The following is a 143,864-nucleotide window of genomic DNA, read 5'->3' on the forward strand; positions in this document are numbered from 1 at the left end:
AAGAGATAGCTGATGCTGCCGCCAGTTTCAGACAAGCCTGCAGACCAAAGATACGCTGGCAGCTGCCAGCACCTTCTACGTTAGTAGTATCCAGTGATAGACGAGCTTCGTGCGCCATGGACCGGCTTCCACATCGCTCCTTTGTAGGATGTTGTAAGTGAACGGGCGATGCTCATAACTCTAATTATATCATCCGTGACGACCAATCCGAGAGGACAGCACCGCAGGCAGGCAGGCGCTGCCCTGCCCCGTGCTGGCGGTGTGACCGTCGCTCAGAGCTGGTCAAGTAGCACCAAGTGCTGCTGCTGGATGCTCGTGCCTAAATGCTGAGCGGGCATACAAATGACTATGTCAGAAAACACAAGAGGCTTAGCAGAAAGGTAAGTAGCAGTGCGCAGCATTTTCCCTTTGGCTTGGAGGCAGTTCTGATCTTGCTGTTGAAAGCAGGAGAGAATCTGTAGCCCACCGAAGCATGACTAATCAGTTTGCTAAAATGCTTAGCACTCTCTAGTTTAAAGTATTTCTTCTCTGTTGTTAACAGCAACGGATGACGATTTGTAACATTTTTGTAAGGTGTGTATTGTGTTCAGGTCTTAAGCCCTTTACTTGGGAGCTACATCAAATGTCAGGTTTCCTTGGAGCATGAGGGAAGTGTGCAACTTGTATTTTTGCTGCTGCTGGGGGTGGCACTGTGTTAATAATTCTTATTCCAGAAAAGATGCCAAGTAATTAATACATCTTAATTGTGCTTTGAGCTTCAGTGGTGTTTTTTTTCTTTGTCATCTTTCTGTTTCAAAGGAATATTTTGAAAAGGTTTATTTATATTGAGTGGGGTAATTCTCCTGCATGACAAGAAACAAACAACCCAGGTAAAATGTTACTTGTCTAAATATCTCAAAACGGATGAGAATATGTTTTATATAGTGTTAAATATGCTGTTTGGTTCAGGGACACAGATTAAAAAAGGCAGATAAGAATTGTGATAAACATAAACAATAATTGCCAAAGTTTTAATTATTACAGTAAGTCAGTCAGTCTCAGAATAGTCAGGCAGCTATGATACTGCATATTGTATGAGATGGATGCCAAGACTTGGTTAATCAATGTTTGCAAAGCACTTCGAGACTCTCTTGGGTGCAGAAGGATTTGCAGCGTATCTGAAGTGTGATGACAACAGCCACTATGAACAGTGTCATGTAATCTTTCTCTCAAATTTATAATCCTGTTTTTCATATATATAAAGCATGCTCTTTTTTTCGTTGTAGTCATTATTCTTATAACAAAAACAAACCACTGCTGCAGCCAGTGGTTATTACTAATGCTATCTGTTTGTTCTGTACTCCCCTGTCTTTTCCTTAAGATGATACCAGGACTTTGCTTTCTGTGTTTCCTTTCAGCAGGCTATGTGTTGTGCTGTTTTTTAAGGGAGTAACATAGTTTCTAAGTCACAAGACAGATCCTATCAGTTAGAGCTGTTCAGAGTCAGGAACATGATGAGGATTTATTTGTGTTTTGTTGGGGGAGCTTTTTTGTACAGACTTGCATATAACATATTGGTGCAGTATAGCTCTTAGATCATTAGATGCAGATGTTTCAACCGTCCTAACATTGGCCAGGTGACCTTAACTTTGTTAGTGCAAGGCCTTATTGTTTCTTCTGTGGATTTTTTTGTCCAGCAGTTCTGGTGGTGATGAAGTTGGGCCAAACTTTTTCAGCTGGTCTGTATTATCCCATTGCCAGTAACCCAAAGACCAGCTGAGAAGCCTTGTGACAGGTCAAGCTGACATCTGAATGTTGTAGAGGAGACAAGTACAGCTGGAGTAAGCCAGTGAGAATCTTCTGACTTTGAGATGCAGCAGCAGTTTTTTTGTTTGAGTGCAGTAGCACTTTTTAGGGACAGTGGTGTTCCCAGGAGCATGCACAATGTGAAATTTTAACCCACCTGCAAGTCTGTAGTGGTCTACTGTTAGGAACCATACTGAACATGAGCTGAACTAAAGCAGGTGTTCCAGCAGTTGATATAATAATCTGATGCAGTTTGGCAATGTCTCATCCTTAAAGTGACAACATGATCATAATGTCACTGGCCTGTAGTCTCTGTCAGCCTTACACATAGATGTGTGCTGTCACCCAGTGCTTCTGTGTTCCTGATAGCTGAGCTCATCAAACTGCCACGTTCCCACATGGTAACTTCTGCATGTCCAGGTTCTTATTTACAGTACGTGCAGTTTATCTTATTTTCACAAAGTACAAAACTTAAATTGCTTTCCACATGTCACAGGGTAAGAGCATAGTTAAAAAAAACCAACAAACAAATCACATAGTGGAAGTCACTTTCATTTTTTGCAGTTACTAGAAATGGAATAGCAGATTATACAGGGAATAAGGCTAGATCTGAAGGGGGTTTCAAATGTATGTACTGGTAGAAGGAGAACAGATGTGCTGAGTTTATTATCCCTTCTTCTGGCAGGTCACCTACATCAGACCTCAACGTGGCATTGCATGAGTGTATGGCAGCTCTGGATTTATTTCTTAACAACAAATTCTCAGATGCTTTGGCTTCTTTACAAGCAAAGTAAGTTGATTAGTTTTCCTCTGTTTATTTTTCTTTGCTTCACCATCTCTTAGGAGAATTGACTAGACAGCTAATTCTCTGTTGTTGGTTGATAAAACTCTGCATGGTTTTTGTTCAAAAGGGGTTAGTAAGTTAATGTGGTAAGTTTGGGGGAAGACAGAATAAGTGCTTTACAGTGGGGTGAGTACATAACAAGACTGATCAAAGGTAGCTACAAAAACTACAGAATTGTTGTCCGAAGAAGTAACACCCCGAGCTGTAGTACAGTATAGGAGATTCTTGCTCCTGGAAGAATAAAAACCATCTTCTGACACTTTTTTTCCTCCTTTCCCGTATTTTTCTGCATACTGTGAGATTTTGAGAATTTATGGTTTTGTGTCTAAATGAGCAACTGACCATGAATTGCCAGGTTTGAGACACATTAAGTATCAATTCTTTTTTGTTGTTGTTTTTTAATAACAACTTGTAGAAACTTTCTCACAGCTTATTTTGCAATTTGGTGTTGTGGTCATGCACTCTGTTTCCTAATTACATTGCAGCCCAGCATGTAATGAGTGGCCCAGCTGCAAGCAGTGAGGTCATAAAATAGCTTCTAATAATTGTTGTGTCTTTACAGTGTCTGTGATTTTTTCATACCCTGTTCTGAAGTTACCTGTGCTCTTGCCTTGTTGAAATTTATGGTTATTTCACTTCCAGGCCATCCCCCACCCCCAATTTGCTCTGTTTATTTTTGAGCCATCAGCAATTACATCATGCCTTCTTTCAGGCCACTGGAATATGAAACAAATAAAATTCATAGGTAATGCAGTAGTGTGAGTTTGATATACATCGGGGTAACTATAATGAATACTAGGTATCTGCTCTGCTGAGGTATCAGCTTTGGTCTTTGATGCCAGAATCTGTAGCTTAACCATGTAAGTATACGCTATGAAAGACATTCATGATAAATTGTAGGCTCAGATGTATTAATAATACTGGTTTTATTCGCAGCAGTGTTGTTTTGTGTTTATATATCATCAGAAGATATCATAAAAATGGTAAGAAGAATAACTGTGTTTTCATTAAATTCTGACAGTAAAGCCCCTGTGCCTCTCTGGAAATGCTTACTTAGTGCTTAGCATAAAATAGGGGGATGTTTTATTGAAGGGGGCTCCAAAGCACTGCAAAAGCTAGTGAGGCTGTGGGTTTTTTTTTTTCTTTAAATCCATTTTTCTTCTATTTCATTCAGCTTTTGTTGGGCCCTGCAGAACATATTTAATGAGCTGATGCTCTGGTTTTTTTACCTGACTGTATTCCACACTGCAAAACCATTTTGAAACTGATTTTTCATGTTAGCCTGTTGTTATGAGGAGGCCCTTATTCCTGTTGCCTTTGGCAGTGAGGGAAATACAGACTTACGATCTTTGCAAGTGTAATGCAGAAACAGGATGCTAAATTTCCCCACAGATGATATCCATTATGAACACGCTCCATCTCTTTAGGGAATCGCAAGAGCTGTAGAGTGGGCACATATGGTAATACTGAGTATTTTCTTTAGGAATCATCAGTTCCTCACTGTTGCCTTTTAGCATGCTGAGATTTGAAATTGGTTTTCACAGTCCATAAACATACTATTTTTGTTTTAAGAAATACTTTTTAGTTTTTACATGCTTGTAAAGAATTTCGTATCAGATTTTGCAGCTTTACCACTTATGTTGTAGGACATACTCTGCTCTGTATTACATTACTGCAGATTCACTAAATTACTCACATTTGGCTTCCACAGTAAGTGTATTTTCAACTGATTTGTACCATGTGTAACTGAGAGCAGATTTGGCAATGTATGAGAGTTGAAATCAGAAGATCTTTCCTAGCAACTTAAAAATAAATAGTTGAGGATGGTGTCTAGACTTCTGTTGAGGTAAGCTCTTTTTTCCTGTTAGAAAAGCAAATCCTTCATAAAGAATAGATCTCGTTTCATAAAAAAAATTAATCTCGTGTTTTTGCTTCAAGTTACGTAACTTTTTTTGTTTCCTCAGCTGCCTTATAGGTTTTAAAGTCAGTTTTCTTTATTATCATTAACCATCATTGTACAATAGTGGGCTCCAATTACCTTGTGGTTTCTGCAGTAAATTTAATTAAATTACTCCTTTATATGGATTATTCACACTAAGTCTAAGACCTCTTAAGAAATTCCTTAAATCCAGGTACCAAACACAGCAGTGATTTTCAATATTTAACCTGTTAACTGACAGTGAATAACGCTGAAACTTTCTAGTCACTAGAGTGGGGAAAAAAAATGTCACCTTCCTTCTCAACCCCAAGATACATACGTAAATCGATTAAAAGCTGACTGGATTTTAGTTGTCATGTAATTGCAGACAGATAATCATTAATTAAAGAGTTGATTCTGGTGAGATGTCCCTTTCCCTTCCCCAAGACAAATGTTTAATATTTCAATAATTATCCAGAAGAAAAGCATGACATAATCACCTGATAGTTTGCTGATGTCAAATCACTTGGGAGAATGGTAAATAATACAGAGTAATCTGGATCATTGGATGAGCTGTAACACGTATGTGTTGCTGCCTGCAGTATTATAAGAACAACATGAGAACGATTAATTCTGGGCAGTTGACTTTATTCTGAAAATAGTCTCCAAAAAGCGTTTGGTGTTGTTTGGTGGAATGTTAATTCTAGAATGACTGTGTTTGAAAGGTAAGTTCAATCTTTCGATGTGGGAGTATCTCAGGTAGAGATCATGTTACTGCTCTGCTAGTTACTTGTGAAACTCTTATTGGAATAGTGTAGTTCTGTGGTACTTATTTAGTATCACTGGAATTTTTAATATAAGCCCAATTTACAATAAAAAATGTTATCTTGTATATTTTGATTTTTAAAAAGTTTAAAGATGTTACTAAGGAAAGGAAGACTTTTGTAATGGCTGTCTTCATGGTGTGGTGAAATGTTCTTGCCCTTATAGAACAAAAACAAACATGAGGTTGTTTGGTGGGGTGGAGGAGCTTTCTCTGGGAACTGATCTAACAAATGTAGTGTGTGATTGTCAAACTGAGAGCCATGAAAGAGTAAGGGGAAGCACATGGAGGTAGAGCAAAGCTCTAGACAGCATTTGGATAAAGATGGGGCACAGCTCTGCAGAAAGCTTGAGTTAGCTATTGTAAAGAATGTCAAGAACATGAGGAAGGTCATTATTTCTAGGGTTTTTTTCTCTTTTTATGCCTGGAGTCTGGAAGAACACAACTGTTATAGGCTTTGTAAATAAATACATTGCTGCCGAAACCTGACTTAACTGTTGGTTTCACCTCCTAGCTGGAAGACCTTACTAGGTTCTGAATGTTGGTGAGTGGCTTAGATCAAAAAGGCTCAGGGGTTCTCTTGCTGAACTGCAGCTTTTTGGCTTAGACCAAACTTAGACCATTTTGGTGGCTTGTGGTAACTAGGGAACCAGGCTGGTGGCTGATTAGAATGGTCTTTTCTAGTTGTAAACTTAATGTTAGTGTGGGGAGTTTTCATAGGAAACAGGTTTTTATTGGAAAACGTCAATTCCTAAAACTAGAGAGTTTCTATGGAAGCCCATGCAGTAGGTCTAGCAGGTTGGTTGAACGTTGGGTGGAACTTCTGATTAAAGATGGGGAAAGCCTTCAGGCCCCGTGTGACCACATTCTCCTGGTGCAGTATCAGTTTGGGCCTTGATCTCTCATTCTTGGGTACGACTGGATGAACAGACTGTTGGCTGGTCTGTGGAGGGTCTTTTTCACTCTGTGCTGTTATATTTGGTTTACTTGTTGGAAGCATCTAGATACTAAATCAGGGTATGGACTTGAACCTGGGGTTTCTGTAACCTGGTGGTACATGTCCTGCCTGCTGGATTACTGTAAAAGGATCCACAAAAAGATTTTGGGCACTGTGTTTTTCACAAAAAATACTAGCCTTTGGGTTAATTCAGAGGTCAAACCAAGCCAAGCTTTTTGCTTTACGTACTTCAGCTGGAGGGGAGAGCTGTCACCATCCTCACTTAGGTACTTGTTTTCAAGCAGGAATAAAAGCATTCTCCAATAGCTCTCAAGAAAGAGCAGTGCTACAAGATGATAATGATTGCACCGTAGTTGGAGAACAGGCATGTGGCATAACTCCGTAAGTGCCTAAAGATATTACTTATAATCCTCTTATTCAGCCATGTGATACCAACTACAAGGATAAGTCATTAATCAGAATATTAGTTGTATTTATGTCATAAAGGCTTGTTAACTCCAACAATGTGCTGGGGAAAGTGCTGCTGAGGAATCAAAAGAAGAAAGAAAAAGCTATCAAGTTTCATTCTGTATCCAGCCATATAAAATGCAGGCTTTAAAACTTCTGGCAATATGTCAGGATGTAACTGGCAACTTTAATTGTATGATAGGTATAAATAGCATAGATAACTGTTAAATGTGGTTGCATTTCTACCCGCCTTCCAGCCCCTGAAAAACAAGTAAATTTGAGTGTTGATAAATACCAGTCGACTAATGATAAACATTAATTATTATCTCCTTTAAATATTAGAAGCAAAACAGATTAAACCATTGATTAGGGCAGGGGTGATTTGGTATCAAAAGCAAATTACTGGAGAGGGAAATCCCTCTTCACCATGTATATGTGAAAAGTATAAATTTTACTTTTAGTGCAGTGAATTTAATATTTATCTGCTTTGATTTTGAAAGCAAATTTCTAAAGTCTTGGAAGGGGACTATTTTAGTGCCTTCTCTGTGCTTTGAATTTGAACCTTTGGAAGGGTTTTATTTTAATAAATATGAGATGAAGTGTGTTTCTCTGCGCCTACTGAGGCTGATGAGTAATCAAATGAACAGGAACACTTCATCAGGCTGGCATTTTATGGTATGTCAATTTTTTTTTCTGCTTTACGTTATCAGTCTACTGAAAGAATTGTGATGTAGGAGGCCAAGACAGAGCTGTCCTGACTCCACTGGATTTTAAACTAATTTCTCTATTATCTGTCTGTTCTTCTTACTTACGTTGGAGATAAGATGGATGTTAGCATAGTCTGGGTCTCATAGCACTTACAGCAGTAGGTGATTTCCCAAAATGGCTTCTCTGCTAGATTGGTTTAGATGTTGGTTAGAGCAGCTGGTTAGGTAACCTGTAGACATGGTGAGAACAACTCAGAATGAAGGACAGCCACAAAACACAGACTGCAGTGGAGTTTAAAGAAGTACACTGCAAATTTCTTCAGTATAGCCAGCCCACTCTGTGCCATGTGTATTGGAAGAAGTAGCCCTTCATCGTCACTGTGAAGGTTGGCAAAGGAAGCACCAGATATCTGTGTAACGCTATCTGCGTCAACACTACGTATTATTTTAATCCCTAGATCTCAAAAAATATATATACAAAGAAAGTCAGAATCGTATCATCACTTGGATTTTTCTTTGGTGATTTTATTGCATAATGTAATTGAGAGGGGGTTGCTTTAGATGTAGACAAGATTATTTTTTGGCTCTGGAAAACACTAACCAAACATCAGGGACTCCTGAGGATACTTAAGGGTATTGAGCAAAAGAATTAATGCATAATAATGTATGGATTGTTAGAAAACTTAAAGGTATCCAAGTCACCACGGTGAGTTATAAGATCATTGATTAATGTGGGATTGTCCTAAGTTATCCTTAAAATGATCTTTCAATTCAATCCAGCTGTCAAAACCTGGGGAGGCAAGTGTATTTCCAGGGGAGAAATTAAATGGATTGAGATGCCTTTAAAGTTTGGCTTTTCCCCTTAAAACAAAACCACCGAATCAGAGTGGTTGAGCTTGGAAGGGACCTCCAGAGGTCACCTGCTCAAGCAGGGCCACCTGGACATGGCTGTCCAGAACCATGTCCAGACGGCTGTTGAATATCCCTAAGGATACAGACTCTGCAAGCTCTTTGGACAGCCTGTGCCAGTGCTTGCTCACTCCGATAGTAAAAAAGTGTTTCCTGATGATCAGACAGACTCTCCTGTGTTTCAGTTTGTGCCCATTGCCTCCGATTCTGTCACTGGGCACCAATGAAAAGAGCCTGGCTCTGTCCTCTTTGCATCCTCCTTTCAGGTATTTCTATAAAGTTATAGGAACCCCCTGAGCTTTCTCTTATCCAGGCAGAACAGTCCCAACTCTCAGCCATTCCTAATAGGAGAGATGTTCCAGTCCTTTAATCATCTCACTGCCCTTCGTTAGACTTTCTCGAGTATGTCCGTGTACTGAGGAGCCCAGCACTGGACGCCGTACTCCAGGTGTGGACGCACCAGTGCTGAGCAGAGGGGAAGGATCACCTCCCTCCGCCTGCTGGCAGCAACACTGGCACACCACTTTCTTCTCGAAAGAAAAAGAGAATGAAGTGGCTCGTTTTGAGAAACAAACACCCTAAGTAGACGTATTGAGAATAGGTGTACTGAGGGTGGAGATTTTGTTGCAAGGATATCCTTGTTTGACTTCAAGTATTTTTGAATATTCCCTGCCATATAGAACTATCTGATCCATTCTAAAAGTGCAAACAATAGAAATAGCAATTGTTGCTCTTTAGCAGTATTTGTCTAAGTCATGCTATTTGTCAGGGGTGGATTAGCAAGGTCTACAGAGAGTTTCTGTGGCAAGAATTCATATGAGCTTGCCCTTCAACATATTTCCCAAGTTGTCTTTATTTGACCTCTACACCTGAAGATATTTTGATTAATTTGCAGAGGATTATACCATACATAGATACTGGCTGAATGCTGTAAATGTGTGCAATATATAAACCCTTCTTCTTGACAGAGGAAAGGTGCTGGTAATGGCTGCATGTAGGAGTTAATTGTTTTCTTTGCACTAATGCCAAAGTTTTCTGGCTTTCTGCAAAAGAGTGTCCATCCAAAATCCCACAGAATAATATTTAAGTTGAACAGATTGGGGTGGAAGGCTGGCAGAAGAGGAGAGGAGGAAAAAGCTGTAATGTTTGACATAGACTGAAATGTTTCTGGTGGGAAGATGTGTTTGAAGAAGATTCTGCTTTGGCCATGGTTATAGTATTGTGTTACTTAATCTCCTCGAGTCTGTCCTGAGTAACTGTCACAAATTAGAAGAATATCTGGATTTATGTCATGTGTTGTAGTATTGCTTAGATAACTCCATTAAAAAAAAAACAACAATGATTCTGTCGTCCCTAAATGGTTAGCCATGTGGTTAATTCCTGTGCTTTATATATGTTAAATACCTATCCTCAGCTCAGAATTGGAACATTTTAGCACAGTTATTGAAACTGGAGCTGTAGACATGGTTTCCTGTACAAATCTCAATCTATTAGTGTTTCTTGATTATTTTGCATGTACTTTATGTTTGATTTCTAGTTAATTTAGACCTTGTTCCCATCAGGTTGATGCATTTCCGGAGTTGGATTTGTATTTGGTTTTTTAAAAGTAATAATATAATCAAATCAGCTGTGCTTTGCATCTTGTGTTTTCTTTCAGAACTAAAGATAGTATGTATCATGCACTAACTTATGCCACCATATTGGAAATGCAAGCTATGATGACATTTGATCCTCAGGACATACTGAATGCAGGAAACACAATGAAGGAAGCTCAAGCCACCTGCCAAAAGTAAGTGTGGAGCAATTTAGCCAATAAATAGTCCCTTCATGGGAAAGTTTTGAAAAACATACAGGTTAAAAAAGGACATATAATTCCATAGAAATCACAGGAAAACTGAGGTTGGAAGGGACATCAGGAGGTCATCTAGTCCAGCCTCCTGCTCAAAGGAAGGTCAGTTACGAGGCCACATCACACAACTTAGGGTTTTCAGCAGTCTGGTCTTGAAAAATTCAGTTTACTGCAATATCTGATCTTTTCTTATCAGTGAGATTTTTGTCATACCTGTAGCCCTGGTTCTGCAATGTCTGGAAGTTATTTACCATTTACAGACACTGCAGAATCTTCCCATTTGATGATGGTTGTACTGTGGCTAGCTGTCTTTTTGAGTCAACTGTGCACCCACTTCCATACATACATGCGCACATGCACACATACACACACACAATAAATCAAAAAGCCCCTTTATCCCCTTCCTTCATCAAGACAAATTTCCGCACATGAAGGGTAAAAGACAGATCCCAGGAGGGCCACGTTGACTAAGTTCTGTATGGAATATGCTGAAGTTGCATATGTGGTAAGATGACAGAGGGCTGGTGAACACTAGAGATACCTAGTTAGTGATTGTATGGGTGGCCAGCTGAAAGATACCGTTCTGCGTGGTTGATGCTTCATGTTCAGAATGACCAAACTGACTTTTCTGCAGATTTAGGAAGAAATCTACAGTAGCCGATTCCATCAACAATCTTGTGCATAGACAAAGCCTTGAACATTTTACTGAAGGTAACATTATCTCTAACATGCATAATGGGGTTTTTTTTGCTGCAATTTGAACTGTGTAGAATTGTTCACCCAACACATTTTTGCAGATTGTGAGTTCACTGACAAAATTGCTGATTTGGTATTTGCTGGATCAGTGTTTTGGCAATTGCTGTGTCACCACATCCAAAATCACTGGGTTTTTGATTGCTGACTTAGCATTTCTAAAAACTGCAGGGTAAAGAAACACCTTGAAAGAAGTTTTGAAATGCCTAGAAGGTTCTAGATCCAGGAATTCCTTGAAAGCACCAGAGAAATTCTTAGAAAGTTTCTGTAACTGTGTGTCATTTCTGTTTGGAGTTATTTCAGTAGTGTAGAACTGAAACACTACAGCAAATTTGGAAAAGATTTTTCTCAGTTTGAGCTTTGTGATCTTATTCTTATATTAATGGGTTAAGTGTTTTTTAATTACTTTTTTGTCTGATTGATTTGTTTTCTTCCCCACTCCATGTGACACTAGAGGAAATCCATGCAGAAATTTGCTATGCTGAATGTTTACTTCAGAGAGCAGCACTCACATTCCTCCAGGTATGGATTCCTGTGTGGCTTTTTTTTTTTTTGGGGGGGGGGGGAAGTACACACCATACAGGTTTCTTTTTTTAAAACTAATGAAATGTTAGAAGACCCTAGTTTGACCTAATGGTGTAAGACTCTCTCATCTGGACTAAATCTGTATTTTATCTGGACTATCTGTTGATGAGATAGTAGAATGTTTTGTTATCTCTCTTGATTATCTAAAAATACTTACCTCAATACACACAGCACTGAGTCCCCTGTGACACCCTTCTCCAGTCCCTTTTGGATGTGTGAAATGTAACCGCAGTAAGCACAGATTTTCAAATACTGTGTGTTGAGATACTGGATTTAAAAAAAAAAAAGAAAAAAAGAGATGGTCATTGAAGCTGTGCTGTGCTGGAATGCACACAGGATTTCTGTTTCAGTCAGGCTGGTGTTTGCTTTCCCAAAACTGCTTTCTCACTTGTTTGTTCTTGAACAGCTATTATGGTCTGCATAGCTATTAGGCTCCACACATGCTTCTTGCTAAACAGTGCTGTCTGTCTTTAAAAGAAGGAGAGCTCTCCCTCTTCTTTGAATTTTATCTCTCTGTACTAATGAAGCTTGATTTGTTTGATGGTTCAACATCAGCAATATTTACTTGGGCTCCAGCTTGCAATTTAAATTTGTTAATCATAGTTGAAATAGCTGATTTTTCTTCTTGACTTGGCTGTACTTGCTGTATGACAGTGGGCCTCTTCATCTATGCAGAGGGGATAATAAAAGTCAGATTCACAAAGGGCTTCTGCTTCTTGGCTTAAAGGTGCTGGTAGAGAATGAAATGCAGGTGGGTGATTTTATACTGTTTGGGAGTTGCCAGATGGGCTCTGATTTATGTTGCTTATGAGAGTTTATGAACCATGTAACCTTTTTCAGCGATTTGCCATGCCCCTCTGTTAGAAACTATTGCTTCATAGCAAAACCAGTAGTCAGAATAGCTTCTTCTGAAGGTTTTTAGAGTGCTGATGATGGTGACTTTATGGTAAGATGATGGACTTCGAAATGGCAAGGTGTGGCTACCTATTTCCATATTCCTTTGGGATCCTTTGGGATGACTAGCCTCTAGCACTGGGGACAGGTTGGGCGATATCTGAAGCTGTGGAAGCAAGGCTTTTGAGAACTTCTCCATTGTGCCTGTAAGAAAGGAGTATTTTAAGCACTATTTTCAGAGTTATCTGTTTTTTAAAATGTTTATAGAGAAACGAGAGATTTAAGAGTAAGAAGATAATTTCTTGTCCTCTTCTGCATAAAGAATGTCTGTCTATTTGCTTCCTCTTCTATTCCGTCTTTAATTTTTCATGAACACATGAACTGGTTTTAAGAATTAAGCAAAGACACTTGGTTCCAACAGCTATAGAAGTGGATTAGTTTTGATGCTTAATGTAAATGACCAAATCCAGTTGAAAACACATAAAAATTAGTCTCAGGATTTTCAAGCGTTGGACTATTCTCACATTGGTTATCTCTATTGTTGGTATCATGAGTATTCTGAATTTAAACATTTTAAAACCATCTTCTTTCTTCTTTCCATTTTCCATTCAAAGGGAAATATAACTGAACTTTTACATATGGTTAGGTATGCTGTACCACCCTACCCCACCCCACCCAGTTGCTAATTAAAAACTGACTTTTTTCTACAGGACAAAGAAAAACAGTATCACATTTTTCTGTGGTTATTTTTTTTGCCTGTGATTGCGATTCAAGTCTGTGGGCATATATCATCAGGAATTACACGTTCACTTATGGCGCTTAGTTTCTGTCCTCAATTATTATTCTTGATAATGTGGCTTAAGGATGACTGTAAAGGACACAGGCTAGCAGTGGTGTTGCAGGCTGCAGGAGTAAGCCCCTGCCCTTCAGTTCAGGCCATTAGTCTTCCTGTACTAGTTCACAGAAAGCAAAGTCTGGAAGAAGGTGAACTGTAACTTTGATTGGATTGAGTTATCTTCCTGACTTACAGGAGGATGGAAAACTCTTTGAGGCAGGTTCTTTCTTTTTGTTTACATATTGATGAACACAATTGGGCCCTGTTTCCTTAACAATAACAGTAAAACAACCAAATGTTCATCTAATGTATGCTATTTTCTCCACAATGCTTCATCCAGCCTCTTAAAGTACCATCACAGAAGAATCATCTGCTAAAACACATGTAGTCTTCCTATCCCAGAGTAACAGATATCAAAACAATCCAGAATGACAGATTATATATGATTGAGGCAAGAAACTGCCACCAGAAAGTTATGAGACTGAAGATTTTTGTCTTTGGGTTACAACTGTAAACTAACAGTCCCCCAGATAAACTTTGCTGTATCTTCTCAGTTCATTATAGCTTGTAATGTAACATGGTACCATACTAGTATGGATCTCATAGGTACTTGAATATTCAGGCCAGAAAGAGCATATCCTGCATAACTTTACTTATCCTGCTTCCTTTTTGGGATGTGAAACTGTATTCTGTAGACACCTGAGAACAGGCAGTTATTTGTATCTGGTGCTGAGCCAGTAAATGTTCACATCTTAACTGTGCTGAAGGACAAATGAGAGAAAGCTATTTTTTGAAACAGCCACAAATGCATGTACCTTAGGTGCCATTCACTAGTTTAGTCCCTGTGTTCTTTAATGCAAATTCAGGTGGTCCAACCAATCACAGAAGGCATCAAAATAAAGTGTATACATCTGAACAGAGTTAAAATATTTTAATATAGAAAGGAAATCCTAAATCCATGTATTGTTTCTCAGACACTATATTGTCTGTGTCGTGATGGTTATGTTCAAGGTGTGTGTTCATCTCAAGAAGACAAAAGCTCTTTATAATGCTTGTAAGTTCATATTGCCAATGTGTATCCTTTCTAACAGGATGAGAATATGGTTAGCTTCATAAAAGGAGGCATCAAAGTCCGAAACAGTTACCAAACATACAGGTAAGTCAGAGTAATGATGTGATTAAGCATACTCTTTCAGTAAAAAGTGCTGCTGGTCAAATTGTCCAATTCACAAATTAATTACTGTTTTATTTATTGCAGCCTTTATTATGGGCTTTATGTCTATAGCCTTTCTCAGCCCACACAAATTCCTCCTTTGCATAACAAAGGACATTGATATGGTTGATTTGGATTGTAAAGATAGTGGACCCTAACCCTGTTAACTCCCAAGGCTTGCCTACTTCAAATACTACATCCTTGAAATTATGTCAAAAAATAACTGTTCTAAATGATGTAGTGCTCATTGTGTCTGCATAGCACAATTTGGAGGTCTCGCAGTCGTTAGGCATATGAAATGGCATTTCTTTGTAGTTCTAGCTGCAGCCTTTTGGGACATCAAAAACCAGTAGCTGAAGCATGCGTAATTCCGTAATAAATGTGTGAAACTAAAACAAAATTAAGAGACAATAAACTGAAGAGCTTGCAGTGGAAAGTATAAATGGCTTCAAACAAAGATTAAACAAAATTACAGGAATTAGGTTTATAGAGGCTAGTTATCATAGTAGAACAGATGTAGTCTCTCCACGTCACAAAGTCCCTGAACAGTCAATTCCTAGAGGATGCTTTTCCAAGCATATGCCACTGTCTGAGTGAAATATTTGATTAGCTGGACTCTTAATCTGGTTAAGTATGGCAGTTGTTCTACTCTAAAGGTGCATGCTATTGAAAATGATAAGTAGGGCTGCTTATCTGAACTGACAATAAGCCCATTACTTAGTGTCTATAAGTCAAAAATATCTGCTTAAGCAGATCTCTTTTCATCCAGGAAGTTATGGAGAGCTACTTTCAACATATGCAAAAGGTTTTGAAGTGCAGTAGTAAATTCTAAAAATTACATTAAAATATACACCATGGGAAGCATACTCAGTTATGCTAAATAAATTAAGATCAGCTCTAGTATATGTAAAAACAAAGGTTTTTTTTATGGTAATAACAACTTGAATATTACCAAAACATGTATTTTAACAAAGAGAAGCTTGGATGTAAGATTGGCAGTTATGAATTTTGTTCTGTATCTTTGATGTGGGAGGAAATAATTATTTGCAGTTTTGGTGAGAGCATTGTGCAACAGGTTATAGAGAAAAAAATGAAATATGGAAAACAGACTTTATTTGCTTTGGTTGATCAATATTTTTTACAACGTAGTTTCTGATATAAAAAGCTATCTTTCCTTTCCCTGCTGTCAGCAGTACTGCTTGATAATCTGCAACAACAGCAACCCTGAAAAGACAGGAGGAGTAAATGTTGCAAAGATACAATTTTTAAAACTCTCTTTCAGGGAGGAAAGGCTACCATATACTGTAAAAAAAGATGGAATGAATAAAACAATAGTTCAGAATTAAACATTTGCTTATTGTCGGTGAATAAAAAGTATCAGAAAACTTTCACGGTAGTACAGACTTATATGAATATTCTTAAAAAGTGAAAGCTAAATATACAAAATATTTTGTTTTATTTTGGGACTTTAAATTTGGACTCAGAACAGCCACAAAAAGTCACGCGTCTAGCAGACACAAAACAGCATCCAGTCCAGGTTCTCCAGAAGTATACTGAAAGGGAAGGAGATGACAGTGTCCGTTATTTGTGTGGGTTGAAGGCGACTCTAAATGCAGGTCCATTGTAAAGGCTGCAATTACAGTGAACAGTCCTGTATCTGTTGGCAACAACCAGCAGATAAAAACATGACAGCCTGAATACAAGTATGTCGCTATCATAAACCAGTGTTTTTCTTCTCCTAGTAATTAACAAAATAAACTAAAACAATAGTGTGAAAAACACATAACTATAGAAAGCTTGGAGACAAAACAGGTTCAAATCCAGCTGGATTACACAGGGAAATAAAGGGACACTACAAAGTTGAGATCTACGAGAGTTAGAAAAATTAAGTGGAAAGTAATTTCTGGTATACTTGCCCATATCAAAATATTTCTTACAATTGTCTTTTCCTATATATAACAAAGTGTTCTTTTGAATGAACATGCACAAAAAGGGAATAATCCAGGAATTAGTGAAACTCAAATCAAATTTGCTAATTTAAATTTAACTCTCCTGCACTGCCCCATCATCTCTTTTTGCAGTAGTAAAGATTGGTGTTGCCCACAACAGCCATTGTTGAAGCATTTTCAGGCAGAAATGTGGTTGCAAATTGACTGTCTTTGACAGGAATTAATCTCCAGGACTCCATATTTTTTAATTGATAGTAATGTGAGAGAAATGATTTGTTGATAAATCCAACAAAATGTTGTAGGTGGTGTCTGCCTGGGTGAGGTGACAAATTGACCTTTTTTGAACTACTATGTAGTTCAAGGTAATTGGGTTACTTTCTTACGGAATTGTAATTAATCATTTTATTTAATGAAAACGTAACAGAATCTTGTGCATTTTCAGGGAGTTGGACAGTCTCATACAGTCTCCACATTATGTCAAAGGAGAGAACCATCTTCATTTTGAGGGAGGTGTAAAACTTGGAGTTGGAGCATTTAATCTGGTAGGTACCAACAGTTCTTCTCTTGAGCTGAAGTCCTGCAACTTCCTGGAAATGATCTTAACTTAAATACCTGAGAAGTTCCACTGACATCAGTGTTAATAATAATACAGTTAAAATTAGGTATGTGTGCTGACACTTGCAGGATCCCAGTCTCTGGTCTAAGAATGTCAGATAGTAATACATGTTAGAAATAAAGACACTACTACCCACAATGTGGGCAACACTGCTTTGTGTGTGCAGATCCACTTACACATCCTCGTGGGGAGATTATCAGATGAGAAATTATCTCATCTGACATGGGCTAAGGGCATGTTCTTTGAGAATATAGCGGAGTGCCTGTGCCCAGCTTCCAGTAAGGGTGTTCATTAGCCAAGTGACCAATATTTGGGAGGTACTTGGAGGGGAAGGTGTTACAGTCTCATGAGAAGGGACCCATGGGGATGGGGGCCAGGAGAAGCCTTGCACAGAAGCAGCGGTTGCCTGTGCTTGTTGACTTCCATTTACTGTTTAACTGGCACTTGGGAAGCAACTGGGGACTTGGCCATCAGCAGGGCAGTTGGTGGGTCAGGATCCATGAATGGGGCCTGGGATCCTTCTGAGGCCACTGTTGGCTGTTGTTGCTTGTGTTCTGGTCAGAAAGTGGGTGGTCAAATGGTACAGGACAGTTCGTGGTATGTCAGAGAGGCGTTGACCCAGAGATGGCAAGGGTTGACATGGTTGTTCAGACGATGGGCTGCAGAAAGTGTCTGGTGCTTCCCCTTGCTTGCATTACTTTGCGTGAGTCTGGCACATGCCCAGATCTTAGATTTGCAGCACAAAGAACAAATACGTACTGTGTGGTATGCACCCAATATTTCTGAAACATCCAAGAAGTACTAGAGTTACTAAGCATGTGCTGTGTAAACATATTTCTATGCAGGGAATCCTGGAGACACAGGGTCCCTATATTAAACAGATATTTCTGTTTAAATTGTATGTAAAATATAGCAGGTTTATACATTTACCCAGAAAATCGTCAGACATATGAAGATGTTTTTAGTAATTTTAGTGATTATTTCTTGTGTTTGGAAAAATTGTAGGAGGCAGCTGGTAGCTGAGAGGCAGAAAGTCTATTACTGTTGCATTTCTTTCTATAGACATTGTCCATGTTTCCCGCACGGATTCTGAGATTACTGGAGTTTGTTGGATTTTCCGGAAACAAGGTAAATGTGAACTAAATATTATTGGTACATTCCCCTTGCTCTCTTAAAAAGTGAAGACAGCAGTTTCTCCTTCTTCCTCACATTAGTTGTAACCCCTGGAAACACTGACTGGTATCACACATGTGCACTGTTGACACCGATGCTTTCATGCAGCTCAGTTTTCCTTTATATTTTTTGTCTGAACTATTGCACTTCAAAGGTTGTGTTACCATTGTTCAATGATGATACAGTTGTGAAAAATGATAAAGACAATGGCTAATACAATGATGTTGACAGATTTAGTTTTTTAGTTACTGGTCTTTTGATGTATGCTTGTGCTTAGAAATCCGTGGCCAAAAGTGCATTCTTAGCCTTTAATATATTAGCTTACTTGATAGTTACTGTCATTATGGTATCTGAATGTCCCTGACAGGTTCCTGCATTACATCCAGTTGGGAAAAAAAATATTTAATTTCATTTCTGCTTTTTTTTTTTTTTTTTTCCTCCATGTCTTTAACAGCAACTTATAACTTGAGTGTGGCACCTAAATTCTTTTTGCCTAAAGGAGTAAGTGCTTTTTTGCCTAGAGAGTAACCAGTCTGACCACGTTGTTTGTGCACACAGTTTAAGGACAGAAGTTAGTAATGAAGCACCAGTAAACTTGCATGAACCTGAGTAATTCTGCAGGTCAGATGCACAGAAAGTGCTGCGTTAGAATTTTTTTGGATTTGTTGTTTCAAAATAGGATACTAAATTGATGGGAGTGTCTTGGCCTTGATACCTTGTACCTGCCCTTGTCTCTTGTTCTACCAGCAGAACATGAGATTCGCGCAAAGTTGGGTTCCTGGATTAAGAAAACATGGTCCTTTAACCTAAACCATTAGTCACATTTATTTCATAAATGCTGCATAAGGTGAATGTTTGATGTCCTGCAGACATAACAAAAGCTATATGAACAAGTTAAAACTTAACTCTTTCTTAATGCTTACTATTTACAAAACAAGTTTCAAGGAGAAAAGTGATTCCTTAATCAGAGCTGCAGCCTTAGGCGACAGGTGGATGAGTGTCATCACCATTTTATTAGTTTACAGGAAGGATCTTAGATCTGAAAATAAAATGTCTAGTTTAAAAGCAAGGAGCTTTTGGCAGAGCGTGGATTAGAACTTGGAAATTTCCAGGAGCTGACCAGGACCTGTTTCACAAGCAGTAGAGGCAAAAATCAAATAGTTCTACCTGTCAGTTATGAAAACAAAGAGCATCTAAAGCAAAATATTCTCCTAGAAATGTAAGGGCAATTCACATACCAGGAGAATTCTGAGAATACTTTGCTGAACACTCATCTTATTACTGCAGATGAAAGTTGTCCCTCTGATTGAATTTCTGTTGTTTTCTTTTGGCCCTGGGATTTCTTGTATGGCCATCAGTGGGCTGATATTTGTGGTGATGAGTCAGCTCCTGTTCCAGTTTTTTAATAACTCACTGAAGCATGACCTATATTACCATAAACGTAAGCAAAAAAACTGCTGCCTGCACACCATGAAAGAGGAGTATTTTAAACACGTTGATCAAATTTCATTGGTGGTCATTTATTTTAACATCCTAAAAAAGTGTTTCTGCATTTAACATTTGTGAGTCAGATGCCTAAAGCCAGAAGCAAAATTGCAGTTGCATTTGCAATCCCTTCCAGTGGTGGTTTTCCAAAACTTGCAAGAGGAAGCAGTCCCATGCAGTACAGACAAGAGTCTAGAAGGTGAAAGAAAAAGTGACAAGAGGAGGAGAGGGAAAGTTTGTCATGTGCGGCATCCCATCCAGAAGAAAAAATATATCTGTATTTGATCTTGCAGTCTTTTCTATTAAATGCTCATGGCAAGCATCAGATTGTGCAAGACAAAAGAGGCATGGTTAGTGCCTTGAGCTGTTTACAGTTTACCTGAGAGAGCTACAGTGCACTGGAGGACAGCTTGCTTTTGGTGTGGGTCATGTGTTTATTAAAACTGGATATAAAATTGCATTACGTTATCTTCCACAATATTAATCTGCCTTGAAGCCAGCAGATTTGCCCGTAGGGACTCTTCTTGCCTCTCAGACATGTCATCTCTGATGCCTAAATGAGGGCATGCCCAAAGCTCCATTACGTCCTAAGCCATTTGTGGGCACTGTGGACAACTTGATCAACTTAACAGCAGTCTGGAGTCTCAAAATAGTAGGTGGGATAAGATCAAGAAAGTATAAAAGTTGCTTGAGGCCACGTTTGTTCCCTTGCAGTCCAAGATGTGCCTGTTGTGCCCTTCTCACTGTTCAAGCTCCTTCCCCCTCTGTCATTGGTCAAAATAAGGGCTTTTTTGTGTTTAATGGCATAGGCCCTGCATTTGGGCATTGAGGTTCAATTTAGTGAGAATTTTTTTGTGGGCAGAGGTATGTATTACACACTGTCAAGTATGCTGTGCTAGGGAGGCATCCCTTCCTCGCTCACTGGTCAGTCCCTTCTGGACTTTTTGTGTTTAATGATAACTAACTTCTGATGGAGATCAGAAGAGTCCTTGCGCTACCTTCCACATAAGCATTGAACTCTTCTTACTGACTCCTCTTGCCAGGTCTCAGGCTAATATTTACTCATGTTCTTATTTTATAGACAATTACAAATACTGTGCTGCTAAACACTAGAAAAGTTTGTCTTGTGTCTACCTTATGTTAAGTGCAATCTGGCAGGGGGTCAGATGACAGCATGATTTCCAGGGAAGGCAGGAAAACTTTCAGGTAGAACCAATTTCTTTCAAATTATACTTTTTGATGTGGGAGGACATTTTTCCCAAAGCAGCTGAGCTGAAGAATGGTTTTGATGCATCAATTTGTAATAAATTGAATTCCAGTTTCCAACTAAGCATCTTTTTGAATGGTGTTTTGGTGTCTTCTGCAAATTTTAATTGAAGGTTAAATCTAAAATTATTTCATGGGACACATTCAAATGCCCTGTCTACCAGTTTAATTAGTCAGTTCTTTGTAAAAGCTGTTAGTAGTATCCATCCTCCTTGCTAAGGCTGCAGTAATGTGGTCAGGTCATGGGACATGGATGATGACCTTGCTTTGCTTTCATTGTCGAGATCCCGAATTAAAAGAGAGTGATTTAAAAATATCATTCAAGAGCTTTTGCATCAGGAAAGTAGATGGATTTTAGTCAGTGACAGCTGAAATAAATATGAAACAGTCTCAATGTTGTCTGATAATGGTTTTGAGCATTGTCCTTGTTTGTCCTGCATTCACTGTGGGAATCCCCACTGCTCTTGTGGGGAGTCCTGAATGACAGACCATTGGATGTCTTGGGGCAAGGATCAAATCAATGAGGTACTGATGTAATATAATGTAGTGATAGTCTTGGGAATTAAGAAATCGTAGGATGTTATGAGCAACTTGCACAGAAAGGTGGGAGGTACCATATTGGATCAGATTTGTCTCTGAGAAGTGTCATTGCTCTGTGCTCTGCATTATACCTTATGCCCTTCAGAGTAACTTACATTTTGTGTGAAAACAAAACCTAAATGCGTTAATGTCATTTAAGCATTTTGGAGAAATTACAAGCGCTTATTGCCTTGACATCTGTTTTATATTGTAGCAATATGCCCTGTAATAGACTTTGGAAGCTCATTCCTGGTGTTCTGGTATTGCTCATATCACCTGTGGCATAGGTGTGGGAGATATTTGTGGGTTATTTATGGTTAGAAGGTGTGTCCTAACAATTAAATATAATATACTCACTTAGTGACTGGTGCCAGTGAGTGTAGTTTGTTTACAGAGTTTCTCCTTAGGCTCAGGTAGTAGCTGCTTGTGATTTGGTTCCAAGATCCTCAGTTTGATTCCCAGTGAGGATTACGTGGGGGTATTGCCTAACTCATGACACCTCACTTAGCTGATTAGGTGTGGGTGGGGGTTGCGTTCCTTGCCCGTACAGATGATAACTTTGTGTTTGGCTGTATTAAAATACATTTCTGAGGCTAAAATACATAAGTGAGATCAACTTGACAAATGATTAAGTTATTCTATATGACTATTAAAATCTGTTTCTGTATCATTCTTAGTGCTATTCACAAATGTGATCAGCATTCACTTTATATGTATTTTTATATTATATGGAAGATATCAAACACTGTAAGGCCTAGTACTGATGTCAGTAAAGGCTCAGTGAAATACCCAGCCTGAAGATTTTTCACTTCAAAAAAACGTACTTTGGAAATCTACTTTGGAATTTTTTTCTGCCAAAATTCATTCTGCAGAACGTTTTGTCTTACTTCTATTTCCCAGTGCTATAGCGCTAATTTGTTTTTTAAATCCAGATATTTGTGGTTTTCATCTGAGCAGTTTAAAGAAGATGAATATATCATATTTTGTTACTTATCTGTATCAGTCAAACTTTTGCTCTCAGCAGAAAAATGAAGTTGGCTTTATTTTGCTGAGTGCTTGGTTTCCATTAAGTCATTGATTTTCAGTAATGATTTTACTATCTTTTAGTTTCTTCTGAAGTGACATGCAAATCAGTATTTTCATTATTTTGTCCAGGCTAGAAGTTATATTAATGGACCTGTAAATACCTGTGTTAATGGTACCTTTCCCTATAACAGTAATTAATATAATAAATCAAGATTTTTTTGAAAACACAGAATAACTGTATTTATGTGAAAACACTTAACCATACTACTTAACTGAAAAAATACATGTGTGATGAAAATTAGAATATGATTGCAGGCTTCAGGGTTTACACAGCAAGTGGTAAAGGTGAGGTAGCGTAACGCCCCTCTGTCGACAAGGACACACAAAAGATGAAAATCTGTGTTGAGATCATGCTCCAAGTGCTCACTCTGATACCTTCCGCAGTGGCTCAACAGGCGTCCCTCAGGGTCCCTATTTATAGCGTAGCTGGTTTGAAAGGATGTCCTTATAGTCACATACATTGTGTTCCAGTAACTTTCCATTGCAGTCATAGTGTAACTTTTAAATAGAATTTTCCCCAGCACATGGTGGACATCTTACTGTGCATATTTACTAGTAGGCAGATCTCATGTTTAATACATTTGCATATTTATATTCTTGCTGTTGATACCATGGAACCAGTCCTAGAATGGGCTGCTAAATGCTGTTGCCTCAGGAGCTTGAATCCTTAAAGTTGGTTATCCATCATGCTCTCACTGAATATGAATACAGCATTATACTGGATTGCTTTAGTTCTTCCCAAAGGGAACAGAAATATTCTTCTTTTCATCATATTTTTACACTGGTGGTAGTGGGCCAACCTCATTGCAAAGTTCATTTTGTTCTTAGCATACTTAAAAAAGTCATTTTGCCCTGTCATGTTTTGCCCTGCTAGTTGCAGATTTTTTTTTTTTCTTGATACCTTTAGCTTCCTCATGCAGTGAATAACAACAAACACGGATACACTGCACAATGGCGATATGTGTTATTTGCCTTGCATCTCAAAACGCTGTGGTTTTTGTTTCTGGAATGCTGTTTAGCAGCACTTGGATGATGGTGATAAGTTGTCTCACATTCTCTTATGTTAACCATGTAATACATCCCAAGTTGCTGCTCTGTCATCAGATGTTTTCCAGGCTAAGAAGTAACTCCATGAAAAACTGTTAGATAACTTCGTATGTGTATTTTTATCTTTCATTGCTATGTAAGCAGTGTATGTCAGTGCATTTTGGGAATTTGGTGAGCAAACAATCTATAGATGACACTGCAGAAGTTAACAAACTAGCAAAACACAGCTTTGGTTCTTTTCCAATACTTGGTCCTCCTCTCCTCTCTTTGCACAGGAGCATGGTCTGCTGCAGCTGCAAGAAGGAGCATCATCATACAGCTTTAGGTCGGTGCTGTGTACCATGCTGTTGCTTTGCTATCATACTTTCATGACCTTTGTGTTAGGTAAGATTGTTTATAATAACTCTTGGATTTGATTAGTTCTTGTGGGACACAGGGGAAAAAGATGATTCCATCACCTGTTGATGAATTGTTTGTTTGTGACCAGATTAAATATAACTAATTTGTGGGTAATTTTACAATAGTGATCATAACTGAAGAGAGTGTCTTAATCTTCAAGCTGGAGGTTTGTTTAACACACAAGAAGGGAGACGATGGGGATAGCAAAGGAAGTTGTGAGAACTAAATCGGTCTTCGGTAGTCAGGTGCATTATTTGGGAGGTTAAAATAATGGCTGTAAGTGGTGACTCCCTAAATGTTTTGTTAGTGTTTGTATGTCCTCCCTGACTTTTTTGGGAGGTGATAGCTTCCCGCTGAAAGATACTTCCCTGTTATCTCCTGCTAAAGCATTCCACAAAATGTGTTTGTCTACACATAAGTGAGTTTTCAAGTCAGTAAGCACAATGTTGTTCAGGTCTTCCTGCTTGCTGGCTTAGTGCAACACCAACCTGTATTTATGCCTTACTTATCAGAGAGGGGAACTTACATATTGGTCAGATGAGGATTGCTAATGAGTACCTTGCATTCCTGGTTTGGGGGTGGGTTTTTTTTTCTTTTTTCTTTTCTTACTATTTTAATCACTTGCATTTGTATCCATTCTAGGGACAGGAAAAGGGAACATTGAGGAGGCAGAAAGACTACTTAAGCCTTACTTGGCTCGCTATCCAAAGGTAAAATGAATCATAATTTAGTTTGGTATGATAGTTTAATGTTTTCTTGCCCAATAACAAAGATCTAGACTGTATGGTCAGCTTGAAAACTATTATAGAATACTTGTATTTTTATTATTATTTATTACAGGGAGCCATATTCCTGTTTTTTGCAGGCAGGATAGAAACACTAAAGGGTAATATTGATGCGGTAAGTAATCCTTTTGCTCTTGGGAAAGTAAGTTTCAAAAGCTTTAGAAAAACTCCTCCAGGAACAATGTTTCATTTTTGGCTAATGCTTCCTGTGGCTTTAGCCTATGTGTAATTTATAGTTTATGAATTACAAATAGGAATTTTGAAAACTATTTTGACTAGTTTGTTTGACCAGCTCATTTTGCTACTCTTCTCAATTTCTGGTGATAATCTATTCTGCCACTATTAATAACACAGTTTTCTCATTGTCTTTTGCCTTCAGTCTGAGTGAGAGTCATACAAGACTTGAAAGAATAAGGGAGGTGATAATGCGTGTCCAAAATACTCTGAGACAGAGCATCAGCTGGTGTGCAATGCAGTAGCTCCCTTGAAGTCTTTGGAGCTGCAACGTGAAATGTCAGCTGAGCATCTGTCCTCTGACTTTAGTTTCCTAATTTCCCCAGACACAAACATTCATTTTGCCTGTGCTTAGAACTTAATATAGCTTCCAGGAACGGGGAGCTCTGTGGCAGGGGTAAGCTTGCTAACACCAGGATGACTGTGGAGCCAAGAATCTCTTGTGCGAAGCCAGCAGACCTGATTTTGGGTAATACTGGGCTGCTAATAATTTGGAAGTTGCAGGAGCCGTGAGGGCAGATCACGAAGCCTCAGTGTCTATTACAGCACTGGCGTATGTGCATTTCCACATGATTAAAGCAGTGTTTGGAAATCTCTGTGTTCAGGCGGTTGATAGGTATGAAGAATGTTGCGAGGCTCAGCAATATTGGAAGCAGTTTCATCACATGTGTTACTGGGAGCTCATGTGGTGCTTCACCTACAAGCGCCAGTGGAAGATGGCTTTCTTTTATGCAGACCTGCTAAGCAAAGAAAACACTTGGTCAAAGGTAAGTTAAGCCAACAGGAGGGCGGAGGGCCCTGTAGTATCTATTAACTTTCCATCAGATTGAGTTGACTTTTTGTAGCTTTGAAGCTTTTGTAGCTTTGAAGATGAAGATTGTAAAACAAAACCTGGTCTGCCGCGGCTCTTACAGAACAATGTGAATTGCCCAACATTCAAATCTGAACAGATTGTGGGCAAACAGAAATCTTTTGGGCCTGACTTGTAGATGAAGAACAGCTTGTTAAAGATGTTCTGCTGTGTATTGACTGGTTGTGTCATCAAGACATTGCAATTAATGGCGCAGGTTGCCATTTCTCTCATTACCTTATGGCTATAAGCTCTTTTGGTGATGAGTGAGGCTAGCCATGATGGTGCCTCCAGGATAATAAATATAATTAGAAGAGGCACCTTGCCCTGCGCATCTGAAGGGGAGAAGGTCTTCCATACAGAACCCTGGTAGTTTTCTTCCCTTTGTCTTTCCCTGAGCTGCAGGGAAATCTGTCAGAGGAATTAAGTCTGGCTGGGGGCAGGTGGTGTGGTTGATTGGAGGTTTGTTTCTTCTTAATGTGATCAGACTATGTGTTGGGGGAGGGTATCTCTGTCTGTTTTTTTCTGCTACACATTGTATGTATTGGCAAAGTGGAACCCAAATCAACTCGAGGTCCAAGCAGCCAGGTGAGAGCAACTCTCTCAGTGCTCCCACTTGGGTGAAAACTGCAGTATGGACTCCCTGTGCCTCTTGGGATTCCAGCAACGCGTTCAGCCGGGTGGATTAGTCTGAATAGGTCCCACAGAACTCGCCCAGCCAGGGGTGCACCACCTGGCTTAAAAGCTTTAATATCCTGAAATGCTGCAGGATTAGTATTAACGTGTATCCTTTTAAACTATGTGTAGAGTTTTACACTATATTACAGGAGTCAGAGAAGCAGAGAAGATGCTTCCCATTAATATGTAATCTACTGTGCAATGGGATAGTAGCAAACTAGTGACTACATGAGCTAAAAGAAAGATGGTCACGTATATGCACTGTTAGATTTCAGTATAAATAAATAATCATAGCTTAAATTATTCCAGAAAACTCCTGCAACTTATGATTACCGTAGACTCCTTAAAGCAGTAATCAAGCACTCACCAACTGTTATTCTCTACTGTTGCAAGAGTTGTAACGTCATCTGCTGCTTTGCTTTCCTTGGTTGCTGAATGTATGACTGCTCAGGAATCCCTGTGAAATCAGTACTTTCCATAATCTGAAATTGTGAAACCCTTCAAAAACTGTTTTCTAGAACCTAATATTTGAGATATGCTACCAAGTTGTGATTGGACACATAGACCATATAGTATTATTTTTTTCTCTGAGCATGACCTTTTCATAGGTTTTCTAGCATGTATTCCTGAGAGTAATAAAAATTCACTTTACACAAGCATGACATTTATTCTCAGAATTTGGACATAAACTGTAAGCTGATACAAAGTAAACAGACATACATCATTAAAAAAAAAATTCTGTACTCCACTTTTTAAAATACTTATCTCCTGCTTAAAATTTTGTAAGATTACATTTGTTTGTGAGCAAAAGCAGCAACTTCTTCCTCTTTGTTGCTGTTTTGTGCTTGATATCAATAACAGTGATGCTGTACATTCATTTTTCTGCATAGATATTCTTGATTGCATTTGCAGGCTACTTATATTTACATGAAAGCTGCTTATCTCAGTATGTTTGGACCAGATGACTGCAGTCCTTTTGGAGACAGCGAAGTTGAATTATTTAGGTAAAATTTGCTACTCCTGGTTACAACAGTTTCCTGTCTTTTCACATCACAGTGTTGGGGGAAGAGAGGCAAAATTATTCCTTGTGCACTTGGAAGATATGTGCGAATAGCATTGGATTGGTAAGAAATTGCAGAATGAAACATTCACTTAGACTAAAGTGGACCCTGAGTTCAGACAGCAGATTTCTCCTGGCCTGGAAATACTTTAGGGATAGGATATTAGGTCTACCAGCTGTACAGTGGCTGCTGCTGTTGCATGTAATATGCACGTTCTTTTTCAGTTGTTTCCTTAATCAAAATGGCATGTGAGATATGAAAACCTTCAATGGATTATGCTACAAGATGTGTGCCTCCTTAGTGGAGATATCAGTACAACTTGATTCTTGGGTTTTGAGTCTGAGAGAAATATGAAATAGTTAAGTGTGCAAGTGAATATATGCATTATTAACACAGTGACTTAACCTGATTGTAATGCTTAAGCTCAGAAAAACCTAAACCTTGCTGGGGCAAAGAAAATTGATTACTTTGTTTTTTACAATTTTTGTATAAAATCTAAATAGCACTTTTTTTATGTGCTTTTACAATATATTGATACTTTTCAGGTTTTCTATATCTTATATAAACATTACAAGCAGATTCACTGGGTTTGGGATCCATTATGAGGCGAATAGGTTTGGTCTTTGGGAGAACGGGAGGAACACTGACAAAAGCTTGCTTGCCTCTTTCTTAGCCTGTGAAGAAAGATGGGCACTTTATGAGTTAGGTTCATCATTATTATTCTGTGGGTGGGGAAGAGTCCCTCTTCCTCCTGCTTGATTAAAGAGGAAGCCTAGAGATACATGTGCCCTGCATAAAGACAGCTTTTATGAATATGTATTGCTCAGCTTCCCCAGAGGTAGCAATAGCTCAGTGTGTAACAGCTTTTTTAAATTCTCTTTGGTTTGATTTTTTTCTTTTTTAAGTTTGAATGTTTTTTTTCCCCAGAGGTTCACAGAGGAAAAATTCCTTACATTTTCCTTTAAACTTTCAGGATTGTTCCCAGTTTGAAACTGAAAATTGCAGGGAAATCTCTGCCTACAGAAAAGTTTGCAATTCGGAAAGCTCGACGATATCTTTCTTCAAACCCCATTCCTTTGCCTGTTCCACCTTTGGTAAGTTAGAAATATCCCTGCCCCCGCCCCCACCTCCCTTACTAACTTTTTTTTAATTTACGGAAATAAAACCGAGATAATTAGAATAGTATCTTTCCATGTTTCTAAGGTAAAACCTCTGCAGGAGACTGGAATGTTCCCAAAGCAAAGCCAAATGAATGCAAGGAATGCTGTAAAACTGGGGCATGCACCAGCCACAGGGAACTAAGCCAGTTGTTTGTGACACGTAAATGTGTTGCATGTGTAACTCATTATTCCAGCTATAGACTAGCATGCTCCTAACAGCTTTCTTTTGATTCCCTTTTGAGGAACTTTGCCCTAGGTCTCTTCTGTCATGTGTCATTTACTGAGACTACTAAAAGAAGACTTTAAGGTACAAGTTACGAGGGGGGAGGGGGGGGGAATCAAGGAAACAATGCGAGAATTGGGGACTGCATGTAAGCATCTATTTTATGTGCCTCTGAATGTTTGCAATTTGGTGCTCTCCAGGGCAACTCACGGGTGCTGGGTTGAAACAACCAAATCCTTTAGCCCCTCCAGAAAACCATTGCATACTGTTGATTTTTTTTTTTTTTTTTTTTTTTCCTCCCCTCTTTTGGCCTGTAATGCTGGCCACTTCCCTGTGGCCAGATGAGAACAGCTGCATAAGGCACCCATCGCCTCACTCATGGTGCACTTACAAAAATCTGTCTGCAAAGAACACCTAAAAGAACATAAAAGGATTTTGAGTTCACAGGTTTGCCAAGTGCAGTGGTGTTAACATTTGCAGTGCTTTGAGCTGTTGTGTGTGATAAACAGATGGATGATTAGTAAATACTCTTTAAGAAAATGCCTGAACAAGGAGAGGCTCTTGGAGACACCAGTGAGTAGTCATTTCTCAGCCCACCAGCTGGGTATGTGACACAGTGCTTTTTGAAGAAATATAGATGTTACAGCATAGCGTGAGTATTCACTAGAGGCCACTTCCACTAAGCCTTAAGACTGAAATGAGAGAAATAATTAGGTTACTTTGATGTGCCTTTCAGGTTTCAGAGATTGTAGAGAGTAAGAAATGCACGCGCCTGGGGTTTGGCTAGGCTATTCTAATGGGATTTTAGCAGAACAGATAGTAAGAGCTCTCCTTGGAGTCGCCGGGCACTGCGTCCTGTTTCTGCTGCAGTTGCATTTCTGAGGCAGCAGATGCCGTAGCTGAACAGTTAAAACCACTCTGAGGATGTGGAATTGGGTGCAGAATCTTATCTCTAGGATTTTTTTTTTCTTCACTGTGAAAGGACTTGCTGAGAGGAGTGAGTCCTCAAGCAAGTCTTAGCTCAGGGATTTAGCCTAGAATAACTGTAGTTTGAATACTCCTGTTTCAAAACCGTGTTGACAAATCTGCACCACATACAGTAAGCTCAGCGCAGGTTTTCTAATCAATAGAGACCAGATGGTGAAAGCAACAGTGATTGGGGTTAACATGCTGTTTCATCTATTCTAGCCTGACAGCTTTTTGTACTATGGTTCCAGAACTCAGTTATTCCATACAGAAGTTTTATCAAAAAGCTTTAAATTCTCAAATACAGACTCGGTCTTAGACTAAATAACTTGTCATGAGGACCAGTCGTAAGTCTATATAATATTTCCGTCTTGAACTTTGTGATTGCTAGTGGCAATGGGCACATTTGGTCTGGTGATATACTCTTAAGAGAGAACCCCAATAACAAATAGGAATTAAACCAATAGTTCTTAATAAAATTTAAGAACAGTTGAATAAGAAAGAAGTTACTTTCTGTGGGAACATCAAACCAACCTGAGGAATTCAAAGGATTTACAGTTTGGCTTTAGAATTCTGTTGGTTTGTTTGAAGTTTGGCTTAAACCTTAGGGGGTTTTGGTTTGCTTTTTGTTTTATTTTGTTGTCCTGAGACTTCATATTTTTTTCTATGGTAGCAATACATTGTAGTTATTTATAGTTATTACTGCCCCGGCTAGGATAGAACTGAAAAACAAGAGACCTTAATCAAGGGACAGTAAGCCATGTGCCATGAATGTTTTAAGTCTGTTTGTTCTGTTGGTACTTGCCTTCATCTATAAGTGAGATTGTGTTTGCATTCTGTTCAAGCAATCCTCCTTGCATTGTGTGTAGTAAATGGCTCTTTAGTTGTCTTCCAGGGCTAATTTGTTCTGAAACCAATGTAACAGGTTTTCAGTTGCAATGAAAATATGCTTTGACAAAATGACTGTTTATTTAAGGAATCTGTAACTTTTTCATCATACAGGGATAAACTAAAGTATTTGCTAACTCCATTTATCTAGTACTGTAATTAATGATGCTGTCATTTCTCCCTGACCCTAGGAAATGATGTATATCTGGAATGGCTATGCTGTAATTGGAAAATGTCCCAACTTAACAGAAGGCATGTTAGAAACTTTAATTGAAGCAGAAGAAGCATTGGCAAGAAGTTCAGGTAATCAGTGATACAGTTTAAGCAGGTATTTTACAGTGCAATAGCTAAAGATATTATCTGTGAATAAAGAGAGACACTCATTAGTAAAGTTAATCTGATCATAGAAGGAACACAGATAATGAAACATAAACTGTTTATGCAGATAAGAATAATTTTCCTTTTTAATATAGCAACAATAGTAGCAAGTCATTTTCCATCCACAGATGTGTATTAGGAATAGTTTATGACATGTATTAAAAGACTGTTTATTTTGCTAGATCAAAATCAGCATATGCATTGACTTGATTACTTGGATCTTGAAGCTTTGTTATCCTCAGATACTGGATTTCAGTTTTGAAGGATAAATAAATAGAAGGAAACAAGCTGGTCTTCTGTTTTAGAAGTGCTGTCAACTTATGATGTGACCTTGGGCTGAATGGTATTTGTGTGTCAACAGTACGCTGTAGAAAGCTGGTACATCAGGGATGGGCTTCCTTTGCACTATGAATGACCCTAAGGTAGTATTGAACTGGAACAGGTTCTGCTACCACATCTTCTGTCAGTCTCTTAATTAGCCATCCATGAGAAAGTTGAACTGATGTTTATTTCTTGCCAGTCTTTCCCAACTCCTATGGGAGTGCAACCAGTCTGCACAGCTTTTCTCACAGTTTTTCTTACTAAATATTTGGTCTTATTATATACTACCTTCCTGCAAAAGGATCAAGCCCCTGTTGACAAAGGAATATGGGCTAAATCACTGCATTGCAGTCTTTTCTAGGACCTTGGTCTTCCTGTGCACACTGTGTTACACAAGATTTGAAATAGTTGCTTGAAAGACTGGCTAAAGCTTTTTAATTCATTGAAAAAGAGAATAGAAAAATATTTTCAGTGAAGGTGATATCTTAGAAGAAGGCTTTTGACTCTTTCACCTTCTTTGTCACCCATTTTGTTACATTATTTTGAATAAGTGAATTATTTCTCTGTTCTCTTTTTATCTTAGTTGGTAAATTGTGGATAAAGCTGGCTTTTTGCAGGGATTCATAGAAGCTGATTCATGTTTATAAAACACTGTGAGGATATGTAAACGAAAAGTGGGATATATTTTAAACACGCCAACAATTTAAAGTATTACCTTGCTGTTTCCAGGCATCATGCTTTCCTTGAGCTTTCCTTCAGTGTTTGGGGCTAAACTATTGTATTTTCAAGTATTTTCTCTTTATTACTGTTAGATGCAAGAATCTAACACTATAAAATTATGAATTTGAGGATGTGCTCCTAGCAGCATCATACCATGTGAGGTGTAAAAGGAAGTCTGTTAGTAGAGGTAACATCTAGAAATAGAATTATGTATATCAGATTTGCATCTAGGATAGGTCCCTAAATGTTTGCTTATACACTCCAGGGCAGTTTCTAGGATGTGTTATAGGAGGAGGAAATACATGGCATGTGAACATGTTCTTGGGACAGATGTCCAGAAGAGACAACTGATCTGCTTTTTTTTTTTTATTCTTATGAAATAACTCTTCTGTGGCCCTGAGTCATCTCACTGTGCACATATTTAGTGTGTCAACTTCTGTCCTCTTCCCTGTTCCCTCAAGTTAGTTTGCTGCATAGTCTTTCGGCATCTTCCCTGCGATTTGCTTTGGTGACATATGTATGTAGGGGCCTCTGTGAGACTTAGCAATAGAAGTGACTCCAGTTGTAGGATTAAGGCCTCTAACTGCATAGTCCAAAGGGAAGCAGCTGTGTCATGCTGTATGTGTCAGCATTTAATCAGCTGGAGTGACAGAGAAAGAACCAGGTAAGGTTTGGAGTAGTGAAAACAGGGTGACATTCAATAGCATGAGATGCAGTATCAGACATTTTGCAGAAATTCTTTTTAGTTAGTATTTCATGAATTGGAAATGAGCGAGCAAGCTGAAGATTTTGCTTGTAAACTTTAAGCTGCCTATATGGAATGGCTATGAAAAAGCCAGATGTTTTCTTTGAAAAGTATTATGCAAAAAATTTCTGATAGAGGGAGGGTGTTGATAGTAATGACTTTGAACTAGGCACTGGTAGGGCTCTGGGTACTCAGAAGTATAAACTCAGAAGAGGTGAAAAGAAGGTATGGTAAGAAGATGAGGGATATGTGAGGTGTGGGTAGCAAAGTCTGGCATATTTTTGTTTAGCCAAACAAAAGTGCTAAAACACTGGTATGTGAATAGGTTATGTGACTAGAAGTCAAGGAAGGAAAAGAGCTACACATACTAAAGGGCAATAAAGGCATAAGGTTAAGAGATTATAAATTGGACCTTGATATTTCCAAAGTGGACACCTTAAATTAGTTTTTAGTTGTCAGAACAATAAGATTGTGGAATAGCCTTTCAGTGGGAGTAGGGAGGGAAAGAACAGCCGAACAATTTTTAGACAAAGCTTGATCAGTTTATGAAAAGGTTGATGTGTGTTTGTGTCTGCATTAAGTGAACTAAATTGACCAGTTAGTTCCTCCCATTCTGTGTTGCAGTAAATGGATTGTGCTCACACCTACCTGTGTAAAAGCTTCCCTACAGGTAGGAAAGTTTTTGCTGCTCTAGAGTTTTCTAAAATGTGCCATTTACTTCATCTTGCAGCTACAGAATTACTAGCAGATGACCAGTGCGTGATAAAACTGTTAAAGGGCTTATGCCTCAAGCATTTGGGCAAGATCTCAGAAGCAGAAGACCATTTTAATTGCATCTATTTAAAGTAAGTTTTCATACCTGGCATATAGGAGAGATCTTGAATTTCTCAGTAACCATTCATTTCAAGTAAGAGGAGATGCAACCGTGATATGAATAGAAGGGAGAGGACTGCTGTATATTTAGTATTTATTTCAGTTGCTTTGATATCAAGGAATTGTAATTTTAATTGCCAGTGTTGTTAGCCACATATGGAAGAAGAATTGCAAATCTGTGCTTATTGCAGATATAGTCCCCCAAAAAGGAGAAAATAGGCATGTAAAATTTTTGAGATATCACTTCCTTTTTTTTGCTCCCTTCCTCCTACCAGTCATGAACAAGATGTACCCAAAAGGCCAAATGCAGTCTGCAGAGACAGGTGGCAGCATGGTTATACTTGGAACTTCTATACATCATGCAGTGAATGGCATGTCAGTTCACATGGGTAGCGCTTTTTGTCAGTTCACATGGATAGCACTCATAATACTGTCATCGTTTCTAATACTTCCCTCATAATAAAGGCAATATTTTGTAATCCTGAGAAATAATGTACTGTGTAGGATGGTTATGCAAAATATACATTTAATAACCTGGAAGGTAGCTTTGGATAGAGAACATGACAAGTGTTGTAATAGAGATTGATTGCTCCTTCTGATCTTAGCTAATCTCCTGTTTATTTGTGTTTGGAGCTGTTAAATGAGGGAAACAATATATCATTTCAAGATCTTGAGGCTATTTCTTTTCCAATGCAGTGAGAAGAAGATAAAATATGACCATTATCTAATTCCAAATGCCTTGCTGGAGCTGGCGATACTGTATCTAGACCAGGGCAGAAGAGAAGAAGCAATAAAACTACTGGAAAAAGCCAAGTAAGCAAGTGAAAAGTCTGTGCTGATGTCCGATGGGTCAGTATGGTATTTTACTGGTTAGTGGGAAGCAGAAACATTTCATTAATATCATGGAAAGTCATTTCATTTTTTCAATGGAAGCACGCCTGCCTTGGTTTTGGTTTGGAACTTTCTAGTCGTAGACATTATCTGATCGTTCAGTCTGTCACTTACCCATCCATTCTGCTAAGAGCAAAAAAATTTTAAAGATGTTAATAGGAATGTCAGAGGCTTCCATAAGAAATAATCCATGTGTAACAAAATGTAATAATCTTTGTAGTCTATTTACTTATTCATAAAAGATGTATTAATTAAATCAAAGCTCTGTGTTATGGCTAAAATAGCATTACTCAAATTGATAGCTAGCAGTGCTGTTTTCTTTCCTTGATGAAGTATATTTAAGATAAGGCTTCAGGCTGCATTTAGTATTTTTGTATTGTTTCATCTGAAAGGCAACTGAAACACCTGCTTTTACTGTTTTGCGTGATTCATTTTTCTAGCAAAGTAGGTTTATCAGGAATAGTTGGACTTGATCTTGTATGTTCTTTATTATAAAATTAACAAAATACTGGGTTTGCCTCTGTCCGAGCCTTTACTTCTCTGCTGAGCCAAAATTTCTTGGGGTAGGGAGGGGAGGGAATCCAAACCAAACAACCCTCGCCCTCTTCAAGCATCCTGCAGCAGGGTAGTTCACCCCTCTGCCTGGATCCTGAATGAGTCCAGATGTCATCTTCTTTCCAAGTGCAGAGAGTCACACCAGTCACTGCTGCAGGTGTGAGCAGCTACAAAACTGATGTCTGGCCCCAAGTTTCAAAGAGGTCAGAGTTTTTGTTATGAGCTTTTGTCCGAGTCAGTCCACTACGCAAGACAGAGTGGTTAATCAGCTACCGAAGATTATGCCAAAAGCCTGTCAACACAAAAATTAAAATATGCAATTCTTAATCTCCTACGCTTCTGAGCCTGGTTCTCTATAGATTCATGGAAGATATTAAGAGGAGAAAAATTGCATTGGCAAAATGCAATGGAAAGCGTTTCAGCTGGTTTCACATTCCTCAAAGCACGCCTCTCCTCCTGTCCTCATTTCCTTTGTTCAAGTCTCTGAAGAAGAGATCTAGAAATTAATGATTCAGAGGTTCGCATTCCATCTGGTACTTCTATCGCTTGCTGCTCAGCCATTGCACTTTTCCCCTGACAGCTGTGTGTGGCTCATGCCACAGGCCCCCTTGAGGAAAGGTGTTAGGCTTAAAGAAGAGCACCAGCAGGCAGCAGCTCTTAAAAATTTGTTATTACCCAGTGTATGAAAAGGTAATACTCAGACTTGCTATGCTCAAAGAACTCATGGACACTGTAATGATATGCAAAAAAAAACCCCACCACAACCCCCCCGCCTTGTTTCAGTCAGTCATAATAAAAAGTGCAGTCCTTACATTTCCACCTGTAGCTGTTAAGCTGCATTAAAATGCTCAGGGTTTTTAAGTTTTCAGCTAAAAATGCTCAATGTCTCTGCAGCCACTAGAGGGAGAAGGCGTTGTCCGTGGTGGGTTTCAGGACTGCAGAATTATGTTTGCACTTGGCAGGAGCGCAGACGAACGCTTGGCTTGTGCATGACGCTTGATTTGCTTGACCTAAATCCACATACTGCTGCTGGCTTGAATGTTTCAGCTCTGGGAGAAAGAGTGGAATGAGATGATAAACAGCTTTGGCATGGTCATGTATGGAAATATTTCTCTTTCTATTTGTATGACTGTGAACTACAAGCAAGAGTAGCAGCCTACTGATGAGAAATACAGTATCTGCATGACAAAATCTACTTAATATAAAGAAAAAACTCCAGAGAGTTTCAGATCAGCATACAGCAGAACCCAGTCACCTCCTTTTCTCAGTCAGCCTCTTGGGTGTTGCATACATAAAATTATAAGCTGGTGTAGGATGGGTGTGGAATTCCTTGTTTTTATAAAGAGACTGCCATAGTAACAGATACCATGCTTCCATGCTTGATTTGAATTACGAATTTTGAACTGAAATGCTTTTAAGGTACACAGACTGTTTAATACTTAATGTTATGTTTCTGTAAAGATGACAAATACCTTCTAAAAGAAAATTAGCATGGTCTGATCCTCTTTGGTATCTGGATTCTGTATCCATCCTGCAGGAGCTGACATATTAATTCCTATTAAGTAGGATCTGCACTTTCTGTGTGGTCCTAGGGGCAAATTTTCTTTTTTTATATAAGCTTTTCCATGAAAATACAGATTCTTTTAATGTTTCTGTAACTCTTTAGGGCGTGACATAGCTACTGGAGACTATAGGCAGATGACACTGCTGAGTCAGCCATTAGATGTTTGTGGGGGAAGTCCTGCCAGTCTTTCCCTGGGCTGGTGAATTACTCCTTGAAAGCTGATACAGAGTCTCCTGTGTGCCCACTTTCTCTTTGCAAGCTTCTAGGACACCAAATTGTCTGGCCTGATTTCCTACACACAGCACACATCGTTGACAACCATAGGATGAAGATGGGGTGTTTCCTTCTTCTGGTTCAGGATAGCTTCTCTCTCTCCCCCCCCCCCTTCTTGAAATGTGTCTGCTGAATTAAGATGAGTCTATCTTATTATGTAAAAAAATCCTGAAAATGTTTGTATTCAGATTTGTCACTTATACTTTGAGAGAGGAAAAACAATCTCATTTCTGAATGTAAACTAAGTGGATGTTACAGATATTTAATATGGACTCAATATTTTGACTGAGTGGACCAGATTCAATTTCTTATTAAGCTATATTTTTCTGGTAATTGCCAGACAGTGGAACTACAAATAAAGAACAAAGAGCTGCATTGTTTGGCTAGGAACACATGCCTTGTATTTTAGAGTAGGCAACAAAGGAGCTTGTGAAGAAAGGGGTTTTTTGCTGTCTGCAGTTGTTTTGTTTAGAAAAATAATATAAAGATAACTTCAAAATGTTTTAAATATATATATTCATCAGACTGGTTCTGCTTTTGTTTTAGACAAAACTACAAGAATTACTCCATGGAAACAAGAACACATTTCAGAATTCAAGCTGCCCTGCACCAAGCCAAATCCGCCCCAGAAAACGGAATGCACTCTGGAGCCTCGGCGGTGTCGTAACTTTTTCTTCTTTGATGTCCTGTTTGTTGCAAACTTTGGTGCAGAAAATTACTGACACTTAAGAATTGTTTTTCCTTCTCTTTCAAGTCAGTGAGAAACCAAATCATTTGAGATTTTAAAGGTGAGGCATAAAACGCTAATCTAATGTAATAACATGGCAAAAAACCTCTCAAACCAACCATAACCCTGAAAAATATTGTTTTTCCAACAGTGGCTTTTTGAATACTTACATCTGTGTAATTCATTTTTCAATCATGTGTGCCTTTTTCTTGCGTTTGCAACATTTACTAAGCAAGCTACAACATAAAAGGGAACAATTGGAAAAAAACCAAACAACATAACTTTAAAGATTCACGGATTTAATCTCAGTTAGCTTAAATGTTTGTTTGAATTCATACAGCTAGCAGTTCAGAAGGAATCATCACTTTTTCCAAGTACCTACTTAGTTGAAATGATGTGAGAAAATCTCGGTGTGCAAGAAACACTGCAGGGAGGAGCTCTGAATCCTGCGCATTTCTAGTTATGCATGGAAAGCTTCTCTACCAGCTTTCACTAGTCACATTTTTGCTTCAATAAGAAACTTGCTGGTGAAAAAAATGGTCTCCCTTCTGCAAGTATCTTGACTTTTCTTAAATTTTTTTTCTTGATTTGGTCTTCATGTCAATTCTGCTGCTCGTAGCAGCTGAATGATTTATCAAGGATTTGGTGGCGGGGTGAAGATGATGACGGTATAAACCTGCATCCCTTCTTTGACAAGTTTAAAGATGGGAGGTCCTTAGGAAACAGTTTTTTCATCAGAACGAACATGATCTGAAGTTTATATTAAATTTAAAGCACAAGTCCTTGAAGGTCACTTAAGAAACAGCAATATTGCACTGCTACACAGCAATACACGAGTTATTGTGACAGTCGATTCCTTCTTAAAACGATTGTTCTTAGGTTTGCCTAACTTGAGATGTCTATGTTTAAAGAGATTGTATGGCAGTGTTTCCTGTGTTAAGAAGCTGGGGTTGGAAGCAGGCTCCCTTGGCAAAGTGCTCTGCTTTTCACAAAAGAGGGTCATTTATCGTTTTGGTCTTTATTGATCTTTTGGGGGAATTTCTGTGTAATGGGCTGTAAGAATAGAGCAGTGAGCTATGCCTGCTTTCCAGTGCCGTCTGCCATAGAATTGCTGCTTTTCTGCAAAACTTGTGAAGTCAGACATAACACATATTTGACTCGTATTTACTGTTCTCCAGGCTAGCTCCATGTTTGTATGCCTGTGGGTTTTTGGGGCACAATTCTACCTCCCTTTTGAAAGAGCTTCTTCCCCATGACCCATTCTGATATGTGGAGATGGCAGGTCTTCTGACAGCCCTTTTTCTCCAATGGAGATGTTTATCAGGAAGGTTCGTATCTCTGTACCTCACAGTGAATATTCTTTCTAAAGTGATTGTTCCCAGCAGAAGAGAAAATTGACAGTTTATAGCTCTGCTTTTACCTCCTCTAAGGAAACGACATTGTTTTATAATTGCAAATTAATATGCAAAGAGACAGAACCACCTGTTCCTCAACACAGAGAACTTGCATTGTCTTAAAAATAGACGTTCTTTATAAAAGTCTTCCCAAGTTAAAATCATAGATGAAGAATGCATTTTTTTAAAGTGACTTTCTCGGATAAATTCAGTTCAGATAAAATTAAGTCTAAACAGTTATGCTATTTACGTATTGCACATTCAAACTTAAGTGTAAAAATTCAGTCGTTCTTTGTATAGAATAAAAAAGATTCTTGTTCTATTTCATGCATATAACGCCTCTTCTTCCAGTTGTGTCCTTTTCAAATATTTTGGCAGTCTTAGCATCTTTTAAGCAAGCAATGCCATGAAAATTAGCATAAATGGTACTTTGCAGAAAGCGAACAATCCTTCCGACTGTAGATTCATCTCTCAAGGCCACTGAAATGCTCTTTGAAATTTCACCCACAACTGAGTTTCGCCTGATCTTAGATACATTGCACAAAGGACATACTGTGCAATATGCGGTCAACTTCCCTGCTTCTTTGCAGCAATGAAAATCCTAAGATTTTCATTGTCCTCTTTGGTCGAGCACAAACACCAGCCATATCGTGGACCTGATCTCGAGCTTCAGCTGAGGACTTGGTAGTTAGCCATGATCAAGTAGTCTGTGCTTTCACTCTGACTTTTTTAGCTCCCAAAAATAGGAAATACTCACCTTCCTGATGCAACAACAAAGATTTACATTCTGAACTCACTAAAGGAAAATAACACCTTGCTTGCTAAAGGCCGAATGGAAGGTCTGGTACGTTGTCACTGTATACATTTTTCAGTGTGTTACATTTTGAATTGCCCACCGTTAGTCTTTGGTCATCAACGTACTTCATTTTGATGCTCTTCTGTGGCAGGGATCAGCAACTCAGTGGTGTCAGTCTGAGCTGGAAGGTCTATGCTGGGATCGTTTTTCCATTGCTTCTCCTGAAGCTGCTGCATTCTGCCTGAAGCAGCTCTCCAGAATGGTAAATTGCTTCATCAGTCTCGAGTCCCAAGTACAATGAATTAGGGAAAGCACAATTGGTGCAAGTTCTCAAACAGCTTCAGTGTTCAGTACTACTGAAGTTAAGTACCTACCAGAAAATAGCAGATACTCTAATGGAATCACAAATCAAGGATTTTCAGCGTGGCCTAAGATTCAGGGAATGTACGTACTACTTCAGATGGATATAGTCAGCACATCATTTGCAGAAGGAGCACTTTCTCCTGCTTTCAAACATTGAATTGTCTGACTAATGCTAGAGAAAGCCACTCTGTATACTAGGCTTTAGCCAACGATTGCTGGTATCAACTCTTCTCAGTCCTCAGCAAAGCCAGGGAAGTTAACCAAAGGCAAACTAATAACTCATATAGCAGAAAGTAGTTTTCTGCACTTGGTAGGACCGTTATCATAAAACTTACAAACTGTATTTCTTTTTCTGTGTATTTTTTTAGTAGCACTGATAAGTGGTTTCCTGCCAGTAGCCAAGGAGGGGTAGAAATTCATGCTCAGTTTCCTGGATGTCTGCAGCAATTGCCACGGCGCGCCATGTGATACCGCTGTGCCATCTGAAAGTGGTAGTGGCCAGGAGGGGAGAAGCAGTAAAATGAGCATCGTTTTTATCATTAGATCTGATCTGTGGAATCCATGTATGTATGGTCTCATTAAACTGAAGGGAGGATATGGGCTGAAAAGCCAGCAGCTTATAGTGAGGTCTAACGAGGTGTAACTACCTCAACACCTAGCTCCTGTAAATAACACTAGATGAGATAACCTGTTGGATGAAGAGTGGTGGGCTGAAGCTGAACCTGGCCACAGCTTTTCTTGATGATCAGAAGAGATTTTGATGAAGTCACAAACATAATACAACTACTATTATTTGGAAACACCCACTTACGATTGCTCAACTAAACCAGTAGCACAGGAACATGCTTTGATTTATTACCAATATGCAGTTCTATTGTGATCTACTTAACACATTCTGTTACCGATGGTTAGTTTAAAGACTGTCCCATTCTGACAGTGCCTAGCCTCAGGTTGTTTACACTGCAGTGATACAGCATTCAAAACTTTGCTTGGGAAACTTTGCCTTTTATAAAATATAGCCGCATAGAACGGCATCACATCAAACATTTCTTCCCATTTCACACTGGGTTTGGCGTTAAATTCTATATTGTGTTGAGTGCCTTAGTATTTTTAGTTTCTGTGGCCTGGGTCCAAGGCTACTAAGAGATCATGGGATGATAGCTTTGACAGCTTGTATGCCTCTGGCCCAATAGAAGCATCAAGTAATGCTCCTCTGTGTGAAACAGGGCTTTCCTAGAGTACTTCCAGAATGCAAAAGGCACTCCCTAGAGTTTAAATACAACACTCTCAGCCTCGGGTTCCACCTGCGAGATGCATTTCTTTGTCTTCTCAAGCATAAAAAAAACAGCAGCAAAGCAAATGTACATGAAATGACCAAAACAATGCATTCCACGCAGTTCCCCCTCTGGGAGGAAGAGGAGAAGATAAAGAGGTGAGTCATGTTGTTTACTGCTGTACAGGAAAATGGTTAATGGTTGGAAAGGACACTGATGAACGAGATCAGAAAATCCGAACAGACTAGAAATGAACTTGCTTTTTTTCTCATTATGTTCTGCAAATACCTTTTTATGATAGATTATATGCAAAGCCTGTATTGGCAAGTATTATAATTGAATGATTTGTCATCATAGAATATATTTTAAAGATGCTATCTAGGTTTGATTCAGGTGTTTAAAAAAATATATAAATACAAATACTTTCTTTAAAAACATGCCCCGTCAATCCCTGTCTCCAAGATTTATGAACAGCAACAGAGCTAATAAATATCTGCACAGCACTGTGGTAAAATTCTGCATGATGTTTGCTCCAAATTCAACAATATTTTTGTAGGACTGGGCTGTGTTCCATTATTTTCTGGGTTTTTTTTAAAGCTCTGGACCTACTTACTTTTATTGCTGGCTAAACATAGGCAAAATGTTTATTTAGAATTATGCATTGCATTGAATTGTACTTGCTTCCTCTCTCCTCGACTTTTACAGAAAGAATACAAAACAGAGCAGTCACAACTCCCCCCTGCACACTCTCTTTATGGGCTGCCTCAATTCAAAAAAGAAAAAAAAATGTTTATCTCATGTTGGTCAAGTACTGGAACAACAGTTTCAGGTCTGTGGCTGAAAAGCAATGTGGCAGTGTGGTGAGAAAGAGAAGATAAGTAGAAGCTGCAATATTCTGGACAGTTTTCATCTCTCGCTGTTCCTTTTATCCTACAGCAGACAGGGTGTGGGGGTAAGGAATGACTTTCCTTAGCGCTGGAGCTGTGTAGGATGTTTGTCTGCAATGCTGGAGCCACAGGGGCTGTGCTTGGTGTTGATAGCGTCATAGGTGCAGTTCTAGGATGAGCTGGGGTTTTGTTTGAATGTGGTGCTTTTCCTGATGTTTTGGTAGAGGTGGTGGTTTGAGATGCCTGAAGACTGTCTCTGTTCCTACTGTCTGAAGATGCAGAATAATAACTTTATCTCTGACAGTTAGCAGAGTTCAGTAAATTATTCTAGGGAGGTGAAGCAATGTTGTTTAACTCTAGAAGATACAATATATGGATCATGTTCAACATTGCCTTCATTTGGGTACAGTACCCAGTACTGCTGTCATCGCTACCAAGGTTACGTAGCCTCTGTTGGGCAGCTGCAGAGTTTTTTTTAGAAGCAACCAGCAGGGCCAGTTACAGTTTTGGTATTTCAATCATAGAATAATACTAGGTTGGAAGGGACCTCAAGGATCATCTAGTCCAACCTTTCTTGGCAAAAGCACGGTCTAGACAAGATGGCCCTGCACCCTGTCCAGCTGAATCTTAGGAGTGTCCAATGCTGGGGAACCCACCACTTCCCCGGGGAGATTATTCCAGTGGCTGATTGTTCTCATTGGGAAAAATGTCCTTTGGCTTTCATTCTTACGGCTTGTGGATACCTGGGTCCTGGGTCAGGTTTCCGTTCTGTGATGCTGGGCTCATTGCTGATGCAAATAATTCTTGGTATTTCTAAGGAGCAGCAGGAATCTCATGTGTGGTGCCTTTGCTACATGTCTATTGAAAGTGCGCGATCTGTCACACATACACACACATAAATATAAAAAAGTATTTATCAATAATAACACAAGAAGTCTATGTATGTATATTCATGCGCACCAGTAGCAGGCTCTGTAGCCAAAGCTTTTTGAAAAGTTATCAGAACTGTTTGAACTATTCAATCGACACTTAAAAAAAGTGAGATACTTTATTTGAAAAAAGCTTTGATACTTTTTCAGATGACGGCTGAGGAAAATGCAGGCAGGTTAAGGGCTTTTACTAATGGTTTGTTGTGGGATCGTAAAGGAAACAAGAGCATGCAGTACATAGCCTTCTACAGAGAGAAATCCCAAAACAAACAGGCAATCTAGCAAGAGCCCTTCAGTGAGGTAACCTCACCAAAAAGCAGTGTTAGGCTGGAGAGCTCAAGGGCATCAGTTTTTACTCTGGAAGCAGAGCTCTGTCTCAGTGGGACAGCACCTGGGATGGCTCTGTCCTGCTCAGAAACAGAGGTTTAGAGCAATTCATCTTTTTCCCCTTGAATTTCTGCTTGTCTGTCTCCCTCAGTCTGCTTACCCAGTGTGAATTCTTGATTAGACAAGCTACCACTGATGTGGCAGAAGGGTAGGAAAAAGATGCTAAAAAGGTGGACATTTGTCACGTCTGTCTGCAGTGAGAACCCTGGCACAAGTGCTTCTAGTGAGCAAAAGCAGGGCCTGTTGTGTCCAGGAAAAATGTTTGGTGCGGACAGCCCAGGTGCACGTAGTATGTGCAGTGAATTGAACATTTACTGTCGTGGGCGGAGTTGTTGTTGAAATGCCTTATTTAAAATAAAGACAAATATTTTCTAGGGGTTGGTGCTGCAAAGAATAGTTTTATGAAGTTATTGCTACGTGTTTTCCAACTGAGAGGACAGAGAAAGTTTGGTGGCTTTTTGTTTGTTTGTAGTATGGTTGGTCCCCTCTTGCCGAGTAAGTATGTACCTTTGTGCTGCTAGAAACATGTACAGGCATTTTCACAAGTATTTTTTTCATTATAGATTCCTCTCTGCAGCTTTTACTTAGCTAAGTGTCAGTGCAGGGTGGATGTTGTAATAAAGCAGTTGCTAGCATGCAAATACAGTTATTTCTTCTGCTTAAATCAAAAAGATGCTTTTGCAGAGTATGTTTAGACTGTTCTTTTTATCAAAAGGCATTAACTTTGCATTTCATACCAAGAATTCCAAATCCCCTAGCTCTTATCCCAGAACAGGTTTAAATGCAAGATAATTTGCAAAGGGTGGTTAGCATAAATTATATTCTTCAAAGTTAAATGCTGTATAAAAGGAAAAGTTAATCCTTGAAGCTAATTTTTACTCTGGGTATTAAGTCAAGAAGGCCTCTTCTGAACAGATTTTATTCATGGTTTTTTGTAGGTTATCAACTACTATGTATGTTTTTAATAAAAATGTAGTGTCTGTAATAAACTTTTTGTAATCAACTAGCATCCACTTTGTTTCTAAGTCCATTTTAATCCAGGATTTAACTGAGAAGAGGGCTTGTATGTTTGGTTTCAGCCATGTTGTTATTTATTTAACTGACAGTCTGACTCAAGAATTTTCATCTTTACCACGATTGCACAAGGACAGGAAGTGTCGAAGTCTTGAAACTGTGGCAATCTAAGTAAGTTCAGGTATTTCATAATTCCGTAGCCTAGAAATGTGCGCTTCTGCCATTGCAAAGAGAGGACTGTCCGCCTTCCAAACACGTAGTTGTTTTCAGCCTTGGGAAGCTGCAAGACGGTAGGAACTTTTATAAACCTTACGTGGTTAAAGCCCTTCTACAACACTAGCTCCTCACAAAGAAACTCTCTAGGCTTTTTTGTTGTTGTTTACGTACAAGTTCTATGATTCTCTCCCAGATTTAGATAATGAACCAGCAACAGGTAGTAAGGATTATCATCCTCAGATGTAAAATGATTCAAATGGTAATTCCAGTAGCGTGCAAGAGTTTTTAAGCATAAAGGTCTTTATAAAACTAGGTATTCATGACTTGTCATTGCATCTCTCTTGCTTCAGATTTGTGGGAATTTTGGTTTTTTCTGGTGTGAGACAAAATCCTTTTCCTACTATAATCTGCAACCGTAACCTAACAACTTCCCTGCTGTGCAAGCATCTTGGATGTTGGCAATGCCCTTGGTCCCTACCTGCTCCGTTTCTGTGGCACTGCTGGGGCAGCTCTTAGTCTTTAAATGGGATAGCACGTTGCTATGGGAGGCTGTGGTGTCTGTCAATGACTAGGGGCGTGTGGACTTTTAATGTCTCTTGTGTTGTTGCCTGAAATTGCTGCGGATTGAGCCTGATGATCCACTTGGCTATTTCTGGGTCTGTGCCAGGGCTGTTTTGCCAGTTACAGTTCTAAAGTACAAACAGTGTTGTTCTACTGAATGTTTTCATCGTACTGCACAGTCCCAACAAAATGCTTTAAAGCAACACTTTTTGATCACTGTTGATACACCTACAAACTTGGTTACTTACACAAAGTAGCTGTAAGAGTATTTTTTTCCTTCAAATTGCTTTGAGATGTTTTACTATAGGCCTGTCCCCCCCGAAGAACACAGCCCTGGTATAAGAAGGGCTATGGCTGAACAGGTCCAGATGAAGAAGAGCCAGCCCTTTGCACTCACTGAGCTGCAGCAGACTCTGGTTAGGAGACAAACAGCTGTGCTGTAAATGGAATGTCTAATATGTTTGAAGTACAAGTAATTTATTAGACACCTCTGAGACAGGAGGCAAATATTATCTTCATCTTACAGATGGTGGAATTAAAACACAGATCTGGTTTCACAACTGTAGCTAAAATTCAGGTTACACATTATTCTGTGTTAAATTCAGATCAGTTACTTTTTTGAACTAGAAATCATCCATAACAGCATTGAACCTAAAAACTTGAAAAATCATTTGATTTATTTGTTATATTTACACATTTGTCTTTCAGCTAAAATTTGAGCTTTTTGGAATGTTTTTTGTGTATTCAACTCTAGTTTTAGCCCTTCGCACCTTTTTGCTATTTAACAAGTATTTTAATAAAAGTAATTTCTTCCCTTAGCCCAGTAAGTATATCAGTGTTAAAAGTTCAACTATACAAAGTGCCTAGAAAAGCATTCAGCTCAGTAATTGGTCACTTCATCTTTCCTTCTAATCTTTCTTAATCAAGTCTTGTAATAAATAAAGACTAATACCAACATGACAATGCTGTTTTTTCAAATTGTTCATTTGCCAGTTTTAACAAGATAAAGAAAAGGACTGAATACTTAATGTGGACATTGTGTTACCAAAAAAAAAAAAAAGAAACCAACCCCCCAAAACAAACAAACAAGAAGGAGGACACAAAAGAACACACATGGAATGATGAAAAGGAACAATGATATTGCACAACTTCAGGTCTCTCTTCCCAGATTTTGATCCATGTAATTAGGTATGTATGAATTCAGCAAAAAATTGTGTCCAGATAAATGTGTAGCAATCTGAGTGAATCTAGAACTGTAGACTGCTTTCAATTCCTTCTGACTGCTACTTGGAGTTCTTCTCTAAGAGAGCAGGTTGCTGTCAGCTGCAGGAATAATAAATAAATCAACATGTTGATTTTACATTTTGCTGACCAACCCTTCAAGAATTATTCATAACATGCACAATTCTATATTGTAAATACACGAAGTCTTCAAAGTACTTGGGTCTTTAAAACACAACTTGTATCAAGTACTCAAACTATGTATGAAAAACAATCAAGAAAGTTCCCTGATTTGTTGTGGTTAACTTGAGATTGCATCTCATTTTGCAAGACCAGGACTTCTCAATGTATCAGCATTGCGTTGAATGTATAAAAGTCACAGTAGGGTACATTAAGGAAGGAAAGAAAAAAAAAAGATAAAAGAAAAATCATCCTAAGTGGATAAAAGGTCCTTACAGCTAGAATCTTTGCTAGACCATCTCTTAACAAGCACATACTCTTTGCTACAGAAATTAGCTAATTGTGTCATTCTCGCTATAGCAGTACTGTTTTCCCCCTCAACTGCTAGTATGACAGTCGGTGTTTCTATAAACCTTGCATTTACGTGCAGAACAAAATATATTTTTCTTATATCTGATTTCATATCTGTTTGGTGGACTGATGTGTCAGCTAGCAGGGCTTAACAGATACATTTAATACAGGAGACTGAGATACAGTATGTTTATTCTTAACTTCTGATAACCTAAGAACTACAAGAACAAGAGATGCAGTATCCATTTGCTATGATCCAAGACAACCATTTTTAGGGAGAAAAAAAATAGAATAAGTAAGTGATCGACACTACCACTACAGTAGTTCCAAAATTTATTTTTTTTTTCCAGTCAGGGTAGTTTATTGTCCATCTGGCCCACTTTTAACTTGATCAAGTTAAAGGTGACATACTAAAGTTTAAGGACTGTTGTTTCCTTAAAACCAAAGCAAGTTATAAAAACCATGAAACCGTAATTTCACTGTAGGACTGTTTCATATCTTCATATTCTGCATCACTTGTAGAAAAGGGATAATGCATCTCAGTTTGCTTACAAGCTAGGAGATCACTTTGAAGTCTGCATATTCCTAACTGCAAACAAAATATAGCACTTTTAACAGGTTATAAATAAACTGGTTTTCAAGCATAGAGCCAGCCCAACAATAACAATACACTATTAAAAAGACCTAAGGCAATGAATTCCATCTCCAATGGACAAAAAAAAAAAAAAAAGAAAAAAGAACTGTGCAAACAAGCTTAAAACTATTTCTTTGTGCCAGTGTTATAAAATGTAGATTTCAATAAAGCCTTGACCCAAATGCCAGGACTTGTGAAAAGAATCAGAACAAAACTGGTTACTTTATTTAGGAAAAAAATACTCTTATCTTGCTGCTAATAAAATTGGATACACGCAGTTTAAACACTTACAGTTGCTGTAACACTTTACACAATTCCTATATATGGGTGTAAGAACAAACATTAAAAGACAATGGTGGGTCAAGGCTTTACATTAAAAATAACAACCTACTTTTCTATAGTCTCTAAAATACTATGTTTTTTCCAATATTTGCAGCCATTCAGGAATATTTTTTATTTATTTATTAGGAAATGTATACTTTGTGCATGATCTTAATTCCTAATTCCCGGCTCTTTGGGCTGAATGACAAAAGGATCAAACCCATTAAAGTGGATGGTCTCCTTAAAGGTTCAGTGGAGAAACCCTGGCTCAGTTAGTCTCATATGATGAAAGCAGTGCTGCATCCACTGGCTCCATGCAGGATGGACAGGTAAAGGATCTCATCAACCAGTCATCTATACAGTCCAGGTGGTAAATGTGCATGCACGGCAGAAATCGGATAGGGTCCCCATAAACAAAGTCCATCATACAAATGACACATCTAGGGGGAAAAAAAAAAATCATAAAAATATTTAAGCTGCTGTTACCACACTGGAAATGAGAAGTAGTGCAATATATACTCCTGGGTATGTTTGAGTCAGTCAAACTTTCAGTACTTGTTGATACTGTGAGGAGTTCTTAGCGCTGTCAGTGCTGGCTCCACCAAGCACTAGATTTTTTGGCGTTTCCTTTGTAGTGTATGTGTGTACCCGTGGTTACGATGTCAGTGAGGGCTGGAAGCCTTGTGTAGACATGGCTCCACAGAGTGCATAAAACTAGAAATGGTAAAAGGGAGCCATACAGGTGAGGAAGTAACAGGAAATTATTTCCCCATGAAGAGAGGATAAAGAGGAAAAACACACATGTAAGGACATGAATTACATGGGTCAGGAAAGTAAGTTTCACCTGTAACAGGAAAACAAGTGAGGATAAAAGAGCCTTTTGCAGGGTCATTTTTTTTTTCCTGGAAGCTACATTAAATTACAGTCCCTGAAAAGAAGGCAGAAACAGGGGGACAAGATCAGGTTTTCCAAGGCAGAACATTAGTTCACAGTTTGGTTTCTGTAACTTACTCTCTGATCTTCTTCTCGGAGCCATCTCTTCCAGGATCATAGACTCCTTTAGGTAGATGCTGAATAAGGCCTATCCTCTGCGCTATTCTGATTTGTTCCTCTTCTGTCAGCTGTGTTGCTAGCCGAGTCTGGCTAGGAGTCGGGTGATAAACAGGAACAGGGACCTGCTCCTAAAATGAAAATACGACAGTTAAAAAAAACCACAGAGGTTTTCCTTGCGTTTTGTAGCACAGTACAGACAATGTATTTAACTTTTTCTCTGTCAGTCCTACAAATGTTTGTATAATCTCCCACTCCTACTTCGCAATTTTGAGGCTAAGATTATATTGAGAATGGGATAAAGTATTGAGGCCAGTATCCTGAGGAAGGAGCTGCTCGTGGTTGTTCTCTGCAAAAGCTTTCTATCTCCAGGAATCATTCATACATGAAATACATGTACAACAAACTCCACAAGACAGCAGGCAAATAAACCCTACAGCCACCTGGTGAACTGCTAAGGCATTGAATTGAAGAATGTAATGGCTGAGGAAAAGCCCCCAGTAATCTCAACAAAAAGTAGATTTTTTTTTTTTTTTTTTACATTTAGGAAGAATTGTTTGCAAAGATGAGGACAGTGCCTATTCTTAAGAGTTCTAGAGAGGAAGGTTTTATTGGTTCTGTAATAACTAAAGTTTACGTGAACTGTTCTAGGTCACACAAGTTCCAATCCAGAACTGTAGATTTAACTCTTGTGTGTTTAAAAAATGTCACCTGGACGATAAAAAGAATAGCTTAAGTAAGTAATCCAAGTCTTACATTTGTTCTCATACATTAATATGACTTTACAAGTTGTCCCCAAGTTGGACTTAAATTTCTGTATGTTTAAAGTATGTATTTCCCAAACAAAAAATAGGCAACGTGTATGTCTTACACAGTCCTTCCTCTGCCATGTTCTCAGAAGCTTCTTTTGAATTTCAACAAACTTAAGATCAAATATTTTCGCTAACACTTATATTAACATGGTAGTTATTTTACTTGCTTTTAAAGCACTTTTTTGGACATAAATACAAATTTTGAACAGGAAATACTCTTAGGGCAGTATTGGCTAGTAGCCATAATTCTACTGTTAATAGGGAGAGAATTTCTTGCAATAGGTCTATTTTAATGGTGGTACTTAAACAGCAGAAAAAAATTCAACTTATAGATGTGTTCTGCAATTAAACCTGGTGCATCAGAGACACAATAGCATTGATTCATCTGTTTGGAAAAATGCAAAAGTTGATGTTTCAGAGGACGTTGCTGCAAAACAAGCAGACTGCAGGAGGGCATGCAGCGGCACCGCAGGAAGCGCTGATGCAGCACCCATCACCTGACAAAGCTCCCATTGCCAAACTCCCACTCGCCCTTCACTGATACGGGGAAAAAGTGGGCTTTTGCTGCCTGGGACAGAGCAACCACCTTCTGAAACACACACGGACCGCTGTGGGCATCTCCAGGTATTTCCAGCAGCAGGAATGCAGCTGCGTTCCCCTCTCCTGTTCCCTTTTGGCCGGCTCTGGCAATGGTCTAGTGCAGTGTTCAGCTGACACCAACACCTGGCAAAGTCCCGATACGGGGTTTAACACATGTAATGTTGCACTTGTAAAGCCTGATAAAGCGATTCTTCTTTCGCTGCTAGGAAGCACGGCAAGTGGAAAGACAGACCGGACTCCCAGAAGGCCGGGAGAAAGCGGCCAGAGGAGCGCACAGCCTCTCGCCGGCCAGTTCCAGGGATGCCCAGCAGCAGAAGTCCTTGCTCATGTGAAATGCTAATCAAAAATACAAGTCTACAGGGCAATTCTTTTAACACAGTGCCTACCACTCGCAATTCAGCTGTGGGGTAAAATTCACAGTCTTCTCTTAATTTAGATACACTAGGATTTCCCCCTCTGATTTCCCAGCAGAACTCAGAGGAATTATGACAAGGTTCAGAAGACAAAATGCCAGTGGTTCTGTAAGATTGATTAATTTCCTGACTACTCTCAACTGTGTTTCACAGAATCACAGATTTCTTCTACATCAGCTGCCTTTTTTAATGGTTTAAATTATCTGAATTATTTTCTAATCGCTATCTGAATAGGGAAAAGCACCAGTTGAAGCTAGGGATGACCTGTCAGATAGAACAGTATTCATGAAGCGGCTCGGCAACCTTTAGTGCGAGCAAACTAAAGCATTTTCTCCCCTCCCGAATGCTGCAGACCCTCTCTCTGCACTGAACACATCAGCTCGAGGCAGAGCCCAGTCCTGGTTTTTATGTTTCAAGAACTTAACACCACAAACTATCAGTAACTTTTTTTTTTTTCCCCAAGGCTTTGCTATACTTCTTTGGACAGATTATTAAATCAATAGCAGAAGACATTACTGCTAGCTCCCTTATTTGTTACAAAGATGTACAGAACACTTAGCATATGGAGGGAGATGCACCCTCCTTCCCATCTTAGAAAAAAAGAGGAGCACTATCACTAACTACATGCATAGCACGGGTTGGCGCCAATAAGGGCAGGAGGGGAGGCTGCTGTATTTAATACAGCTCCCCTTGGCAAAACCATGACTGCAAGTGATAATGCCAAAATACAAGGAAAGACAAAAACAGGCGGAGGAAAAAAAGATCCAAGAAACTCAAAATATCTGGAAGTAGCAGTGACAACTGATAGTGAATGCCTATAGCAGATGAACAGCAAACCAATCCAAACTGGTATCTCAGCAGAAATTAGACAGCAAAAGAAAACTATAGTTAAGTAACAATATGTTGCGAGTTAAAACTATCACATTTGGACAACTCTGCAATGAGAAATAAGTCACGCTATCCAACTGTTGACTGTTTCGGTTAAGTTTTGGACAGTAACACAACTTTTAAGCTTGTAATAGGCCAAACAAGAACGAAACCTCATTCCCTTGTTCTAGTCTTTTACAGGCGCTTGCTGCGAGCGACCACCGAGGGAGGGCCTGTGTACTTGGGGAACCCACTTCTGCATTATTGCAGTGCCCCCCCTCCCACGGGTGTCATCCTCCCCACAGAGACCTGAAGAAGAGGGGCCTGATGGACGCCCCGGGGCCCCCTTCCCATGCCAAATACACAAATGCTTTCCTGACCGCCAGTGCTTTTTGGAAACACTCCTCCTTTTGGCGTCCTGTCTCAGGTTCCCTCCCCGCAGAGCCACCACCCTGCGCTACATGTCTGACATAACCCATTAAGGCAGGAATTTATAGTTGCCAGCTGTGGGCTTCTACAATTTCACATACTAGACAAGAAACCTCTTGTCAGATGAGTAACTCTGGGTGAAATCGGTGCTGTCTTTCACCATGAAGTCTTCATGCTTGTGAATATAAAAAATTGGGGATTGTGTGGCTGCCAAGCTGTTGTGAAAAATGCATAAATTGTACTACTGTAAATAAAAAAGAGTGACCGCTCAGCACCCATGATCTGGTGCTGGTGTACTTCCTTAACAGCCTGTCTGGTGGCACTTTAATCTCGCCTCCCAATTACTATTAAAAGCCTGCACAAACTGAGCTAGCAGTCCACTGGATACAAACATACCAGTAAAATGGAAGAATACAGCCGCACACATTGCGGAGAGTCAAACTGTAGGGTACACCAACAATGACCTTTTCAAACCTGTCCTCTCCCCTCCGACAGATAAAAAGAAAAGGCGTGTTTATACCTGTATGATTCTAAAAATATTTTAAGCTATTTATTCGTGAGAATACGAGAGCCCAGATTTCTCTGACTCAGTTCGTTGAAGCGACATTCGGTATCCCCAGAGGCGTCAAAGTAAGAGACGGAGTGGACCGCATGAAGTGCTCCCTCACCTAGACCCTGACCACCACCACCAGTCAAGCTGGGCTCCTTCAGCCCCCAGTAGCCCCGCTGGCACGCACCCCGGCCGGCCCCGCACGCAGCCACCGCCGCATCACCACGCTGGCAGCTGCATCCTCTGGCTTCTCCGCTATCAAATCTCTGAAGCATTTTTGGAAGTTAAGCTCACCCGACAATAATTTCAAGACGCCTGTAAGGAGCGAGTGCAGCCCCGCCTGTGCGGGTTTATCACCCCTCTGCAAACCTTTCACAGTTTATAATGGCTACTTTTATCAACCCACATTAAGACAAGGTCCCGCTCACTCCAGCGTGGGTATTCAAGGGTAACGACGTGAGGATTCGAGACTTAGTCAACTTATGTTTGTAGCTAGAGGCTCCTTGACATGTATAAATATAAAGAAGATTGTATTACCCAAGTAATTATTATTTTATTCCAAAGATGAGCATGAATTTATTGCTCTGGTGTCTCACTTTTCCCTTATCTACCACGGAAAATGTTTTTGCAGACAAAATTATGAAATACTGAACTTCTACCCAAAGTCCATGTTATTTATCATTTGATAAAGATGTCGGGTGTTTCAAACGAAGATGAAATTTCACGTTAACTCTATTCCTCCATGTAAAAAAAACTAAAAAAAGGCCAAAACAAATAATCAAATCCACGCATTAGTGTCAGGCAATGTAATTAAAATAATTTTCTGGCACTTAATTTACTTTAATCAATTATTTTTTTCACATATGAATTTAGTAATGATGCAACATCTCAGATGGCCGCAGTCCTGGACATACACAACTTTTTTCTTGGTCACAAAGTAGATGGTGTCAGCACAAGTCTCCCTGGCTTTCTGTGCACAGAAGTCATTAATTCCTTATGTTTATTCAGCCCTTAAATAACAGCATTAATTTAGACTCGAGGACTACAGCAGAGTTTGTGTCTCCATCTCACCCTGGCTCCTCCTCCTTTGGAGGGCAGGAGGGGGGGGGGCAGGAAATCATAGAGGGCATCTGGAGGTCTGCATTTTTCACTTCTAATGAAAATAAACATTTTCACACATGGCTTAAAAGGCCCAGACAGTGTTTCTGCATGCAGATTCCCAAGCACAATTTGGGTTCTCTCCTAGAAAAAGGAGGTTTCATCAAGCATGATTTTTTGTTAGAAGTTTTCTCATCAATGCAACTTACCTTGGTTACTTATGCTGCTGTAAATCTGCTTTTCTCTTGTTTTACAGCATTTTCATCTTGTTTTTGCCAAGTGCAATGCATTTGTAATACTCTGAAAACAGGTCAGTGGTAGATCAGAAACTCTTAATCCCTGGATAAAGATTATTTTAAGATCCTTCTACGCCACATATCAGCAGTATGTTATCAGGGCTTTTGTTTGTTTGTTTGTTGGTTTTCGTAATTGCACCAACATGCACAAATTATCCTTTCAGGAAGGTCAAAGGTGAGATAAATAATTCCTAACATCTAATAGTTCCAGAGGTTAAAGCTTCACTGCTGTCCCCGAGATCCTGTCTACAGCCACCTGCTTTCCACTATTTACTGCTTTGTTCCATTTCCATCTCTGAATTTTCTTCCTCATCTAATCCAATGCTCTCAGTGTGCCTCACTCTGGGATATTTATTTGCATTTTAACACCAGATCAACAGCATATCTGTTAATTCAGTCCAACAAAGGAGACAAACGTCTTCCTAGCTATGTTTATCCTAAGTCTTTCTTACTTTTTCTTTTTTTAACATCAGTAGGTATAGCACTTACACTCCTTGCGGTTGCTGCCTAATTAATTAATGCAAACATAACAGTTCAATTTGAATTTCCCCAGCCGTTCCCACAGCTTTTTGAAATCCCTTCGATATGCAAATGTCTGTCTTGAAACGTGTTGTCTGAAAGCAGCCGTACTGGTTCACATACAGCTGCATCAGGGCCACAGACGCTTTACTGCTCACCAGCCCTCAAACCCTGATCCAGAAAGTGGCCTGGCCTTTCTGCAGCTCCGACAGCCTTGCAGCATAATATTGCTGCCTATTACAATGCTCACCGTCACCATACACATCTTTCAGCCTTGCTGCCTCCCAGTTTTCTCATCTCTAAGGTGAGGTGCTTAGCAGGAAGCCTAAATAACTAATCTAGACAAGAACGACTTCAGTTTACAGGTGTAAAGTCAGGAGGTGAGAAAAAAAAAAACCAACATCCTTTTTGGTTGTTTTTTTTTTTTGCAAAATCCCCAATGAATTTTATGAAATTTTCTCTTCTCGCTACTTTATTACTCATAAGGAACTCACTGGGATGATGGTCCACGGGCCTTTTCTGTGAATGTCATTCTGATCTAGGTGAAAAGACTCAAATTCCATCCGTATGTGAATACACATTCTGCAATAATATCCTCCCCCAAGACATATTAATGTAGAACCACTCGCTATTATAATGTGTATTATACGACAACTACAGCTTACTTTAATAATCCTTGGAATATTATGAGCAGCCTGCCAACTATAAAAACCTTCTTCTGCCATACAGAAGAGAACAGTTCATTTATAAAGCTGAATACCGGTTGCTGTAAAACATCATATAATGAAATCGTTACCCGATCCTTTATATTCCTGAAAAATCCCCTCCTCTCACCTCTCCCATCTGGAGGGGACACTTGGGACAGACAAGCAGACCAGACGCACGTGCGCACACAAGAGGAGCTGTTCTGGCACAAGCTGGAATCTAAAGCATGGGTTTGTCTTGCAGAACCCATTCACTTAGTAATATAGTCAGAAAAGAGATTAAGCATTAACTTAACACAGTATTAAGCAAAACTGTAACTGATCCTTTACCAAATTTTCAAGCATGCCAAAGACTGATTCCCTTTGTTTATGTGAGAAGTGTGAAGATCCAGGTAGTTCTCTCCTGACAAATAATAATATGTTTCAAAACAGATTCACTGCACCACTCTACTAGTTACACGCTCACCTTTAAAATATGGTTCCAAGTCCTCGCATTACTCAGGATTCCCACATTCCTCCCTAAGGAGACTAATCACACAATTGAAATTTTGAATGTATATTTGATTCATCTGGAACTTTAAGCCCAATAAATGTATACTTCATTTTTAAGATTTATTAAGGGATTGTTCTGCTACCACTGCTTGCTGGAGAGAGCTTACTTTTAACTGTTCAGGACCTTTCCAAACAAGACTGCTCAGGACCTTTTCAAACAAAACTGCTCTTACTTTTGTTTGTTTGATATATTCCTTGGTAAGTTTGACAGCACTGAAGGACAATAAACCCAAACTCACGACGTACGGAATTTCACATCTTAGTGTTTCCTTTAAAGTTTTATTAGTATCACAATTATCATTTCAATATTAAATAGAGAATTTTCATGCAGAAATAAACACTTGCACTAACATCTTACTGGTCCATAGCCAGTAGGAGAGCAACACTCCGAACCCCAGCAAGGGCCCCCCTGCACCTGGGATGCGCGCGCAGGTTTGTACATGCTTCCCACCAGGGTGCTCCTAAAGGAAGATGAATAAGATTTCTGGTGTTGTAGGAATTAGACATTGTCGATATGGTCAGTAATTAATATACCAACAGACTAAGGAAACAGTCTGCAACAGAGGAGAGGAACCTGCAGGATCTGCACAGTGTTTCTCCAGCTGCTAACACCAATTAAGAAGCAACACCCGGTTTGAGTCATACATCATTTCAGAGGGAGGTGTTTTTGGTGAAAGCCACAGTGGTTCCGCAGTGATGGCGCAGCCTCATCTAAGCTATTACTGAAACTGCAAAATTGTCCTTTGCATTTTTCCACAATTATTCCATTGAAATTACTAAGAAATAAATATATCTGAAGAGTTGGAAAAGATAAGCGACCATGAAAGTGAGTCCTGGCTGCTGACTCTTAAAATATTACCTGTCCCCTGAGCTCAGCTTTGCTATACCAAAAATAGGGCTGGGGCAGAGAGAGGAGGTACAAACTAGATGCCTCCTGCCTGCTGCTTTCCTAGACAGTGACGAGGGCTATTAGAGAAAGGGATTTCGTTTTCAAGCTTCTTACCTGTGCTGTCACACAAAACCGAAAAGGCTACCTACTGCCAAGATAAAATAGGTGACAGTGCCCTTTTCAGCTTGGCCAGTGCAAACCCAGCCTTACCTGGCAGATGGAAATCACCTGCTGCTCTGTAGAGTCACCTGCTCTGAAATTTGATTAACGATCAATGCAAACCTAAATACAAGAGATTAGGAGTTGTAGGGGAAAAGCAGTAATTAAAAAGCAGTAATTGATCCCTGGAAGCACAATCTCCTGACACAACCAGACAGTTTTTACATTCCCAGGCTGCACAGCAAGTTTCTCTGACTCAAGGGCCATATCCTTGGGTATGGTTCGACTAACTGAATCCTTGATCACCAGCTTTGTGTTGGTTTTAGCTGTCCTTGTTCCTTTCTCCAGTGATCCCATCAAACATCAGGGTGTGAATTTCTTCAGGAAAGTGGGTAACATACACCAGCATATCCCAGACCATCAAACTGCTCACCAGAGAACTGACTCCATGTCTCCAGACAGCCCCACTGACAGCTCCACTTACAGCATCAGGCCACAACTTCTGAGAGGTAACAAAGTCCTCTTATTACAGCTCCTAGCATGTTTATTTTAATAGGTTTTTTATATATTTACAGGAAGGGAAGAGATCCTTAAACAATTTACAAAAATTCATGCTTTTCTGTCAAGTTGCTGCAGTTAGCAAAGCCAGGAAAGAACAGTTGCCCCTAAACATTAAATTAGGGACACTCAGGCACAAAATGTAGCCTCCTGAGACTTGTACACCCCAAGGACTACAAAGCAAAGCAGCTGGGTAAGGAGAAAATCTAGCAGAATGGGCCAGTAGTCATTTTTGCAGCTGGTGGCAGAAGAACAGCACGTGTATGTGGATCACCCTACCCCATAAGCAAACCACAACATCTGCATTATTGGTACATGTTCTCTCCTACTTACACCAAGCGGTTTTCTTTGCAGAAACCCTTCTTATGCCTGGCAAACACAGACACTTATTATAGTGCTATGGCTATGTTAAACACAGCACTTACGGTTCAAGCAAGACGGCTGCTGGACAAATGAGGAGCAGCTTTAACAACAAATAAAAACCTGAAGTTTTGGGAAGAAGAAAACGGTCCTGTAGTGGAAGACGCTGAAAACAAATAAATCTCAGACTGTCTCCTTCTGCTGAAAGGTACAGAGTGAACCTGCTGTGTCCCATTCACTTACTGCTGTGAAACTGCTGGCTAGCAGGAAGCAAAAATAAAAAAGAACACCCCAAACAAATGAATCCAGTTAACATGTTTTTCGGAGGCTGCATTCAAGCACGAGAGATGGGGGAAGCACTCCAGAGCTATGGCAGAACGCTAACAGTCCACACCGAAATAGGAGAATTGTTCACACTTCTTTCAGACACATATTTACTTTCTGGAAAGGGTAAACATCAATCAGTGCAACTTGTTTATAGTATAAATCAAAGGCATGACAGCTAAAAATGCTCGTATTGATCATCCGGGGTAACATATAAAGGCTGCAGGCAGCTCGGACTCTCACCTCGCCAGGTGCCGTATTCAGCGCAGCAAACCGGCTCGCTCACAACCTGCCCTGCTCGTCCGGTGATCTCAGACACGTGTGATTTGTCCTGCACACCGTCCCCCACGCGCACCCACCCAAACCACTCACTCGGAGGCTTTGACTCACCTCAGAGTACAGCAGACAAAAAAGCTTAGGCTCACATGCACTTCTGCCTCCTGACACACGAGCTTGGCCCAAATCTACCATCCTGTAACCCCCAAAGCATTGCATCACTCGGACAAGTCTGCGCAAGTCCCTTACAGGAAGGGCCTGATATGGATTACTGGACAGGCAGGCACCTGATGAAGAGTATAGGCATATACATATATATATATATATATATATATATATATATATATATATATATAGGCGACTTCAGGTGGGCAACATAACACACTTAAGAGTAAGTAATGGTGCACGTTATGCCCTGAAGTGCCTACTGAGCCCAGACCCGGCGCAGCCGAGCTAAGCACGAGCAGCCCCTGCTTATCTCCTGGTGCCATTTCAGGGAATTTGGGGATTGGGGTGCAGCTGACTCCAGCTGGTCTAAAGCTGTGCTGCCTCTGAACCACGGGGTCCTGCCGCTTCCCCTGCACTAGCTCTAGCTGCTGGCTGTGAGGACACTGATCCCACTGACTCTTCACCTCATGAAAAGCAAACAAGCCATTACCGTTGACTCTGCGATCGCTATAGCCACTGAAAAAGTTGGGAACGGGCAGCCAAGAGGAAAATGGGAGGAGTGTCCCTTTTGGGACTTAATCCAATTGTGAAATCCTGACTCCAAACACTTAAAAAATAGCAAGAGTGCTAAAACGTACCTTTTGGCAAGAATTAGGTCAGCTTGAAAGCAATTCTAAGAACAACACAGCCCTTCTGAGTACAAGAACGAGGTAGGAAAATTACAGAAATCAACCCTAATTAGCCAAGAGGAAAGGCTGGGGACAAAGGGCCAAAACTGGGAGTAAACACAAAAATGCACATAAGCTGAAGGCATGAGCAATCCATCAGGGGAGGACTGCTGCAGTATAAATACAGGCTGTACTTCCGTGTGCAAATAGAAGACGTGTATATGTATGTTAAAATGTGCTAGTTGGAACGAATAACAACACAGTAACATATAGCAGCAGAGAAATATTATGTATAACTAGGAATGTATTTTAGAAAAAGTATACGGTGAGTAGGATATCAAAGGATCAGTGAAATCAAGTGACAAATGATCTCATCTCTAGGCTCAGCGTATGGTGTTATCTTGGCATTATCGTTCAACAACACAGCAGGCATCCTCCTTGAGCAGAGAGGGCTATCCACAACGCAGTTTAACAGCCTTGCCTCAAGCAAGTTTCACCACGTATCCATCACATCGAATGCAAGTCCTCATACATCAAGCTCCTAGAACAGGACTTAAATAGAGTCAACAGCCCGAGCTGGAACATCACCCCCATGTACGGTCTCCTCTGGGAGGTGTCAGTTTAGCTTCAGGTGAGAGGTAACACAGATAATGAGAACAAACAGGCAGATCAACAGCAGCTATCTCAGATCATCTACCCCGATGTACTAGCCTACACGAAGACACAAAATACTTTTCTGTAGCCACCCAGTTGTAAGCAAGCACCAAAAAAAGAGGTCTGAAAGAGGACATAGTAGTTCTTTTTATAGAGTTGCAGTCTGTTACCTAGCCAAAAATACACAGAAGAGGCAACACAGGAGAAGGCTTCTGCAAACCTTGACAAGGACCCTCTGCTTGAGCAGGGAGCAGATATAGAATGGCTGTTGAGGCAGAGCACCGCAGCCAAGCTGCGCTAGCCCAGGAAGGTGGGCTAGCAACGGGCTCCCCCCAGCAAGGTAAGCCAAGCAGAAACCTGATGAAGAATTTTCCATTAGGCCTCGCAGCAAACAGGGACTCAGGAGAGCGGGACCCTCACACAGTGCAAACCTCTGCCAAACCATAGAGAAAGGAGAGAAAACAGATTGCTCTACTAAGGATCAATGACTTGGGGGAGAAAAGTGGTAACAGTCCACATCCTATTGCAGAAGAGCTTAAAAAAGCAGATGGGGCTGGTGATGAGCTGCGTCTGCATAACCACAGAGCAAGAAAACCTGAAGCAGAGAGACTGCTGGCGTGGGGCACCGGCCTTGAGACCGTGTCAGCAAAGCAGCTCGTGACAGCAGGGTTTGTCTCAGAACTCAGGAAATCTGTGTTATACTTCACTTAATCATAACTTTGTACTCAATTTGAAATATTTTAATTGCCTTTTTAACAAAGCCATCCTCAATTACAAACGCTTGCTCAAGCAGGAAGCTGCCACACCTTGGCAGTTTGACGGTACACTCAGATCCACAGGCCTTTTTATTTTCTTAACGGCGTCTGAATTTCTAACACAGAGTGGATGCCCCTAAGATCCAGGTATGTGACTTGACGCCTCAGCCTAGGCAGTGCAGCAGGGGACTGGACTGTGCAGAGGCAGCCAGGAGGCCTCCTGAGGCCAATTAAAGGATATAATCAATGCTGGATTTTGCAACAGCTTAACCACAGCTTGTTTTTAAGCATGTGTCTGCATTAGCCTGCTTAGAAAGCCACAGACAGATGAAGCCTCACATACACCTGCCATACATTAGGGCACCTCAAACGCAGTACGAGTCTCTGTGTGCAGGAACGGCGGCGGTGGTGGGCCAGCTTGGCGAGGACAACCCCACCATCCACCCAGCCAACAGGTCCTCCCTTCCACCAGATCCTGGGCAACCGATGGGGACACTTCTGTGATCTCTTCCACATTTTGAAGCTGGAAATGGGGTTTGAATCAGGGGGTACCAACAGCACCCTGAACTGCTGGGCTGCACGCAATTTCGGTGCAGCCCCAGGTGCTGCCTCGGGGGGACACGGTCACCCCTCCCAGGGCACACACTCGCTGCCATCTCCCACTTCGGTGAGAATGAACACACACAAAAAATGCGATTCAGCTATTTGTTTAGACTCATTTGATAATAACATTAATTATTTCAACTATGAGTTAATGAGCAGCAGCTGTAAACAGCCAGAGACATTGATTCAGGCTATCAGCTCATCTCAGCCAGTTATTTATTAATCTTAAAGGAATGTCTCGGGCATTAAACGATTACTACTAAATCTGTTCACTTGTTGGGGTTTTTTAAAGCAGTGCTCCATCTAAAAGCAAGGAACGACTGAATGAATATTAAGGCACACTAAAGCTTGATGAAGCTCCACTTTTCGATGCAGTATTAGCAGTGAACGCAAGGGCAGTGTTTCTATTTTTTCCAGCAAAGCCTTGTCCTCACAAGCAGTGACTCTGCATTTTTAGCTCGCAGGGCACAAATCCAAGTGTGATCTCATGCAACTGTCAAACCTCTTTTAACAGAAAAAAGGCCTGTGCCAAGAACAGGTAGAAAATTCATAAATAGCTCTCTCAGGAGTTGGTTATACAAGCAAAGTATTTCCAGAACATGTTTTTCCTACTTATTTTAAAGTTTTAAATGCATAGAGACAGTTCAACGAGCATCTGGTCACTTCTTTAATCTGCCACCAGAAAACACACATTCATTTCACTGCTATGTATGAAACATACAGCCAGTTGCTGGTGCAGCCAGGACAAGCCACAAACATTCGGCTTAACAAATGAGTCCATCACTAACTGTATAATCAACCACCTGTCTAATCAGCATTTTCAGTCTATGCTAGTTTTCTTTTTAAATACTCTTCTGTGGATCTTGCCTGTGCTGGTTTTACACCAAAAATACTTGTGTTCGTTTCAGCGCAGGTGCTTTCAGAGTAGGTGGTTTGAAGGGGGAACTGAAGCAGGTCCAAGGCTCTGCAAAGGCGAGGAGGGGAGATGGGGAGCACCGAGCCCAGCGCAGCCTCTGCAGCCGCCACAGCTCCCGTCTCACCTTGTCCAGCCCCAGTGGGATGAAGAAAAACCCCTATTTTGTCAGGCCATTCCCCTGCTTATGCCCGCTCTCATGGAAGGTACCAAGAGCTTCATTTACACTGAAACGGGCTTTCTGAAGGAAAACTTGAGGTTTCCACAACAGATTCATCCTGCTCACTACAGTTATCTGCAAGATCTACAAATGTCCCCACTACTACCCCAGTACCACACTTATTAAGGATTTCAAACGCTACCAGGGACGTGGCACTTGAGCGCCTACTTAAGTACTTGCCTGAATTATGGCTCAGGCTGCTACAAAATCTCAGAAGAACAGAAAACTGTTTGAGAGGAGGGACATGAAAACAGAGAGGTCATTTTTCCAAATATGGACTGACGGACAGGAAGACAAAGCCCCATTTCACCCCAACACACCCGTATGAGAGCAGCTGTGAAGCCTGGAGATCTCCAGCCTTAGCTCATCCATACACAACGAGGGATCTTTCATGTTGTGTGAAGTACACCAGAAATCCTGAACACCTAACACAGTGACAGACAGGGTGCAGTTTTAGGGCTGGAGTTGAGAAGATCACACAGGCCATCTGTAAGAATTTAAAAGCACTAGTTTCCCAAGAACATTGCCTGTAACTTTCAAATATCTGATTTAGACACATGGGTACAAGGAAACCACTCAGGCCCTGCATAACTCTACCATAGGTGAGGTACGTACTACTTTCGATGCCTCTCAGTCAGAAATGAAATGCTAATGTCATTAACACTATGCTACTGACACTCTTTCAGGCTTTATGAAGATATAAAGAAGTATTTATACTTATCATATTCTCCCGCATTAACGTTCAGGGTGGAATAACCATGTCCTACTACAACCCACGCAATCACTAAAGTAAGTTTTGCCAGTTTATACACACACACAGACAAACTGCGGTCGTGACAAAATACCTGAATGGAGTAACACTGAGCTCTGAGGCAGTAAATCTGGAGGTATTCGGTATGTTACCATATCAAAAAAATACACACAGCCACAGCAAAACAGCTACCAAGAAAACTCTTGGAGTTTTTTTTGTTTAATTTATGACATTCAGTGTAGAATACACCTTGTTAGCTTGGATTCATTAGGGTGTAACTACAGAGGTAACTGTAATAGCTAGATAAGCTCGAAGAGAAGAGAAAAAGAAGCTTCTTGCTTGGATTTTAACTCCATAAGCAGAAATATCATCACTCAGCTACTACAGAAATATTTTAGTTATCTTTTTAGCTCACCGTATGGTCCCTGAAAGGACACCTCTCATGCATCTGAGAGGCAGCGGGTACAGCAGAGAGCCTAGGAAGCAGATGGCATTTAGCGCTCCTCATCCAAGTCCGAGGACCTACAGAACTAAACTTACTTTGTCTCCCTATGCACTGCTGCAGTTAAGTGAAGTCAAGGAAGGTTCTTCCCTGGGGACACTAAAAGATTTCCTGAGTAATCTCTGAACCAAATAGGCAAGGTAACAAGATGAGTCTGAATTCCTGTCTTTATTTGGGATGCCTCCTTTCCTATAGGCGGATCTCTACTGCAATAAAGACATGAATAGAAATTACCAAAGCAAACAATTTTTTGTTCTTTCATTTGTTGTTTTGAATCAGACAGTAGAAGCAGAAATAAACCGATCTTTGGGAGATAAGCAGCTCTAGATGCTTCCTTGGGGGCAGAAAAGGGCTGGGCATGGCTTTCTCCATGAACTTTGGAAAAAATGAGTCCGATGTTCATCAAATGAAATCTGCTGAAAGCCATACAGCAAGTACCCTATGGAGCAATTTCAGACTGGCAGATCAGGTTAAAGAAAATTTCTTTGCTCTGCTGAAGCTTTGTACAGAAATTAGCCTTGGAATAACTTACAGGCTTGGTCCTGATCTTTTTTTATCACTTCATGTAACACTGTGTTCCTGGTGAGGTTTTCAGCATGTTCTGGAATGGTTTACCCCAATGAGGCTAATAGCTAGCAGTGCATGAAAGGGTGCTTTTCCCTTGGACTTCTGAGCTGCATGTTCTGCAGATTTAAAGTAAATCTTGTCTGTGACTTCCATTATCAGTCACCGTGACAAAATTCACTGCAAGATGCTGAGCAGTCAGTCAATGACCCCTCAATCACTTAAAATATGCCCTGCTTTAATCTTTTTTGCATTTGGGGGGGGGGGGGGGGGAGTGGGAGTTGTTTGATTTCACTGATTATGGATGAGACAGATTTTGTTTTTCAGGAAAACCAAGTTGCTTGAATATCATATCCACTAACAAACAAAATAAAAATAGCAGCATTAGCCTAGAAAAACAAAGGCTGAAAGGGATATAAGACTGATCTCTAAATAAATCAGAAAAGTAAACCAGAAAAACAATTAAAGTTCTGTTCGGTACAAGAATAACAGATGCAATTTTGCCACAAAAAAATCTAGAATTGTGAAATAGCTTCTCGAGCCTTAGTTCCCAGCTGATCAAAAGAGGCCGCCTGTAGGAGTAGTAAGGGCAAAGCTTGACCAGCATCTTGCAAAAATCATACATTATCTGCAGAAAATAACTTCATTGAGCATATGCATAACTATCCATATATGCCCTTGTTTACAGACACCAGGAAACAGACCAATTCACACACTTGTTAACATGCAATTTCCAGCACTGTACTGAACAGGGCTGTTATCCGAATTAATATAATCTATGATGCAGTGTAACAACTAAAAATAATGCTCATCGTATTTAACTCAAAGCTAATTTAAGTAAAATACAGAAGATAACAGTCATTAAATCTGAGCCTTATTTTGTTGAGGCTATTATAAATGTCTGCAGACACTGTCATGTCCGCCTGGGAGCTTAAGACACTAACAAAACAAAAGCTTTCAAAGTGAGAAAAGAAATTTTTGGACAAAATCATTTTTCATTAGCAACTCTGGTTTGATCTCTGCTGGGTTTTCAATAGCCCACTGGTGAAAACACCTATGGTGTAAGCACAAAAGTTCTTGGCCAACCCCATTTCCTACAGCACAATCTAGAGGTAGAAGCAGGAGTGAAGGCAGAGCTGAAAAAAAGACCTTTATACAGCTTATTCTGCTGACCCCATGCTAGCTGGAAGTTTTAGCACATTCTGAAATCTCCAGCTTTACAAACCCACTTGTGTTGCTTGAGTAGCACCGGGCAGCTGCAGCACTGGCGAGGATTTGGCCTGTGGCAAGCAAAATCTAAGGTCATCAGGGAACAAGTATATGTGGGATTAATGCGCTCTATGTTGATATATAGGCACTTCATCGCTAGAACACAGTAACCAGTCTGCATCTAGGATTTAAAAAAAAATCCATACCTTTCTTCAGTTTGATGTGCTACTTCAGTCTTTTTAAGGGAGAAAGGGCAACAGCTATTGGTCTAATTTAAATAGTTACATTCTGTCCAGCTGAAATGCTTTACTGTATTCAAACTGAAACCTGGCCAGCATATTTTGTGAAATAAACCAAGGAAACATTAGTGGCAGCAAGCAGTCTTTCAGAAAACTATTTCTCCAGCTTTCCAGGGCCCCACAGTCCCAACAATGTGCTGGGTCGTTTGCTTACTGGTGACTGACAAGGAAGGGTGTCCCTCACTGCCCCAGCAGCCCCATCTCCTGTGGCTTTGGGGCTTTTTTTTGTACGTAACCAAGCCAAAAATTAAGCCTGACCCAACTTGGCTCATGAGATCCAAAAAAAAAAGCTGTAAAGATGGTATTTACTGCTCATGTTCAGCATTACTGGTTTTGAATTCAGAAAACTAAACAGCAAGGTACCGAGCAAGGGGGTTCGAGCTATGCAAGACCACGGCATTACCACAGAAATGACAAGAGCGGGTAGTGCTGCCTAAGCAGACACGTGAAGAAGCAGCAAGATTTGCTTCTCAAGTATATTTGTTGGAACAAGTTTTTGTCCCTCAATTTGCTTTAAATAAGACTGGCTTCAATGGGAAACTAGTGGCCTCTCCTAAGGGACACCAGACTAGAATAAGGCGTCGCAACACATAAAACAGGATGGCCAAATTGAGGTGGCCAGCTTGGCTTCTGCTCTTGCATACTTATATAACGCCTTAATTTGAAACATTTTAGACAACAGGGAGGTTGTTTTATTCAAAGCCACATACACTGGCAGTCCTCACATACATATGCACAAAGGTAATCAAACTCCTAACAGCAGTGACAAAGCTTGCCAAGTTATGTTCAGACTTTGGAAACCATCCACAGAGTCATAACTGGAAGGCTTGTGTGAGGAAAGAGGCAGAGCAGCACCCCACAATGCAGATGAATGATGTTACTGTAGTCAGTTGTGTCCCAAGGGATATCACAGTCTGCTGTGCAACATGAACAGGCTGTGAAAGTCTTCACCCATTCCTGTACTTAACCAAATATACTCATGAACTGTTAGGTAACATTAATGAAGCTTCTTTAAAAAAGAAAATAGTGAGGAAAAGCATCCAAGCGTCTTTAATGGTGGTTGCAGTAGACAGATTTCTATTCTTTTATTATGTTTTGTTGGTTTGGTTTGTTGGTTTGTTTTTTGTTGTTTTTTTTTAAACCAGAAAGATCACATTTAAGAAAAACAGACTTAAGACTTCGTCTACACCAGAGATTTGTCCTGAAGCAGCAAAATTCCTCCAACAGAAATCACCGCCCTACTGAAGTTAGAAACGGCACCTTTCGACTGCATTTCATGTACAGACCATTCCCAAACGGACTCACACCCCAACAGCGTCAGATACTCATTCAGTGCATGCTCTGGTATGCAGTTAAGTCTGAGTACATCCTTAACTGCAACATAGAGAACCCAAAACTGCTGGAATACTCGGTGGTAACAGCACACATCTAATACCTGACACCTCTAGACCCTTCCAGAGATATCACAAAGTAAAAATGCGATATATAGATGGCAAAGAGTGCAGATAAATCCAATCTCCACCAGGAAGTCAGTTTGGTTCACTAATCTGACAGGATGAAAATAAGAGCCTGAGAACCCATTTCAGACATTTGATGGGCATGAGCTGACTCACTGAGGGATCAGATAAGCACCAAAGCCACCACAAAGCAACTGCGGAGCACACGGCTGCAAGTGGAAAACAGGAGGGAAAAAGCAAAGCAATCCCTTTTGGCAGCAGTGGATGGTTAGATCAGACCTCCTTGTGCCAGAAACATGGATGCACGCCACACCGATCACGGGGCACGCCACATTTCAGCTCGTGGCCCGCTGAACACACAGAGAGCCCCCAAGCCTCTCCTTTGGCCTCAGCTGCGTTCACTCCCGAGTCGTGTCAGTCAAAGCCGTTATTTGTAAGTGCTGGAGCAGAATCCTGCCTCAGATCAAGTAAAACAAACGCAGATGCTAGTTTCCCCACATGCCGGAGAGGTACACACCCCAACACAGGACCATCAATGGGTTCCATTAGCACCTATCCCCAATGTGGTGTCGTCAGGCAGCGGCACTTTCTTTTGGGACACAGAAAGTACCCTTCTCTCCCCAGAAAGGCTGCAGAAGCCCAAAGAGCTCAAGTTGCTGACACACTGCCTCAGATAAACTCCCCTATATTTAAAAAAGCACTTTACGCTGACAAAGGGATGGACAAATTTCTCTCAGCCTACAGTACTCTTCACCATTTGACTCGTTACCCTGGGGTGGAAACGTTTGCCTGATCCCTCAGCACCAACAGCCTGTTTGGTGTAGCATCTGTTACGTAGTTGTTACTACCATTTTCCCAGTTCTTGCTTTCCAATAAAAATACCACCACGCCAGCAGTGCTGCTTGGAGGAATCTCCATCTGTGTGATCCAGCAGGAGCGAGGAACACATTGACCCCAGGATATCACGTTCAGAGTCCACTGCAGAAACTCCTGCCAGGACGAAGGCATGATCCAATCCACTCATTAACCAAGAGGTAATTGGTCATTACTCAGCCGCAGCACACTGAGGAGACACAGAGACGTGAAGCTCTGTATGTTGCAGCTGGGAGTTTGGAAGTCCGGCCTTTGCCATGCTGGAATCCAAATAGTGGCATGTGCATAAGATGTTATTTACTAGACCCCAAAAAAAGAGGAAGGATAAAACACCCTCCTTTCCTACCTCAGCCTAAAACTACATCTCTTTTCTCCTCAGTTTATCAGCTCAGAGTAGGCGACAGCTACATAAAGACACTTCAGAAGATATATATATAGGGTGAAGTGAACTTCTCCCCAGGAAGCTCTAGATCTAGGTCATCTTGCTGCTTCTGGGAGGTAATAAAAACAGGTTACTCACTGAACAAGAATACAGTTTACAGAAGAAAACAAAGATTACTTGGAGCATGAAATTCAGTGTAGATAGTATTTTTTTCTTTCCTGAAGAATTTTTAAAAACACAACTAATTAGTCATTAAGCATTGTGTCTGAATACCTGACTCCATCTACTGTAAATCAAGCAACCCGCTATATTTACAAAAGGAATGGGCATTCTTTGGTAAACTTACTTTCAGTAGTTTAGCCACACAGCAAAATAAATACAAGTTCAATTAGAAATTCCAGAGAGTTTGCCCGAATTCAGACATAATGTACAACCCCTCCTTGCACCTCATTTTTGGTTCTTATAGAGATGACTAGCTGGAAGGATTATATACAACCCAGCAGAGCTCCAGGCAAGTTACTGTATGAATCCACTTTGATGGTTTAAATACCACACTACCACTTCCAGTCAAGGGTGGGGTGGGACAGCAACCGAGCATCTCTCTCTCAGGCTGGGGCCAAAAGCCATCATCTAACCCAATCCAGCTGCTGGAGGGTACCTGGCCATCACAGCCACTGCAGCACCACATGGATGCCATCAGGTAAAGCAGTGTGCCTCCATCAGGGCAGGCGGAGGAGTTTTCTTGGCTCAGGACAGACCTTAGATAACACTACCTATGCAGTGCTTCTTACTAGTTTCCGATTTGCAGATCCCCAAACATTGTCAAGTAGAGGTGTGGATCTGTATTCTCAGTTTAGTGACTACAGATGGGATTTTATTAGCTCTTGTGAGCACTGTAAAAAAACCAGCCCATAGAGCCTCAGAGACCCAGGAACTACGAGGTGAAAAAGCACTAACCTAGAAAAGAATTAACAATTAATTTAAATTAAGTATTTTTGCTTGAATTTTAAAAGTTATATTGTTTCCTTCCAAGAAGGGCAATATGCTTTCAAGGATACAACATTACACAATTCTGTGAAGCAGACACTAAAGCAATGACTTAGTCATATTTCATTAGCTAAATTGAAGATATATAGATGCAACTGCAATACAAATCAAAATACCTAAACAGAAATCAACCAAGAGAAATCCCAAAACATCAAAAACGGGCAATGGCAATTAAGCAAGTACTATTATAGAGCATAAAATAAAGTATACGGGTGTTATAATGTTAATTTCAGTCTCTTAACTAAACCTGAATTTAGAGCATTAGTTTGCTGATCTGAGCCTGTTATATAGTTTCCACCGAAAACAGTGGTTAACTGCTTTCTGTTAAGCAACAGTACAGACCAAACCAGTTTAGCAGTTTGGTACGTCTGTAGTCGAGCAATGCTTGCACCTGTTTGCTCAAAACCTAAGACCAATCACTTCTCTTTCTAAACTTTAAATAAAATGTATTTATTCAGGCAAAATAAATACTGGTCTTAATCTATACTGCAAAATTATACTATGTCTGAATTACAGATTTCAACAACCATGTTAATAAAATGCTGTGATTAACGTTCAGTGCACAGAACAAACTCTGTATCTGGGTTTAATTACAATGATGAATAGAAGTCAGACACAGCCATGGTCCCAGAGTAGTCATGCATTATACTGTCCCATAGACACTGAAATAATGGAATCTGATGCACTTTCATCTCTTAGATAAGTCTCCCACAGTTCTGAAACAGAAAGGGCAAGAGCACCCAGCCTCATCCAATTCTGCAACATTCACACACTGAGTCATAAGAGATTTGTATCCCCCACTACCAAGATGCATCTTACAGGATTAAATGAAGACAGATAAATATTGCTCCATTTCCTTTCTGGCTAGAGCTTTATATACAAATCATCAGGAGAGCCATACAGAGCAAGAGTAGCGAGGACTATAGGGAAACCTTGCAGTATGTACAGAACTGTTGTCCAAGTATATATAGCTATAGTATAGATATATTTCAGTGTTGCATTCTAGTCGTCTTTTTTTTTTTTTTTTAAAGCAGTTTTGCCATGACAAAGATTAGAAACTGGCAGTATCTAGTAAATTTTATGGTTTTAATTGTGGCTGCAGAATAGCAGATTGCTTGCTTTTGTCCAAACCAGCACTGAATGATTTTTTTTGCTTACCACTGGATATTTACGTGGCTCCATTAGATTTTATTAGTCATAAACCAGGCATTTCCTTGATGCTTCTAGGACCTCTCTTAGCAGTCCAAACTCTAATGGCACATGGGCTACAATCCCAAGCTCTGGAAAACTCAGCATTGCCAGCCAGCTGAGATTTATCTTTCACTGAGGATGAGGTTGTCCCCGCATGGGCATTTGGCCTTGGAGTTCAGTGAACTACATACAAGGACCGTTTCTGAACTATCCCTCTAGAAATACAAATTGCTCTGAGTGGGGAAAAAAGCAGACAAGAGGACACACAGGCCTCTCCAGTGTCCAAAAAAGACAATCAAGGGAAACAGGTTTCAGTAATGCAGGGATAATAGTCTGCACATTCATCGCTGCATGCTGGGGCTAAGGGAAGAACTGAATTTCCTGAGTCACAGTTTCTCTCATTCCTCCCACAGTTTCAGTCCTCCCCCAGGCACCTCAGGTCTACATCATCCTAAACTAAAAGCAGAGGCAGGATGAGAACACTCAAAAATCAGCCCAGCCTTTGATACGACGGTATGCATGCGTGCACGTGTACGAAGCAGAGAGCATGCGCAAGCATTCTGGTGGATCAGCACAAATGCCCGATGCAATAAACCAGCTGGTTGTGATTTGGCTGACGCAACTGCGGTTGAAAGGACGGTTCTTTTATCTCCTCCTCCAGTTGCTGCACGCATCTGCTGTTTGTCCGTGTCACTGCGCATGGATCGTGGCCCAGCAGCTTTTATGCCACCGGCATTCTGACTTTCTTCTTCACTGAAGAGAAACAGAGCAGCTGGCAGATTCCTATGGAGGACTGGTAAATAACCACTCTCTATAACTGTTTGATCTCTTGGAAATTGTTTCATTAGTTCATAGGAAAGTCATGGTTGATTTGCTTTAGTCCATTCCACAGATCATTATCTCTTCAAAACATAAAACCAGTTTATTTTCTGTGGTTCAGAAACCAAAGTCCAGATGTATGGCAAGCAACAGCTGCCGATCACAGATATGAACCAGGGGTACATACAGGAAACATAAGAGCTTCCTAAACACACGGTGGTCCTAGATTTTGGGGAAGGCAGTGTGGCTTGTTTGGGTTAGCTTGTCTGAAAGAAAGCACAATCTTCCAGCATAACAAAGATTCATCATCCTGATTAGGCAAGGTTTCTTATTGCCATCTCCATGGCCTCTTCATTCCTACTAATCGAGCATCTGGAACGCAGGCTGCCAAATAAACGCTGAACTATCAGATTCCAAACAGATTTTAGGAGACTTATCTACTGCCTTAAACAGATCTTCTGATAAAGCTCCCTCTCTATAGCAACAGGTTTGTTGTAAATTCCTGCAGAGGTTCGTTATATAATGGAGGAATATTATTTTATTAAAAATCAAATTATCATGGAGCACTTCACAAACATGGATTAGATTACTAAACACGCCTGCACTAAAGATAAAGTTTATTGCTCCTTTCCTCCTCATTTTACAGTGAGGAAACTAAAGCACAGACCAGTTAAGTGATTTGCTAAAAGTTTCAAACTAAACAGAAGACTGAACTAAGAATGACGATGCCTTCTGCTAGAGCCGCTAGAGTGATTTTTTTGGTGGATTTTGTTTGGTTTTGTTCAGTTTTGGGAGCGGGGTTATTTTCAGTTTAAGTCCACAGTGCAGTTTTACCCAGCAAGAAGCTACACGTGACTCTAGCTCTGCTGGGACAGGTTGCTGCTGTGGCTGCCCCCCGAGAGGCTGGCAGAAGAAGAAGAAAGATAGCATCTACAAAAACACAACCCACCTTCAGGAAGCAAGACACATCTTCACTTCCGAGACCTTCATAATGTCAGGGCAAATTTTTCTTGTGGTCTAAATCAAGACTGAAGCTTGTCTTGCCTTTTAGAGTCAAAGAACAGTGACTCTTCAGCTTTTTCCCGCTGAAGAGGTTTTATTCTAACTCAGCCATGACATCCCTAAAAACCTGCTCATTTTGTAATTCTGTGGTCTCTTAGGAACTGTTTCATTAGCTCATAGAAAAGTCACAGCTGATTTACTTCAGTCTATTCCACAGAACATTACCTCTTCAAAATATAAATACGTTTCTCTGTGTGTGTCTATGGCGAGGCAGTAACAAGGACAAGCACAAAGATTGGAAGACACAAGTCTGTCACAAGCAAGTGGTGTTATTTTTAGTTTCTTGACCTTACATTCTGCAACCAGCTTGCCTACAACCATTACCACGGTCCGCAGAAGTGTTCATTAAACTGAGCTTCTTTCCTTCATTGAAGTGATGAACAGGGACATGGGAAGACAGGGACAGACCTTGTACAGCACCTTGATCCAACTTAAGACATTCCTTGCAGAAATCCATGTAAACCAGCAAGCAGTACTCACTCCATCAAATGTGATTATAAACATATTCTCTTCTTTTCAAAGTTCCTCTTGGAAAAACTTCTGGCCAGAATGGTTAGGAACAGATCTTTACTGATTGACGACTCAACGAGAGTGAGTCTAGAAACCAGCTCTAATTTTCATAATAGAAAGATAACACAGAGAACTCCAACATCAGCGTACACTTCCCATTTCCTCTAGCCATGTCTAACTCATATTTATAACTAACTGGAGTTAAAAATCCATTTTAAGCAGGCAAAGAATTACAATATTCAGCCAATACTCATTAAGATATTCATTAAAAACAGGTTATGAATGGGTATTTTATAGATTAAAGTTACCTAACTCTGTAATGCCATCGGGTATCCTTTATTTTCAGATTTGCCTGCCTTCCTCTCTTCTCCCCCTGCCTCCCAGGTTTTTTCACTAGCAAAATGGAAGACAGCACCTATCAGCCAGCCTAGCACAGGAAATACAGGTGCACAGTTTTTTCTAACTGTTATCTAGAAAGGGAGTTAGACTTAGCACCCTCAGGAAACTTTCCCTCTAGCACCAATTACCAGCAATATAATTCTCTAGAAAACTTGCTAAGATCTTCAGATGTGGAAGGAGTAAGAAGTGTCATGGCATATTGTTCACTAACCAAATAATCTTGAATGCTATTATAATGAATTTCATAATACATGTTGCATTACTGTCTGGAGAAGCAAACTGTATATCCCTATACAGATGTTAAAAAAAATAAAAGTTTATTATTGCTTTGCACATACAAATAATTTACCAGAACTGCACCATAAGACATGGAGGGCTTAGAGATTTTCTGAATGCAGCATTTATCAGGAGTGACTTTATCACGTAGTGCTTGGTCTTTCACAGTTGAGAGAGATTATTCCAGAATACTACTACAACACTTGTTCATTTTTGAGAATGCGTTATATGAGGTAGCTTAAGCAATCATATTCTAGAAAAGAAATAAACACAAAACATCACTGGCTTACTCTACCATTTCTTATCCATGCAGCGCACTCTCAACTTCAGCTTCTCCGTCACTTTGTCTCCTCACTGAAGCTGATCTCCACCTCAGGCACTGCTGCCAGAAGGCACTAGCCAGCAACACACAAACAAAGAGACACTCTTGTTTGAAGCCCTTTGAAGTTTCCACCAGACTGAGAAATTGTGGACTGGAGCAGTATTTCAGTTCACATCCACAAATGCAGCTGTAATTCATACATGTCATCACCAAGATGCGGAGGACAAGCAGGGAAAAGCGCAAGACCTGCATAGGCAATTTTTAAATATACTCCTTTCTCTTACATGAAAGTAAACTTACTAGTTGGTTTGCTTTTTTGATGGATAGCTTTCCGTATGTAAAGTTTTCCCATTGCATCTTTCCTCTTCTTATGCTCTTCCAACATATACCCACAGTTCTAGCTTTGCACAACCACTCAATGCTAAATTATAACACATTATACTACCATAGTCTTCCTTCTTGTACAATACACGTAATCACAGATGATAAATCATCTCATTCGCACCCGAAGAGAATTTTCTATGGATGTTTCTATAAATGGGTGCAACTCCTGTATCAGAATTAATTTGGTTTACAATTTTTAATGATATTAATTACCATGCCTTTGAAAAGACAGCATCAGAACACCAATGTAATGTATTACTTCAGTCATGACGAGAGCATAATAAAAGCTTTGTTTCTCTGTTGAGCAAAATACATCCAACACATGCATCCACAGGAGCAAGTTCCACATAGAAATGCAGTAGAGTATTTCAAGAAAATTTTCTGACTGTTCAAACTGGGGACAACTTAGCATCTTGGATAAGCAACACTCCAGGGCTGCATCTACTGCAGCGCGCTCAGGCTGAGGGGATCACGGAGAGCGACTTAACAGGGACCCAGGGCACCATCACTACAGGCTGCCGTGCTGTCTCCCTGAACTGGGGATGGCTGGAATGAAGCACAACAAGACAGATGGATGGGGACGAGGGTACAACGCGTACAAGTGACACTCAGTTAACAGAGGAGGCCCAAGGAGGCTATTGCAGCAACCTCAGTTTAAGAGAAGCCATGAGACATCCTCAATTGCACTTTCAAAACCTGCTGTCCCCAACAGCTTTTGGAAGATTATGGGAGCATGACATTGGGTTAAGCTCATGTTTGCAATCTCTCGTCTCATTCTGTGCCTACAGCCTAATAATCAAAGGAGTATCCAGGTCAAAAGGTTTTAAATTAATCCCTCCAAATAAAAAATAAAAAAATTATTTTTAAAAAAGCCACTGAAATATTTTATCTGGGCCTCTAAGACAACACAGGGTGGTACTAAGTACTGGAGCACGCCTTGGATCTCTTCAGGTAAAGGCGTAAAATATTTTATTAGTCTATGTGCCACATCAATATATCAAATGTGCTTTTATAAGTTCAGTATCAATATCAAGAACTTGCGCTTAATTCTCATGCTTTTAGCTTATTAATTCAGCAAGTGGTATATGCATCTTTTTTAGAAGACTGCAGTGTATTTTGTCCACAGTAGTACTCTGTAGAAACTTAGGGAGAAAAGATGTAAAGTATTCTGTACTTCACTGTGTAAAATTCTAAATTTTAATAAACTGGCAAATTATTTCCTGCAACTATTAAGGAACTATTTAAGAACAGAAATAGGAGACAAGGATTAAGAAAAGGGGCACATCTGTTCTGCAAAATAAAGTCTTTGAGAAAAACTACTAGAAGTAAGAGAAACTGGAAAAAAAACAGTGAACTTGTATGGAAAAACAGCAGAAGGCATATTGCCAACAGATGGCGAAGAAGTCATACACAGAAAAGGAAAACACACTTGAAAGCATACCCAATTTTGAGGACTTGAGAAAAAACAAAACCAAAGCTAACTCTTTCCTAATCACAGATTCACTGGTTAAAAATGGAGTTGCCTGTGCTTAACACTTAGAAAAACAGTTGTAATTTCTGGGTTCTAAAATGGAGGCATCCAAAATTAGTGTCCGTCTATGAAAACGTTGGTCTACTCTTGAAATCACTTCCTTTCCCCCACCATACAAACATGCTCTCTTTTCGGTGTGTTTTAATTACTTCCCACATCAGTCGTTAAGCTTGATGCACTGGAAAACGTCCGATGCTTTAATGGACCACTTTCTCATTAACTCAGATACCTGTTTAAAAAGATGCTTCCTCTCTGAAGCCTTTCTGCTGTAGCTTATAACACATACTGCCACAGAAACTGAGAGCAGAGACAGGTGTATATATAGGCAGAGCCTCTGAGTGGAAGTTATATTCCCTGTTACTCTATGGGTCCATACTGCCAATCCAATTGTCAATCTCAATTTTGGAAGCAGGAATTTCACAAAGCCAGTTCAATAGCACTCACTGATAAAAGAAATTTGACATGCAATACTGAAATGATTATTGGGGGCTCATTTTGCAGTTAGAAATCAATAGCTAAATAAAAATTACAGCTTAACAAGATTTCTGCCTGTATGCCCACAGCAAAATCCTGTCAGAACACAAAAAAGTATTTATAATGTAACTAACTTCTGTATTATGTTGACAAGAGACACAGAAGTCATTTTCTACATACCTTCACCCAACAAGCTTCCTTCTCCTAGTTCGCATACCTTGCAAGATCTATTCAGGAAGTTGACACATCATTGCTGCAAACGCAAGAGAAGCAAACCTACCAGATTTTGTTCTCTTCTAAAATACGTCAATTTTACAGCTGAAATCTCAGTAGTTAAATTTCAAATTGTTCATTTCCCAGTTTCTTGCACACACCGCTAGTTGCCATGAACAAGTTTTCAAATTCATTTTATCCTCTTCCTTCCTAATGTCTCTATATTATACAGACTCTAATTCTGGTTAAGACACTGTGAAAGAAGCAATCATCGCAAACAAGGACAAAACTCCTAAATTCCCATTTGTAACACTGAATCCAAGCTGCCACTTGAAAGTTAAAATGAGAGCGCGACCTATTGCTAGCACAACAGCAATAACGGAGCATAAGGAGTTGTTCACATTTGGAGTCTGGCTTGTGCATCTTGTAAACCCCAAACAATTTAAAATTATAAATCCCCTCAACCTCAAAGTGTGTGTGAAATGCTGCATAATATTGTAGGTAAGGCTTTTTTTTTTTTTTTTTTTTAAATCACAAACCATTGTGGTTCAAGACCTATGGAAACAGTAGCTTTGAATTTTGACTATATGAGACACAAAATGCTACCTTTAGGTGAAGCTTTAGGAATTGCTACGACCAGGGAGCGGAGGGGCTTTCAGGACAGCCAGCGATGTTCGAGACAGCCAAGCACCTGTAGGCACATCACCCGATTCTACCCAGCTCTATTCAAGTGAAAGAAGTTTTGCTACACATACTCAATAATAGACACCTGTAGGTTCATTTTACTGTCTACTGTGTTCTCAACCAACTATCCGCACTTATGAACAGGAAGTTCTTCATCAAGAAAAAAAAGAAAAAAAAAAACAACAATGAAGGAAGAGCACTTATCTACACCAAAATCCACATGAGAAGGCCTGCACAGAGCGTATACTTGATTTGTGACTCTTACAAGACCTAACAGGTTGCCTTCAAAGGAAAAAAAAAAAAACCAACAACAATCTCCACAAGTCCTCCTGGAATCACAGATGTAAATGCAATAAATAGCACAAACAGTCAAACTTTATATGTGGATTTGACAAAAATACGATGCACTCCTAAATCACGCAGCCAATTAAGGCTTAATTTAGAATAACACAACCTTTAAAAAACTGGATCTGCCACCAAGCACTTTCCATTTACTGAACTTCAGCAGATGTAGTTCAGAACTCAGAAAAAAATTCCCCGCATCATGAATTTTATTCTAATATTAAGCTTTTGCACCTAAACGAAACAGGCACACACTGCCCAGCAACACCAGTGCAGCTTCACTGCACCAGTAAGGGCTGCTACATATGGGGCTTCTCTTCAACACTCACAGGGCTTCCTATCAGGGCTGTAATTCTTGAACCTCTTAAAGCATTTGTAGATTACACATCTGCCCAGCTAAATACTTCCTGCGATTTTGTTAATTGTACGTCAAGGTCTGCAACTACTGAGTGACTCCCATCCTAGGGAACAGGGAGCTCTCAAGTCACCCTCCAGGATTTGCGTCTCAGCTGCAATTCTATAGATTTCTCTGGAACACATCCAATTATCTCAGATAGGAAAACACTTTTAAAACTTGAATAAAATGTGCAGTTATACCACTGGAATATTCCCCCCCCCCCCCCCCCCCCATGTTTTAGTGCTGTACAACCGTTGACTGTAGATAGCTCGTTTAGGACAATATACATTTCTATATATGGGGATGGAGATGGAGATGGCAGGGAGCAAGACAAGTGCAACCCCAAGTTCAGCTTCCCCTTCCCGCGGCCAGAGGGACCAAGAGCAGGGCCTTTGGTATTAACGCCATCAGCACTCAACATCAATGTTATCCTCTGCTGTGAGGAAAGAGAGAAAACACCCAGCCTTCTCCCCCCACCCTCTCGATTCGTCATCAAGCTGTAAATTAACAGATTCTCTCTGAGACAGAGAGAGAAAAAGAGAAAAAAAAAAAACCAACAAAAACCCACCGAACAATGGGCAACACTTCCCTGCTCGGTGCCCCACACGACCGAGGGGAAATAGGATCCGCTGCGCCGGGAGAGTTACTTACTGGGGATCAGATGCTGCTAAAAATACGGGAGCGAAGCCCGGGCGATGCTGAGCGCGGCCGGACAAAGCCCGGGCAGCGCTCACGGCCGCGGTCCCCGTCCCGGAGCGTCACCCGAGCAGCGCAACGCCAGACGGTGATGTCACCGCAGGCAGCAACAAAGGACGCGGCACCGGCCGGACGGCCAGCGCCGGCCTTCCTCCTCCTCCTCCTCCTCCTCCTCCTCCTCCTCCGGGACCCCGCGGCCGCCCCCCGCCCGGCAACGGGACCGACCGACACCCTCACACACCCTCACACCCCGCCGCCCCCAGCCGGGCCCGGCCCGCCCGACGCTGCCCGCCGGGATCCTCGCCTCCCGTCTGCCGAGAGGCCCGAGCCGTGAGACTGGAGGGGAGACAAAGCGGCTTCCCCGCCGGTACGCGTGAGCGGAAAAGGGAGCGGTTCGGGCGGCCGCCCAGCGCAGGAGCGGCGGCGGGGAGGGAGCGGGGTGGAGGGGGGCAGACGAGACGAGTCAGCGGCGGCCCCCGGGCCGGCCCTCAGGGCGAGCGGCCTGTCGCCGAGCCCCGCGCCGCGGCCCCCCGCGCCCCTCTCCTCAGCCTCTCCGCGGGGCCCCGCCGCCCGCCCCGCTCCGCTCCGCTCCCTCCGTCGTCCCCCTCCGGCCTCCGCTCTCCGTACCGCGGCGCTCCCCGCCCCCTCCCCTACCTGATATGGCGGCGGCGGCTCCTGATCCGGCTCAGCCCCGTCCCCGTAGCTGGCTCTGTCCGACTGCGACTCGTGGAGCAGCGAGATGTCATCCGAGGTGGGGGACTTGAGGCAGTTCCCCATCTTCCCCCCCACCCCTTCCCCCGGGGAGCGGGGCTACCCCCCCCCCCCCCCCCCGCTCCTCCTTCTCCTCAGGGACGGACCGCCAGCCCCCACCGCCGGCGGCGGCGGCTCCGCGCCCTCAGCCTCCCCGCCGCAGCGCGCAGCCCGCAGCCGCCCCGCCGGGGAGGTTCATGCCAGCCCCGGCCCTAAGCGGCTTAGCAGCAACCCGGCCGGCCGCCCTCCCGCCTCGCTCCGCAGCCGCCCCGACCCCCCGGAGCCAAGGCGGGGGGAGTGGGGGGGGGCGGGGGGGCGGCAGGACTGGCCTCCCACCCCCCGAGGGGGGCGGCGGCGGCGGTGGCGTGGGGCAGCGGGCTCCGGTGGGGTCCGCCCGCCCCGCGGCAGCCCGGCGCTGTTCTGCTTCCTGGTCACCAGCTCCCTGCGCACTGGGCTTTGTCGCACAGGCCGCCCTGGCTCCTCCTCTCACTCCTCCCCGCCGGGCCAGGTTAGCAACCGCAAGGCCCCGGCCTCCGCCGTGTGTGTGTCGGGGGGGGGAAAGCCCCTGCCCGCCCCCGGCGGGATGAGGCGCAAGCCGGGCCGGGCTGGGACCGTCCGGCTGCTGCTGCTGCTGCCTGCGGGGCGGTGGGCTTCCCCTCTCCCGCCCTCCCGGCCCCCAAAATGGTGGGTGCCGCTTCGCTCCACCCCCGGGAGCGCTTTGTTTTTGTTTGTTTTCCGGGCATGGCGGCGGGGACCGGGCGGAAAGGCCGCCCCGGGCCGGCACCGGGGCTCCGGCCCCTCCGCGGCAGCTGCAGGGACATCATCCCCCCTTCCCCCCCCCGCCCCGCCTGGTCTGTGAGAGGCCAAGGGTCCTTCCCCGGCGTGTGGTTCGCCGCGGGGTTGTTCCTCAGGGAGGAGAGGGGGTGACTCGAGTGGGCACGGCTTGTGGGTGTAGGGGTAGGGCTTCGAACCCCGAATGTGGGGCAAAAAAAAGCAACCGGCGTTCCTTGTATCGCTTTTCTGAAGGTAGCCGTTCAGGCTTCTGGTGTGGGAAGCAGATACTAAGAGAAACCACGTATTTAGGTCCTTTTTTTTTTTTTTTTTTTCTTCATAAAAAAAACATTCAGGCTTGGATATAAACACAGGTAAGTATAGATAAATGCAAACTTCAAGAAAGTGAACGCCCCTCTTTGACTGCCTCAGCATGCTAGCGCAGACCCACACAGCGGGGAATGACACCTTTTTTTCCCTTGCAGGATGATACTTTGTTCTTTCCAGCTTTGTCCTCTGGGCGGGTTCCTCAAAATCCCCCTTCCCCGGCTTTCAGATTCAGACCATGGAAAATATTTAAAAATCCCTTTTTGTTACAGTGTTTTTTAAAGTGAAGCAAATTTGATGCAGATGAGAACGGCCACAAAGTAGGCTCTGTAAAGCAGGACAGCAGGTTTTTATCACCGAGTTCTCTGCTGATCCATGTCAGTCATCGTGTGCACTAGAGCTTCCATCTTGGGTCGAAGTATCTACAAACCAGGTGTTCACAGTCATGTATTTGGCTCTACAACCATTTACTTAAGCATTTAAGAGGTCCTGTGGTGGACCTCAGTCTGGCAACAGGCTTTTTGCTGGCCATCTATACGAGTTCTTTCTCTAAGATTTAATTTTATTACTGTTGAGGAGTTTTGTCTTGCTGCTTGTCAATGGATAACCTAAACAGTCCCAGTGTAAAATCTGTCGCAAAAGAGAAGTTATTGCTGACATTTGTGGTGTTCAAACACAGCTTTAGGCTTTTCTAGCAAACTGAGAATAAAAATGGTGCATGAATTGTGAGCATTGCTCATGATGGAAAGGCTTTGCAATGGAGTACTGTAAATAATAATGACTGTTGTACATGACTTGGTCATTTGGGTGTTTATCCTGTGAGTATGTTGACTTGGTTTAATAGAATTAGGCAAGCAATCATTGGAGAGAATCCAGCGAACGACTGCCTCACCCAGTCATGATTTCAAGGTTAAGGCAATGTCTGAGCTGTCTGCTCTGAGGACCTTGCGGTGAGGCTCTAGCTCGGTTACTGGTATTTTCAGTTGCGCAGTGGCAACATCGGGAACAGTGAGACTGGCAACTAGGAAGACTTCTGTATTCAGCTGCCATTTCATGGTTTATTCTCTCTGTAGAGCTTCAGCCTGTACAGCCTGTGCTGCAGTCTGCCTTGCAGTCTCATCCAGTAGAGTGTAGAGGTCCTGTGGGAGCATGTGGTGCCTCCCCACTGGCTGGCATGCCAAGATTTCCTTTCTTTGGAAACCAGTGTGCAAATGTGGGTCTCTGGTCTCATCCTGGGACGTACTCTGGGGTCCCACGGTATAGATGTTGCATTTATTTTCCTTGAGGCAGATCTCCAAAAGGAATAACTGCCAAGCCCAGTTAAACTTTCCCATTAGTACCTACAGGATGCTCCAAATCTGGGCGCCATTTAAAAGATGGAGACTTGTCAAATGCCAGAATAAGATCTACTTTTCATGGTGGACTCAGCAGACCAAAGAGGAAGCAGCAGTTTACATTGGGCTTTGCAAAGTGGCAGGCTCTGTACCCCTGAGTGCTCTGAATGAGGAAGAGCTATTACCAGTCATTACTGGGTTCTTCACAGCAGGAATGCTTTAAGCCGCTTGTTTTCTAAGCCATTCACTCCTCTTAGGCCAGGTAGGTGGTTAATAATGGCTTTGCACCACCAGCTCAAAACTTGTAGAGCGGTTCAGGAGACGGAGAATGGAAAAATTCTTCTGTTCACGAATGCACAAATGTTGTCTTCTGATATCCCTGCATATGCTGTGGTGTGACTGTGAGGCTACTCCTTTTGTTACCATGTTTTTTGCAGCTTGGGGACAAGAAAGCAGCTGAAGAGCTTTTCAAGGTAGAGGTTGGTTGTCCTTATTGCTCAGTAACCATTTGATGGGAGTCTACTGTCCAGAGAACACATGAGCTGTTTTCACCGTTTCTTAGTGTTAAGTTGCAGAAAATTGAATGGACCTGGCAGGCTTCACTGCACCTGCTTTCTGTAGATAATACTTGTAAGTACAGAGGCTGCTTAGAAGGATCCACTTTTGCGGAAATAGACACAGAAGTGATCCTTGCACATGCAGAATAGTAGAGGTAGCTGTGGACCAAATAGAGTATAGACCAAAAAAAACCCAACAAACCCAGCCCCCTATTTATGAGCTGTTCATGCCGTAGGAAATCCTTACAGGTTTGGAGGCTCACAAGTAGGTTTTATATGGTCTCTTTTTCTGAGAGTATGTGATTGACAAGTACAGTTTCTCTGTTCCAGGGAACCATAGGACAGCTTGACTGATTTCTTCGGTTCTCTCTGTTTTTGACTTCCCCCACTTAGTTTGGGGAACAACTAAACATCAGGCTGGATTTTCTGGAGCCTTAAAATGATCCTATAGATGGAAGAAAGAGCCATATAGTGGTTTAAGGCTGCATAGATACTACTGGTAGAAAAGACAAATGCGTGTATAAAAATTTGTATCAGACTAATATCAATACAGAACTGGCAACCTAAGTCAATGAAACTTTTTCTTACCTGTAAACATTGAAACAGTTGGCTGTAATCTGTTGTCAGAACAGAAATGGAATAGTCTGAAATTTGCCAGTGTACAGGATTAATGTTCTGGTAAGTCTCGATATGATAGTTTTATACACAGGTCTGTACTAACCACTTTTTGGCAGCTAGCGTCTTCTAAGTGAAATGTATTTTTTAAAACAAAATGGAAGTTAATGAGAAATGTTTTTAAAGGATGCAGACAATTGAATGTTTATGTTTTATTTTAAAGCGTTTTGATATGGGGGGGACAAGTTACATAAAATGCTGTATTCTTAAGGCTCATACGAGCTAGCCAGAGTTGATGAGCTATCTTGCTGAAAAATCCCTTTCTTTTTGAGTTAAAAATCTAAAAACCACTGAGGATGTGAAAAGTCTTTCTCCGCAAAATTGACATCATAAGTTGCCTAATTTATAGATAAAAGACCCTTTGGTGACTTCATTTTACTTGATCCATGGTCATGTTATTGTTGGACAACATTTTGGATATGTTTAATGTGTCATGCTCAACAAAAGTTTTTGAAAGACCTTTTCTGTCCTCGGCATGGAAAAGTTTTTTCACTTCCTTTTCTTCCATCAGGCTTACTTTCCTAGCACTTATCATTTCTTATTATGTCTTATCTTTCTTCTGGATAAGATTGTTTTCTCAATTCATATACAGAAGCCAGTTAACTTCTGAGTGCAATCTTTCCATGCCATGGTACCTATAGGTTCAGAGATAGCGCTGTTTGCTCAGGTAATGTTGGGGAATAAGATGCATTACAATTTTAAAACCTTCTTCTGGAAAAAAAGGCCTTGTATACCTCTGGAGAATGGAAGTAAATTACATTCTTCAATTATATATGTGAATCTGATTATGGCAATGACTGAGTTAATTTATCTGGTTATAAAAAACATAGCATCTTCTAAAATGCATGTCGTTATTTTTAGTTTTGTTGATTTTAGCTGAACCATAGATATTTCTCAGTATATATTACAATTGTATATTGTTTTCTGAGAGACAGTGAATGGTGCACTAGAAAGCAATTATGGATCTAATATTTTTCCCTGAAATGCACTTTGTGTTGCAGCATTTTGCTCATGTTTCTAAAAATTACTTAAACTTCTGCTTAAATTATCCTGGCATCACAAATACCACTTACATCAATTTATCCCAAAGATACCATCTTGGTAAGGATATGTTTTCCATTATTGGCATAAATATGTTGCCTTCTGTAATAACTGTTTTCCCCAGGTCCACAATGTTTTATGGCCAAAGAGCATAATGCCTAGCTACTCCATGCTGGGGGCACCTACGCTGCATGCCACAAAGAAAAAGGACATGTATTTTGGCATTAACAAAACAACACAACAAAGCAGACAGTCATCATACAAAGGTAACCTCTTCAAACAAACCCTCTGTCACCCAGCTTCGTGGTGAATTTTGTGTAGGAGTCAATTTTCCTTCCTCTCAGTGGACCACATATTACCACAGTCTCAACTTCCAGAATGATCGGAGACCTAGAAAACATGATCTAAGAGCAAAGACTGAAAGAATTTGGGGTTGTTTCGTTTAAAGAAAAAGAAAGTGTTGGGAAAAGTGGTAATGATCTTAAAAAATGTAAAAAGTTTCTCTGCAGAGAAAAGGAATACTTTTTTCTTCATGTTCAGTGGGTCTAGGGCAAGAGGTAATGGACGTAGAGTAGGAGATTTAAGGTAGACATTCGGAGATTATTTCAAACTGCAGAAGTAGTTTAGCACTGGAAATTATTACCCGGGAATCTGTCTTACTGAACGCTTTGAAAGGCAGATTAGGTCAAATGTCTCAGGAATGGTTTTAGTTGCAGTAGATTATATACCGATAACCCCAAAAGGTTTCAGACTGGTTTATATTTATATTGTTTTGTTTCTCTTGGGTGATTTACAACAGATGCATTACTGCTGTGTTTTAATTCTCGCTCAGCCTTATATCCTTAGAAAATGCCAGTAAGAAAACATGGCAGTAGGTAAAAAATCAGGTAAGTGGAATGGGTGGCGAAGTTCCCAATAGCAGAATATTAAGGAATCACAGTTACTGCAGGGTAACTGTTGTGTTTGAGTGGGAGTATGACTTCCTGACACGTCCCCCTGACAGGCTTTGGTACACTTGAGTACTGGGCTGGCATTCAACAAGTGGTAGATATTCAATACACAGAAATCTATGTTTTAACTTTAATCTTTTTAATTTAATAAATTTTAATTTAATTTTAAATTTTAACTGAAGTGTTGGTCTTTCTTCACTTTTTACTGTCTGTAAATACTTCCTGAATTTGCAAGGAGCGAGCTCTATCCAGAGTTCACCAGTGGCCAGTTTGTTAGTCATCAGGTACCATCACTGCGGGTTCAGGGGTATTCTGCCTAAGATGAGGGGAAAGGATTAGGTATTTGGAGTAGCAGGTCCAGAAGCCAAAATTACCTCAGCTAATGAGGGGTATGAAGTTGAACATGATATTGTTTCATCTGAAATTGACTTTTATCTTGGAGCCTTTGTTCCTCACAAAGCCTTCAGTTCAGTGCAACAGTAAGGTAGTATCTGAAATGCTTGTTCCTCTTTGAACAGAATTGGGTCATTTATCATTTGTCCAAGTTGAATATGCTTTGTGCTGCACGACTTGAAACACCTCTTGCTCACCTTCTCCTAAGTCTTCCTGGTTTTCTGATTTTCACCATTTTTCCTATAGCCTAAAATCTGTGTTTTCTTCCTGTAGGTAGCTACAGGTCTTCTGCAATAACAGAGTGATGGCACATGGAAAGATTCATGAGAACCTATGGAGTGTGACCCTCTGACATACAACTCTGTCCCAGTCCAAGATCACCTAAGTCTTTGTCATTCCTTGACAGGAAACTGTTGAGACTGTTTCTGGATACTGAATAACATCTGTAGGTACTGTGTTCTAATCCCTTGCAATGTCAAAATTTTTCCTAATATTTAAGATTGCTACAAGTCAAACTCTTTATTACATGTCCTGTCTTGCAGTGATTTTAGATCTGTGAAGGCTGTTATGCTGCTTTGTTTCAGTCTTTCTTAGGGATCATGATTTGTGAATCTCCCATATGTTTCACTGTGCTGTAGACTCTTTCTTTGGTCCACTTTTTCAGTAGGCAGGGCATCCAAAGCTGGACACAGTACTCCAGTTAAAACTGCGGTGTTGAGTAAAGAGAATATTATTTAGTATGTGCAAAAATGCCATTTATCAAACTTAGTGTCCTTCCTTTTTCATAATACAACATCATTGACTTCCATTTGTAGCGTACTGTCACTCCCTATCCTTCTCCGTGTAATTCCTGCCTACTCAGATTTTCTTATTTTATGCTTCTCCAGATGATTATTCTGAAGGGTACAATTTAGCACTTCCTGTTGAAACTCTGGTCTGTGACAGCTTAGCTAGCTGAATTGCAGAAGACAAGTTACTGGATACTGAACAGAAGGAATGTGAGGAGGAACCACTGAAGATTTTGTGCAAAAAAATATTAGGTGATTGTGAATGACTGCCTCTGGCACTGGGGAGGAGTTAGTCTTTGGGAAATTAACTTTACGATCTGGCCAGAAGTGTTTCCTCTTCTTAAGATCCAGTTTTACTTTTTGAATAGTCCGTGTGTGTACAACCTCCTCTTGGAGGGAGAGCAGGCTGGAAAATTGTGCCAGTATTTGCTTTTGCATGCCAAACGCTTCTGTTGTCTGATAGAATACTGTGCTTCCTGAAAAAAATTCTAGAAAACAACATCATGCAGAAAACAGGAATGATCATAAATTAAGTCTTCCTGATTTCTCTCTTAGTACGAGAAGGATTACAAGAAGGTAGCTGCACAATCCCGGTTAGTCTGTCCTGCTTTTGGTTGTGTGGAGATTCCTTTAAGACATGAAAATCTTGATTGTTTAAGCTTACTTATATGACAAAAGAGGAGGCCTTTTTTTAGCAGAACAAATCACATACTGTTTAAACAAACACTTCCCACACACTGAAACAAGACAGCTAAAGGTACTGTAAGTCTATTCCTGGTTTTCTTTTTTTTAAATGTTTCAAAATTTTTTTGTCTAAGAATAAGTTATTTTTCTTTTCATTTACTTTGAAGTGCCTGCCTACAATTAGTTTTTGTAGCAGCAAGCTTTTCCCTCTTTCAGTTTATAGAAATTACAGACTCTGTGGAGCTACTTTCTCTAACTTTTTTTGGAGGTGTTATCATCTTAACAGGAACATCCATTGCAGACTGCTTTAGAAATTCATATATTAGGTTACATGTTGACTTGGAAAATGTCTCAAAACAACATACACTTTACATGGTGTTTGGACTACGTACTTTTCCACAAAAGCTCAGGTAGAAGTAGATGACCTTACAGAATCTCTGCAAGACACAGGATGACTGTAATGGTGCATATTGTCTCTGACTCATAAGCTGTACACCAGCACAGTGCAAAGGCTAAGGACAAGATAAAATCACTTGGTGCTGTTTTGATTTCCTGAGGGATTATTGGTTTTACGCAAGACATGGGGAGTGGGGTTCCTTTTGTGAGGACTGTTTCTGTGCCAGAATTTGAAAGTATGGGCTAAAATTGTTCCTGTCAACTGTGATGACATTCGTAGTTTTTGCATCAGAATCTTAAATTTGGATACAAAGATCTCCGTTGTAGAAGCCCCATCTTGTGGACAATCAATCCATGACTACTCAACAAAACTGAGATTTTAAATACTTAGAAAATCTGAAGATATTTTGGTAGTCTTTGCAATAAACTGGGGAGTCTTCATATTGCTGGCCAATATGGAAACTTCATTCATGTGTAGAAATCACATATGCTTTTTGAAGACTGTTTTCACAGGTAAGAAATAGCAAATTACAGAGAGGTGATAAACAGGAATGGAAACAAGGATGTTGTCCCCAGAACTCTGTTTTAAGTCTGAATCGGCTAAAACACTAACAAGCCTGAATCCTGCCTTGAATTCCCAGAGTAGTTTCCTGTAGCATTTGTATAGTATAAATGAGTCTTTGGGTGGCAAAATCATATAAGGGCAGAAGGACATTCTTTGGAAAAATTGTTAAGACAGAAAGAATAGCAAAGTAGGCATGAAAACTGAATCTGGAAACTTTGGGAATATCCTTAATGAGATACTTGGTTTCAGCACAAAGTAATGGAAAAGGGCAAGCAACTCCAGACTCACTGAGCCAACATACTGGGTAGGAAGAGTGTTAGGAAGGTAAAAAGAGCATGAAAACAAGCCTGTGATAAAAGCTATTTTCAAATTTCAGTATGACATTAGTACAATATATTATATATATTCTAGTATATAAATAATCTATACATATAATTAGAATAGCTTTTTTGTCACTCTGAAGAAATTGGATTAGTATATGATAGTTTTCTATTTCTTCTATATGAAGAAATTAGAAAACTGTATGATGGTTTTCCATTTAATAATAAAGGCTATAATAAAGTAGCCAGAAAGTGTAGCGACATCTAGGGAAAGTTTGGCAGAGGTGCCTCCATGCTAAAACATCTGTAGCTCCATTTTTTACTTCTTAGGTTGGCATTTGACAGTCATACTACATTCAAAAAGAATAATGTCTTGCACAACATAACCTGTTGAGGTACGTAATGAATATGAGAATATGATCTTTATTTTAAGGTTTTAGAATGATCCCAATAGGATTTCTGAGTGGCGGTAGTAGAAAAGAGCTGCTCTTCACTGAATTTGCAAGTTAGATCTGTCTGAATTTTAAGCAGGAGACAGGTATGTGCTTAAATCCAATCTACTCTTCAAAAGACATCTTACACCTCTAACTGAAAATGTAACCACATTTTTTTTCTGAGAAGGTAGTGTACCCAGGGAAAGTTTGGCTGGAGTGGCTTGCACGGAAGGGATGACAAGAGTAAAAAGGAATATGGCATGTGAATGGGGTGCCATACCAGCCCCTTTGTTGGGAGGAGAACAGAGGTTGCTATTCCTACAGGTGGATGTCTGACTAAGTATGGTGATTAAAAAGAGACAAAAGTTCATGATCTGGACATCACAAAGCCAGGAAAGAATTTCCTAGTTCTTACCAAGAGGAGTCTGGATGAAATCTTCACTTTAAAGATATATCAGGTACAATACATTTTAATACTTAAAATTACCTGTAAAAGTGACTGTACACCTGCCACTTTACAGTTTAGTTTAAAATAACTGTTTACTTCATATTGAATCTAAAGACTTAGATTTTCATCCTTCAGTAGTCTGCGAATTTCATAAACACAACTCATTTGTAACATAAATAGATCTAAAAAAGTCACCATTCTTAATAAATTAACAGATAAAACTATAAATGCACATTACCAGCTTATTATTAAAAAATCCACAGAAATGCCTGTGGATGCTTAGGAGTTCCTGACTGACTCTTTTTAGTTCTCATAGCAATCCAGAGCCTCTTTTGAAGTAGAATTCTATGGGTTTGATGAAGGGCATCTTTGAGGAATTGTCCGAGCCAGGGCAAAATCTTTGAGAAAAATGCATATTCTCAATTTTTACCTTAGTCTGCTCCTTAAGGAAGGGAGTATTAAGACTTTAGCAATCTACAGGGCTAAAATTTTTACCTGAGAGCAAATTCTCCTGGAACCAGCACGTGCAATAAAAAGAAAAATCTTTCTTAGTGTGAAATGAAGCCATGAAAGGAGCTTTGTGGGTCCTTTCTGTGGAGGGTGTTTCTTCCTCAAGAGACTGGGAACAGCAGATGCTAGTTCACCCCTCAAGGGAAGAGCATATGAAGTGGGAACATCTACTTAGAATTCTCTGCACTTAAATAATGAAGCATGAACAATTCAACAAGAGGCGTACAGACAGATACAAGTATGGTGTGAAATCTAGAAAAGCTGTAGCCTAAGAAAAGGAAATTAATATGTAAAGCTTGTAATAAAAGGGTGTTGGAAAGCAAGAATTTATTCCGGAGGTGTCCGGGGAGGGAATAATGATTGCTCAGAATCCCTGCTCCACCAAGTGAATTCATTGTAGTACAGAGAAAGGACAAACCCCTGGTATAAAGGACAGACTATTTCCTTATTCATTCTGAGCAGAAGGCTCTAGAAAAAGCCAGTGTTGGTAAAAGCAGAAGTCTCTGGAGGAGTATATGACAAGGCCAAGCATTCAGTAATACTTTTTATATTAGATTGTATTAGAAATTATAGTTGCTTGTATATGTATATGTATATGCTTGAAATTATAGTTGCTCATATGAGAAGGAAGGAAACTGATGACATCAAGACACTGAAGAGTAGTCTGTTGCACATTCCCCTGCTAATATGTACAATAAAATGTTCAGTTTCAGTGTATCATAAACAGAGGGTTAATTGCTAAAAGTTGCAGATTAATATGAATCTCTTGTACTAATAGATTTTATCAAGAAAATACAGCAGGAGTAGAAACTCAAAACTTAAGTGTAAACACTAGCAGAAGAATTGTGTAGGTGTATAAAATTGATTTGAAAAGGAATGAAGAGGTGTGACTGGTGAATTGCTACTTTTTGAAGATTAAAAATCAGTGCACATGTAGGTCATGTTAAAAAGTACGTCTTCATCCTTATCTCTTTATTATGCACATTTTTGTAAAAGTTTTCTTTGATTGCCTCTAGCTTTTCTAGTATTTTAAATCTTTGCATATTCATTTTTATTGATATAAAAGTTAAGAGATGCAATAGTACTGATATATCAAGTGATTTAGCATTGAAAAAGATAGAAAGATTTTCAATGGCCATTTGAAAACAAGGTTTGGTGTGTTAAGTTACTACAAAATTAAATATATGCAGTTGAACTCTGAGCACTTGTGTTTGTAACATATTAAAGTGTTCTCTTAAATCTGTGTCTCCATAATGACATTTGAATTCCAACTTTGGTATGTAATTTTAGTATAGTACTTTATGTTTGATTTTCAGCTTTTTCAGCTTATGTTTGATTTGCAGCTAGATGACTTCAAGCAGATTCTTCTTCTTAATCAAAAGGAAGAAAGCTTTTGCTCTACCTCTTTATAAACTCACCAGAACCAATCCTTCGTACCAAAGTTCATGTTTTATTGACCAGACAGTGTTTTATCTTGGCAAATAATTTCTGCAAGGATACAGTGCTGTAGAAACTATTAAAGAACAGTATTGAAGTTGCTGTAGTATTTTACCAGAATAGGTATTTAAAATATACAGTTCATTACTTACATTTTCATGTCTGTGGTATTAGCCTGTTCCACTACCCTGCACCTGTACTGTCTCTGCCTTGTGTCCCTTCCTCTTCCAGCCCTGTCCCTTTCTCTGGAGCTCTGGTGGTACCACATTGCCGTAACACCACTGCCACTTGCATTAGTCACCACCATAGGATGCACTTCCCCAGAGATGGATCCTGGTCCCTGTACATAAACAGATCAGTGAGGTAAGGAGAAGGCAAGGCCCCTGCCATCACCAAAGACAACTTGAAACTCTTCCAAGCCTTGTCCAAAAGGTTCAATAATAATCCTACAGTTCCTTAGGGTAAGACACTTCTTCTGGTATTAATGTCGTGAATATTTTAAAATGGCATCAGCCATTAATTACTATCACGACTTTTAATTCTGTGTTTCTGTTTCAAATTTTCCCCAGTTCAATCAGAACCAAAAGTTAATGCCTATTGGCTGATTTCCAGTGCATGCCTCCACGGAAACTGTTGCCTTTAACTGGTGGAGAGATCAAGGCTTGAACTGACAAAAGACATCTGTATCTTAGAAAACAAATTAGTGATTATATTTTAATTTATAAGTTCCTGGCTCTTTTATGGTTCCTGTTTTTCAAGTAATGTCTCTTTGGATCCCTAGCTGATGGAGAGTCAAAATGGAAAAGGTCCATGAGAGAATTGTCACAATACAACATCTGGTCTGCGTTGGAAAAAGCTGAGAATGATATTCAACATCTCTGAGACCAAGAGGCAGCTATGAGGCACTTTGAAAGTCAGTCTGTAAAAAATCGTGCAGGTTGTGGCCTCCTGGGCCAATCTAGCATTGTTTTGGGAAGAACTACTCTGCTTCCTAGCATCTGAATTTTAATCTCAGTTCAGCATGGATATGTGAGAGGTGGGAGTGGTATGAAAGGTGTTTGCTTTTCCTAATGTTAATCTGAATCCCAGTGTTGTCCAAATTATATTGTGGTTTTTTGCCAGTCTCCCAATTTTCTTTTGAGCACGTTTTAGCTGAAGAGTCAAAAGGCTTTCCCAGGGCTTTTGGCATAGCTTTATAGGAAAAAAAAGATGGAAAGGACTTTGTATATTTTTGGAAGAATATTTTGCATCCTGCTTTAAACTGTTCCAGAAGGTAAATGGACATTAGCTAGACTGTGTATTGGCTCTTGTACTGCTATGTCACTAATGGCAAGGAGTTTTGCTTTGCCTAATTGTTCCTGTTTTCTGCAGTCACACACTATCAGAAATGCAAAAAAATCATGGACCAACCCAGGCAGTAAGGGTACCACTGGATTCAGAGGGAACAAACTCCTTCCACCACATGACACTTTGGTCCTTTAAGTCATCATAGCTCATGCAGAACAGAAACAATTTGACATGTATAACAAGAAACGCTACAAATGGTTTGCCAAAAACATATACTGCAGATGGAAGAACTGATGAAAATTGTTTATAGATGAGGAACTCAATGTAGATTTTTCAAGAACAGGGTTGCTGCCTTCCTTGCCAAGACAAACAAATCTGATAGAACATCTCATTGCTTTAGGCTGCCTGAGGACCCACTGGAAAGTCTATGGACCTTTCTGCACAGAAAATATGTGTGTTGTCAATACATAATATTGTCCACAGTTGCACTGTGGCAGCTGCAGAGGAAGTGGAAGGCTCTCAGGAATACATGAGGGAAAACTGGATTTTTGGCTCCTGAAACAATATGGAGTGCTTTTGGAAACTGTGGAAGTTTATGAGCTGGATGTTGCTGCTACAAAAGGTTATCTGTGAGTTAAACATAATGGTGATTAATCTGTTATCTTTAGATCTCAAAAGTAACAACATGATGAAACTGAGAATTCCTATTCTTTAGAATTGCGGTTTTCCAAGATGCCTTCATTCCTATGAAGATACCTGGATTTGCACTGTTACGAGTTTTTCAGGGTTACCTTTAGAAATGTGTGCACAGATGTTTTTACAAGGCAGTATGTAGTCATCCCAAAGAACTGTTTTTAATGGGCCATTTCTTTAGGAAAAGCATGTAACGAGCATAAATACAATCCCTGATACTGACATAAAACATGTATTAGCAGAATAATATAGTTTGTATTTCCCTGATGAATAGCAGGCCCTGGAAATATAAAACTAATAATGTCCTTAAAATTCTGTTGTATTTGTAAACGTACATATTGGAAAACAGGGCCAGCAGCATCTTGGACTGCACTAGGAAAAGCATTGCCAGGAGGTCAAAGGAGGTGATTATTTGCCTTTACTCAGCACTGGTGAGACTTCAGTGCGAGTACTGTGCCCAGTTCTGGGCTCCCCACAAGAAGAAGGACATGGACATACTGGAGCGAGTGCAGGAAATGGCCATGAAGATGATTAAGAGAATGGAGCATCTGCCACATGGTTGCCCAAAGAGGTTGTGGAGTTGGCATCCTTGAAGATACTTAAAGCCCAACTGGGCAAGCTCCTGAGCAGCCTGTTCTGGGTGATTTTGCTTTAAGCTGGGGGTTGGACTGGGTGATCTCCAGAGGTGCTTCCAACCTCAGTGATGCTGTGAATATTTGAAGCAGTTTGCTTATGTCTTGTCAGCATTTTAGCTGGAAATTGGCTGTGTAGGAATCCTAAAGAAAGCAAAGGCTGTGACCCTAAAAATACATCCAGATGGCTGACGCCCAGAAAAAGGTGTAGTGAGAGCTGCTAAGTGTTTTGAATGTCTCCTCAGAGTGATATTTGACTTAAAAATACAGATATGGAAGTGACTTGGGTCTTACTATCAATGACACAATACCTATAACGATCTCTCACTTCAGCTGGACCGCAGATAGTAACAACCTTTCTCTTTCTGAACACCTATTTTAGTTTAATCTTGCTATGGAAAATCTTAGCATATACTTTACTCTAGAAATGAATATTTGGTGGTTTATGGTGCAGAATTTGTTGGTTGGTTTGTTACACGCTTTCTTTCCTTACTAGTATGGTTATTAACAAATTGCAATGTATTTTGACATATGGCTTTGGTAACAGGCACGTACTATGTCTCAAGGAGTTGAGAATATCATAATTTGAACAAGGAAAAATCAAAATATGTAATTACATTGCAGAAGTCTTATGAGGAGCAGCTGAGGGAACTGGGGTTGTTTAGTCTGGAGAAAAGGAGGCTGAGGGGAGACCTTAATTGCTCTCTACAGCTACCTGAAAGGAGGTTGTAGTGAGGTGGGTGCTGGTCTCTTCTATCAAGTAACTAGTGATAGGATGAGAGAAAATGGCCTCAAGTTGCGCCAGGGGAGGTTTAGATTGGATATTAGAAAAAATTTCTTTACTGAAAGGGTTGTCAGGCATTGGAACAGGCTGCCCAGAGAAGTGGTGGTGTCGCCATCCCTGGAGGTATCCAAAAACCATGTAGAGCTGGCACTTCAGGACATGGTTTAGTGGGCATGGTTAACAGTTGGACTCGATGATCTTAAAGGTCTTTTCCAACCTAAACTGTTCTATGATTCTATATTCTATGGCACTTAGTTTGTAAATATTCTTAAAGCACCTTCAAAATAAGAACAAAGATTAACTTTTTAAATGGCTTTCATATTTTAATAGACACAAGTTTTATATGGAAAGGCAAAGATAATGTATTTTTTTAGACCAGCTGAATAGCGATAGGAAGATCTGCCTGTGGTTTTTCATCATGAAAATGCCAAGAAACTAACTTGAAGTGTTGAGAATTCCTGGATCCTCCTTCTTTTGAAAACTCTTTCACATTGCCTCTAAGAAAAAGGGAAAACACCCTGAAAAACAAGAAATTGAGGAATGTTGCACAAGGAATTAGGAAATGAATAGATTATTGAGCATTTGATTTGATTTTTTTGGACTTTAGCAGATGAAACAATAAGTAAATAAGCTGTTTCTTTATTATCAATGTGACCCAGTGGAGTCACATTGGGTCTGGCAGACCAAGACATAAATATATAAATAACACCTGTGATAATTATTAGAAGACATCAAATTTTGCTATGGATAAATCCATCCTGAAACCACAAAATTAAGTCTTCATACATAAATAATATATGAAGGTCAAATACCCGTAGTCATAAGTTGCCATCTTGCTGCCACCTCTTTTCACTGACTTAATGCTTTTACAGCGTATCTCCTCTGATTGCAATAGTCTCTGTGTGGGAGGGTTTTTTTGGTGGGAAGAGTATTCCTTTAAACTGACACCTCTAGCAGCAGTTCCTACTTCTACTGTTTTCCTTTTATAAATTTATAGCCTATTATATCTATCCAAGCCTGGCATAGCTCCAAGTCACCCATTTCTCAGTAATACAGGAAATTAAATCTAATGTCTAATAAGCGTAAAGGCTTATGCAACTTTCGTTCACTGAATAAAAGTATGAAATAACTTAATAATATTACTTTGTCTTTTGATAGCTGGAGAGTTGTGCACTTTGTTTTTCTGTAGACCAAACAGGTTCTGCATTTGGACTAGGGGAGGTTGGGTTTATCCATCCCTTTCTGCAAACTTTCTGCATGTCACCTCAATATTCTTCCCATATTGAAGGACCCCTGAAACTTTCATGTCTAGGTTTTGGTGCCCTTCTCCACTTCTCCCTGTGGTAGGAACCCCCTTTGTTCTCCGACACAAGGGCTGTGTACCCCAGAGTCTTACCCTGGGGGTGCTGGCTGCTTTCTCATTCATTCTCTCCCTCCCAGGATTTTCTCCAGCCTGACCAGATTTCTGCCTGTTCCATCCCATTTTCTGTTAATACCCACTGCGGTTCTGTGTCGGTGGGTACAGCATTTAAAAATGCAGAAATCTGACTTTAAGCCATACAGATTAGCACCATAATTTCAGGGGCTTGTCACCTGCATGTATCAGTTTAGTAAGTGGATTTATAGTGAATAATTTTAAACTGTTATAGCCCTCTGAAACTGTTTCTCTCTAGCTCTGTAATACCTACAGTGACATAAGGTCACCAGTGCTGTGGAGATTGGTTTTGCAGTTGATACGCTAATTCAGCAAGAAATCAGTTCTTGCAGAAACCGAAAGAAAATTATTTTAATATAGTGCCATGCTACTTCATTGACTTTCAGGAAAGAGATAATTAAAACATTCAAGGGAGTTCCAAGTCTCTGGAGAAAATACCATTATGGAAATATAAAGTTATTTTTACCACAGAGCTTATTAGCTTCTTTTCTAAAAGCAAATCAACTGAATGTGATGGACACAACATAATATTTTCACCTGCTCACGAAGATGAGAAGTAAGATATTTTTATAAACTGAGTTCAGTATAAGAATAGACTTGGCACAGTCTCTTCTGTGTCACTCACCCCAGGTTTATGGTAACTGCTGCTGCAATTTTCTGGATGAAAACTTCCATCCAAATACATCCAGGGCTGCACTAGTGCAACTGATTGCAATAGGGAACAGAATTACACTGATGGTCCCTAAGGAGAATTGCTGCACTAAGTATGCATAAGGGGCAACAAATGCTTTATTTTTTCAGAAACAAATAATTAAGTTGAAAATAAGTTTAATAGTCAATCTCTCAAGAATAATCACTAAGTATTTAGAAGCCCTGTACTTTTTCCAGTGCACTTATACTAGGGAACTACTGAGCACAAAAAGTAAAATAACTGTAATATATATTGTATGAAGATACTAAAGGAAAACAATTTTAACAGTATAAACTGCTTCATCTTTTTGAGATGAAGAAGAATAAACAAAATAAAACTGAGTTTCTCAGAAACAATTCTAAAAATATATTGTAAAAATTGTATTGTTATTGTCATGTTTTAAAAGATATTTTGATTTTATGAGATATTAAAGGAAAAAAATGACATTTTACTCTGTGTTCTTTCATAAAACAGGTACAATGCTGCTATTCCCAAAGGAAAGACACCAGTTCCAACAAGAGTAGTATCTGTTCTAGATGAAGGATAAATGGTTCAAAATATCTACATAAACAAAAAAAGCTTAATGTGAAAAAATGTTATTGTATGTAACAGCATTCACTGTATTCAGACTATTCCGTTTCAGATGGCCCAGGAATGCAAACAGGTATGACATCATATCATTTTATGTCATTAATGGAAGTGTTTCCTTTAAAAAGTACATTGTTATTTTCTGCTCAAACTTTCTTTCATTAATTCCAAAGTTCTTTTGGCCCAACCATCTCTGTGTATGTTTAGCTATGTTAGTTAAAGGTGGTTTTCTAGTGTTTTCTAATATAGACTTTATACTGAACAATATATTTAATTGCATTACATGACACTTTAATAAACTAACTTTCTAAAAATCTATATTGACGTATATTCTGATCTTTCCTGATAATGTGTTTCGGGGTGACATTATTATGGAATGGACTACCTCAGAGGTTGCTTTAGCTATTTTAACTCCATTCCTGTTAGCCGCTCCAGTCTTCATTTTTCAGCTGGTAGCTTCTCCAACAATGGACAATATTATATAAAGTGGTTATTTAACAGAGAGTAAATTTGACTCTGAATTTTGTTGTCATCTAGGTTTCTTTCTTGGTGCAATACCTGTAAATCGGATTACTTTCAGCTCACAGAGTCTTCAGAGGCCATGCCGATGCCTTAGCTGTACTCCCTGTCCCTCTTCTTCCGAGACTATGCCACAGTGGGTGGCAGCAATGATTATTTACCTCCTTTACTAAAGATACATAACTGTAAGAATAGAGAAGGATGTAGGCTATGGAATCCATGTGAGTAACATGTCACCAAAACCCAGTAATCCACAGCTCCTGGGTAGGATCTGCAAAGTCCACTGAGGATGAGTTTGCTTCCCTGGCTGACAGTGCTTAGTATATCATTTTAGCTACTCTGAGATTTTCTGTGCTTGGTTTCTTCCCAGAGTGGTTTGGTTTTCTCACATGCTAGCCCACTTCTGCTAACAGTTACCTCAGATCTCAAGCAAGCATCCCTGTAAAAGTTTGTTAACTACCTGTATTTATTAATTTTGTTCAATTTAGTGAACTCTGATGTTTGCTGTAACACTCCATTTCAGTTAGAAATGGCACGAGGGCAGTGGGCAGTTGTGGAGCAGCCTCTGAGGCTGCCAGCCAAAAACTCGATTTACTGGTTATTCCTATTCACTATAATGATTAATTGGGAAGATCTTGTGAATGCACAAAAATCCGGAAGAGGTGAGAAGAAACTTGTGCAAACTTCATTTAAAAATAGATACTAACAAAGAAAAAAATAATCAACTGAGACAGCAACTTAAAAGAAGTTTTCTCAGCTCAAGACTGGAGAGTTTCTGTGCCTTGCTTTAATAGTTACATATTTGTCAAAGAGTTAAAACTAGAAGTGGAAATGCTCGGGTGGATGAACTTTCATATACTACTACTAAGGGGAGCTGTCTGAGTGGGAGTTTGGGGAGGGGCTGTGGTATGGTCAGTATTAGTCGAAGGGCCTGCAGTGTTGGGCCTGCAGAGGTCCATATTTGAAGAAGAGACATGAAATGAGGGGTCAGTGCCCCGACACTATTCCAGAGACACGGAAGCGGTTCATCCCCAGCGGGGCTTATGCATGTGAGATCGTCAGGTGGAGTTCAGCACAGTCTGTTGACAATCCAAGAGGGGAGGAACTTGGTCTGAGTCTTCATCTTCTCCTCCACCTTCACTTTATGCTAGTGTAAATAACAAGTTGTATGCAGTTACTTTTTTAAGAGATAGGGATAGAAAATGCAATTCAATGTTTAATATTATGCTTCCCAAACTTACTCAGATAGGCAGACACAGGGTGGACATATGCTGCACACAACTTGGAGATCTCCTTCTGTTTAAAATTCTGGTTCCTCTGTGCTTTACTGATTTGCCTGTAGATAGAGTACTCATAACAGTAACACCCTGTTATCTCAACTGTGAAAAGTTGTTCTGGGAATCTAATGGCCAACAGAATGGAATTTAAATTTATTTTTTGTTTTGTTTTGTTTTTCAGCAAGCATTTAAAAGATCCACCAGTTCATCTGTGTTAGAGATCATTTTTCTTGTGGCTTAGTGTGTACACTAATCTCACTGCTGACTTTACATTTATGGAGTAGGACCTAAGGTTTTCTCCATGTGTTCAGTATTATGGTTCTGATTTTGCAAGTTTTGTTGCTTGGGATACTTGCACAAGTCGTGTCTATTTGCACAGCAACAACAGAACGGGGGTTCAGATGCTGCTAGTTAATCAGCCAAGAAGGAACAAAAATAGTTTTGAAGGCTGATGCTCAGAACAGTTGGTAAAGGCTGCAAAGACAACTGAGTACGCTGGTGACAGTATTTATTATACATTTTATTTCATATGTGAATTTTTAGGAATCAGTTTTTTAATTTAATTATTTTACTCTGCTTTACCAAATCATGTGTGAATATAGTTGTTTTTCCAAAATGCCTGCTCTGTTTTAGTTGCTTTTGTTGCCACTAGTCAACTTTTCATTCCATGTAGTGATGTCCACAAGGTGGTGCCACAGCTAAAAAATTAGCAATAAATAAGACAAATATAATTTGATAATTCTACCTGCTTTTTATAACTGTCTAAAGTATCTGCATCATTAAAGAATTAGTAATTATTTATAAGCATAAGATCATCAGCATTTGTAATGACATCACAAGTTTGCAAGCTTTTTTAAAAATCACTCCTGTAAGCAGAGCTGGGTCTGTCTGCTGTCTGAGTGGGAGCAACACCCACACATCTGTGACAGTCCAAAATCATGTACCAAAATTAAGAGACAGCTCAGGGTTAGGTAGACAGGCTGCTGAAGAATGAAGAACTGGATCCATACAGACTAAGACCAGCAGAGCTGTGTCTATCCTAGCAGGGTTACCAGTGCAAACACCAGCACGAGCAGATGTATGTCTAGATTGCTTCAGCAGTACTGCAGGAGTCAGCCTGAATCCGGACAAGCAGCATAATTCATCCTCAGCTTCAGCTAAGTCAGCTTCCATGCAGTCACCCGAGTGTGTGTATGGCACATCATAGCCTACTTTCAGAGGTTTTTCTACAGCCAGGGATATCCAGGCTCCCCGTTACCCTGTCATATGATAACGTACAGTTGACTATTAATTCCAAAGGGATATGAAGTACTTACAGAGGGACCTGATATGAGAGCAGCTGCATTAGTATATACAGGTAAAATTTAGTAGTAGTCTTTTTTTCTTCAATCATGGTTAAAAAGGCAGCCATCCAAACTGTGTTTAGTACAGGTGATCAAGTTTCTGAGCATCTTTCTACACAAGATCAGACTAGAGAAAGTAAAAGGCAATAGCAAAGAATGTAAAATGAGTACGTCGATTAACCACCCGGTACAGAAAAGACAATACACTTACAGGAAAAAGTTGTTTGTATGGATCTGAATGGCTACACTGTTTTATAGCAGACTGGCACGTCCCAGAAGAGCTGAAGTGCAGAGTGGCTTGGTCATTTCTCTCGGCATGTGCATGTTCAGTCCTTCAGCTACCCCTGGCCACGTGGCCATGGTTGCTTCTTGCACCCCTGCCCTGCTCCCCTCAATGACCTCTGCAGTGCAGGTATGCATGCTAACACAATATATATTCTCTAGGAGATTCTGCAATGGATATATTAAGTATGAGTCATTTATTCATCACATTATTTTGTACCAAAAGCAGCAAGAAAAAGGGATCATTTAAAATACCTTTCAAGCGAGCACTGCATTGATTGTCGCTTCCTGCTAGAATCTCTTTTTGGTATGGTAGACCTGTATCAGGAAGAGAAAAATTACAGGTTTTTCATAATATATTTTCTCTAAATTGCTGTATTATTGTTTTAAAACATACTAAAATTCTGGTGGCTTTTAAGAGAGCCAGTGAAAGTTACATATACCCATGAAAGATGGTCTGTCCCCCAGCTATAAAGCAGAATGAGAGCTAAAGGCTTATTGAGTGCAATTCTAAAAGTTGTCAAATTACACAACTGCCACCTCTTTTTTTTTTTTTTAAGGATCATATTTTGAAATTATATTTTAAAGTGGTTTACGGTATTTTATAACGTTGTATTGGTTTTAACATCTGTTTGGAAAAGTCAGAATCACAGAACTAACTAAAAGTGGAAAGTTACTGAACAGGTCAACTAGATTTAATTTCTGAGTTAGTCTAGTTAATTAGTTTAGAAGTAGCTGAATCACAACAGTGACATTCAGTCAGAGCATTCCTGTAAGATTGTTCTGAGTATTTGGTTGCAATGTGTGTTGCAATTAAAATGACGTATCCCTGTTTTAGTTCAGACTTTGCTTTTTCTCTGACTTCATAAAATTGCTTTCAAAAATGTATATTTTTCAGATATTTTACATAGAGAAGAAATGATGCTCTATTCTAAAAGGAATGGCAGAGCATCTGAGATCGTACATTTAGGTCTCCACTGTATGTAAAACCCAGGTATGCATTATTTTAGTAATTTAACAATCAAATAGAAATCCTGAACATTTGCCCTTGCTACGTTTGCAATTATTTTGTGTTCTTGTTGGCAATCCTGTAAGTATTTTTAAAACATCGTATTTTTCCTCTAAGTCTGGTTTTCTGGTTTCCCATTTAGGCAATCACGAACAAAGCATGCTTTAGCTCTATGTTTATACCTAAATCTATATTTAGGTCCCATTAAATATTAGAAAGTGCAGTATTCTAAGTTAGGAGTCAGTCTGAGCAGAGCTCAGAAATCATCCTGCAGATGCACAGTGTTAACCGGAAACAATTTAGAATGGCAGTGGTATCCTGCAGGATGTGTGCAACTTGTTCAGCTGTGTGTTGATTTACACAGGACTACATTATAGATTATACATTCTGGTAATTGTGGTATTGTTATTGTTAGGCTATATCTAAGCACAGGAAATACATATAAGCACATTTGAAGTGATAACATCCACTCCTGTTTAAAAAGCAATATTTTATTCCTGTTGAAAATCTCATAAATAATACACCATTTGCAAGAGAAAACAAAGTTTTGTACTAATTAGTACTGAGCAAGTCTTGTAGGAAACAAGCTGATTCGTTATGGGAGGTCCATAACCAGCATTTACAAATAAATCCATATAAACTTTTATTCTTAATCACTTAAAAAAAAAATTTCCATATGGACTCAAATCCAAGATCAGGAAGGAGACAGTACATTCCCATCTGAGAACACAAGAAAGATCAAAATAAATTTTCAGTGTGTCACCAAACCCACAGTACTAGGTTTCTGTTAAGGAGAATGAGTAATACAATTCTAGCTATGTAGAATGCTGTGAGTGGGTAATAATTCCTGATCTAACTGATAGGGAAGATTGTGTATTCTGCAAGAAAATTATCCCATCCGAAATCTTGCCCTATTTCTTCAGCTCAATAAGAAAGCCTACCCATCGTACCCATTTTTACCTGAAGTGTCTCTATGCCTGCTTGTCTAATATTAGGATTCAGAAACAGGCCTGTTCTCCATCCAGCGTTCCCAACCCTGTCTTGCAATTCAGGAGCAGATCGGGTCCAACCTTGACTTGAAAAGAGGAATCCATCTGTTCCTGCTGCTGCTCCCGGGATGTGGAATTTGGGTTCATCCTCAGCTCTGCAGCTGGAGATAGCTTATTGAGGCCCCTCGCAGAGCCTCTCTCACCACTTCTCTTTAACGGAATAGGCTTCAGACCTACCTCTGCACTTAGGAAAATTACTGAACAAGTCAGGGGTCTCCCAAGTTCCCTCCTGGAAGGAGGTATGGATCTGTCCAGAAGAGGGAGGGAATATCCATCAGATTTTGTCTGCCAACATCTTCTCCACAGACAACACTAACTGACAAAACGTAGTTAATATACTATGCATGCTATGCCTATTTCTTACTTTGTTTCACCTGGGAAAATAGATTAAAATTGGTATAAAGTTTCCCTCTTGTTCCTCCCAACAATAGAAAATCACCAGGGAAGAGAAAATAAGACAAAGATTTAACTTTGTGGAATAATTAGAAAATGTTCTCTCAAAAGGCCTTCCAGCTAAACAGTTTTGGGGTTTTTTTAATATTATGAAGCATTCTTGCCTGTGTTAATACATGAGAAAAGTAACAGTAAAACTGTGAAACAAATTAATACATCCAAAAAATATCAACCCCTTGGCCATAGCTAAATCTATATCCATACTGCAGCATGATGTCAACTGTATTGTGGGATAAAATCAGAATTAGAGTTGATGCTGTTTGATACTTTTCCTGTTCATAATCCTGGAGCTTGTAATACTGTTGCAGATCAATAATATCATGCTATACTGGGTAAACTGATTTGTTGACCTACTAACTGTTCGAATGGCGATGTGATAAACATATATACAAAGTAGCCCAAAGCCTAATGATTTGCTTCACGATTTCATGAAAAGCTTTTTATTCTTTTCTATCTATATTATTTAACATTAAGAATACATTTGTCTTTATGAATTTATAAATGCTACTGCTCTGAAATTTTTGTGCTGACAGTCAAACTAACGCTGAACAGAGCTTTAGTTTTGTCAGATCTCATATTAGCAAAATTTTGAAATAATAAGGTGGCTGGTGCCTCTAAGTTAATATTAGTATGCCTTTGCTTTTGGGCAGGAGGCTTGTTATAATATTCTTCTGGAAGTGTCACCTGCTTAGGTAAGCTTTGATTTACAAAATAACATGAAGATATGTTTAATTTTAATTATGATCTTCAGTATGTCCCTGAATAGGACTCTCTGTCCCTAGTTTAAACTTGTAATATCCTGTTTAACAAAGGAGCAGCTTCAATAGTACTTGGAGTGCTTCATGTTGTGCAAGTTTTCAAAGTTTGTTGCTGCGATCAGGGCTTTAAAAGCAAAGGTCAGGTAAAGATCCCTTATTGGAACACACTAGAATATGAGCCCCTGTGTTTATTTTTTTGTCATAAGTCTACTTATTAAATAGACCAATAATAACTTTACCTTTAATATAATTAAATATATTTGTATTTGTGTGAGTCACAGGAAAGGAACAAATATATGTATTCTGTAAAACAACATGCCTGACACGGCTTCAGCGTGCGTGAATCTTTCTGCAGTACATTCAGATGCTGGCTTTCATTAAGCAGTAAGATGTTGCCTGCAAAAATATCTCATGACTTCAAAAAGAGATTCTAATGTCTATCTACTTCACATGGGAAATATATTTCATCACTCTTTTACATGACATCAGAATCATTGTGTCCTTCCTTAATCATGACTATGGAGGATCAATTACAACGGAAATTAAAATACCAGACTCTGCATGCCATACGATTTATAATTAGCTTGAGATATCCAGAGGAAATTCTGTAAGCTACATCGGACTTCATTTTGCCTTCTCTTGAGTCTATCTGATTTTGTTTGAGTTTATAAGAGCAACTTGTCACTGAATTTTTAGTGGAAATGTCTATGTTTCAATTGAAGTGCTCTAATGAGTCCTTGTCATTAAAATCCCAAGAGTTCTGTGGCTTGCAAGGAACCGTGTGGAGCCTTGGAGCCCTTGTGACTGTTGGCTAACTCAGAAGCATCCTCATCTTGCTTCAGCAGTGTGACATAACTCTAAAACACCTGAGATATCTTTAGGGCTTAAATATTTGGTTTAAATATCTAAAAGATAAGAGTTCCTTAAGCATTAGAAGACACAGAGTTTAAAGATCAGATTGAGCCATGCCTCTTGCATTTACTTCTCTAATAAAGCTGTCAGGATGCTGACCAGCTAGCCTGCCAGATGCGCTCTTCCATATTTTGGGTAAGTAATCACTTGGGCCTGGGATGTACTGTACAAGTTATGTCTGAACCCATTTGCGGTTATTTTAGGTGACACAATAGAGTGGTAATTAAAAAAAAAAAAAAAAAAAAAAAAAAAGAAGCATAAACGAAGAAAACTTTGTCTAGCACTTTGTCAGTGTGCCAGAAGAAATTCCTTGGGATTCAGAGTCTAAGGTTTAATTTCAATCAATTGTTAGGATGCTGAACATTATTTATTCCACACTAGGGCTCATTTTAATCCAAAACACTGTCAGCTAGCATCAATGCAGGCAAAATGATATCTCTTCCTACACAAAAGCCCATCTAGATCTAGTCCAGTTTGCTGTCCTGTCTCTGAATTTGGTCTGCAAGGACAACAGGAACGGAGACTGCAGCTGGCCTGGGATTCCCTTGCACTTGATTGTGTGTCAGCAGCCTGATCCAATTAGGCAAGTCTATTCTTCCACAAAATAAAATTATTATAGACAACAATATGATGAATTGAAAACTTCTCAAAGTTGTTAAATTATATCTAGTTTTGAAAAGGAACTGTATCAAGCAGATACTCAGCAAGGCAATGAAGCACAGTGGGCAGAGTGCTGGACAAGGATTGAGAAATCTGGGTTCTTTTCCAAACTCTCCTGACTTTTAAATGACCTTGAGCTGTCACTTCTCTGTGCTTCAGTTTCACTGTCTGTATGAGGAGGATAAGAATCCTCCATAATGATTTTAGATTTACTGAAGAAAGGATCTGTATCAACGCTAGGCATTTCTTGCACTAGTCTGAGCTAGATGCAGCTGTGGTTGAAGGTGGCCAGGATGTGGTCAATACCTCGTCTATTCCAGTAAATCTGGGAAACTTCGGTTGTTCGACTCCTTGCTTTCAATTGTCTCTCAAAACACATTTCCATGTTAAAGGTCTTGCTTATCTTTCAGACCATTACAAAATATCTCCAGAACATTTCATATTATTTAGTTGCTGCATTAATACTCGCAGTTCTTACTAATGTTACTGGGAATTGCAAAGTGCCTCTCAAGATCGTACTGATGGTAACTTAAGATAGATAATGTATTTTTGACCAAAAAAAAAGTGTTCTGCAATATTATACTTAACATATCTGGGTGAAATTTTTATGAAGTTTATATTACAAGGTATTTCAGTTGGACTTCTAGTTTGAAACATTCTGTTTGAAACTAAAAAAAAATATGGTTTTTTTTAATTATATCTTGATTGTACCCATTTTGTATTAATATAAAACTACAAGCTCTGTGCACAAAAAGAACAGTCTACTTTCAAAACTGTTGAATGCTTTGACCTCAAGGGCATAGAAACTGTTGACTCATTGCTTTTACTGCATATAATATTAGTCCTTTGTCACATCCAGGGAATGACATCATCTTCTTCATTGTTAGCAGCAGGTTTGAATAATAGAAAAAGTACAGCATTAGTTGTCTGCTGTATTTGCTCTTAATAAATGAATGGATATCTGGTACCAAGATTCAGATTAGGATTTTTGAGTAGCACGTAGAACAAGTTTGTGCCCAGTCCCTGCAAGGAGCTTTGCTCCTGCCCACTGTCTGCAGGGCAGGCAAGCTGGCAGGAGCACAGAGCCTGCAGAGTGAATGTCACCGATGGTACTGGCTTCTCAAAAGTGATAAGGGGAGACGGGAAAGGAAGAGACTAGGCACAAAATGAAACAGATCTTTTCTTCAAGGTCAGTTTAGTAAAAGGAATCCCTGAACTTCTGGGAGTCGTATTTCTCTGGAATCTGAAATTGTGAAAGGTAGTTCTCTGAAAATAAGTCATCTCTAGGACATGCTAACAAAATGGGAACTGATTATCTTCACCGGGATAAGTATTTTATCGATTCCAAATTTGTATTCATGTTTCTTAGTCTTCTACTCCCTGCAACTAAAATGTCTACGTCCTGTTCTCAAAGAGTAATCCCCTATTAGAAGTATTTGCTTACGCCTGCCGGCTTTGTGGAAGAAGGTTACGTTGTTAGAGGTAGTAATCAGGCTAGTAGAAGTCTTCTTTGGGGTGACACGCCACCTTCTATAGGATTCTGCAGAATTCTCTCACAGCAAGGAAAATTTTAAGTGTTGCTTCCTGAACAATAAATATTCCCAGTGAAACAGAGTTTACTCGGAGAGAGATTTCTTGAGAGTCTGTTAAAATGCCAGATCCTAATCTGTCTCCATTATCCACTGCCTTTAAGTTTTCCCAGAAAAATGTGATGTATTTAACTATAAAATTATACCTTTGAGGTCCCAAAAAGATTTTATGCCAAATATAAGTTCCTGTGTTGACAGACTGAATCAAACTGGACTTTGAAAAGCTGAAATCCATACAGCTGTGAGAGAAGAACCGAGGCAGCAGGCTGGGAAAGTTAGAGGCAATGGGTTAAGGATCCAGGATTGCTTCATCGCAGAGGCCCGCATACCAAGAGTGGACTCAGACGAGGGGTGCGCACATGGAAATACTTCCTAGAATGCCAGAGCTAAAAAAGAAAAAAACAAACCACGCTGTAAAAGATTAAATTCAGACCCACTGACTTGGAAGCAACAGGGACCGAATGTATTAGCCTTTTCTCAATGGTCTTATCTGTACTCATGCAGGTAGAGACTGCTGCCTTGCGAGTACATGGCTCAGGTTGGAGCAGGTACATCCACCCCAATTCCTGTCCCAAACTTATATTCCGAATTTCAGACTTGTGAGAAGTAAAAAATGTTATGCTTTTTTCTTTATGTTTCATGCACTTTTGCCATATGAAGCCTGACTTCTTTTCTCAGTCTTCTGTTCCAGTCCACAATTCCTCTTCAGACAACATTTCCAAAAGATCTCAAGCAGCATGAATTTTGGTCAGGCTAAATCACTTGATTTTCCCTTACCCTGTTTAGAAGAGGCTTTACTTGGACAAAAGCAATAAAGCCAGCCATTTCCCTTCATCCCTTTAAAATTACTGGCCACCTCTAAAGAACTTGGTCTCTCTTTTATGTCACTTTCTGACAACTCATCTGAGTTAAACAGGTTGCTGTGGCCAAATTAAATGCTTGGGAAATAGACCATACAATTAATTTGCAATAGTAAGTTGTCTCAGCATCATTTCTCTTCCTCTCCGGGGGAATGCTGGCTCAAGCAAAAGAAAAGATTAACATAATAAAAATATTCTAAAGACATCCTGTTAATTGTCCCAAGCTCAGATGGTATTGTCTATTCTTCTGTTGTGCGTAGCCAGCAAACAGTGTAAAATTCAGAATTTTTTTCCCACTGCGAAAGTAGAGCCTTCAGTGCTGCAGGATAATCTCTGCCTTTCTGGAAAGTGGATGAAAATGTGGTGTGGCAGAGCTTTGCTTTGATTTTCATAGGTCATCTCAAATTTGCCCCATTTAGGAGTATAATAATAGGACTTGTTAATTTAGACACATCAGCAACATTAATGAAGAGAATAAAGGTATGTGAACACAGGAAAACTGCAAGCAAAATAACAGCAAATTTTGGAAAAAGAAGGAAATATTTTTTCTCTGAATAAGCAACTAAGGTTTCCTATGTTTGTTTAGGGACAGAAAAGACTTGAGGATTTAAATTCAGGCAAAATAGAAGCTTTAATTTACAACTACATTTGAATATCACATTCAGTGACAGCAAATCTCATACAAAAAGTGAACGTATCCAATACATCCAAAACTCGGAAATATTCACAAATGACTGAGTGAAGCATAGCTTACAGAAAAGTTAGATGTAACAAGAGTCTGTAATTCTCTATTTGCTCTAAAATGTCCTTTCCTAAAAATGCACAAAGTCTGATTTAATGCATTTTTGCTTATATGAAAATAGTCATAAAATATGTAAGAAAATACAGAATGTTATTTGCTTCAGTTCATGTAAACTAATCAGGCTGAATTATGAGAGAGTGTTCCTGTAATTCAGAGCACTGCTGAATACTATGCATGAAACAGTGTTCCTCCCCTCATAAACAGCTTGAGCTTTGCATATGTATCAGTGTAGAAAAATAAGTATTGACTTATTCACAAATTACTTTTTAGGCACTGGATTCCCAGAAATATATTTGTATAACAGCATCTACAAGCAAATGAATTCGTTGACAATTTAATCAGGTTTTCTTTCATTTTATGGCCTTAAAGGCACCTTGATCTTAAAAAAATTATGTTCATCATTTTGAAAAGCAGAACTTTTATCTCAGCTCTGATGCTCACTTCCTTACTTCTTCTTCTAATATAGATTTTTGACATGGATTCAGTATGCCCTCTTTCATTTTCTTTCAGACTGCCAATTAATATGTTTCTTAATATATTATCAAACAGCTTCCCTGCAGGAAGCTAACTAGTTCTCCTGCTTTTATTATTTATGTACCTTTCAAAATGAAATATTTTGAGTGCGGTACAGGTTTTTTCACACGTCAAATATGGATTTTTTAATTCTGTCATTCTGCAGAACAGAGTAAGGAGAGAAAATACATCAGATGTTTTATCTGATTGTACCTCGGTCAGGTTTTTCTGTGTTCTCAAAAAGAACGGTGTGGAGCTTCACTTGCTCCACAAAAGGCATTTTTAGCTTTGAAAATATTTTAAAGACATCTCAGGAAAGCCAGACCCAGCACTAAGAGTGGAGTTCTACTCATCTTAAAAAAAGACTCACATTGCTCTACTGTGGTCATATCTGACTATTTAGGATCTCCTGGTACTTCATCACATGAATTGGGAAAAACTTATTACTAGGAGCCAAAATATGGGCAGAATTTCACCCACCACAATATTTCCTATCACTCTTCATCCCTGACATGAGCGGGTGATGAAAACTGTCCCAAATTGTGCTTCTGGGTACACCTTGATAACATGGCAACCTTGGAAATACTGACACTGTGTGTTAGTTAGGTACTAACCATGGCGGGAGACACGCGTGAGCCTTCACATTAGGGGATTTTGCTGTCTTTGAAGTACACATTGAAATTAATAATGTTAGTGATAAGTTCATGGTGACCATGGAAGTCTAAAGGTTGTGGTAGGGCTTCTGTCTTTTAATAGACAAGCTAGAAAAAGCAGACAAAGTTTTGGGCAGACCAGAAAGAAATGTTGCCCTCCTTGTATGGTACTCCTGCTATAGGCAGAGGATGTTGCAGGTTTGTTCTGAACATTAAGTAGTCCAAGAAAACAATAGGACTGTGAAAATCCAAAAGTTAGACTTTAATTATTTTCCATCTCCTTTATTACCTTCTCATATTATACTGCAAAGATCCGGAGCCTAGACCTCTGGGAAAGCTCCTCAATCTCTGCATCAAAGTCTGAGGAAGATGTTCTTCAAAATAATTTACCATCTAGTTTCCTCAGTATGGTAGAAGCTAGATATAGCTCTTTTGGCTCCTCTCAGTCCTCCACAGATGCCTCCCACTTATAAAAGGCACCTAATAACAAGTAAGCCTTTTTGAAATATTTGAAAGACTTCTCAGTGCTCCAAGATAGCTAGTATTCTCATTATTTAAGATACGTACCCAAACTGATTTCTCTCTTTTTGTGCCTCCGGTGCAAAATTATTACATTGTCAGAAGTGGATCGTCTAACTTGTGGGGGAAAAAATTTGGATTCCATGGTGTATTTCATATTGTACCATTATGAAAATGGTATATTAAATTCAAATACTTCAATTGTACCATTAGATGGTGTCATTATGTGGCTTGCTAATTGATAGGTTATTCAAATGAACATTATAATTTTAGACTTCTTAGAGGCATCCGTATGAAGAATTTCCAAACTTCAGAGAAGTAAACTGGGTGTTAGGAAGGAAAAACATTTACTGAGAACATTTACTGAGAATATTTCCTAATGCATGTCACTGAAAAATCGTTACATAACTGCTGTGTGCATTCCAGGACTTGGTGCAGTCTATTTTTAATACCTGGTATGAAAGAACTTCCTGCTACTTTTTCTCTTTGAAGGCTGCTTTGTGGTTCATTAGATCATGTTGTCAGGCCAATTTTTCTGCTATCCTTAAACCTCATTTTTCCTGCTTTAAAAAAAAAAAAAAAAAAAAAAAAGTGAAACTGTATCAAATGGAAGAAGGTGCTGAGCATAAAGCACCGTTAAGAGTAAGGTACGTTATGTAAATGCTGCAGTGGTCCCAGAACGAAGCACTGCCAACTCAGGCTTAATATTAAACCTGAAAAGAAACCTAAACATGTTAAACACATGCACTTTTAAGAAAAGCAGAAGAACTTGTATGCCAAGCAACAGCACCTAGCAAGAATTTTCAACTTTGTGTTTTTGAAGAGAGATTTATTTATTTTTTATTTTTTATTAAAGTAGCTTTAATTTCATACTGTTCTCCAAGCAGGGTTATCACAGGTCACCATTTTGACCATAATTCATATAATAATGATCATTAACATAAAGCATTTTGCTGGAATGCAACCAAACTTCTTCAAACAGAGGCTATGCAAGATATTTCAGGATATTTTAACTGCACAGAAAGTTTACAGCATTAGTGTAATTTTGCTGTTAAAATCCTAGACAAACAGAGACTGCTAGAGATGAAATGGCCAGAGGGACCACCATTTTCACCTCGTCTGACTTCCTGCAAAACAAAGGCCACAGGACTTCCTGAATTAATTTCTTTTCAAGCTAGAACATATCTTTTAGGCAAACGTACAGCCAAGTGACAGACAATCCATTAGATCTGCTACAAGAATTTAAAAGTGTTAATTTTATAGACAAAAAAATACTGACTGTAGTTGCAAATTAACAGGCAGCTCATCGTATATTAGAAAGGACTTCTGCGACTCTCTCACTCCCATCCATAGCAGAGAAATGAAACGAATGACAATTTTAAATGCAAAATAGCATTCAGTGGTGATTGCTGCAACCCTTGCCGTGAACCTACTCTCGGAATCTCTAGCAGGAAGGCAGGGGAGCATTTAAGTCAGATGACTGAAAGAGGTAATACCCTCAGCTGCGCAACCTGCCGCTCCGACACCCATTGCCGTTGCCACCAAAGGGAGGTTTCAACATAAAGAGCAGCTCCCGAGCTGCCTTAGTTTTCAGATGGGTGGATGAAGGCAAAGAGCCAACTCTAGGAGCTGTGGAGCCCCTCTGGGGGCTGCTAGAGTGTGCTTTCCCTGGGGGATGTGAGGGTAAGCTGCACTGACGAGGGTCTGGGGGTGAGGGTACCTGCTTTACCCCGTGGGCTTAACCCATCGGCACGCGTGGAGCAGAGCCAGGGTATTTAAGAACCCCAGAGCTAACAAAATATTTGGACTTCCCTTTCTGTCGTTTTGACGTTCCCCCACCGGAAGCAATTCCTTTTCCCCCCATTCCCTCTGCTGTCTCCAGAAAGTTTCATCTCCATAGAATGCTTTTTGATCATTTATTTCCGCACTGCTGTAGATCTTTCAGGTTGTTTTTGTTGCCAAAGCAACGGCGCCAGCCCTCAGTCCCAGTGCTCCCAGTCTCACTCCCAGCGCACTCTTCCCTCTCCCTCTTCACATCAGAGCACTCTGGATCACAACCTTTATTTTCAGAGGAAATGTCTTCACGCAAAAATGTGAAATCTGCCTGAATTCTGCTTATTTCAACAAGGTTGTTATTAAGAAATTCATTACAGGTCACTTAAAAATCTTCCGCATTGGGCCAAAGTCATGGAACTGCTCTGCTCAATCTTGTCCAGTGCTTCATAATAACATCTTGTTTTCAGTTGCTCGTAACTGTTTGGGCTGGTATTTTCCAAGCCAAAGATCTGCCCCAGGTTTAATTTTTGGCAGTTTCCAGCTAAACCACCGTAGTCATTTTCAAGAACAAGGTTAAAAAAATATTTTGCCCATATTAAAAAATAATAATCCGGTTGCTTCAGTCAGAAGTGTCAGTATCCCCATTTCTCTACAGAAGGAATTTGAAATGGAACACCATCACTGGTCTAGTTTCATCCATGTACCTTTTGAACAGCAACTTGGAATTTGGCAGCACCGTTGCTGTGGTTTCACAGATGTGCATCCAAATGTAACAAAGTTGTAAGACTCCATAAAAATCTCAGTTTGCACGTGATCGGTTAAGAATTGTTAGTTTTTGGCAGCTAAATTTTCCAAAGATCAGCCTGTGCTGACGGAGCCCGTTCTGCATTCGGCTGCTGTATGGCGTGCAGGCACCACATGCAGGTTTTTTTGCAGAGCTACCAAGTACGGTCTTTGCCTGAGGCAGTGGGGACCGAGGAGCAGCGTTTCTCTGCAACTTCTCCTCCTGCACTCCTAAGAGATTACTGTCCGTGAGATCCGGGTACCCCTCCTACGTGCATCGTCTCCCTTTCTTCTGTTGCTGCCGAGGCAGTGAGAAAAAGAGGATGGGTCACGAAGATGAAAGAGTTTGGGAGAGAGGCCTGTAAGCGGCGAAGCATGGGAGGGAGCAGAAAGCGAGAGGCAGAAGGAGGAGGTGAAGGCGGTAGATGCCAGGGAGACAACTATTACTGACCAGCGCTAAGAATTCTCCTGGGACAACTAGGACATCATGGGCAGAAAACAGCTGTGGAAGCAGTTCTTCCGCTGGACTAGGATTGGGAAAAAAGGTTACGCATACGTACATACTGAGATTCTGCTAGAAAATGGGGAAAGGCTATGATGTATTAGGCAGGGAGGTTGATAAGCATAGTGGAGATAAAGATAAGATGCCAGGGGAAATAATTAACAAAAAATAAGAGGGTGGATCTGCAGATGAGGGAAAGGAAACTAGGAGATGAAAACAGAGTGTGAAGAGTGCAAGAAGGCAGGAGTCAGGGAACGGAGGGATGGATAAATCAAACGTGGAAGAGCAACAGCTGGGAGCTACCTGAAAACAGCACGGAGGAGGGAGAGAAGGCAGGAGCCAGGCAGAAGGAAGGTTAGTTAAGAGCATCAAGGGAGAGAAGGAGTGCGAATGCAGACTGAACTCTAATAGGCTGATTTTTTGAGTCAGACATCAATGCAAATTGTGATTTATCTGTAATGGTGTAGGAATAGGAATCCGGCACAGCCAGCATCAAACAGACACATTATTTTTCCTGTTAGAGAGCGCCTGTATCGAATATTCTGGGTCTCTTGAGCCAGAGCTCCAGAGTTAAGGTGACCGCACGTCACTATCTGTTTACTGTTCAGGCTTCCTCTGACTTTATTAACAAACATTTGAAGTGCCTGAGATGCGATATGCTGCTTTTTTAACCACAGCACAAAAAATATTTCTGCACGATACATTTGAAAATATTTTAAGTAATTTTAAAATTACAGGTAGGGCTGCCAGCAATGCCTCTCACTGGCAGAGCAAAGCAAGGCCCTGCGCTTAGCTCGGTGGGCTTTCACGGCAGGCGATTGTCATCTAAGAGGGCTTGCACCATCACCGCGCTAATTAGGCGCGCTTCATCACAGGGATGAGCAGCGCTGCCTTTGCAATTTTTTTGCTCCCACCAGCTAGGAACGACACCACCTGGGGACGCCGGAGGGGAGAGGTGCAGAGGGCTGGGGGCACTGGGCGGCCTCTGCGCCCACGGGCAGAGCAGAAGTGGAGGTGACTCCAGCAGGACGCGGCTGGAGGTGGAGAGGGACGTGTCCTGCCCCATGGCACTGCTAGAGCTGCAGAGAGACCAGGCTGACACTCTCCCAGTGATAAAGCAGGGGGGAACGGTGGTATTTGCCTCTGGCGTGATGATTCAGCCTGCAAGCTGGAATTTCTTTAACAGAAATGGTAAATGCTTCCCCACAACCAGCACTGTTTGGTCTGTTATGTTCTCTGTCAGCTGGAAGGCAAGCTTTGCAGAGCTGAGCTGCTTTACTTTCCTTTTGAGAATGAAAGTAGCACTGCTGTCAGAAGATTGAGTTGTTGGTATGTATCAGGTGATAGGAAAAATTACTCTGAAACTGCAAATGGTCTGACACACATTTATTTTTGTATACCTGGGAGCTGCAAGTGTTGATTTGCTGCCTATTTATCCATTTGTCAGACTGATGGCTTGAAAGCACAAATTACACTCCTAATAACAACTCCTAGGGGTAAGGCTGCTGTTACTGCTTGGTTCCTCCTAAAGATTAAACAGAGCTAAGAGTGGATACATTGACCTATTGCTTCTTGAAGCAGATGTCTCTTCAAATTCTGACCTACGTCCTAGCTAAAAATGCATTCAATCTTTTCTTAATTTGTAATAGATACTTGTGTACATTACAAAACCATCTCGCAATTTGGCAAATTAAGTTGTCTGTGGTTAGCTCTGGAATCGCAGAGAGATTGCAGTGCACTGCAGCATTGCATAACGAGCTTCCCCAGACTTTGCCTTACTCGAGTGAGTAACAGTAATCCTTATCTCTAGCGAGCATCAGATTCATCCCATTTTTGAGAAAAGAATTAGTATCAAATATACGATGGGCATGTTATGCCTTGTGGCTGCAATGTTTTTTCAATTAACTTCTCTGAATATACCACAATGAAAAGTGTCAGCTTTTTGCCTCAGAGGCCTATAATTAGATTAAATGAATACAGTTAATTATCTACTACCTTCTTTACACAAAACAATGTTTCTTTAAATTAAAATGCTCGTACAGGAAGGAAATTGTTGTTTGCTCCAATATATGCATACAGTTCTGGACTGCGAACGCTGTGAGTGTATCGTGGTGTAGCACAGCTTTTTGTCTGCAGCCCTTGTTTTACAGGAGCTAAAACAAATTACATCTGAAAATCCACAGATATCACACTATTTAGAGCCTGTATGTTGGTGCAAGGAGGTGATATTATTAAAAGTTACGGGGCTTATGGAACAAATACACTTTTCTCTTTCTCAGATGTTCTCTATAAAATTCCTTTAGAGAGATTAAATACAGCTTTGTTTGTGTACCTGCAGTCACACCCTCAAGAGCTATGGTATGTCCAGACAGAAAGCTGCTTTTTCTAGCAGGGTGTACTTCTCCTTTCAGAAAATTGGGGAAAAAAAATGCGTTCTGTAGGAAGTATTTACAATTAACAGCTCGGTTTCCAGGCCTGCTGGTGTTCTAGCTGGTGTGGACTGAAAATCTTCCCTGCCTGTTCCCCAGCGTTACTAAATATAAGCAAAAGTTCGTGACCAATCAATACGCTCCCATCCTGGCATGCCTGATTTAGAAGCGCAGATACTCAAAAGGTGCTACATCACCTCGGTGGTAAGATACCAGCAGCAGAAAGCCCTCTTTTTGATTTGGCAAAGTGTAACCAAATGTCCCTATTTCCATCAGAATAGATGGTAATAACTTAAGGCCTAAACATGCGATCCTCCCTCACCAGAAAATTACAATTAACTTTAGCAGAAGCCCTTATTCCGGCCTGCAGTATACTCCGCATATAAATGCGATGTGTGCCCAGGATTGGTCTTGTGTTTCATTAGGGTCAAACCCTGAAAAGCTTTTGAATACTCGGGTGTTCCTACAGGGGCATCGCATTTTATTGTGGTTTGTGCTGTGCGAGTATCTTTTCCCTTAGACCTTCATTAGCTCCGTGTATGAAAGTGTTCATTAAAATATCATTTGTGTTGATAATAACCTTGATATTGAGGAGTGAAGAGGGCTGTGTGGCCATACAAATGCTGGCCCTGTGCTCTCGGGGTGTAGCAGGAGAAAGACAGACCATCCTGATAGGCACTATCTGCTGAAGGAAAACTTTCACCAGGAGCTGTGAACTGACTTTAACCTTTCAGTGGCTGCACTGCGAAGCAAAACGTTTCATGCTTCCTACAGGCAAGGAAGCTTTTTTATTTAAAATAGTCATAAATACCAGGGGCTCTCCTAATTACTTCTACAAATATCAGAAAGCAGTTACAGAGGAACAAAGAAATGCAACTGGAAACATGCTTCAGTGGTCTTGTACTTCCCTGAAAAGCTGATTATACTTTTGGCTGATTCAGTTTCTTTCAGAGGGAATTTACCCTTTTTGGCAGTTTGAGTTTCAGCAGTGCTGATTGGACTAACGGCAGAAAAGGCATCTTGGGCTGAGGAAATTAACTCGGGTCCTGTGTGTGTCAAACTGAATTTTGCCAGCGAGCTCCAGGTTTTGCCTTCGAGCCCCTCCGTGTCCCTTGTTTTGTGGGATTCAGAAGCCATTTTAACGCTGGCTTAAAAATAGAGACATTTCCTTTAGGCTTTTGCAGGTGCCTTGCCCAATTCCCTGCTTTCCCTGTATGACCGATGTTTTAGGATAAGCACTAATGAAAGGTCAAGGTTAATTCTGAAGTACCCAACATAGGAGAGTTCTTTTCCTCGTAGTTCCTGAAGATGAACTGCACGCAATTATAACCGATGCCGTACCGAAAGGTAATTCAAACGTTCTGGGAAATAGTACAAAATGACAAGCAGCAACCTTTAGCACTGTAAAATGTCCCTGGTGATTTGTGCTTACTGCTTCTTCAAAATGCAAGAAGCCATCTTACCACTCAGTGCTGTGGCAGAAGTTAATTTTTTTTTTTTTCCCGAGTGGGGCTCTGTAATTTGGGTCTGCAGAGCAAGACTTGCCACATCTGGCTACCAGAAATGTGCCATGTAGTTTACATCCGAAGATCATTTCCTCGCCTCTGTGACACAGAAACCAAGAAACGTGGATTTCCCCCCCCCCCCCCCTCCTCTTTCGCTTGTCTGTCATTTTCAAATGCAACAAAAGGTCATGAAAATCTCTGGCTGGGAGATACACCTTGCTGCTTTTTTTTTTTTTTTTTTTTTTAAGGAAACCTGGAGACAACCTGCTTCTTTTTGTCTTCTGCGTGGGCTGCGCTGGGAGAAGATGCTTCTGCATCCCTGAAATCTGGGCAAGGTTGGGGGGGGGGGGTGGGGGTGGAAAGAGCCCCGAGCTGCAGCGGGAGCCCCGTCCGCCGCAGCCCGGGCAGCAGCCACAAATATGTGTCATAAACATCCCCCCCCCCCCGGCAAAGCTGTGGGTCCCTTTTCTCTACTCACTGCGGCTGAGGGGCTGCGGAGGCATCGGGGTTACGCTGAGGAGGCTCCAGGCTCGGCTGCGGGGTGAGGGAAGGAGGAAAAGGGAGGGGAAAAAAGTGAAGAAAAAGAAGAAGAAAAGGGGGAAAAAAAAAAAAAAAAAGAAAGAAAGAAAGAAAGAAAAAAAAGGGCGCAGCGCAAGTCGCGGAGAAATGCGGCGGCGGAGGCGAGGAGGGAGGCGGCGGGGGGGAGCCCGCCGAGACCGCGGAGCCGCGGGCGGGCGCGGAGCGGAGCCGAGCGGAGCCGAGGAGGGGAGCGGAGCCGAGGGGAGCGGAGCGGAGCCGGCGGCCGCCCCCGGGGCCCCTGGCGGCGGCGGCGACGGAGGGGGGGGGGGGGGGGGGGCGGGGGGGGCGAGGCTGAAACGGCGGCAGAGCCCGCGGAGGAAACTAAATAAATAAAATCAGACTGTTATTTAAGGCGCGTAAATTTAAAAATATTTGGACAGGAAGAGAAAGGGGAGAGGAACCGTAGAAGACAACCTAACGGTTTCGGAGACGGCCGCCCCCCCCCCCCCCCAACCTCCCCGCCCGCCGGCCCCGCTCCCCGGGGGCCGCCCGACCTGCCGGCCCCGGCCGCCCCCCTCCCCGGGGATCCCGGCAGAGCCCTCCGGGAGCACCGACATTTTGAGTGCTTGTCTTGTGGGGCAGGCTTTTCTGAGGCTCGGTGAGAAATCTTGCTTTCTTTCTCTCTTTCCTTCTTTCTCTTTTTTTTTTTTTTTGTTTTTCCTCCCCCCCCCCCCCCCCCCCCCCGCCCCGCCATGCACAGTATAACAGTCTCCTCGCAAATGAATGCAGAAGCTTTCCTCCCCTCGCTTTTTTTTCGAGGGAATTTCAGCGCTGCGGTTAAGCAGATAATAACGTACGGTTGCTTCTGGCTGCCCGGTGAATTGCCAGGTACGTTCGTGGAGGAGACCCTTCTCTTTCTTTTAAAAGCTTAAAAAGTGCTGGGTTTCCACCGGTTTAACCCTTTCTTCACGGGAACAAGGCAACGGCGTTTCCTACGAAGCTCATTTCTTATTCCCCCCCTGGAAGAAAGCATTGATTTCATTCCTCTCCCCACACGGAAAACTGGAAGGCAAGTCTTTTCATGTACTTCAGTGTGCCGGCATGTATTGCACCGGCGACTGAGCTGAAGTCACCTTCAAATACCTCAATAATTTTTGCTCCCCTGCATAAGTGCCCGGCCAGCTTTCCCTGCACCTCTGCATTAGCCGTGCACCTCTGCTCCCCCCCCCCCCCCCCCCCCCCAGCATTCCCAAAGCGGCTGTTTTCACCCTTTCCCGGGTGCTGCTGCCACAGATTAAGCTCCGTTCGTTCCCTGTAGGATCCCTTTAGGATCTGCCCCTTTTCAAAAGGAATTCAACAGCCCCCGCCGTTGTTTGCGAGGATGATTTAGAAACAAAGGTCAAGTGTAACAGCTTTGCTCATCCGTGTAACCGAAATGGGGGAGAGGGCTCTTTCCCCACAGCTGTGCTCTCGCGTAGCCCGGTCAGTAGGAATCCTGGTACAGCCACATTTTTAGGCTCTATTTCTTCACAGGTTTCTGTGCTTGCTGCGTTCGTTTCTATTTCTGCATCTCGTCTCGGTACCGCTTTGTTTACTGCCTGCTGCTGGGCTGCTGCAGGGCAATCTCTGCTCCTGCCCGGGAGACTCGCTTTTCAGTTGGTTTGTGTCTCAATAAAAGCTCGCAAAAATATTTCGTTCCATCTCACAGGCTGCAAGTTTTGCGTCTCCGGGTCAATATCGCTGTCGACATTTTCACAACTTATGCGAATTTGTAAAACTGGACTTTTTGATGTTGCCAGACTACCCGGGGGGTAAAAAAAAAAAAAAAAAAAAAATCAAATCACAAAAGTAATTTCTGAAACCACATCCGATATTAGAATCCTTTTTCGGCATAAAGATGCCCTATTAATGAGACTTGCTTTATATTCCTTTCTCCTCGCTGAGTAAATGTGAGACCTTCTCGCAGGAAAGCTGACCCCCAGCTCAGCCCCAGCGGTTTTATCCCCTGCAAACCCTGTAAGGTGCACGAACTCACCAGCTGATTTATTTCTTCGGTTTCCCAGAGGCTTTTTGTAGGAACTATTAAGTTCCTGGGGCATCAGAGAGTAATTTTGGCTTTCAAAGTACCTAACTAGGAACTTCCATCCAGAATATTGTTTACCATAACTGGAGGGGCTTGCAGAGAAAACGCAGCAATAAAAACAAATCAAACGTACCTTTAAACCAGACTTAACATCGCCCGAGACTCAGCCGCTCACGACCGCGGTGTGACACGTCCCGGCTTTAATCGTGAACTCCTGGCATGCCATAAAAGCCGCTATTTCTGACTACGCGGGGCATTTTTTCTCGGAAAAGCAGTTGTTTTGTTAAGCCACTAACTAAACTTCGTCTCAGCGTAAGTTGAATGCCGGTGGAGCTCGAAACGGGTCTGGGATGAGGGTATTTTTTTAGCGGCACAGGTGAAAAATAAGGGAGAAAGATGACTATTACCTGCCGGTGTTCACCTCTGCTGTCGCAGCGAATGGGAGAAATCCTGGTGGTAGCGCGGATTTCTGCTTGATAAGAGGAGAGCTGGGCACTGGTTGTGGAGAAGGAAAAAGCTTGGAGCATCCTCCAGGACATGCGGGAAGGGAGATGGGGGGGCAACAGAGAGCGCTCTGGGTGACTTCGCCTCGGGGACCTGCGGATTACGTTGCTCGGTTTTAATATTTCAGCTGGGTTTAGTGCTCTTTATAGCGGGTATTTGGCGGGTTGTTTCCCCAGTCACGCATCCTGTGCGCCGCGCTTGGGTTAATGATCTCTAGATCCCTTGTGAACAGAAAGGGATAACAAAAGGGCGCAAAACTTCATATTTCACAGAGGTTTTTAATCAGAAAACACAGCAGTGTGACAGAGCGTATAGTAAACGTGACAGACAGTTTCAGCAAATTACTTTTTACTTGTAAACGGTAGCAACTGATTTTGTGGCGCTAAAATATATATGTTTTTTGGAAGAGTTAAAATCTAAACTAAGGTTACACCCCTCCTCTTTTACGTGCTGCTTTCAGTACTATTCATTCTGCATTGATTTCAAACCTTCTCTTTTGCGCAATTAAAATTGAGCCTATTCAAAGTAAAGCACTTTACACTGCCCATCCGTCCAACAACTAGATCCTGTACGAATGTTAAAAGTTTCATTACGAAGCTTTTTCCCATGCGGTGCTGAGCGTCGTTAGCTCCTGTTGTAGCTGGAGAGGTAAAGGAGTTCGAGTCTGATGAACACTCGCGGCTGTATTGCAATGGAAAATTTGCACTGGTTAAATTGTGTTTTACGTGCAAGCAATAACACAACTTCCCGACTATCAAACGTGCTGCTTCCTAAATGTCACCGTATTCAAATATTCCTGTTTCGCGAGACGCATCTATCGTTGAAAGAGTTTCTTTCCAGGCAAAAGAGAGTAGTCGGTGGAAAGCAAAAATGTGGTAAAGAGCATCTAAACGGCACTCAGCTTCCGAAGCGACCAGAAAACTTGTCGTGTTGCTGCCTTCGTGTCCTCTTGCCTCTGACAAGGGTTCTCTGCTGCTTGTTTTGAAACTAGAAAAAACCACCTCGTTCAGCGCCCAGTAAACACGAACTACCAAACTGAGCTGTTTAAAACCTCTGGCAATCACGAAAACACCACTTACACTGTTTCTGGTAACTAAATTCAAAACCAGCTTGGTGAAAGTTTAAACACACAGAGGGGGAGAGTGTCATCTACATTTGGAAAGTAAGCGACCTACTTCTACAAGCTCTCGTTAGTGTCAAAACGCAGCTATTTCCCAAAGCCCCCAAGCGCCATCCCCTGTCCTCAGGCCAAGCACCCTGCGACTGACTTTAAGCTCTGCTTAAAAAAGGTCCGGCGACATTAAGCATGTGCATATGTAGCTCTTGTGTTAATGACTTAATACAAAAGACCTAAAATAAGTTGTAAAACGTGATACTGGAAAAGTAGGTATGAGCGACCGACAGACAGGCGACTGGGTCTGTGAGTATTTTGTAACTGAAGGGTGTAAGAAGTTGCTGGGAGCGTGGGTTTAGACCGTTGCCATTATCTAAAAAACCCACCTCTAGGCTTAAGCTACCAGCTGTTCAAGAAAAAAAAAAAAAAAAAAAAAAAAATAGAAGTAAGGTTGCAACAAACATTATTAGAAAAAAAAAAAGGAAAAAAAAAAAAAAAAGAGGGAAAAAAAGCAAAAAAGGTGGCGGCCGAAAGCCTTAACGTCCAGAGGAGAGCACGTCGGAGCCGGGCTTCAATCCATGGGTGCCGGGCAGCAGCGGCTGTCCTCCAAGAGCTTCACCACGGCGGACCTCTTGTAGAGCTTGGCCAGGTCGTAGGCGGTCGCCCCCCGCTTGTTGCGGTGGCCCACCTTGCAGTCGGCGCGCGCCAGCAGGGCCTCCACCACCGGCGCGTGCCCCTCTTGGGCCGCCAAGTGCAAGGGCAGGTTGCCCTCGGCGTCCTCCAGGTTGACGTCGGCCTGGAACTCCAGCAGAGCCTGCAAAGTGTCCGCAAACCCCTCTCTGGCCACGTCGTGGATGACGGCGAAGCCAGTACTGTCTTTCAGGTTGGGGTCGGCCCCGCTGAGGAGCAAACGCCTGGCGATTTTGGGGTCCCCGAGCTTCATCACCTGGGGAGGAAGAGGAAGAGTTGAGTGGCCTTCAGGGGGTGGTGGGGGGGGGTCCTTCTGCACGGCTCAAGCCCCACTTCACGCTGGGGGGAGAGCCCCACTGCCCCCGCCCCAGAACTCCCTCCGTGGCGGGTGGTTTTTACTAATCCCGGTGAAATTGGGAGGGCTCTTACCGTCTCGGTGGTAAGAGCTCTCTGCCCCAGAGACTCGTGGCTGAAATAGGTGGTGCAGAATGGGGATGTAATAACTCTCTTCTTTCTTTTTTCTTTTTTCTTTTTTTTTTTTTTTTTTTTTAACGTGGGTTATCTCAGTTTCTTAACATACGAAAATTAAGCCTGGTTCGGTTTTCTTTGCCTAAGTATTGAGACACCCCTGCATTACTGTTTAAGCTCGTTAAACATCAGATCTAGGGTCTCTGAGGAACAGATATTTTACCTCAGCAACAGCAAAAGTAGAACGTGTTTCTATAAGCTCTCAGGTGTTTACATTGTCTGTGCATTATCATAAAACAAATACTTGCACTGTACCATAGCTCTGTCTGCTAAGAAAAATAAACGCCAGAAGAAATTTTTCTCCCCAATATTTGTGTTTCATTATGTCACCCAAAAAGGAGAAGTCAAAAGGAATGTTTCCAAGTTCCAGAAGCTTTCTTCTAAAACCAGTGTATTGTATTATACTTTCATAATTTCACTATAAGTAAACTGTGGCTATATTCTGTCGTTAAAAACATCCCCCCTTTTTTTTTTAAAAAAAAAAAACCAAACCAACAATAATTGGATTTTGTGACTGTTTCAGGAAAAAAAAACTTCTTTCAATTTTCTCGATTGCGTCATAAAACTATCACAATTAGAACGCAAATGTCTCTTATTTGGGACTTAACAGCTTGCACCGATTTCCCCCAAATTCCTCAATTTTTGTTTGCACAAAGACTTTCAAAAATGAACACGCTAATGTGTAATCTCCAGCCTATAGGCAATATTTTCCTGTCCTTGCAATTAGTCTCACTGTAAGTGTCAACTTCGGGGTTTTGGGGGGGGGAAACCCCCAAACAACCCCCCAAAACCCCAACCTTTTTTATTTCCTTAGAAACGTCCACACATTGATTTGAAAATCTTGGTAAAAAAAAATTATCTGCATAAACGAGCATTACAGTGCATTGCATTTAGCACGATGTACAATTTCTACAAAGGGATTTGCTGAAAACCTCTCCTGGTGAAAATACATATTAGGCTTTTTAAGAAAAGCAAGCTAAAATAAATATAATTAGCGCAGCGTTTGGACTGTAAAGCAGCCCAGTGTATTACATCTACAGACAAGAGCAAAAGTGCAGATAAGACAGGCTGGGATTCAGGGAAAGGGATTTCTCTGTGCCCCAAGGCTTCCAGCTCCGCATGTGCCATTTCTTTCACTTCTGACCAGAGATGGAAGCGATGTAAAAGAAAACAAGAGCATTGTGATCTCTCTTTCTTTAGTAAAATCTGGACATTTTGATCTCTTTTTGAGAGCCCCGGCTGCATGATTTGTGAATTCAGAGCATGTATTTGGTTTAAGTGGGAGTTTTCTGTGCTCAGGCTGGGGGACTGAAGGCTTCAGTTAGAGAGGCGGGGGGGGCGGGGGAGAAAAAATCATATAAAAGGTGATGCTGTTGGGACGTGGGCTACAACTGTGCAGCAAATGCCCTTTCTTTTGCAAAGTTTCACTCGGGGGGAGGGAGGCAGAGAAGGAGAAAGCCTTAATTGAATAAGTCTGCCGAAGAGCACAAGGGCAGGACATGTATTTGAGGCCTGCATAGGTACACTTCGTCAGAAACAAAAAAAAGTACAGAGCAAGACGAGCCGAGCAGCTGCTTAATTAAACATAAATGCTGAAGAAAAATAGAAATTCATTGCTATTAACATAGGAGCCTCCTCTCCGTTTGAATTGAGGGAGAGATTAGGGAGAGATTATCTCAGTTGTGGAGAGTGCACTGACAGAGAGCTCTTTCGAGCGTGGTCACGCACCCACAGCACATTTCGGGATGATACATATTGAAAATAAGTCGACAGATTCTCCCGTTTTGATTTTTGTTGTGGTTCATTAACTCAGATACCATTAGGCAGCGATCAGAAGTATTGTTAGGACACGGATGCGTGTTTAATACAGCTGGATGCTATGTCATTGTGTAAAATATGCCTTAATTCAGGATACGGACAGTTAGCTGCTTCTAGACAGCAAAATAAAACACATGACTGTAGGACAAATCGGTTTCCAGCCCTCGTCCCGAGGACTAAACCAGCGAGCTGAATGTTTCCTGCTTTCTTAAAGAAGTTACTTTGTGTAAGTTTTTAATTTAAATCCTTTCACTCTCTCAAAAGTTGCTGCAAGTGCCTGCGCTGCCATGCGATGCCCTATTTAGGTGCTAACAGGACAGAGAGGAGCTCACAGACCTCCAGCTCCAGCGAATTTGTCAAAAAGGGGTCACTCCTGCTTTTTTAGCAAGAGGTACTTTATTTTCCAGCCCTTACATTTTGAGGCGAAGCCAAAAAGCTGTAAATATCTCGAGTACATTCGCAAGCTCTATTGCTCTTTAAAAACCCAATTTCAGAAATTACTGTCGTGGTTTCGGGGGAGGGGGGGGGGGAGAGGAGCTAACAAACGATTTTTCTAATGTGGGAAATTAAAAAGACCTATAGCTCCACTTCCACTTTTCATTACTTATACCTTAAGTACAAATCACCACACTTTCGCCACCCCCCCCCCCCCTCCGGATTTCTAAATCACTTCTTTCACTATTCTAGCCTCTTCGCCATCATTATCTGATATTCTAAAAAGCAAAATCTTTCATCAGCTCCAATAGTTAGCAGTTGGACGAGTTCCAACTCCTGCCCGCACAGCCACACACTTAAAAAATTAGGACATAGCACCCTATACGATCAGAAAGGAAATAGCTGGAACCGGTGCCCTGCTAGCCGATCTCAAAAAGCAAAATTGTCAGCCCGAATTCTGAATGGAAAAGCAAGTGGTTCAGCCGGAACCCTGAGTCGTAGGGCTCCCTCTTAATGTACATCGAAGGTCCTCGGTTCTGAGCAGCATGCTTCCCAACCAGAAAGGTCATTCCTCCCAAACAGCGCGTAAAGGAAAAGTACCGTCTACAGCAGAAACCCAGAAGCGAGACGAGTCACGCTTGGAAAGCATATCGCAGGGGAAAAAAAGAAGGGGGGGGGGGGGGGGGGAAAAAAAAAAAAAAAAAAAAAAAGGAGAGAAAAAAAGATAAATCCTAAGCTTCAGCGAACGGCACGTTTGTGTTTACAGACCTGCTATGAAATCCTGCTCACCTAAGCTGATTTCTTTTCATCTCAGCTCTCTCATTCCTTGCCTCCTCCCCACGAAGTTACAAAATATTAGCAAACTCGTAGCCCGTCTGACATTGAGGGTGATCCCCGACTGAAATAATGGTTTTGACCAGTTTTATTTCAAGTACGTCATTTTAGGGAGTTGGAGCCACTAAAGTTATAAAATATGGCATCCAACGAGTTTGAAAAACCACTCGAATTTCATCCACCAGCCTGTTCAAAACGTTGTCTTTTTTGGAAACCCGGGTCACGTAGGTACCAGTGATGAAATATTTTCTCCCTCTCTGGATACCAACCTGCAGCGCAGTCCTCCCAAATCCATTTTGTGCATTGACGTTTACATTCTTTTGCAACAAATTAGTAAGTTGCACTAGGTCCCCCTTGGCAGCCGCGGACGCCAGCTCGTTCCCAGAAGGCTCGGCCATTCTTTAGGGTGACTGACGATCGGAAAAAAGATGAGATTTTTTTTTTTGTTTTTTTGTTTTTTTTTTTTTTTAACCAGGCATGGCATCGGAGACTGACAGAAGGATTGGGATGGTTAATCTTCTGGAGTAGACCTTGTAGTAAATACTCGTAAAAAACCTCCTTGCCAAGAGCCCGCCCCTAACTCACACGTGATTATTCAGCAAAACTGCAGCTCCACTTGAAAGAAGATTTCTTCGCTTCCACATATAGAGCAACTCCTACTAAAGACTTTGGCCACTTTCGGGGGGGGTGGGGGGGGGTGGGGGGGTAGACTAACAGCCACGCAACGTATTATATATGTTAGAGGTAACGTATATACACGTACACCGGAGACTCACTCAGACCCGAGATCTTTGAAGGAGAAGACAACCCACCCTGTTCACAGTCGGGATCGGAGACTTTTTGCAGCAGCAGCAGCAGCAGCTCCGGGGAAAAGTCTTCCGTAGCAGTGTCCATCCAAGTCCCGCTCGGGATCCCCCCTTTCATCCCGCACCGCCGCCTCTAGTCCGGGCCGAGCAGGGACGAGAAGGACGAGCCGCGCCCGCGGAGGGCCGGCCGCGCTGGCGCTGGCGCTGGCGGCGGCGGCGGCGGCTGCCCGCCCGCCCGCCCGCCGGGTTCGCTCCCTCGGTGCTCTCGCTCCCCGCAGCGGCTTCGCTCCCGCCGCCCCGCGCAGCCTCCGCGCAGCGGCCGGGCGCGATCCCGCCCGCCGGCGGCTCCGGAGCATCCAGGAGGGCGGCGGCGGGTCCTGGCGGTGGCGGTCGGGGAGAGGAGGGGGGGCTGCAGGGGGAACCGGGGTGGGGGGGGGGAGCCGCCGCGTACCGCCGCCCCCGCGCTCAAGGCGCGGAGGAGCCGCGGAGCCGGCCCGGCCCGGCCCGGCCCCGCCGCCCGCCGCGGCCCCGCCGCCGCTGCCCGGCGACGGCCGCGCCTCTCGCCCCGGCCGGGGAGCGGAGGGCGAGCTCCGGGCGGGGGCAGGGGTTGCCCCGGTGCCCGCCGCTGCCCCCCCCCGGCCCGGCCGCGCTCGGCAGATCTGCCGGCGCGCAGTGACAGCCGCCGCTCGCCTCCTCTTTCAACTTCGCGAAATGAAGCTGCACTTGCCGGTCCGCGGTCGCTGCCTCCGCCCGCGACTTTGCGCTCCCCCTTTTTTAAGCACAAACAATCGCTACTTCTGTTTCCTACGGACACGAAGCCGGTTTCTCTCTTCCCCCCCCCCCCCATCCACCACCCCCCCCCCCCGCTCTTTTTTTTTTTTTTTTTTTTTTAACCTCATCAGCTTTTTTTGAAAAGAAAAAAAATTTGAGCGCTTTTTGAGTTGAAACACCCGCCCACATTTTAACGGCAGAGATTTAAGGAGGCGCGGCGGAGTTACAGCGCGGCCGGGCAGGAAGGCCTGCAGCCGCTCGCACCCGCCCCTCGCCCGGCCCCGGGGCCCCGGCCCCGGCCCGCAAACCCCGGCCCCGGCCCCGGAGCAGCGCGGCTCCTTGTGTGGTTCCCCTCGCCGTGCAGCTCGGGCACGGCACTGCCCCGCCACAGCCATAACAGTCTGGGTGCTTTTAGGAGGAGCGCTGCTGAGGCCTAGGGAGGGGGAAAAAAAAAAAATAAAAAGGGAGTGGTGGTGGTGGGGGGGTGTTGGAAATGAAAGGAGAAAAAAAAAAAAAAGGGTTTAGCACCGGGAGCCGCTGCGCCCCGGCGGGAGGACCGGGGGGTCGGGGGAGCTCGGTGGGCGGTCTCCACCTGCCCGCGGGGGGGGGTGTGGGGGGGGAGCGGCCCCGGCCCCACCGGCCCTCGCTCGGTAGCCGGCGGGGGCAGCGGCTCCGGGGCCCGGGGTGCACCCCGGCGGAGAGGCGGGCTCCTCTCCCTAAGGACAAGGTCAAGGAGGAAGGGTCAATGTCGAGCTGTCTTAGCGGTGGAAGGCGACCGTCCGCGGCAGCGCAGGCTTTGCTGGCGTCCTTGATCGATGTGAAAGTGCCATTTTGGGGTGGGGGGGTGGGGGGGAGGCACCCGGCCGCCCAGAAGACGCGAGGGCTTCGCTTTCCCGGCAAAGGGCGAGGGAGCGAGGACGGTACGGTGCGGGGATGCGGCTGCCACTCCGCCTAAGGGCACTCGGTGTCTTAAACCCGCCCTAATGGCCGGATTGCTTTAAGTTTCAGGGACCCTCGGGAGGCTGCGGTCCGCCGAAGCGAAGCCTCCGAGAGGTAAGGCGCAATGTCACGGCTCCCCCCAAGAAGCCCCCGTCACCTCTCGGCGGCCGAGGCGACCCGCTCGTCTGTTTTCTGCGTGACCGCTACGGGAAAAGCGAATTTGAATGTAAACACGCGTGAGGCGGCAGCCCGGGGAGGTGCGTTAGCGAGGAAACCTGCCCCGCGGTCACGCCGGCTCCTCCCGCGCCGCTCTGCGGGGAAACCCGCCGGGGCCGGGGCCTGGCTTCCAGAGACACAACCGGTTCTACTGGGATGAACCTGCAAGCCCGGCAGCCGGAGGAAGCCGGGAGGACTTCTGCCCCTGGCTCTCCTTCCGACTGCGGGTGCTTCTCGCTTCGCCAGGAGGTTTTCCCGTACCGATTCCCACGCTTGTTTGTGGAAATACGAGGGTGACAGAGAACGGACCGCCTGCACCCGGAGCGGGGGAAGCAGCTCTGCTCAAATTATCAGCTGACCCTCACTCACGCTCCCGCTAAAGGGGGGGGGGGGGGGGGGGGAAGAAAGGACGTAATTTTGAAGGGCCTCACTACGGTAATTCTCGGCCAGAAGTAAGAGTGCTAACGGTTTTGTAAACAAAAATACGAGCGGTGATTTCCCTCAAAGTTAACTCTAGAACTCTGTGCACATGAATAGCATCCATATATTCAAATATAGTTGCTTTTCTGCCTGGGGAAGGAATTTATATGCAAAACTTCGAACATTCAGTCAGACGGCTTATAAATGACTTATTTCGTGACTGATCAGTGCCTAAAATCCACAGGCTTTGGTGGCGTTACCCGTTGCCAACTTCTTGCAGAATTAGACCTCCAAGTCTTACAACAGCGTCCGATTTTCTTTTTCTGTTTGGTGGTTGGTTTTTGGTTTTCTTTTGGTTTGGTCTACAGTTCAGAATAAAGCCCCCGTCTTCTGTTCATCACGCCACATAAAAACAACTAAGTAACATGTAGCTGGGGTGCTGCAAGGCCTCCTGCAAGTAAAGCTGCCCGGCCAGAAAATGCTGTCGAACCTCCTTCACCGTGTGGGTCTGTCAAAAATCTTTGCAGAAAGCAGCTCGTTAATCCTCATCATTTCCTCTCAAGAATGATAAAGGTACCCCTCCTAAAACAGAAAGAGTTGCCCCAATCGGCTCCAAAATCAGCAGCCAAAACACCTTCTGGAGGGAGGCATTATCGCCGGGTATCAGAAGGAGGAGGAAAATAAGCGAAAATAAGCGGCTCTAATGTGTCTGACACTCATTGGAGGGGATAAAAAAACCCACCTCGAGTGGCGCGGAGTGAGGGCTTGTGAGAAGAACAGAAACTTTTGCTGTGGCTTGACCGTGAACTTTCTGTGATGTGGGGCACGTGCAGCTTTTCACTTTTTCTTCATGTTCTGGATCAATTCCTTCCTGTTTTGATCTAACACAGATATCATTATTTAAAACATGGCTGTAATAGATGTGAACGCCGTGTAACTAATCTTGACAACACACCTATAGCTTCAATTCCTGCCAGGAATTAATTGGCTTTAACCCAACTGCTAAAACTCGCTTTTCAGCCTTTATTATAGTTACTCTCTAGTAATGTGTGGGTGGATTTGTTTGTAATTTAGCATAGGCTGTCCCTGGCATCGCACCATACCTCGTACCTAGTACGGAACCGCCTGTAACATCAACCGGGTGGAAAAAAAAAAAAAAAAAGGGCAGGTGTGAGGGCAATTGCTTTATCATCCCTCCGGTCGGTGGTGGGGAGTTCGAATTGTTAAGCTAACGCCAGTGGGCAATAAAAACCCCTTGGCAAACCCTGCCAACATAAACTAAGTCAGGAACAGGATAAAACAGAAAATCCAACTTCTCTGACGCTCTGGCTTTGCATCATAAGTGGCATTTCAGCGTGGCCTCAACCCGCCCAGAGACCCTGACTGACTCTGCTGCTGCCGCCAGTCCCCTGCGCCAGCCGCCCTGCAGCCCACGCTCCCCAGCAGCGCCCGCAAACAATTCCCGGGAGTAGTTTTCTTGGGAACACAGACTCTCCTGAAGGTACAGTTTAACTTTTCATACGTCCCTATCCACAGGCAGCCTTTGTTCCCGGTCTCTCCCCACCGACGGACCCCGCCGCGGTGGGCGGTCGCGCTGTGTCCTGTGTCCTGTGTCCCCGTTCCCCCCCTCCCTGCCGCTCTCCTCTCCCTGGTGCCAGCCTGGCGGCTGCAGCAGGCAGCAGGGAGCTCGCAGGCTCTGAAATCAAACACTCACGGACGCAGGAGAAAAACTAGAATAAAGAACGGTGTTTCCTAAAAACGGCAAAATAACTTGGTTCCAAGATTATCATCATGGAGCTTTATTAGCTAATAGGAAAGGTGCTCGATGTACCTACCCGTGACCTCAGGTAGCTGCGACACCCATACAAAGAACAGAGGGACTGATTAGCAAATTGGCGTCCGAATGCGCATTTGTGTTTCACGTCAGCGCTAAGGGGGTAGGTGAACAGCATCAGGTTGTAGGAGGCAGACTTAAAAAGCATTAATTACAGCTAGATTTACATTACTTAAAAAAAAAAATAAATTATCCATGGTATATAAGGCAATTGCGTCTTACAGAGCTGGAGTGCTAAGCTTGAGTGAGGGCCGCTGTGCAGATCACGGTCTGTCGGCTCAGAAACCTGTGAGAAATGCTTTTCCTTCTTTGAGAGAACCACGAAGACGGGGAAAATCGCCGTTTTACCGAGCTCACCACCCCCCTCCCCGGCCCCAATCGGCGCATGCCCCCCACCCCGGGGAGGTTGGGGTCACTCTGCGAGCCCAAAGTTAAGGCTTGTCAGAGCAGACGCGAACCGCTCCGGGGACGGAGCCGCCGTATTCACCGACGCCATCCCGCCCTGTCCCCGGGGACGCGGAGGGATGCCCCGCTCCCGGACGGGGAGGCAGAGCCGCCCTCCGGCAGGCGGCTGCGGCGGCCCTTGTCCCCCGTGTCGCCCCCCCCCCACCCCCCCCAGCCCCGCGGATGGCGGGCCCGGCCCGGGCTGCCTGCACTCAGGGCCGCACCGACCCGTTAGGCCGCAGCCGGCGGCCGAGCCCAGCCGGGCCACCCCGCGCCGCCGCCGGGCCCGAGCAGCAGCCGCCGCCGGGGACGGGGACGGGGGTCAGCCCCCCCGGGGCAGCGCTGCCCTCGGCCGGGCCGAGCCGGGGGGCCGGAGCCGCCCCGGAGGAGCCGCTCCCGTCCCCTGAGGCCGGGCCGTGGCCGCAGCCGTTGACTCCCGGGAGGCCGAGGCGGTCGGTCTCCTCAGGGAAGGTCCGCGGAGCTCAGCCCGGACCGATCGGGCGCCCGTGACCCCGCGACCCGGCGCCGGCACCTTCCGCCGGCTCAGCGGCGGGGGCTCCTCTCGCGCCCCCTCCCCATCTCTCCTCTCCCTTCCCGCGGGAACCGGGGCCGCGGCCGGGGGGGGGGGGGGTGGTGGGGTGGGAGGAAGGGATGGGGGGGGGGTGGGGTGGGGGCGGTGGGCAGCGGCCGCCGGTGACCGCCGGGTGCCGGGAAGGCGCGGCCCCACCCCCTCCCCCGGCTTCGCGAGCGCTTGACAGGAGGGTGGTCACGTGCCGGCCGCAAAGCGCCTCTTTGCGACCTCAATGACAGGCAAAATGTGCGACAGGCGCTGTGGAGGCAGGGAGGGAGCGGCGCTGCCTCCTCCTCCTCCTCCTCCTCCTTCTTCTTCTCTTCCTCCTCCTCCTCCTCTCCGGGCCAGCAGCTGAGGCAGCGCTGCCCGCTCCCGGCCCCGGCCCGCTCCCGGCCCCCTGCCCGCCTCTCTCCTCTCCTCTCCTCCCTTCCCTTCCCCTCCCCTTCTCTACCGGCCGCCGCCGCCGCCGCGCCCCCCCCGACCGCCGCGGAGCTGCCAGGTGGGGCAGCCCGGGGGCGCCGCGGGAGCCTGAGAGGAACCCGGCGCCTCGATGAGCTCCTAGCTCCCACCCTGCCCCGTCCTCGCCGGCAGCAGCTCCAGGTGCGCGGGTCAGAGCAGAGCCGGGGACGCAGCTGGCTGCAATGGCGTCCAACATGGACCGAGAAATGATATTGGCTGATTTCCAGGTAAATTTCAAGCCGCCGCCGCCACGCAACCGTGGCCTCTCGCTGCTTTTCTCTTTCTCCTCGTTGCTGTGCTGCTTGTTCTTTGTGGGAAGGTCCGGGGTGGCGGGTGTGAAGCCCACCCTCCAACGCCTCCGCTCTTTCTTTCTTTCTTTCTTTCCTTTTTTTTTTTTTTTTTTTGGTCAGAAATGGGGAACATGTGCCCTCTTCTCTCAAGGTGTGTGAACAAAATGTCTTTAACTTAGAGAGTTTAAGTGTTTAATAAAAAAAAAAAAAAGCATTTTCATCCACTTTGCTTGTTCAAACCCTCTACAACCACCCAGGCCCTGGGACAGCTGTGAGCCAGCTCACTTGGAAGAGGCAAATGCCAGGGAGGATACAAAACTCATCGCTCCTCATGATTTGTCACAGTGTTTATAATGAATCACTTACCGGTACTACAGATTAATGCTGAACAGAGGTGTTTCCATTATAACATCAACACTAACTTCATGGTTGCCTCAGCCTAGGACTGTTGTAATGATGGTAAAACTCTTCCCACCCCATTCCAAACAACATGTTTGTGTAGAAAGGAGAAATATGCCCGTAAGAGTTCTTTGTCACCTTCTGCCCTCCCTACGAAAGGGTTATAACTTAACTTCAAACTCTTAAATCTCATTGCCGGAATAAAGTCCTTCTCTAAATAAAGGTGATGTGTTCGGGAGCCTGGTTAATCTGTTCGGTATGTTGTTTCTTAATATCGCTTGTTTCTGTATTGTTTTTCTGAGAACAAGTAAACAAACAAGTGGAAGATACCTGCGTTTGAAATAGTGGGGAGAGCCAAAAGCAGCTTGGAAGGCTATCAGATTATATTTGTGTATACCTTTTTAATATTTGCTTTTCAGTCAATTTTTTTTTATTTTTTAAAGCTTTGTCCATTTGCAGTGGTTGTTCTTACATGGGTAGGCGCCTGGATATTCTGGGATTGAGTTGCAAAACTGCTGTTTGTATGTTCAACTTCTTAAAAGACTGTTTCTCAGCTGTTAGCAGTGAAACTATTTAATTTAGTTTAAAAAAAAGTAATCCATTCACTCTGTGTGTGTGTGTGTGTGTGTGTGTTTAACAAGAATGTCTCTTTGGAATTACAGGTAGGGTGACTGTAGTGTACATTATGTAATTCCTCTTTTGCAAAAGGAATCTGATATCTCAGTGACGTAACATGCGGAGTTCCCAGCTGATAACAGGGAAGTGTTTTCCCTTTCTGTACCTGAGTATCTTGCATCCATATTTATTAAAACGTTTAACAAATGTTTCTATAATGATCGTTTATTTTGTTGTTCTTGGAGATACTTTTGTGTGCGTAAGGAGTGATGTCTCAGTTTTGAGGCTCGGGTTTCATAAAGGAGTTCTTCCAGTAACAATACACTGTGTAAAAGGAAACTGGGACCCCAATTCTGCACTCATGCTAGTGGAGACAGACTCTTATGGAATCCCACATTATTAGCTGAAACAGGTTTACATTCAGGAATCCCAGATGATGATTAAGTTAGGGGCTGGTGAATGTAAGATTTTTTTTTTTTTTTTTTTTTAAAATAGCGTTTTCAGTCTGTATCCACTTTCCAAGTTTTTAGTGTCAGTGGTATTTTGCAGTTCTGCAGTATTTTTGTGCTTGGGTTTTGAAACCAATTCATAAAGGTATAAGAGCACCTGCAGTGTTTGGTACCATGAACACAAGTAAGTATTATTGCAAACTTGCAGATGGACAGTGGAGTCACAGAAACCAGTTGTAGATCAAGGACGACATGATGTGTCTGAACCTAGGACCCCGGAAATATTTTATCATGTAACAATGCTTATTGAAAGAGAACCCAAACCTTTTCCTCTTGTATTTCAGCAGACAACTTTGTTTTTCTGTTTCATTCTCTTTTTTTTTCTTTCTTTTTTTTTTTTTTTTAAATAATATCAAGTTTATCCCTGATTCTGAAACACTGAACTGTCATTTGTCATGCTGTTAAGGCTTCCGATTCGTAAAGGACAATGTCGATCGTCATTAGGCCTCGTATCTTTAGACTGTTACAAAATGGTAAAGGATTTTGGGTATTTTAAATACTTGATGGAATTTACAACTCACTAAGACTTCAAAATGGAAAATAAAACATGCGCGAAGTAACTCTGCATGATTTTCCCTTCTATATTTTCTGTACCTTTTAATTAATAAATAAGTTTCTCAGAGTTCTGCTGCCATCTTCTATGTTTGTGTGAGGTATCTTGTTGAAGAATGTTGTGCTCATTGGAAATTTTAAAAGAAATTTTTTGTAACTTTGTTTCGCTAACCTTTGAATTAAATAGGGAGGGAAACTTCCATCACCATTTCACCCTTGCCTTTCCCAAGTTACATTTAAGAGGCATAGAGCAGTGGTCTTTGAACTTTTAAAACTTGAAAGGGTTTTCCCTCCCCATAAAAAAATTTTCAGTGAAGGCGTAAGTATACTGATGTTTGATGCTTTTGTGAAGCTTTCATGGACTTATTTTGTATCTTTCAAAGCCATTAGGGATTTTGCCATTGATTTCAATTAGAGCAGGATCTTGCATTTGGTTTTTACTTTTAGCTCTGATAGTTGTAACAGGTTACCTCTTCATTCTGAGGTACTAAAGAGAAACAGTTTTTAGAAATATTTTGTATACATACATATATACACACACAAACATTGAATAATTTCATAAAATATTTTACCTATAGAGTAAAACACAGTAAGTGATCTACCAAAATATTTTTCCTTCATGTCTCAAAACAATTTAAGCCTGTTCTGTGTGGTTTATAATTATTTTTTCCCCCCCTTCCCTTTTTTAATGAGGTTACTGTATGCTACGCAAGGAGTACAAAGCACATATTCATGCATGTGGGCTGTATAAGCAACCTGTCTAACTTTTCCTTCTTAGGCCCTCACTTAGGAAAGATTATGCAGAAGTTTAGCTTTATACATGAGTAGTCTGATTGTTTTCAGTGGAAGCAGCCAAAGTATTGGAGTTAAGCGCACAAACAAGTTTTAGCTGTTTTACTGAAATGCAATTCAGAATTTCTCCACAAAGTGTCATTGCATATAGGAAAAACTCCATAGGAAAAAAACCAACAACTTGTGTTTGTAGCATAAATTCTTTTAAAAAGGTAACTGTATGTGAATTGGTGAAAGAGTGATGCTGCAACATACTTCACATACTGGGGGAAATAAGGGCATATAATTTCTACCATTTTTTGTTGACATCTCTGTTCTTTTGTTTGTGGTGTTTAACTGCAAAGTGTTCTTCCATCTCCAGTGGGATACCCAGGTACTCATATGATACAAATATATTCATGATGTATGCAGTTTGGGATCCACTTTTCATTATAAAGAAACTAGATATTTCTTTTTTTCTTTTTTTTTTTTTTTAAATTGCAAACTTTAGTTGCATTGAATTAGTTAAATTGGCATAGTTAAAATGTTCAGGAATGAAAAACAATCTTTGAGTATTGGCAGAAGTGTCAGATGTCGACATTTTTGTATGCTAGCACCTTTCCTTTTTTTTTTTTACAGCTTCATTTAGGATGGGGACTAGAATTAGCAAGAATACCTTTTTGTCATTATAAGTTATGTCCACCTATAGGACCACTTTATTCATGTTACGTGGTTGTCCTCACAACAACTCTAAATGTAGAGTGGGCCTGAGGGTTGGAGTTGCCAGCTCCTGAGTGTCCATATATTTCAAGAACATCTGGCACATGAAGCTTCAGAAGGAAATTTTTAATGGAATTCAGTTTTCAGTGACCAAATAAATAAGTAGCTCAAGATTTGGTCTGGGTGGGAAGGCTTCGGTGTGGCATAGCAAAAATCAAAAAATCCCTGCTCCCATCGAAACAACAGATATCTAAGAGTTCTCTCCTACTTCCCTCTGTCTTTCATCTATGTTAATTGTGAAATAAAGTTATGTGAGTTTTTTTCTTTTTACTTTTTTTTTTTTTTTAAAACTGAATAATAGACTGCTTTGGTATGATTAACACACTTGTATATAAAAATACCCTTTTTTGAAGCTTCACCTTTGTGTCAGTCTTTTTCATAAAACCAGAGGTTTGTGGGAGGAGCAAGGGGGGAATGGGGAAGGAAGAACCTCATTGCCATCAGTTACAGAAAGGTGAGAAAGCATGCTAGATAATCATGTTTTCAGTTATAAAATTGACCATGACATTGATACATCAGGTTATTATTCTTAATTTTATTTTTAAAAAATGTAACCATAATTCAAACTACTAATTTCCTTCTGGAATAGCTAAAATTAAAGAAACTGGAGAATCTTTTTCACTTGGAAGTTAACACAGTGCTGTTAAATAACTGACAAGATAACAAGATACACTTTTAAAGATTTTTTTTTTTTTTTTTTTTGTGGTTATGAAAATCATCTGTCTGCTTTAGCCCTGTACAAGATTATCTCTGTTATGGACACTGTTTTCACTGTTTAACAGTCTATGTGCAGAATTTACATGTGTATTAATTTTTTGGGGGGGTGCTAAGGGAACTTTGCTTTCTTCTGTTTGTGTTGGCATGCTGGCTCAGGTTTTCTGTCACTTTTAAGTTATTGCCAGTACGAAAATTTGGTGGGTGAAAAAGGTAGGCAGATACCAGAACAGCTTTGAGGCGGTACTATTGATTCTTGCCCTGGACCGTCGCTTATGCTGGGGGCTGGAAAGAGTGTTTCAACCATTTTATGTAAGGGTAAACCATCCACAAAGGGGTTTTGAACAAATAGCAAACTTGACGTATGTCCTTAATGTTGATTTCTGAAAGAAATTGTGTTGTTTTGCCATTAAAGCATTGGAGCAGAAAGGACTCTTCTTGATTTCTTTGCAGACTTTCTGTGAAGTGTTTGGCAATTCAGTTGGTACAAGGTCTTCAACAAAAGACAGGTGCTGAAGAGACTTCCAATCAAAGTTTAAATCTTTGGAAAGTGTCCTCCAACTTATGTTTAAAGTTCTTGGGGGGCCTACATTTTCATCAGAAAGTCTCCCTAGGCACCTAAATATCTGGATTTATATGTGTTCAGATCTGTCTGAGCTTAAAACCTCAGTCTTGCTCATACCAAACCATTCTTTTGTGTGGCCTCTCAGTAGAATATAATGCAGTGGGTGCTCCCAGAGCACACCTGCTAGGCTGAGCTCTGCAGCTCTCTCCGTGGTAGTTGGAAGGAAATCCAGTACTCTGTAGGTTAGAAATCAGAGTTCGGGATAGACAGGTTTGTTTCTACAACCCCCTCATACTGGGTATCTTTAGGTAAAAGTGAGCTCTGCTAAGTTTCTAATAACTAGGTGTCAAGGTACTCAGCACTGCTTCACCTGACCTTTTTGTTGTGGATATAGGTTACTATATCCTTAGCTAAATTTTGAAATAGTTAACAGGGCCGTTTTTCAGTGTGAAAAAGAGGACCTTGGGATGCTGTAGGATGGTGAAGCTCATACCTATGAGGCCTCTTAATTTACATTTTGATTATAATTCTTTTTAATCCTTGTTGCTTTTTATCGCATCTTGTAATTTTGTGCATTACACTGTCAGTAACAGCGTTGGAACTGGTAGTTGGGCCTCTTGGTTTGCAACACAATTGGTTTTGTTTGCTGTAAATGGCCTTAGGGTCAAGAGACACGATAAAAGCATACTGCATGCTTAGTGTGTTTTAATTTGGTTATTTTCATTGTTGTCTGCTACCAAGACCATCGCTTGTATTAATTTGTCCTTTGTGTGTTTCTGAAGAATCAACAGTTTAATTTCTTTAGATACTTTTAGACTCAGCTGTAATTCCAAAGCTCAGTTCATCAGAACAAAGGCCTTTACACTGAAGGCGAAGTGGATTCGAGAGTCACAAATAAGGAACTGGAGTAAGAGCAATGTCCATTTAGAAACATGATAACTTGGATGTTTCCACTGATAGCTGTTTATGGAAAAGCCAGCTAATTTCTCTTATATAAGGACAGATATTTAATTAGAAATACTATCTGTCTTTTATAGGGAAGAAAGAGGATACTATGATTGGTGTGCATTACAGCCCTGCTGTAAGAACCTGAACAGTTTACCACTGGAGCAGTGGTTCATCTTTAGAAAGAGGTTTATGCTGTTCTTTTCATTCAATTACCTTGAAAAGACTCTTCACGTCATAGTAAACATGTCACCATTTCCATCAGCCCATTCATATAGGTATTTGGGTTAGTAGGTCACTGAAACAGATTGAGAGGTGGTAGCTGCAGGATCCTTTTACAAATGCCATGACAACTAATACTAATTATAATATTGAAATTATTAATTGTATGTACTCCTAGAGGCTAGGAATGTGCTTTCATTGAGAGGTAATGTGGAAGTTATTTGACACATTGAAAAGAAAATATGGCTAATATTTCTTGGTAAGCAAAGATCATTTAAAGTAAACACACTTAGCGAGTTCATGTTTTTGTGTGGAAGGAGGTGTGGGAAAGGAGAGGATGAGGATTTGAGTGAGCTGCTACATGTCTTAAGGGGTCCTGAGAATTTCCCATTTTCAGAATATTGAATTGGTGCTGGGAAGTCTGAAAGGGTAGAATTTCCCCCTCTGTTTGGACAGTTCTTATGGTTCAGTTACCATTGCAAACCTAGTTTTTATGCGTTTCCCGAGTTAATAGCCTATTAAAGGAACGACATGGCAAATCTTTGATAGGATTTCATATTTTTCTAGTCAGTGGGTAAGTCTGTGCGTTTGTGGGGCAGCCATTAGGTGATTCCTTTCTTTTAACTACTGTAAGAACTAGAATGAAAAACCTGGAGAAGTACCTAACATTTTATTTGTCCCTCATCATTTGGATGAAAGAAAATGACATGCTTACTGGCTGGATTGATACCTACTAATTAAGCCCATTTTTTAGAGTTGACTTGATAATGTGCAATTGTAAAAACAACTGCTCAAAGAGGAAACTAAAGCCCTAATGTATGCATTACATGTTGTTTGGTCTATCAAAGTAGTCATCTGCTGGTCCTCTATGTCTAACTGGTTGAGCAGGTCTTTGTTCTGCGGGAGTAGTTATGCTTTCAAAAGATAATTCATTAAAGCTGAAGGTCTTAAGAGATGTTTTGAAACTAGAACAGACTATGTTAGCCCTTGAGTTACTTAATATAGGTTTCATATTTTACCTATTGCAGGAAACAGTTTGTAAAGACAAGAACTCCAAAACTGAGTCACCTCTATTATTATTATTCTTTTTAAAGGTCAGGTTGTTTGTGTGAGCAAATATCAAAGGTGCCATATCAGCTCAGGTTGAAGACCCAGCTGGCCTAATGTCTATCTGCAGCAGTGACTGGTTCTTAGGAAAGAACTGAAACAAACAGGATTTGAATGGATTTGCCTCATCCTAGTTTCTGGAAGTCAGCACTGTAAGACCTTGATGATGGGGTTCGTTATAAGACTTTTGGAAATTAACTGTGTCAGCTTGAGTTAGTCTTGTGTTCTTCAACTCACTGAGTTCCTCAGAGACATCTGAGTAGTTTTGTGATGTGTGAGTTTGCTCTGTAGAAGCTGTGTTTGCTTTTCCTCAGTATGTCGTATATCTTCATGTATATACTAATTCTATTCTATATACGTTATTGGCATTTCTGCTATTTCTTATGGTACAGAAGTCAAATGTGTCTGAACTGTAGAAATCTTAATGCCTTCTGGTTTGCACCCCAGTAAAATTCACCAAAAAGCTAATGTCAGCACTGTGGCAATGTGAGGTTGATTTAACCTTTAGTTAAGGTTGATTTAAAGAGCAGTCTGTGTAAAAAAACAAACAAACAAAAAAAAAAACCACAAAACAACAAAAAAACCAAAACCAAACCAAAACAAAAAAACCCAAAAAACCAAACCCCCCCCAAAACCCCCAAAAAACCCCAACAAAAAACCAAAACAAAATTCATATTTCAGTTCCTTGAAAATTTTGGGGACTATCATATGGTCCTGGTGGTTTGTTTTATATGTCTCTGCTGACACTTTAGGATGAGAGAGTTCTCAGTAAAGAGCAGCTTTGTTATAGGATGGTCTCCAAGTTTCTCTGTAGTGAATATGAGTGCACAGAATTAGTTTAGCTTTTACGATATGCCCTTACCTTCTTTGAATACTTCTTTAGTATGTTCTTCCTTTGGTCCCACTGACTTGCTGGCAGGCTTCCTTGTCCTGATGCTTTTAAAAGCTGATATAATTTTTATGTCTTTAGATTTTTTATTTTTATTTTTTTTTAAGCAGTCCTTGTTGGCCCGCATTATGGTATGACCTGTGCTTTGCTGGGATTTGACTGTTCTTCTGTTTCCCTATTTTGGATACCATTTCCAGGTTTTGAAGAATATGTCTGTTCCTTGTGGTCCTGTCCTTTACCAAAAAAATATAAGTGTTTGTGGAATGTTGAGGAAAATATTTTTTTTGTATGGATTAGTACTCTTCCTTTGTGTGCTGATCTACAAAGTGGCTTTTATTTATTCTTCAGTTGTTTTTAAGGTTCTACTACTTCTGAGGCAATGAGGAGAAAGGAGATGACTACAAATATCCAGTAAGCAAAAGTGTGTGTCTGACCCCAGCAGTTCTTTTCTGTTTTCCATCAGTTTTTCTTCTCATGTGATAAAGTATAAGATACTGTAAAAGCAAAATTACTGTGATTCAGAAAATCATTGGGTTTTTACCTTCACTGAGATACTTTTAATAAAGTATTAAACAAGCAGAGAACCTTTGGGATAACCCTAACTAAAGCTTTTTGTAGTTGTTGGGTAAAGGCTGTCTTCAGTCCTCAGAAAAGACAAATGGGTTTAGTGGTCCAGAGTACTAATTAATGGGTACTGACTTTTGTTTTGTTTTGGTTTTTAATTCAGTTTGAGCACTGCTCTTTGTGTGTAGCGCATGTGGCTTAAACGCTAGAGTGTTAGCATGGGGCTTGGGAGGCTAGAGTTCATGTCTTGGCTCAGCTCATGGGCTTCCTAGGGATGTGTGTTCGTGGTATTCTGGAAGCAGAATTTCCTCCAGAGTCTTGAGAGTGTTCAAAGTCTGCTGGAAACCATTTGAAAGTGGTTAGTGTGGTGCCAAGTTAGCTAGTTCTGCTAAGAAGTGGTTAGAGCTTCATGCTACCGGTTTAGACTTTGTACCCTGCTTGCTTTGTTCAGAAGGCTTGCAGTCATCTCAGAGCACGGGCAAAGTTCGCTCTTGTCTGCTTGGTAACTAATAGGTAGAAATGTCTTCTGTGACCTTCAGAAATAACATTTTTTCTTTTTTTACTCCCCATTCCTTCTGTAGAAAGGGGCTAATGCTTCCTTACTTCAGAGAGTTGCTGAAAGTGCTGCGCAAACAGTACAACAATGAAGCTTGGTAAATAGTTGGGGGTGCGAGTTGAAACGCATTGGGCAAAACTTTAGCCCAGCATATTTGCCTAAACCCTTTCTCAATTTCTGATACTGGTAAGTCTATTAGCTTGTTTTTCTTAAACGAACAGCTGGTGAATCTGCTTAATTTTTACCAGATGGTCTTCTGAGTTATGTAAAAAACAGAGAAGCATTCTTATCTCTTCGTTTAGATGCTTGCAGTAGGTGACCTTTCAGTTTGCGTCTCAGTCGATATGCCTGGATGTTTTTTTTGTAAAGTGTTTGAAACAGAAAGAAGTAAAAGTTAATTTAATAACCACGGATGACTCATAATAAGACCAGTCTCATTACATCAGTAGGTTTGTTGCAAGGTTAAAATGATAGGGGATGCCACAAAGGGGCATGTATGTAGCTGGTGGTGCAGGCTGTGGAGGTGGTCTTGAGACAGGTGGGACTCTGGGATGAGCAGAGCTGAGGTACCAAAAAAATCTCAGTTGTGAGTGTCCAAATGTGCTGAATCTCTTGATGTGGTGAGTTATGTATAACTCACTCAGAGATGAGTTATGTATGGATCCTAAATCTGATATTATGGTACTAAAGCCCTTGCTTGGCTGAGCATACTGATTTAACTTTACCTGTTTTTGGGGAACAAGTGTTAACGCTTTGTTTCAGTAGCTTTGAAGTAATTGCCATTGCAACAGTGTGTGTGTGAATTTTCAAGAAAATTTTCTCACTTACTAATGTGTCATAGGTGAATTAGTGTCCTAAAGCTTTTTGGGTTTGAGTAGACTTCTAGCAGATACAATGTGGAGCTGCCCTTGGCTGCTTTATAGCCTTTTAATTATTCCTTTGATTACTGAGCTACTGTCCTCATAAGGGATAGGAGGAGGAAGCAAGCTACTACGTTTCACTCTAGAAACAGGAAACTTGGGGCCAACCCCAAGTTGTTTAAACAATCCAAGTTGTTTAAAAATCATACATCTAGAAACCTGATTTTTATTAGGAATGCTTAGAACGGGAATTATGGATTCTTCTAGCTGTGGTAGCCACATAGTGGGCTGCACTAGTATGCCAGGAGACTGAGGGAGGCCATTCTTCCCCTCTACTTGGTACTGGTGAGGCCACTACTACCAGATTACTGTGTCCAGTATCAGTCCCTCCACTGACAAAGTGGAGCAAGTCCAGTGGAGGGCTGCCTAGGAAGGGAGGAGGCTGGAGCATATTTTGTGAAAGAGGAGGTTTAGGGAGCTGGTTTGTGTAGCCTGGA

The 143,864-nt window shown here is 41.4% G+C and overlaps 4 protein-coding genes and 2 long non-coding RNA genes across 10 annotated transcripts in view; 4 read left to right on the forward strand and 2 right to left on the reverse strand.

Annotated features, from left to right (window-relative positions):
• Window positions 1-281: 281 nt before the first annotated feature.
• TTC39A (tetratricopeptide repeat domain 39A) lies at window positions 282-38,632 on the forward strand. Its single transcript, XM_049809354.1, has 19 exons — window positions 282-380; window positions 2,471-2,575; window positions 10,049-10,180; window positions 10,875-10,951; window positions 11,448-11,515; window positions 14,399-14,463; window positions 16,912-17,011; window positions 18,148-18,213; window positions 23,997-24,105; window positions 24,763-24,830; window positions 24,961-25,020; window positions 25,745-25,906; window positions 27,580-27,671; window positions 28,702-28,822; window positions 31,157-31,268; window positions 33,860-33,974; window positions 34,699-34,815; window positions 37,832-38,073; window positions 38,353-38,632. Exons 1-18 carry the CDS (start codon window positions 343-345, stop codon window positions 37,950-37,952), a joined length of 1,728 nt encoding a protein of 575 aa, XP_049665311.1. The 5' UTR covers window positions 282-342; the 3' UTR covers window positions 37,953-38,073; window positions 38,353-38,632.
• Window positions 38,633-45,220: 6,588 nt separating this feature from the next.
• Window positions 45,221-46,897, forward strand: LOC126042356 (uncharacterized). The gene is made up of 2 exons (XR_007507116.1): window positions 45,221-45,346; window positions 46,827-46,897. It is a non-coding gene; the product is annotated as an uncharacterized LOC126042356 (long non-coding RNA).
• On the reverse strand, window positions 46,479-80,172 carry RNF11 (ring finger protein 11). Its single transcript, XM_049809353.1, has 3 exons — window positions 80,016-80,172; window positions 49,552-49,721; window positions 46,479-48,980 (listed from the first exon to the last, which is right to left on the reverse strand). Exons 1-3 carry the CDS (start codon window positions 80,136-80,138, stop codon window positions 48,809-48,811), a joined length of 465 nt encoding a protein of 154 aa, XP_049665310.1. The 5' UTR covers window positions 80,139-80,172; the 3' UTR covers window positions 46,479-48,808.
• A 6,264-nt stretch (window positions 80,173-86,436) lies between these two features.
• On the forward strand, window positions 86,437-98,017 carry LOC126042355 (uncharacterized). 2 transcript variants are annotated; one of them, XR_007507115.1, is made up of 3 exons: window positions 86,437-89,804; window positions 91,973-93,657; window positions 97,738-98,017. It is a non-coding gene; the product is annotated as an uncharacterized LOC126042355 (long non-coding RNA). The 2 variants fall into 2 exon arrangements; XR_007507114.1 differs by lacking the exon at window positions 97,738-98,017 and having other exon boundaries at window positions 91,973-92,104; window positions 92,523-95,683.
• Window positions 98,018-121,414: 23,397 nt separating this feature from the next.
• On the reverse strand, window positions 121,415-127,261 carry CDKN2C (cyclin dependent kinase inhibitor 2C). Of its 4 annotated transcripts, none has more exons than XM_049809002.1 (3): window positions 126,839-127,261; window positions 126,255-126,338; window positions 121,415-123,210 (listed from the first exon to the last, which is right to left on the reverse strand). In XM_049809002.1, exons 1-3 carry the CDS (start codon window positions 126,965-126,967, stop codon window positions 122,836-122,838), a joined length of 588 nt encoding a protein of 195 aa, XP_049664959.1. In that variant the 5' UTR covers window positions 126,968-127,261; the 3' UTR covers window positions 121,415-122,835. The 4 variants fall into 4 exon arrangements, 2 of the variants coding, with proteins under 2 accessions (XP_049664959.1, XP_049664960.1); XR_007507079.1 differs by having other exon boundaries at window positions 123,097-123,210; window positions 126,255-126,372; window positions 126,839-126,923; XR_007507078.1 differs by lacking the exon at window positions 126,839-127,261 and adding an exon at window positions 126,525-126,792 and having other exon boundaries at window positions 123,097-123,210; window positions 126,255-126,372.
• Window positions 127,262-132,838: 5,577 nt separating this feature from the next.
• Window positions 132,839-143,864, forward strand: part of FAF1 (Fas associated factor 1) — a 170,693-nt gene continuing 159,667 nt past the window's right edge. Inside the window, exon 1 of the mRNA XM_049808217.1 lies at window positions 132,839-133,256. Coding sequence (XP_049664174.1) covers window positions 133,212-133,256 — 45 coding nt within the window. The 5' untranslated portion in view covers window positions 132,839-133,211. The remainder of the gene's footprint in view (window positions 133,257-143,864) is intronic.

Source organism: Accipiter gentilis, chromosome 8 (assembly GCF_929443795.1).
Source record: "Accipiter gentilis chromosome 8, bAccGen1.1, whole genome shotgun sequence".
Lineage (NCBI taxonomy): Eukaryota > Metazoa > Chordata > Aves > Accipitriformes > Accipitridae > Astur > Astur gentilis.

Coding starts and splice junctions, on each gene's coding strand:
- TTC39A (XM_049809354.1), top strand. CDS start 343: ATGACTATGTCAGAAAACACAAGAGGCTTAGCAGAAAG. Junction 14,464..16,911: donor AACAGTTACCAAACATACAG/GTAAGTCAGAGT, acceptor GTGCATTTTCAG/GGAGTTGGACAGTCTCATAC. Junction 25,021..25,744: donor TAAAGGGTAATATTGATGCG/GTAAGTAATCCT, acceptor CTCTGTGTTCAG/GCGGTTGATAGGTATGAAGA.
- RNF11 (XM_049809353.1), bottom strand. CDS start 80,138: ATGGGGAACTGCCTCAAGTCCCCCACCTCGGATGACATCTCGCTGCTC. Junction 49,722..80,015: donor AGCCGCCGCCGCCATATCAG/GTAGGGGAGGGG, acceptor TTTTCATTTTAG/GAGCAGGTCCCTGTTCCTGT. Junction 48,981..49,551: donor TCCGAGAAGAAGATCAGAGA/GTAAGTTACAGA, acceptor TTTTCCCCCTAG/ATGTGTCATTTGTATGATGG.
- CDKN2C (XM_049809002.1), bottom strand. CDS start 126,967: ATGGCCGAGCCTTCTGGGAACGAGCTGGCGTCCGCGGCTGCCAAGGGG. Junction 126,339..126,838: donor TTGGGAGGACTGCGCTGCAG/GTTGGTATCCAG, acceptor TTTCTGCTGTAG/ACGGTACTTTTCCTTTACGC. Junction 123,211..126,254: donor CAGAACCGAGGACCTTCGAT/GTACATTAAGAG, acceptor CTTCCTCCCCAG/GTGATGAAGCTCGGGGACCC.